General features: G+C 48.9%; 1 long non-coding RNA gene across 2 annotated transcripts; it reads left to right on the forward strand.

Annotated features, from left to right (window-relative positions):
- The first annotated feature begins 19,693 nt into the window (after positions 1-19,693).
- Positions 19,694-106,787, forward strand: LOC144094828 (uncharacterized). 2 transcript variants are annotated; one of them, XR_013306593.1, is made up of 3 exons: positions 19,694-20,029; positions 42,638-42,687; positions 106,714-106,787. It is a non-coding gene; the product is annotated as an uncharacterized LOC144094828 (long non-coding RNA). The 2 variants fall into 2 exon arrangements; XR_013306594.1 differs by lacking the exon at positions 106,714-106,787 and adding an exon at positions 78,769-78,837.
- Positions 106,788-144,179: the final 37,392 nt, after the last annotated feature.

The following is a 144,179-nucleotide window of genomic DNA, read 5'->3' on the forward strand; positions in this document are numbered from 1 at the left end:
CCTTTTTTGGGGGGGAGAGACGCAGCAAAATCTTGGCTGGAACCTAGTAGATTCGTGCTGTGAAAATTTTGATAATTTCGTGCTTAAAAAAGTCTGGTAACATTAGCACATTAACACAGTCATCTATATCTCTCTAAAAAAAGAGAGAGACAGGGACCTGAGGTCGCCCTGCCTCAACAAAGTTCGAGTCAATGGTCACCCTACTAGCTGCCAGCTCTAGGCTGAGTTTTTCTTCCCAAAATGACTGGCAAACCAGAAAAAGGTCTTTGCCTCGGCTGTTGGCCATCGCCCAGACTGCTAACTGTTGGCGGCTGCCCAAGCCAAATTCTAATTATCCGAGCTAACAGCACCAGCTGCAGCTATATAATCACTTTTCGACCGACGAGGTAACCAGCATATTAATCAAAAAAGGCCGCAAAGCTACGAAGGCTGCGGTTTGTCAGTGAGGAGCGAAAAGAAGGATGGTGAAAGAGAGAGAGGTGGGAGGGGGACTGAACGGTTGCCTGCCTTCGAAAGCGAAGAAGCAAATGGTCGGTTCGGGCACAAAGCGCGCGCGAACTGGTAAGAGCGCCGTCGTGGTCCGGAAGGAGCTAAACGCGGCAATCAAGGCCGCCTCCGTCGTTGTCCAAGCGACAGCGAGACAGAGACACCGCGGCGCCGTCGGCAACCACGTGACCGCGTCGCACTCGGAACCCAGCGGCCGCGGTTGGTTGGCTCCAGACGCGGCAGGCGCGAGGGGAAGGAAAGGGCTCTTCTCCCCCATAACACGACGCCCAAAAGCAGCAGCAGCAACGCGAGCGACTGCCGTGCGCAATGATGAATGCGTCTGGCGGTACCATTTGTGCAGCCGCCGCCGCGTCGGCTGTTCCGGCAACCGGCGCTGGCCGATCGTTGGCACGTCGGTTGTACACTCTGGCGGCGGCAGGAGCAGCCCGTCTAATGCGCGGACGTGCCTCGCGACGTGCCCCGAAAGGACAAACAGTGTGTCGCTGCAGCGTGGGGAGAAGAGATGTTCGCCAACCTGAGAAATGGCGACGCGACAAGGGGGAGAACAAGATAGGGGCCGCTGGGCGCGGCATCGTCCCCCGTTCGCATCAGAAAACCATGAGTCCTCTCAGTTCGCCCGTGCGCACTGCGGGGGCTGCGGAGGTGGGACGAGCTGGTGCCAGATATCGGGTATGCTGCGCCGCGCACCAGGGTGGCGCGGTGTTACGCCAGAAGGCCCTGTGACGGGACTCGCACCGACGGCGATCGGCCATCCTGCATGCAGCCAGCTGCTGGCTGGGTTTGCCAACCCATTGGTTTCTTGTTGTGTCGGCACCATGTGTGTGTACAGGCTCGCCGAGTCGGCTTGCGATGATCAAATCTCTACCCGATGCCCAGCTGGGTCAGGGACGTGTGCGGCAGAAAACTCTCAAGTACCGCGTACACTTTCTGGGTGTTTCATTCTTCGCTAATTCTGGTCCGATATATACACATGAAAAAAAGTCTTCAGTTGCCCTGGACGCATCATTCATACTTGGAACTTGCTGTTTGTATCGGTTTCCTTCTGCCAAACATATATCTGCATGGGCCTACCTGCAATGAGTTTAAGGCGCCTCGAGGCTGAATGTGCTCGTTGAGCCGGTGCGTCAGTGAAAATATGTGGTAAGCAGGGACGTCAGCTTCACAGCGGTAACAAAAGTCACGTTGCTGTTACCTCTAGTTTTCGCATTGGTTTAGTCATGAGGAATCGGTAATCGTCTGGCGGCTATAGTCGGATGCAACTCAAGAACGAAGTGGCTTTTCCTCGTCAAAGGACCACCTTCCAGCCAATGGCGTCGGCCGATTGTCATGATCCTGCTAGGGTGGCAAGCCGCTCCCTGCATTCTCACGCTAGCAGGTTGATGAGAATCGGCCGACGCCATTGACTGGAAGGGGGTCCTTTGATGGGAATAAGGCACTTCGTTCTTGAGTTGCATCCGACTGTAGAGTCTAATCACAACCCACGCGATGTGCGCGCGCGCGCGCGCGTGTGTGTGTGTGTGTGTGTGTGTGTGTGTGTGTGTGTGTGTGTGTGTGTGTGTGTGTGTGTGTGTGTGTAATTAGGTGGCGCTAGGAGCTTCGTTTGTAATTAAAGCTGCCAAGCACGACATGACGGTTGTAATTCGTATAGGATATCACGAGTAATAAAACTCGACCTGGAGGCCAGAGCTGCTCTGCTTTTAGGTGCTGTTCACCTGTAATGCTTCCTGTCTTTATTGTCTTTTTTTCTTGTAATTTCAACCTTTTTTACCCCTTTGAGAGCTTCTGCCAATTATAACACTTCGGGACAAGTCGCTTATTCTTTTTTTTTTTGCAAAGCGAACTTTTTCAACACTTCGGGCTTGTAGTTCCTCTTTGCTCTGTGTTTTTGTTTTGCTTTATTCTTTTTGTGTGTGTGACGGAAGGAACGCTCCAGCCAGGCAGAAGTCACCTTCTGCGAGTTGCGCCTTGGAGGAAAAAAAACTACAAAGGACGCAGCGTCCGTTTTCCGTTGCAAATAGCCTAAAAAGCGTAAATCATTGTGCGAAACTTCTTCTTCTCTCTCTCTCTCTCTTTCCCTTCATACATGTGACTTCTTCCGGTGCTTTATGTGAACGTCTTGTTTACGAACGCTGAACTTCGCTAGTTAAAAATCAAGAGAAAAAAAATGCCTAAAAAAACCGAAGAAGAAACAGACGTCTTCCCTCCTCTTGGGCGAGGCCTCTTCTACCCATCCCGTCCACACGCTCTTTATGTCTTTATTGTCAGGCGCCCTTCAAGCTGTTGCTCGCGTGGTCTTCGCCGCCTGGGGTTGCTTGCTGGGCCGTTCTTAGTCGGTTCCATCTGCGTGAGAAACAAAAAAAGAGGGAAGAGTGGGCCTAAAAAGCAAACGTCAACGCTCCCCCCTCCGCTTGGTTTCCCCGGCATTTGGCTCGCTTACAGGACACTTCCTAAAAAAGCCATCTTCGGCCACGAAACTCAGCGCGGGCGTTCAAAAAACTTCTTTTTTCCCTTGACGACCACGCCCCGTAGCCTTACCTTTTAGTCACTTTTTTTTCCCTTTGTTACTGCTGTTACACAGAAGCGGCAGCAAAACAGCAGGGGATGGAAGGGTTGTGGGGAAAAAAAAAAAGCCGCGTAGGAGAAAGTGAAAGGGTCCGAAGGAGTGCTTTTTTTTTTCCTGCTCAGTCGCGGTTATTGTCATTCTCCGTGCCGGACATGGGAACAAGAACGTGAAAAATTGTCCAGGCATCCCAGACACAAAGTCTAAGTGGGCACAGTCGAGGAAGAAAACGAACTTGAGGATGCGCGGACGGAAAAAAAAAAAAAACACTTGCATCCTCCCACAGTGCGACTACTTTGATCCCTTCCACCACCGCAGGTCACAGCAAGTCAGTCTCTTGGTGGTGCGCCGGCCTGAGGTCTTTTTGCCACCCTCTGTTTCGTTTTCCTTTATCTATTTTATCCCAATAGCTGTGGCAAAAGATGTTCCCAAACCACAGTTTAGAGAAAATAAATAGCAAGGAAACAGATCCTGGCTTCCCGGGGTTAAATGTCATTTACTTGCTTAGGTCTTCTTGGAAGAGATGCGCCTCTGAAAGCCCGTTCCATATATATATTTTTTTTTTTCCCGGAAACTCTTGTTTCTTTGCTTGCTCTCAGTCGGGCGACTTGAAATTCTCCGAACAGCTTCTTCCCGTGTCCCCCCCTTTCTTTTTTCACTTCAGACGGCAAGTTCCTGTCACACTTCCGGCACTCCTCATTCGGCGCCGGTGTGTGCGTGTTGTGGCCTCGTTGCTCACGGATCCTTCTCAAGTCGCGTGGTTTTCGAGGATTGAGAAGTCAGCAACGATGTTTTGGGCACTGCAGACCAACAGCTCTTGTTCGGCTGGTGGAATGGAGTGAAATGTGCTCGTGGACTGTTCACTTCAGAACCACCACTGCCTTCCCTCGCGGATGAGGTCCAATCATCGGGGTGTGAATTCTCGCCGGAGGTGCAGAAAGCGGACAGGTTAGTGCTTTGCGAGAGGGCTATAGATGATGCTTCTGGCATTCCTCACTGATGTCATTTGGCACATGCACCCTAAACAAAAAGGAGTAAACAAGGAGGTAAACTCTCCTTTTAGCACTCACTTTAATTAAAAAGGAGCGCGCTAAAGGACAGTTAACTCCTTTTGTACTCCCATATAGGCGTATTCAGGTTTTGAACGCACTTTTGTCAAGCTCAGAGTATTTTACTTCTCTTGACTCATACGGGAGCATTTGCCCGCTTTTAATGGAATCTCAACAGCGAACAATTCAGCTAGCAGAAAATGCCGGCAGACATTCTTGTAAAAGGGACTACGCGTGCGATAAGCCCCTCTGAAGTCCCCTGTTACTCCAAACATAGGGTGACGAAGCTTCGATCTTGGACTCAGTGGTAAAGCTGGGTGTTCTGCATCCCCCTGTAACAAAGCGTATTAAGCGTGCTACTGCAAAAAAAAAAAAATCTCTTTAGCGGACGCTGCAGATGCTTCCTGCAGTGGATACAACTTTGGACATAACACCCCACCCCATGCAAGGTAGGCGACATACGTGCTGTACACTTTGGACTATTAAACACGATAGGGTTGGAATCCGCCCCTTACGCTTTTGCAGCGGCCTCTTCGGTACAGCTTTTACCTGGATCCATATTCAAGGTTAATAACAACCGCTGAGTCGCTTCACTCTTTGGACGTCCCTATAAGCATCTACACTACCAATTTTAATATATATATATATATATATATATATATATATATATATATATATATATATATATATATATATATATATATATATATATATATATATATATATATGGTGGTTTATTGAATGTAATTTGAATGTCTATCTATGGTTGGCATTTTCTTTTCAGCTCTTATAGTAAGCCATATATATATATATATATATATATATATATATATATATATATATATATATATATGTGCATTTTCTTTTCAGCTCTTATAGTAAGCCATATATATATATATATATATATATATATATATATATATATATATATATATATATATATATATATATATATATATATATATATATATATATATATATATATATATATATATATATATATATATGGCTTACTATAAGAGCTGAAAAGAAAATGCCAACCATAGATAGACATTCAAATTACATTCAATAAACCACCATTTCTTTGCAACGATTAAACGCTGACTCAACAAAACAACAGGCGCCAAACAAAGATGCATTTAGACGAGCGCGGACAAAAACTATCCTATTTTTCAGTTGGAAAGAGCCCCAGTACTTGAGTGGAAAGAAAATCTCGGACACAAATTTCCTGCTTATAGTCCGCTCTTTCTCTCTCTCTCTCTCTCTATCATTACAGCGCTCAAATGAAGTGAAAATTACCGCTCGCGTTGCTCTCGTTAGCGACGTGCGTATGAAGCGCTCACCCTCTCCTCCAACAAACACTCGATATTTTCCGCATTCTGTAGATAATACACACGGTGTGCATGCCTCTTTCCTTGCGTATAAACGCACGCACTCACTCTTCAACTACAACACACGATATGCAGCGTGGCGCAGCGGTTTCCACCCTCGGACCCAATTGTTCCTCGTCCCATTCGCGATGGTCTGCGCGCTATCGAGTCCGTTCGGGGCAGGCCATTAACACAATTGGGGTGTCCCGCGCACAAGCGGTCCGGCGCGGCCGCGCTCTTCCATTCCGCGACGCAAATCGAATTACGCTTATCGGGAATAATTATCGCCCCCGCGACCCTCGAATCTCGTCCTCCTCCCTGCCCGTATATATAGCTGCTTATATGCAAGGCGGCGTTCGAACCCGAGCTGGCTTTTATAGCCGCCGTGGATGCAGCAGTAGACATGCGCGGCAACCGCTGGCGGCCAATTAGCGTCGCTTGACTCCGGATGACGCGTTTGTCCCTGCCCCACATAGCGGTTGATCGATTGCCGTGATGTATGCGCGTAAATGGCGACTACTTACAAAAATTTCTTTAGACAGTCTGTAGACTGCCCTTAGACTTCTGCCTGTAAAGTCTCTAAACTCTCTATAGACAAACCCTAGAGAACAGTCTATAGGGAATAGAAATCCTATAACAGTCTATAAACAATCTATAGATTTATGGACTTACACTTTTAGCAGACTTTTGTCTAAAGACAGTCTATATGCTGTGAATAGACAAAAAATATCTATAGGAAGGCAATAGAGTCTATGAGAAGTCTATAGACCGTGTTTGTAAGGGTAACGCGAGTGCGCTAAATTAAGCCGTAAGGGAGGCTGGTTGCCCGTGTTGGTATGTGCCAGTTTCCCGACAGTTTCTGCTGGGGATTCCCGGCTCCTGAGATAATCTCCGACGGTCAGGTATCTGTCACGCTGCTTATAAGTTGCTGCCCAAATTGTGTTGGCTTTAGCAGGTATACAGCATGCCTGGCTCTCTTTTGGTGTCTCCCTTGTAGCGTTGTGCGTCTTGACCCTCCTTGTGCAACGCTGTGCGTGGCGTATACAACGTAGACAGCGCGTCCTTGTAGCAGCGGCAACAGATCATTTTGTTTTCTTTTAGTGAAATACACCTCTCTTCCTTAAATCGGGTGTTCATTCCTGGAGAACTAGGAAAAAAAATAATCCAGAAATCTGTGAACACAATTTTTTCACTAAGTGGCAATGCCATACTTCATCTCATTTTATACGAATCTGCCTTTGCGTTGTTACCGACTTCTTAAAATTAACCTGCTAAAGTTTGTTTCGAAACGTATTGGCGCGGGCTGCCCATATTGATTTTTCAATAAGGAAGTTTTTTGTTTAATCGCGACGCGTAACATGACACGTGGAAAAAACTTATTTTTCATATGGGCATTGTGACATACAACCTCGGAGTTTGACTTGGTTTTTGGTTCACCTATGGCCAGATGCGGGCAATCTCACAGCATATTTAAGAGCCTTTTTCTCCCATCAAGAAAGTTAGTCCCTTGTAGCGACTGATGATGTCGTTATCGGAGTTACTCTCCAAACTACCTGTATAAGCGTGGCCGGAAAAAAAATTTTCTTTCTTATATTTTACGTTGGAAACAGGTTTTCGTTGCATAGCGCACGTTCTATCGATCCCAACGCGATTGGATTTCCCGAAACCTGAGCTGTTCTCAGTTCAGAGAGAACCTTGTCGAAAAAAGAAGAAAAAAAGTGTTCCGAGGCCCATGTCCTTGCGGTTGTTCCCGCGATAGTCGCCGTCAATTCAATGGCCGACTCTGCGAGCTGTGTAGCTCAGTGCGCGACTACAGCGACGCCAACGACGAGGGAGGAGACACGTGAGTAGCCACACTTAGCCCAAATGCCTTCCTCAAAACAAACAGCGCACACGACACTCACGAGTCGAACGAAGCTGGGAAGAAGAGCCCTCGGAAGGGTCGAATCCCACGCAGGAACCAGCGCGGGCAGGCAGCGAGTGTGTCGAAGGGACATTTGGCCCGCTTTTAGCCCGTTCGCCTCCCGCACAGGCACGTAGATTGGGAGGAGGAGAAAAGAACAAGAAGGGGGGAAAAAAGTACTTCTAGCTCCTGAAGCGGCGGCAATAGACTTAGCAGCTGATTCTCAGCTGATGCAGGGTGATCAATAAGGGGTGCCCATTCCACGGCCGGAAGTCCATTACGCTGTGATGATCACGATCAGCCGAGGCCTAGCGCACGCGCGGGAAGCGCTATATAAGGCTACGTTTTTTTTTTCTTCTTGCGTTCTTTGCGCTGCTGCGAGACAATTATTACTCGCTGCAGCTTCCAGGGCGTGTGCCATCCCTCATGATGGCCGCTCCCGCCGACCCGAGACTCTGTCGGCCGATCGATGCTCCAGAGTCGCGCGCGCGGCCGCCGCCGTGTCAAGGGCTGGGCTCAATCTGCGCCTTCTACACAAACGGTCGAGCGCCGCTCTTCCCCCCCTTTTCCATCGCCTCCTTTCTTGGCGCCTCCTAATCTCCTCCTCTCCATCGCGGCCGCTCCTCCATCGACGCTTCCGTCTCCCGGCGCTTGTATGCACCTATCCGCCGTTCATCCGGCCATTCACGTGTTTGCTATCGAGGGCGACGGCGGAAGTAGCTTGTTCTTGGTTGAACCTGACGAGCCGCATGTTTGCGTGCGCTGCGTGCGATGCCGGATTATTTAAATACAAAGACAACTACTGCTTGCAATAGTTTTGCCTTTTAATGTATACTGTGTATTGGTGATCACCGTCACCGTGAACGCGGGTGCGCGTTTTTTTTTTTTTTTACGCTCGCATAACGTCATTGGACGCTCGTGCTTCTCGTGTTGTAGACCGCGTCATCTGCTACGCATGCTTTCCTTATAGGGATATGTTGTCAAGGTAGTGTCGAACGGTGACCGCCATAACGCGAACACGGCCTACATGCATCACTGCATGTGTTTCTCATGAAAATGTTAGTCGGCTTGGCTCAGCACAAACTAATTATTCTGTGCGCCTGCTGTCCGAAATATAAATGTGGTTAGCCGTGGCTCTTAAGATGAACCTCAGGATCTCGCGCTCACCGCTGCAACAAATCAGTTGCTTAGCCATCTATTGCGGCCAAATTGGGAGTAATGAAAGTCTGCAAGAGTGATACCCCTGTCACACGACCAATTTCAATGATCATCGAGTCCAGTCGAAATTCTCAATCGCCATTGAACTCGAAGGAGTTGTGTCGCTGCTACACGGCAAATCTAAATGGCCATTGAAATGGTTCTCGTGTCTTACGCCAACCTTGTGTGGCGCCACAATCGCTACTTTGGATTTTGCACAAATAACAAAAAATATTTGATAAATGTATACTAAATGCTGAAATACACGCATACGCGCATGTCGTTTAAAACACTTTTAGTCGCACGTACGCGGCGGACAGATGCAGACAGATGCTGACACTGCTGTTGCCACTTTAATACAAGACGAGCCAAAACCAAGCCAGTCCAACTGCGTCGGAATGCTGTTTTGTCAGGCTTAAGACTTGAGAAATCGCCTTGATATCTGAAAAAAAACAAAAAGCTGTTTGTCTCTTGACACTTTATTCGAGGGTAAGAATTAGCAAATCGAAGGCGAATGCAACAGTTTAGAACACGATATTGCTTTGAGGGATTAGCGACGAACCTGCTATCGCTGTGAAGCGGGCGGGCAGGGCGCCGCCATGTTGTCAACGCTAAGTACGCAAGCAACGCGAAGACCACAGCGCAAAATTAATCCGCTTAATGCGCTTAAACGAGTCTGATATAATTTAAAATTATTGTGCAGACTACTTGCATTAAAGTTTAGGCGAATAGTGTTTGTTCATGCTTTTGTTCAGTGCGCTTGGTGCCGCTCGAAGCAACGCTAGCAACCTTGGGCAGCGCTCGAAGGCCCTCGAAATCTCGATGGAGTTCTGCGCTACTCCGTTGACTCGATAGGCTATTGACTCGATCGCCATTGAAACTGCCCGTGTGGCAGCGCTCGATCGCCTTTGAGTCGATAGACTATCGGTTCGAGGGCCCTCGAAATGCCCGTGTGACAGGGGCATGATTCTGGAGGGTGTGGATGCGGCATAAAATAATGAGCGGAAAAGTAATTAGATAAGGTTGTTCGTGAACACCGAACCCGTTACTTTCACGCGGAGGCCAAGACTGCTGCTCCACGAAAGGCTCTCGTTTGCCGGGTCAGGCATCTCGAAAGTAGGCGCGACACGCGAAAGCTGGGGACCAGCAAGCCAGAGGAGCCGTATACTTTTAGAACCGGGCAAAGGGCAGGTTTCATAGGTTCCGGCGCTTCTTACGACGCGAGAGCACATTAACTCGCAGTTTTACGATTTTTCGGTTGTAGCTAAGGCTGAAATCACCATGTACTAAATCGGGCTGCGCTAAACTGCGCCAGCAGAGTGGGCCTGTTCAGCATTGCGAAGAACATTTTCAAAGGAGGGCAAAAATTTCGATGCCCGCTTTGAAGCTCAGCTCCTCGTGAGATGCGGTAAATTGAGATCTAAAATGCCTTAGGAGCTGCGTCCAGTGTACTTCTATCTTATTCGTGATAATTAAAAAGCAATTTAAACGCAATTTCGATCCCTTCCCGAAATTGATTGTAAGGCAATGTCATTACTTTTTGTTTGCAGCCAATAGTATTGTAAGTTAGTTACATTTTCGCGATTTTGAGGACTGCAAGGAGTACCTTAATTTCATGATTTTACAAAAGTGATTTTGCCATGTATGAAAGTAACCTTACTGGAACGGAAGAGAACTGTAGAATAAAGTTCATGAACGCAACAGAAGTGAAAGGTGAGATGGAGCTTTGTCGCCTTTTGCTTCTGCTTGAGATCCCTTTCTTTATGTACATAGTCTTTCTGTCAGTTTCATAAAAAGTTAGGACACCTGGACGTAAATGAAAATATAGCTCTTTAACTTTTAGCATTAGAGTGATGAAAAATTTTCCACTAGGACGCCGCAATTAATTCAACGACGCCTATATGTATAGGGTGTGTACAGTAGTAGCAAACTGTGCATACTAATTTCATCACCTTAAATGAAATATTGCATTCATGGTTTGAGATCATCAAAGATGTTTGCAAGCAACCACATCTGAGGGAAACTCAGGTATCCATACATCCTTACGTATCCATACGTTTACCGTACTTTCTCGAACTGGTAGCCTGAATACAGAAAATGCGTAATGAGAGCATCTCCTTAATTGCATTTGCAGGGTTTACGCTTACTACGCTAAGTAAATAACTTAATGCCTTATATGAAAGCATATAACCGCTCGTTTATATTTGACTCTCCGCAAGCCTGAGCGCATTCATTTGTTTTTCACGTTTTCGAATCTTTTTGGGCATTTTGTTCAGATCAATTATATGCGACAGCCCTCGGGTAACTTTCGCATTACTTATAGCAACTCCTGCCCTCCGCCCAAAGAGCACCAATTATGGCTGGCACCGTCGTAATTTCATGGCCAGTTGCATAATAGACGCGACCGTTCCAGCTCCTGCTCGCTAAAGAAAAGCCAAGATAAGCGGAACCATTCCTGCGAACCGCATGTGTATGCAAGGAGCTCGCCACACGGCTCTTCATGCGGCGGACTTTTTTCTTCTTTTATATGTCGTGTTAACGTTAATCCGTCACGCCTATTTACGGACCGTGCAGTCCAGAAATCGCTCGCAATTTGAGCCGCCCCCCAGTGACACCGATGGACTTCTCACCTGCTTCGACGCTGGCATGAGCACTACTGTATAGAAAGTATGAACTGTATGGTGTGGTTTGTGTGGTCTGGACTGTATGGTCCTTCGAAAGTGATTTAGAGGCCACACATTCGTGTACAAAATAATCTTTACGTGGTGGCTTTAGTTAGACAGTTAAATCGGGGTGCCGTGACATTCGTTTTAGTCACACAGAACAGGAAGTTATCAAGAATTTTTGTTCAGACGACACATAATGGGCACATTTATTTTACCAGTGAGTATTGATAATCTAAATGAACAATTTTTTTTATGCAGTCTTCCTTGGTTGTGGGCGCATCTAGCGTGATCTCTTTAAGGTCGGCTAATTTCGTAAGGGTTATTAAAGTAAGAAGAAAAGCAGCCGGAAGAGGAAGAGCTATTAACCCGTTAATGTAGTCAGGAGCCCGTTTTTGCTTGGTTGCTATTTTTATAGGTGTGTGATGCAAGAGCGCATACAGCGGTAAAGGCCTCTATATAGGAGGGTGATCGTTAGCACCACATACACCGATTCACCACCATCCTCACTATGTGTTCACAACAACGGCACGAATTTATGCAGAAAAAAAAACGAATTTTGCTACCTTCATTACATGTTCAATTTATCTATGTGAGTTTATCTATGTGAGATCTATTGGCGCCGGCTCAGCAGGCATTTTAAGCATGTTTGTACATTTGTTTCTACATCTTCCGGGATCGCTTTCACACACACACAAGAAAACGAAAACACTGCCAATATTTGCGGCGATATTTCTTGCAGCGTAGCAGGACCCTGGTTTTGCCTTGCAAGCAAGGGCGGATTTCTGGGTCACTCTTGGAGGCGGCGCGTTTAGTGGGGAGTGGCGGTCGCTTTGTGCCTTTATTTCTCGGACATTGTTCTCGAAAAAATGGGATTCAGCACGGTTTTTCTATGTAGAATTTCTTGTTTGGGGAAAGGGGGACGCCCTACCTCCCCACCCCTGATTGCTATAGGCAGCGCTAGGAGGAAAGGGTCTCACGCAGACCGGCACAAGTTTTACATTTGCCCTTTAGCACACGATTATTTCCCGAAAATTACTTAGCAGACAACTATGACTGTTGACTGTTACTATTCTATGGCTAATGGCAAATTTCGCACTAATATGGACATTTCGTTTTTTTTTTTTTTTTTGCTGCCTAACAGTGCAAATATGCATATACCTTCTGCAATGATGACTAGCTAACGTGTTTCCATTGACGTATGTTTTTCTCGAATGTATTACTCGCTCCTACAATAATGCCCAACTATGAGCGCTGTATAGGTACTGTAGTAAACAAGTAAATAAATACACTATATTGAGACTATGAACGTGAAGCCGTGCAGGATTTCGACTTCCGCTGTCTGCGTCATGACACATCCCTGCTATATATACATCTTTCCAATGCGCTAGCTGTCCCTGGTTGTGCCTCCGTATTGTTCTGTGGACTGTTTTGTGCAAGCAGCGCAAACAGGGATGAAGTAACGGCGCGAGCTATTTGCATCCATGTTTGCAGGAGTCCACGTGTTACGACATCGGCGTGTGTCCGATGGAAAGTTATAATTATGGCGTACTATATATACTCATTAGCTGTGTGCTTCAGTCTCCCGGTATTTCTTTTTCTTTTTTCAAGAACGCCGCAGAAAATATGCTCTAGGCTTACCGTTAAATATCCCATTCTCGTGGACAGACATTAGGCTTAACACAATGCAACGCCTTTCCTTATGTTTTGCTGTATAGTACTGAATTATAACCTGGAGCCTTTTGTGATGTGTTGGCTGTAAAAACGCCAATTAAGTTTTTCGCATTTTTGGCAAAATACAATAAAGTAGCGGACATGCATGTTTTTAACCGTTGTCTGCATTAGCCTCCGTTATATGGATTAATCCGTCCTGGATTTGCAACGGAATGAAATCTGTAGTAGTACGAATGATAACAATTTTTTTTTTTATTCTGGACCACATCAATGCTGGACCTGAATGATGGCGAGCAAAGAGCAGGTGTCTGCGTGACCATTATGTTGTCTTTGTTCCATGTGAAAAAGCTTTCACTGTGCTTAGCGTACGCACAGGAGCACCTCTGCATCTCAGCAAAGGATATAAGCACCGTTGAAAAGTAAGGATAAATTGAACCTTGCGCAGGTGCACTTGTGTCGACCAACGGAGAGACAAAAATTAGCACATATTGCAATGGAAGACCAGACACCGGCAGACCTCAATCGTGAGATCAGGCACGGGAAGTCAACATTGTAATCATATACTGCATTTCATGCAATTAAACACACTATAATTAAAGCTCCTTAGTCCGTTCTGTGTTCATCGATTTCTGTGTTATCGCACGAGTGTAGCATTGCAATGAATGGTTCGGGTAGGGGAATTGGCTATCACCGCCGGACCCCTCAAAAAATCAAAAGCAAGAGCTTCCTTTGTCGTGTGTTTTTTTTTCTAAGTTGTTGTAGGCGAACGGCGGCTTGCAAAAGCCGTTACGTGGGTGCTTTCGGAGCAATCCGTTGTAATTTCTTTGATCCTGAAGTTCGTGACCTCTGGCAATGTAAACGTCAAAACGCTGCGCATATGGAGTGTAGCTCCGCCTTTTCCAAGTCATGCCGTCACTTCTGGCTCTGACGACCAAAAGTAGGGGCAGCTGGCATTTTCGTCCCCTACCACCATTTCTGTATCTTCCCAAATATTAAAAAGAAGGCACTTTTCACTCTAATGGTGGCTGCGAGTGTATAGCCTGACTACTCCACTATATATCTTGAATACTTTCTCGAGAATCAATGCTTCTGCCACTTCCGTTCCATCGCCTGTAATCGGCGGGTGGTGAAAAAACATCGGTCCGAGGGTGACGCAATCAAGGCCGCTGTTTTTGTCAGAAATGACAGAATAAAAATAAACTCAGAACTAAAGCACGGAGGTAAAAGTCGAGGGCCTTTGAGGCAAGGTATAGGCTGGTTGGCCCAGCGGGCACAGGGAACACCGGGAGCGGCCGGCGTCAGCCGAGGGGGACGTCCAATGAGCGCGTGTCACAGACGAGTGCGCCCCTGAAGTGGCCGCCGTCTCCCACGGCGAAGTCACCTGAGCGTGAAGTTGGTGCGCTCCGCCGGGCTCGGCTGGGCGGAGGCGGCGGCAGGGAGAGCGCGCAGAGCTTGGCTGGCTCTGCTGTCCCGTGAGATGCACTTGCCACTTCCGAACGTCAAAAAGAATAAAAAAGGTGGAAGAATAACTCAAAGAGAAAATGTTAAGGAAGGAAAAGCGCAGTGAATCAGAGTGGCGCAAGGAATTAGCATCAATAACGACACCCATGGTGTCGTCTGTCCCCGCTGCGAGGATATTTTATAGCGGATCCACGCCCCGGACAGAGACGATTCGGCGGATGCGCTGTCTCGTGTCTCGCCCAAGCCACCAGTGGCGCGGAAGCTCCGGCCGGTCTAATTTATGTCGGCCAAGGTGCCCCTGCTTCTTTCTCTCCCAGCCTTCCAAGTGGGAGGTCGAACTGTTGCGCTTGCTTCGTTCGGAAAATAAATAAATAAATTATGCTTTTTAAACGCAAGGAGGCGTGGCTTTGCTCGCGTGCGTTCTGGGGCAGCTTGTGCGTTAGAAAGCGTTTCGATTAATTTTGGTGGTAATGCCGCTGAGATAAACTGTAAGGACAATGTGAGAACGCACCTGCGGGGTAGAGCTCAGACGTGGTAAAGCATTGTGTTCATGCAGTTTGCGCCGTGGCGTCATTCTTTAGCGCGTAATACGCTACGCAGCCTACGGCATCGACAATTGATACCGGCCTGCTAGCAGCCGCTTAAATGTGGCACCTGTATCCTCGAGTAAACTGTAAGATACGCGTATGATACGTCGCCTCAAGGATTTCTGCGCATCACAAGCTGGCGTCCTACCTATCGTACGCAACACCTGTCACGAGTGGCACGCTCTTACGCGCTAGCTAGACGTTAACATTTCTGGCGTACTAACAACTTTGACGATCATCAGCTACAGGTTCTTATTCAGTGCTGCCACAATAGTGAAACAGAGTATAGGTGATATGATAAAATAAACATTTCCTCATTAACATCTGTCTATGAATGAATAAATTTTATTGCGCTTTTTTTCCAGTGCGAGCGTGCAGTCCTGTTTTCAGTTTCTTCATGAATGCTGCAATCGTGCTTTCACGGATTTAGCCAAGTAGATGTAGTGGTTTGAAGACACCTCAAACGTCAAAAGGCTGTTTCCTTTGTTTATGTTTCGTTCGCGAAGCAATTGTTACCTTGTTGCCATCATATATTTTTTTATGACTTGTGCGCAGCAGAAGGAAACGTAAGCTTATTCTCGGTTAACTCTCCATGTATCCTTGGGTCTGCTAGTATGCTCAGCCAGTACTTTTTTCTGATGTCCTTGTTATCGCGAGTGCAAAAGTTCACTCAAGAGGGGCTGAGTGCGTTTGCAAAATAAGTGCACTCCCGCTGAAGACTACGCCCAAAACTAAAGGAATGCGACTACGACATAATCTAATTCGACTAAACTCATTCCAATCCTAATGACACGCTTTCACAGAAATGACCTTCATACCAATCACTGCGCACCTCCTGCGCGGTGAACTTCAATGCTGGCAGTGAACTTACTCGACGAAAGCGGAAGACGAACTCCACTCGTCGGTAAAAACACGGCTGCCGACTATTCGCCAGCATCCTCTCGCAGCGACGTAGTACATACAATTACCACTCGTTTCCCTTCCGCCGAGCGCCAAGTTCGTCATTACGACACGATGAGAAAGCGAGGAAGAAGAATTGCGCTCCTCGCTCGCGCCCCTCCAAAACTTTCTGCGGACGCCGTCGGGTGCAAACTGGGGCGCGTAAACATGCCACCCCGTTCCTGGCCCCCCCATCCTCCGACGCTGCTCCTTTCCGCGCGCTCGGAGCGGGCGCCCAATTCCCCTTCCTGCTTTGTATTTCTCTTTTTCGCCCGCGGAGAACAAGACGAAGCCCTCATCCTTGTCTCGGCGCATGCATCTTGCACAAGCAGAAGCAGCAGCGGCAGAAAGAGCGGCGGCGGCCAGACGAGGCGGGAAAGGGGGGTGTGGACTTGGCCCGGGGCCAAACTCAACCGTTCCTGCGCTGCCGTCGGTGGTGCCCCCCGGCAGCCTGGTCTGCTGTTCAGTTCGCATCGCCGCCGCTGCAGCAACTTGCCTCTTCCGCGGCAGCCTCGGTAATTTCCCTTGCGCCGAATTATAATCCCTAGGGGTTGAGAGAGAGAGCGAACGGGCAAGGGGACGCAGCCTCCAGCACGACCGAGCGTTGCTTTGGATAGAGGGCCCTGAAAGAAGAGGGACGGACACGCTCCTTTTTTTTTATATATCTTCAAAATAAAGAAGAAAGCCTTACCTCAGCGTGAACTCAGCGGAGAGAAGAAGAAGAAAAGGAGAGCGGGCTGGATGAAGGGGGGGGGGGGGGGGGGGCTGCAACGCAAAGGCGACGGCGGCGGCGGCCGACGAGTGAGGAACGAGGGCTGAGAGGGTAGCGCGTCGTTCATCTCTGTCAAGAATTCCGGCCGGGCCCTCCTCGGCTGCCGCTCTCAGCCGCCGCCAGCGAAGGAGACTGAGGAAGAAAGCAGGGGTTACAGCTTGAGAGGAGAGAAGGGAGGTTCCGAAAGACGCGGAGAAGAGAGGGTCCGCGGTGCAGGGGAGGGGAGTCAAATCTCCACGTTCAAGATTATCAAGCGCCGACGAACGCGGCCGATGACGAATGGCGCCCGGCGCAGCTCCATGCATCAAATGCGGAAAGAAGGGCCGGTCGCGCGCGCTCTTTGCGTGGCTTTGGGCACGGCGCAACACAGCCCCCTCCTACCCTGCTGGGCTCCAGCTTCCATCTTGCGGTGGCGGGAGGCGTCGGCGTCATCCGAGGCCTTCTCCGGCGGCGAATGCGTCGATCTCTGGGGCATCTCGCATGCTTGGTTTCTCCTGCCCCGGTGCATGAGCGTCCTCCCCTGCCGAAGCGGCGCCTGCCGGCGCCTGCGCGCGTATCCACGCGTGGCAACGAAGCGGGTCATTATCCTCACCGCTAAACGCTGTTCCGTGTCCGCTCCGGCTTGCCTCCGCGCACACGCGCGATGTGGCGTGCGAAGTTCAAGGCTACGCAAATCTGCCGCCCATTGGAAGTTGGCTTTAGGTACGGGAAGTATCTTCGCTCGAAATTGTTTTCGTCGATGAGGAATTAAACGGGCGTCAACAATCAACGCGCCCACTTTCTTTGCCAGACATCACTTTGCTGGGTCGGCGACAAAAATCTCCGAAAATACTTATCTGTCCCGAAGTTTTTCCAGTCCACTAGTTGAGAACATGATTTGCTCTCGTTCGTAAGCTGTGAGCGAACATGGATACGTTGATGCTTCTCATTCATGGTCGTCTCAGAATTTCGACAGTTGGTATACTAGTGCTGAAGGTCACCTGCATCCTTTAGGTAGGCTGTGGATCTGGCACCAAAAGCCACGGCGAACAGACTTGTGCAGATAAATTCATACACACCCCACATGCATATTCACCCAACAGATGTCTGCATTTATTTATTTGGGGACACTAAAATATTGCCTGTTAGCCGTCATCATTAGAATTAGCTCACTGCTCATACCAGGATTGCACGCTTTCCACACATTTCTCTTTTTCTTCCACTTTCGGACGTCCGCAACTTGGAACGCCGGAGGCGCCGCTCCTGGTAAAGCATAGATTTATTCCTCGCAAAGCGGGTGTCTCCACGGTTTACGATATCAGGCTCGCGGGCGATGCGAGCGAGTGCGCAAGAAAAAGACACATCCCCGAAGCGCCGTCGCCGCCACTCCATTACTTGGCGCGGTGTCTTCAGGGGGGCGCCGCTGCCGGCGGGTGTCAGCGTGATTACGACGGAGCGCGCAATTTGAGCAGGGTTCGCGCGGGCGAGCCGTCCGTGCACGCCAAGACGAATGGCGAAACGCGAGATCGGCCAGAGCGGACAGGTAACCTGAAGCCGCCACGGCAAATGCGGGGGGAGGTGGGAGGAGGGGTGAGCGCTTCAGGGTCGACGCACCAGGGCGCGCTCCTGCCGCACGAATGGGCGAGCTCACCTCTCTGCCTCGCGCGATCACCGTCAAGGCCCTTCCCTTCCCGCTCCGTCTCCTTGCTTACGGCCCTAACACGCCCTAACGTAGTATATAACCAGTTCGGTTAGGAATGGTTAGAGGCGGTTTTCGCTCGATAAACCATATACCAGCCCGCGCCGCCGCGAGCTACGCCCGTCTAACTAGCACGCAATTTCCTCCTCACCGGGTGCCCGAAGAGCCAGTTGAGCGGCTGTGCGTTGTACGTGTTGGCCTTTCGCATTCAGTGCTTCCCGATGATGTCTTATTTCGCCAGCGTGCTATCATTTCGTTATCGTCTGTATTTCGTGCGCATGTAAAAACAGCGGGAAACGGAAATGACAAACCTCTCTTCAGTTCAGACCAAACATACCTTTTTCCTCCTGCTGTCTGGCGTGTAGCGATAAGCGTAAGTGTGTATTGGATGGCTGCCACTGCCCGCGCAGGAAACCGACTCACGTTCACGCAAGCTGGTTTTCGCCATTACGCTGTCAACAGCCTTTGCGAGCTGCCAGCATGAGACATCGGAGTTTTAGCGTTTAATCTAATCATAATCACTGCACACCCTGCACGTCCACATCGAGTGGCTCTTTCGTCGGGGCTTGAACTTGCCGAGGCAACTCATTCATATTCCCGGAGCGTAGTATGTACGCGCTTGTAGCTCTTTCGTGCTTCGTGACGGCTGACTGGGACGGAACGAGTTACAATACCGCATCCGCTTCAGCCAAGCGCCGTGTCACGAACACGACGGTGTCGTATATCTAAGCCGCGATATTCCGGAGACCCTGTCAACCAAGATGAATTGTGCAACCGCAGCAACCCCGCCGTGGAATCGTATATCAGCGTGTGAAAGGCACAAAGTTCTGACGGTTTCATGTTTGCGTTAGCGTCGCAAGCGGGCAACCTCGGAGCCCGCGAGGAAACCTCTATATCGTATTATGCCTCTCCTCCCTGCCGTTCTGACGAGGCGTCAGAGAACCGTCCCGACTCCAGAACAACGGGACATGTGCACGGTTCGGTTTTTCGACCTTTTCTCCACCGTATCCACTTCTGCGAGCGCGAGGAATTGCGAAAGAAAAAAAAAAAGAAGCAAATCCGGGCGAACGATGAACGTCGGTTCTTCGCTCGGAGCGGGCCACAGCCGCTTCCAGAGCCCGGCGGCAGAGGAGACCCCCCCTTCCAGAGCCGCGCGCCTTGAGTGGGCCCAAAAGGCAAAGGGGGGCCGGAGTTTGCACAAACGCGCGCTCACAGAGCTAAACTATCAATACCCCAAACGACCAACCCTCCCGCCTTCCGCGCCGGCCCTTCTCCGCTCGCTATTCCCCGACGCGGGGGCCTCTTCCTTCCCTTCCTTCTGCGAGCGCTGCTCCGCCGCCCCGCTGCCGCCGCCTCTGACCCCATTCCGCTCAAGTTTCACCCGGCGCAGGAAGCACCTGCGCTCTGGACAGCCGCTGCTTTTGGACAGCTCGCCTCAACCCGCGCAGAGTTTTCGCCCTGAACTTGGCCGACGCGTGAGAAAAAACCGGCGCGCACCGACACCAGCGTCTTCCAGGGCTGCAGCAGCCAGCACAGCGGCGGCGGCGCGCGCGCCATTTTCCTCCTCTCCTGCGTCCTCCGCCGGGACTCCCCGCGCACCGCCATCTTGGAATCGGCGCCTGCGTTCTCCGCGCGAAGCCGAGCGACTTTTGCGACGGCCGCAGCCCAGGTAAATGTGGACACCTTTCACTGATCTCCCCGAGTTCGAGCCGAGCGTCATGGGTGTTTCAAATGGACGCGAGCGGCTCTCGATCGCCCCGGGTTGGCCGCAGCTCCGCCGGCGCCGGAAGCCGCGTCCGCTGCCGGCCGGCTCCGAGTCGAGATCATGGCGTCGCGCTGTGCCCATGCTGTTTTTGTTGTTCGGCGTCGATAGAGGCGCGCTTTTTGAGTTCTGTTGCGCGCACTTCTGCCTGCACTGCGATGAACACTGCTTGCTTGAATAAAGGATTGCACGAATCTGATGCGACTTCTGTGAATAATGCCTGTTTACGATTTTGCCGCGGAGCTAAAATCAGTTTATTGCCGGATTGAGTGCAACTTGAGACCTTGGTGTTTGGTATTGTGGCGTTGAGCTTTGGGATGAAAAAAGGATGTGAACTTCACAAGTTGCGGTTTTAATTCGAGTAACGCAGTTTGTGTTTACGTTGTGTTTTCTGCTTCTGCAAAGGTTGCATCGCAAACTGCAAGTATTTATTTTTCAGTTTAATTTACTTCTGCATTTCTGTAAGTTGTTCACTTCTTTTGGTTCCAGCGTTTTTAGAAATTGGCTTTGTAATTAATGATTTGGAATATGATGTTGATTTCTTTTTTTTTAACCAGCTTGAAGTTGTCATTGCATGAAACACTTGTGAAAAGAGAGGAAGTCATGATATAAATCCTCATTCTGCAGTATATCTTGTGTTTACTTACCATTCGCCTTCTTTCACAATAATATAAAAGATCTATACAGATAATTTGTTTTAATGCGAGCAAGAGTTGCACGAACAGGAATTTTCGGCGAATCTAACGTTATTTTATTACTGTTTAGTATTGATGGCGGCTAATGACGCAGGTGTGGATTTTCTTTCGCCACACATGATGCACGAGGCCTTCCATGAAGACCTGCCTACTTGGGCAAATAGAGAAGCAGCAGCTTTCACGGACGTTAGGAAAGCCTTAAATTTAAACAAAAATAATAATTCCCGGCTGGCACCGCCTGCTTAAGATATTTTTGCAGAAGATGTGTTATCGGCATTGTCTTATGGACTCATTTTTCTCCTTTATGATGCGATACTAATTCATATGCGCAATTATTTTTTTTTTCTATAATGCGTTGGTTCGCCTGCAATGCTACGAACTTTTTCATCGCACCTTTGTGCGCCCGGCGGCTGTTTGTGGACGCTATTTCTCTCCGCGAGAGTTCTACTTTCCTTGAGTTTTCAACGCTGATTCATTCCTTTGAACTGACATGTCCCAACTCTCTCAAGAAAAGGCAGTGGGCTTGACAGGCACTCAAGGAACGAAACCTGCTGTCTTTGAAAGTGAGGCTGTGTGAGCCGTTGTGGCTGTGGTGGCTCATCATTTTTTTTTATTATTCGAAGGAAAGCAGCTAACTAGCGGAATGTCCAATCTCAAGCATGGGCGACTACTGAACGTCCGCAGCGTCAATAGTGCGCTGAATTCTGGATCTCGTGCGCCACGAACTTGGAAGTGTAAATCTCCCTCGCCAAAATTCTGGTGGGAAATGTAATTGCGCATGTTCAGCAGATCATTAAGGCGTCAGCTGCCGGTAGACAGTGCCGCCGGAGGCAATAATCTTAATTCTATAGTGTTTCGTATGATCGGATATATTAAGGCTCAATACTGTGGGCATTTAAGGAAAAGTGTTAGAGCCACCTGCACAATATATTATTGATGTGTTAGTGAATTAATAACCCATCCGTGCATAACCGGTTGTTACCGACGATGGCGTTCAGAGAAGTTACGAATAAGGGTAAACAGAATGAGCTGAACAATGCTGAGAACAATGTTTTTAAATGGTGGGGCCAATGGGGCATTGTTCTCATTGATAACAAAAGTCTGTACATTCTGGAAACCGGAAAAATAAAATACGTCATTCCTACGCTTATAAATCAGGTTACTCCATTCTTGAGCAAGTATCTAACGACAAATACTGAGATGTAACTTTAACGAGCAATCTAGCGTGGAACTTGCATATGAACAATATTTGCTCTCCCGCATTTATATAATTGTGTTAAGTATAAATGACCTTCCTAAGATTAAGCTTCTGTTTTGTTCTTGTATTAAAAAAACTCAGACATGCATGCATAATATGGGACTTGTATACTAAATTCTAACATATAAAGTCTGGAAAGAATGCACAGAAGAGCTTTTAGGCTTATCTTTAAAATATATGCAAAGGCTTACTCCCCCACAACTTTATTATTATTTTTCTGCCCTATAAATTACTGTTCACTAGTTTTGTGCCACAACTGCACAAGCAGACATTCAAACTCTGCTCCTTCTTCAAAAGAAAGCACTTTGCTGTACGTATTGTAAATGTGTACTACTTACATTCATTTGCACCACTATTAACGCGATATAACACAATTAGAGTTGAAAGAGCGTATGAGTTTGTAATAAAAATTTGGCGAGCCTCCTAAAAATAATATATCGCAGTTAAAAAGACAATAAATTTATTCGCCCATGGGTGGATGTGACAGATGGCTGATACCACGTCAGCGCACTAATTACATGTTGCAGTCACTCACGCACGACTTGCCATTTTTATTGAATAAATACCTGTATGAAAATACTGAATTGAACTATTCGAACAGAAAGCAGATGCGCGAATGCTTTGTAAGCGATACCAGTTTTTGCCCAAATAATGTTATTATCTGAATTTTCATTGTTGTTCATTGTGTCTTGTATGCTTTCTTAATAATATGTGTTTGCAATGTTATTCTAAAATGAACCAAATAGAATTACTCAACTGTGTAATAGACCGCTTGTGCAATGCATGTAACTGCACTTCAGTTAAAGCACATTGCTATGTACAAAAATGTCTCCATGTGTAGTCAATGTTGTGCACAGTGCTTATGTGCTGCTGCCCTCAACGGACACCTGGTACCTGTGACAGCTTTTCCGCTTGATGGCGTTTCAACTCTTCGTTGTAAATGAAGCACTGATTAATAGAAATGAGTGAAATTTAACGGCTTGAACTTCGAAGAAAAAGTTTAGGTTATAATTTTTGTGTCTTATTTGATAATAAATTGATCCCCCTCCCTTTCTTCCTCATTACACTTAACGCATTTTATGTGCTATAAACTCGGCATCACAACCCTACTCTCTAACCCGGCCGTATATTCGCTAAAACAGACCAAAGTTTTCGTGTTCTTTTTCTTTGCGCAGCATAACACATTGTAATCAGGTAACTAAGTCATTGTCCCGTGATGTCTAAACAATTACAGTTGAACTTCGTTATAACGATGTTGAAGGGGCGCGGCGACTACTTCGTTATAGCCATAGCTTCGATATAGCCCGTACTGACCGAGCTTCCAAGGGGAATCGTCATTCCTTCGCTTTATCCATTATTTCGTTATTAACTGTTTCGTTACAACGAGGTTCGACTATAATGCTATTTGCGCTTTTTGTTCTTTGCAGTGTCTCTTCTTGTCATTCCGCCAACTTGTATGCCCACTTAGGCTTACAGTCCGCAGTAAATTAAGTAAATGAAAAACGATATTGTGCAGATCAAAACAGTTTTTCCACTGCCGACTTTAAGAAGTGTTTTTATGGCCTGTGCTTTCCTTGGTTTTAAGCGACTGATGCCGCGCTGTTGGTCTCCTCTGGTGTATACGTATACATAAGCCGCTGTTAAAAATAGACAGCAAAGACAGTATATTTCTGAGGGCTATAGCAATGAGCCCTTCTTGAGGGAAACTAGCTAGAGTGACAGCGATACGTTCGCAAAACCCGTGCATGCATTTTGAATCTTTTGGTTATAAGCAGAGATCAACGATGTTGGCATGAAGAAAAAAAGCTAGTAAAAACCATTATCGCCCGTGTCTTAAATGGGGACAAGAACTCGCCGTATTCGCCATACCGTATTTTATCTCAAAGAGTACGCGCTATTTCAGACGAAATAGCAATAAAAAAAGTGCGCTTCCCGTAAGGCTGTCACAACGCCTGTGGCGGCATGGCGTTTATGTGCGCTGCTGATGCGTTCAGCTTGTGAAATCGTTACTCCTGTGAGCCATTTGACATGTTTGCTAGCTCTAGACGTTGTCATTGAAGGGGAAATCGTTGCTGTTGTGTACCATACGAGATGACTGCTGTCTTCACAGTTGCCGTATAATTACGGCTGCTCCGCTCTCCCCAGTAATGTGATCGAAACGGATTATCTTTGTTTAGTGTGGAAACCAAGGTCTATATACCCCGTTTTTAAGGTTTAAAATAAGTCGATATTGTTGTTCTTGCCCATATATTATTTTCACGAGTTACAAATACCTGCTTGTTATCCATAATTACCCCGCCTTTTGTGGCACTTGGTGGCGGAGGAGGGGTCTGCAGGGACCACGCGTATTCTTCAGTGGCTTCACCACATACGGATGTAGTGAAGCACAGTCGAATAAGGGAAATCTATTACTGGTTGTTGAGTATGCGCTCCACGCTACTGGCGCTGCTTGTCGTATATATACGTTATCCCTTTCGCAACACGAATAGAATTAAACTTGCACAGCAGACAGGCCCCACATCTGGCACGTGTTTTCGCTCGTGTAAAGTCGCAGATGGATCCATAATTTACACTCCGTGGGTGGGCTGCAGATGCGCAGAAGCCTTGCGTGTAGCCGGGAGAAAAGAAAATACGCTCATCGTTCACTACGAAAACGGAATAGCGATGGCAGAAGCCACCTCACGACACGTGCCTCGTTACCATATAGCCTCGGGAATCCAGTAAAAATGAAACAGCAGAAACACCCGCTGCACGAGCCCGTGGCGAAAAATTGTGTCTAAGGCAGGCTTACGAAGCCCTTCCCCTCCAAGCGTATCCGTGTGTGTGCGCGCGCTGACATTAGTCACTGTTCAGGGCGGCGGTGTTAATATTTATTTAAAGGCGCCGTATTGATCGCGCTGCGCGCGCTGTCAACTGAAAGGTCCTCTGCGCCGCGCTACGCGTTCGCCGGCTGCTGGGAGGCTGTGCGAAGTTCAATTTGCGCAAGGTAAGAGTGATGGGCCCGTCGTTTCCACGTCCAACCGTGTCTGCCGGGGAAGAGCAGTGCCCGCGTGCTACCTGCCGCGGTGGCCTTCTTTGCAGCCAGTCAGCCTCCGGCGACTGGCGGCTCGCGTACCTTGGGGCGCGCCATTATCTCACCCGAAGAAAGGAAACGCAGCAATTGCACCTTTAAAATGTCAGTGATTTCCTCTTTATTTTGATTGTATGCTTTTGCTTGTATGCACGGGTCAGTACACCTGGAACCTTTGTGGACCTCATTATTCCAGGAATTTCCCCAGGGATCAACGAGCAAACGAAAATTGGAGATCCGTGCGGAAATTCGTGGTATGCAATATGTGTGTGTGTGTGTGGGGGGGGGGGGGGGGGGTGAGAGAGAGACGCCCTGTAAGCCATCACTGTCATATTTCTCCTCCGCTGGAAATCGCTGAAATAAAAATATGTCAAAATGTGTCCGTAATATTTTCTTGCAGAAACTAAAATATTGATTCGGAACAACTATTTTCGTCTTATTTAATGCTCTTATGTGAAGAAGAAAAGCGCTATTTAATTTACTCCCTTAATTAACACCATCACCATCGGCCTAACTATGCCCACCGCAGGCTAAATGCATGTCCCATACCGCACCAATTAACCCGATCCTGTGCCAGCTGCAGCCACCTTATTCCCGCTAACTGCCTAATCTCACCCGTTCACCTGACTTTCTGCCGCCCCCTGCTACACTTGCCTTCTCTTGCAATCCACTCCGTTGCTCTCAACGACCCTCTGTTCTGCCTTGGCAATATGTACATGCAGTGACCATTTCTCCTCGATTTCGACTAGGACGTCATTAACTCGAGTTTCTTTTCTTGTCTGGTCTGCGTCTCATAACGTTACACCTATCATTTTCCTTTCCATACCTGGGTATACGTTGTCTTATTTAGGTTCAACCCTTTCGTTAACAGCCTCCACGTTTCTGCCCCGTGGGTGAGTACCTCTAAGTCACAGCTGTTATGTGCTGTTCTCTTGAGGGATATTCTCGTAAACTTCCATTCACGATCTCGGAGAGCACCTGCTAAATGCACTCAGCACTATGATTATTCTTATAATTCTCTCCGATCATGAAGTGTAAAAACGCATTCTAATCTGAAGGCACATTTCTTGGCGTTTTATCGCTACCAAACTGCATTTATTGTGTTGCGGCTTTCGAGAGCGCAGGCATGCAGTGTAGGCAAGTTTATAGAATTCCATTATTGACGCCCGCGTGGCGGTCTGCCTCACGTGTATACACTTGTGAATGAGTGGGTGAACACTTGTTTTCGATATATATTCTGTCTTAGGTTTTGAGATGTACATCTCGGCGTGCGTCTTGAGTTATATTCTGCAACCGGTTAGCGAGGGTTGTCCGTGTGTCTTGTGCATGGTTCACCTTTCAAAGTCTTTTCGCTTCAGCCAAATAACAGAGTCATTACGGCACTATTAAAGACCGAATGACCTTGAAATGCTAGCAGAAGGTTTCTTCTTGCAGCAAAGAAGCTTGCTCCTTGACTTGTTTTCTCTTAATGGTCCGTTACACGGATCATTCTGGGCACATTCATTTAGCTGCAGCTGAACGCTGTGGACTTCGGACTTTTGGCCAGAATTGTGCCTGCGTAGATTTCGAAGTAGCTTAGTGAGTGCGGCCCACCGAAATCCATTATGGGCTGAGAATATACGTTCTTTACTGCAATTAATATATATATATATATATATATATATATATATATATATATATATATATATATATATATATATATATATATATAGGCCCGAAAGACGAAAGACTCGGGTTCGATCCCGGCCGCGGCGGTTGAATTTCGATGGAGGCGAAATTCTAGAGGCCCGTGTATTGTGCGATGTCAGTGCACCGGACGCGAAATTCGGAGGTCGTGGGTTCGGATCCCACCTGCGGCATGGTTGTTTTTTCTGCTGCTTTATAATTAATTTTCCTTAAGCAACAGATTAATCGTATTATTAAATAAAAATTAAAGAGAACAATAGAAACATTCCCCTGTGCACCATGGTTTCGGTGACCGGTGGCTTCCTTCATATCTTTGTCAAACGAGCCCCTCATTTCGTTTACCTTGTCTGCTAATAGCTTAACGAGGGTCTCGGTTCTGGCAGTGTTGATGCCATAGGTAGCATAAGAGGGCTCTCGCACAGTTTCCACCCTCGCCGTTAGATGACGTTCTACGTCACATTCGCGGTAATACAGGACGTGCTACGTTCGCCGCTATGGACGAGGGGTGGCGCTGGTGAACACTCTCAAGCTTCGCTTACACGCAGTAAACATAAATACCCACGAGAGCAGCAGACTGGACAGCCGTTGCCGTAGCTCAGTTGGTAGAGCACCGGACGCGAAATTCGGAGGTCGTGCGTTCGGATCCCACCGGCGGCACGGTTGTTTTTTCGGCTGCTTTATAATTAATTTTCCTTAAGCAACAGATTAATCGTATTATTAAATAAAAGACTAAAGAGAACAATAGAAACATTCCCTTGTGCACCATGGTTTCAGTGACTGGTGGCTTCCTTCATATATATATATATATATATATATATATATATATATATATATATATATATATATATATATATATATATAATATATATATATATAATACACACACACACTTATAAAGGGAGGCAACAGTCACCGAAGCCAAGGTGCATAGGGAAATATGTCTAATTTTTTTATGTGTTGTGTTTGTCAGTGGGCTAATAATACTTAGAATAATCTGTCGCTTAAAGAAAATGACTTATAAAGCAGCAGAAAAAAGCAACCATGCCGCCACGTGAGATCCGAACCCACAACCTCCGAATATCGCAATCCGGTGCTCTACCAACTGAGCTACGGCGACGGCTGTCCAATCTACTGCTCTCGTGGCATTTTTATGTTTATTGGGTGTTAGCGAACCTTGCGTTCATAAATTACAACGAAGTCTTTACAGTTACTGCTGTACAGGGCAACGCGATTCCGATATTTTGGTTGGTTTGGTTAGGGGGGGGGGGGGGGGGGGCGACTCAGCCTATGAGGGACGCTGTAGTGAAGGGCTCCGGAAATTTCGACCACCTGGGGTTCTTTTAACGTGCACTGACATCGCACAGTACACGGGCCTCTAGAATTCCGCCTCCATCTAAATTCGACCGCCGCGGCCGGATCGAGCCCGCGTCTTTCGGGCCAGCAGTCGAGCGCCATAACTACTCTGTCACCGCGGCGGCCTACTTCGGATATTTGCAACTCGTCAATCCGCCGTTGCTTTTGCTTATATACTTTGTTCCCACTGAGCTAGTTTGCTTCTGCCAAGCGAAGCCGAGGATTCAAACGCTATTTCTTGTCCCTTTTGTCGTAAAACACAAGTGTGCGTACGCGCACTAGCCCTGCGTGAGTAGTTGTAGACTGGTGGCGCATGCGCAGATTGACTGACTATAGCTCATCGGTCGGCCCCGCAAAGGTGGGGCCCTGTTCCTGAAAGACTGCCTGATGTATTTGTTCATTAGTGTGTTCCTTAGACCAGCTAGATACTGCGCTTGGCCTGCGTGCACACAAATAAAGAAATAAACACAGCCGCAGTGGCACTGCACGCAAGAAAACCTTGCGCATTTTGCGAGCAACCTTCGGGACAACAGCGGCCGATTTCTCTAAGGGAAGCTTTTGTATTAGGTGGAAATCAACAGAAACATGCCGATAAAGCTATTTTCCACGCATTAACATGCATTTGTTTAGGCGAAAAGCGCGAAGCACTGCATCGCGCGAAGCCTCAGCTATGCATCTATGGCTGCATAAATTATGCCCTCGCAAAGAGGCCTTGTTCTCACTGGTTCCGAGACGGCTCCTCGCCGCAAGCCTGCCGCCCCAACGTACTTCCAAAGAAAGTGTGTTGTTAGGCCAGCGATCTTCCAGGCTTTTGATTGCCCTGATTGTACTTTGTCATTCAAATCACGGAAGATAAACGCGCTACTGCTTTGTTTAGCGCTCGCAAGACAACGCCCCCGAAAGACCGCGCCAGTGATTGGAGAAAGTGAGGCCGCATAAGACAACTTGGCCTATTGTGTTCGAAGCGTCTCTAGAGGCTGCAGAAATCGAAAAAACTCTGAGCAGTATGTGAAATTCACGCATGGGTAGGTTGCAGAATATGAAAAAAAGAAAAACTAACTGTACCTGATGAGCTTCCTTGGAGGAAATCAAGCGCTTCAATCTTCACGAGAGCTGTTGATGGGACGGACAAAGGGCGGGGCGTGGAGTTTTCCCACGCTAAAGCCAGGCCAGCGGCAGCTTTTCGTCCGGGTTCTTTTTGTTTGTTTATTTTACACCTTAATTATCAGGCGCAACACGTGCATAGGTTTTGGTGGCGTGGCAAGCCCAAGTGCCGTGCAGTCACTGCAGCTTCATGCTCTCCTAAACGCTCAATTACTCCACCAATCGCTTTTCCTCTTTATGCGCTCTGGCGAGACGACCGTCTGCGATTGGTCTAGCCTGTCGCGGTGTCAGTCGCTCAGAATTTGAACGCGCGCCTGAGACCAACGTCTCGAGTTCTACACCCTGTATACGCCTTACCGAGGGCTGGCCGTGGCGGAGTCACATGCTGTGCCCAGCCCAGCAGCGTGCCGAGCCACGCTTACGTAATAGATCCAGGCGGTATTGTAGTAATGTGCATGTTATTCGCCAGCATAATACGCGTTATGCACGTCTCACCTTACGCCTGTTCCGCTGGTTATTCATTTTTTCGCTGTCTGCTAGCTCGTAATTACAACTCCCCCCACTCACTTTCCTTGGGGTATCGCGTTCGCCACCTTCCCTGCCTTCACTAGCGCCGTCGTCGGCGGCAAATAAAAGCACAAAAACCGGACAGACAGTACACGTGGTAGCATTGGCCTCCCGCCGGGGCACTGTCGGCTGCTGCGTCCGGCATGATTATATGCGGGCGCCAAAGAGAAAGAACCAATCAGAAAACGAACTGGTGATGTGGCCCAAAGGCAGACAATGAAAAAAAAAAAGGAGAGAACGCCTAAGTGAAGGACGAAAAAAAAATCAGGCTATATGCGGCCCCTTGGATTCTCTTGTGGAAAGGTCGAGGCAGACGCCATAAGAGAAGTAAGGACAGAACTAGATTAAAAAAAATGAATAGCGAGTCCACTCATGAGCGAAAACGAAGCTTGCTCGCAAGCACAAAAGTAATGCGGCGTCCTGCTCACTGGGTTGCGCTATACGCGGAGGCTGCAGCCGCAAGAGCAAGGCTGCAGCGGCGTCAGCAGCAGGGCTTTCTGGCGTCGTGAATTAATCTTAATTAGGCTAAGGAGCCGAGCGCCAACGTTTGTGTTTATTTATTGTTTATTTATTCGCCAATTCCTCTTCTCTAGCACCGTCGCGCGCCATCGGATCGCTGCTTTTTCGTTCCCTCGAATATCTTAACCGCGACGCGTTCGAGCAACCTCGCGGGCAGACCCCGTTTCTCCTAACTCACTCCCTAACCTCTCCTCTCTAATTTTCACCCTCGTTTATTCACATTGTTTTCTTTTGTCTTTGTTTCTTGGTCCAGCATACGAGGTTTTCCATCACTCTTTGCTAATGTGTTTTCCTTTTATCACGTGTTCATTTTTTTGTGTTCTCTTTAGTTGCCCCCGTGCCTACGTCAAGCCCACCCGCAGTTAACCATCACCTGCGTCTGCAGAACGCGCCGTAATATATGCGTGATAAACGCGCGCGCCAACCGCGACTGTGTCGGCAGCGCCGTAAATATGGAAATATGGCGTGACGCGTGTACTCTGCGAAAAACGAAGCAGGCGAAGAATCAGAGAGAGAAAGTAAACAAAGGCAATTAAAGAAAAGGCTTGCGTCTGCGCAACGTCCGCAGCATTGCTCGATTCGACGATGACAGCGGATGGTATAGTAATTAAGCTTGTCTAGGCGCTCTCGATCGACGCTGTGGAAACACTACAAGAAAAAAAAAATACGGTGAGTTCATTGGCAGTGGCGATACTGCCTAGTGAGCACTTGTATGCAGTGATGTAAACTGCAAACAATGTTAGGACATTTCAGAACTTAGGCGATTAGGCTTAAGTATGCAAGTAAATTAAAACTGGGACCGAGCCTTATGGCGGCAAACTACGCTCGCGAACTACGCTGTCTTGTTCCAAGAGGAACATTCTTGCACCTCGGGTATTCGACCTTGGAAGAGAAGGTGTACCTCTTATGTGGATGGGCGGACACTGACTCTTTTTCGTGTTCCTGTCTGGAGAACATAATAAATAATGGTATTCAAGCGATGCGAAAGATACTGTCACAGAGCTTGAAAATAAATGATACGGCGCGATGGCCACACCACTGATGTCGTGTCTTATATCCAGGCCGACGCTAACATTTAGTCCATATGTGGTCGCTTGCTTAAATTTCTTCTTAATAAAACCGCTTGGTTTAATTAACAAAAAAGTAGCCTCTATAAACTCTCTTGGATATGGCTCTGACTGAGTGCCAAGGCACGAAACTGTAGCTTGGAGGCTCACTGCCTTATTGGTTTAAAAAATTGTTTGCTAGCAGCCATATCAGTTTGTTGGACCGATCAACTGAACAAAACACATTACTTTTCTAAGTCTGCCGCAGATGAAGGAGACGGTTATGTGGGCATCTACATATGAGGTCGACGAGTATCAGTCAAGGCGACAGTGTTCGCTGTCGCCTTGACAGTACAAAACAAAATATTTTTTTTTAATTTTATATTAGCCTAGGTTATGCGGGGTGTTTATTTATATTCTGTACAAGAGTTTAATAAATCTCGAGCTATATACAAGCCTCGGATACCATGCCTTCAGTTGATGGTATGGGTTAGTGTGCCTATAAGCGTGCGCTGTCTGGCATAGTTTACCGAGCCCTTTTAGAGGACCTTCATGATAGAAACGCTCTTAGCTTGAAATCAAACACATGTGGAAAGCTCAGTAAAGGCTATGGATTTTGATCACTGCAATAATTAGACAGATGTCCCATTACTAACCTGTCTTTTTGTTTATCACTCAAAGCTGGTTATTCCAGCAAAAACACAAGAACAATACTCCAAAACTGCGTGCACGTGCCCCTAAAAGACAATGCTGCAGGGGGGGGGGGGGGGGGGGCGCAAAAAGGAAGTGTTACGGAGAGAGCTCCAAGCCGGAGGCTTAAGTCCTAAAAGGTGAACGGTCCCCGCTTGTGTGAGAAGCTCCGGCTATAAGTTAAGGAGTTCCCAGAAGACGCTCATGCGGCGAGATAACACAATGCTCTGTCACTCGTTGGCCCTTGGGGGATCGTTTTTCACACAGAAGCGAAGATTGGGCGCCTTGTCATTGTCAACGAGCCCGAGCCGCGTTACTCATCGCTTGAACCTCAACAAGAGCGATGCCGCTGCAGTCTTGCCCGGGCCACCGACCCCTCCTCGGCTGCTATAAAAAGATTGCTCGCAAGCGGCGAAGAAGAAAGCCAGCCGAATGCGTGCGCATACCGCGGTGTGCCGTGGTATGCGCTCTTGGCAACGTGCGCGCTTTGAACCTAAACAGTCTTTTGCTCGAGGCCATTTAACCCTGCTCGCAAACGGCCGATGCGGAAGGAGGTCGTACGGCTTGTGCATTGTCACGTGGCGCCATCTATGTCATAGCGCGTGAAGGTGTCACGTTAACGCTGGAAACCGCACATTCGATAAAAGGAAATCAGGGTTGCATCTTCAAGTGAGAGAGGATGAAAAGAGCCACTAATGCGGTGCAAAAATAACCTGATCAGTTCGACTGGTATGTACGAGTATAGTAATGCAGTTTGTGAAAAGAGAAACCGGCCATGGCGGGGTATTTACGGTTCAAAGCCAGCGCCAGCGTCGAGGTTTCCCATCACCTGAGAGCGAAACGCGGTTATTCTTTCATGTTTCGTTGTTTATCTTTCACCGTGCGGTCATAAACACAGACAGAAAGGAAGCTCCTGGACATTTTGCCGTTCCTCTGCCAAAGGGCCGACATTGCACCAAGTCACACTGGTTGGCTCAGTCGCATTTATTTGTTATCCGAGTGCAATTATGGTGTACTTCTCACTGGGTTTTTTTGTTAAAATGGCGCAATCAAAAGTATAGGATGAGCTGTTAATCTCACTGTAAGTGTCATGCTGTCACCTTCCCGTCTCCTTCACTATGCAAGGTATAACTACACTCCCAATGTACATCCGCACGTGCTGTGCATACCTCATCACCCTGAGGCGTGGCTTACTCAAGCCTTGCTCCGCCGTCTACTCACTTATAAATACACTTACTCACATCTAGGTCCCAGTAGTGCGTGAGCAGATTTCACTCGCACTTACGGTAACTCAGCTTTACTCACTCATAGGTATTCAACTGCATACACAATTGCAGCTACCCACGCCTACGGAACACACTGTAAACCAGAATCAACCCAAATGGGAGTTTGAACTGTTGGCGCCACCCTTCATACTCCATATGCAGAAACATTTACACCATCAATTTGGAGTAAAAATGTTCTAAATGACCTATTTTACTCCCTGCGCTAAATAATTGGGTATAAAGGAGGGTTCTCTACCTTGTAACTCCCATTTTTAATTAAAGTTTCCGGGTATCAATGAGCCCCAAGTCCCCAAAGGAGTAAAAAAACACCATTTTGCGCCATCCGCCCCGCCACCTAGCGTCTCGTCTGCTTCTGGTCAGTCGTCTGATAATGGCGGTGAGTGACGACTCCCTGGTTACCGTCGTCGCTGGATCTCTGCTCACTTCTGCTCCTTCACGGGTGCCGGCCGCGGTACACGATACCGGCTTGTCGCCGTTTTCCGCTACAGTAAGCTACACAATTGAACTGCTCTTGTGAAGCTTACAGTGCTATAATCATACCTGACCTTCCTTTGTTAGCGTCGCCACCCCGTTAGAGCCCCTTCTTAAGCCTAATTCTCTCAGCTTTTTTCAGTGTTGTTCTCGCGGTGTGTTGCAACAGATTACAGTGCGTTGCATAACATGGAACTCTCGTAGAATATTGTTTCAACGCTGAGCTCTTGATTGAGTTGATGAGGCTACATTCTTCCTCAGTCATATTGAAATGCCAAGCCTTAAAGAAGTGAATATGAAGCCAAACACTGCCATACCAAACTACCTTCAAGGGTGTTTTCATTTTCAACTTATTCTGCTCTGGTTTTTAGTCTATAGCGGGATGCATGGCCGTGAAAACAACTCCGCGATTCCTTTTCAGTTTTGATCTATTTATTATAATGCTATATTCCTTTATCTACGAACGTAGCCAAACAAACTTGTACAGCAAAAGCAGACGACAAGCAGAAGACTCCTGCCGCCTTCGCCTACGGCGCCACTGGGCTTGCAGACGCCGAAAAGAACGCGTGACGCAAGGTGACATTAATGCAGCGCAGTTTCCCAAGTTGGATTGCCGGCTGCCCCCGCAGCTACTGCCTGTTTCGGCCGCTGGCACTGCTGTAAGAATGAGCCTGGATGACGATGAATAAACACGACGCCATTTTTGGGCTCCGTTTCTGTGGGTAGTAAAAAACTCCCTTGCACTCCTAAATACCTCCCTTGTTTAAGGGAGTAAATCAGATACTCCCTTTATATGGAGTAAATAAAACCTCCTTTTGGTTGTGCGCTAGAGGACAAGGCATTTACTCCCATTTAAGTGTATTTTTGTTAACAGTGCACATTTCCACTCGCACCCACGAGGGCTCAATCGCAGTTTCATATGCATGTACTCACAGCCATAGGAGCTTACTCACACTCGCTTCGATTCACACTCGGGGGAGCTCACAACCACTCACACTCACTGCGACTCGGTCCCAGTCTCACTCACATATAACCAGACCCGCAGAGTCTCAACGACACACTTCCACTCAGACTTACGGAGGCGTGGTTCCACTCGCAAGAGTTCAACTCCATTTGCATTCGCATCCACTCACGCTCACTTTCACAAGAGCTCAGTCCCTAGTAAGCTCACATTCGCTGACATACACGCACAGGGGATCACTTATCGTGAGGGGAAGTGAGTGTTTGTGCTACAAGTGCAGTTAGGAAAGTTTCGCATACCTTGACGTTCAGGCAAGCGCATTCCCACGCTATAGAAGTACGAACCACCACGTATTGCCACCTTCCTCAGCTCCATCCCGCAAAAATAAAAAGAAAAAATACTTTCTCTGCGTGGGTACCGTGCATAGGAAATCAAGTAGCAGGTCGCTCCTAACTATAGGCGCGTGTCTTGCCCGACTGACGCATTCTGGAATCATTCCTGCTGGCGAGGCTCTAAACATTTTGTCCTTTCATTCTTCTTCGTCTCTCCGCGGTAACTCTGCCAGCACACGCCTCACCCTTCTTGCGTGGGCAACCTTCATGCATTTCTCAGCACACTTCCAATCTAAATCCAATTCTGGGCTCCGAGATTAGATGCTGCACCGCCGGACTCGGGGCTGAGTTACCGCGGACGCTTTCGTCCTGCACGTTCCCGCCGTGTTTGCTGCCTGAGGGCGTAGCGATCTCCTCGGGATTGTTCCGTCCCGTTCTCCATTTGTGGCACGCATGTGGCGCCGCCTCTGCTATAAATCTTTGAGTGCGGACCCGGCCTGTTTCTATGCCGGCCGCACTGACGCCGGCGTGTCACGTTCTGCGTAAATTTGAGCTTGTTTTCAGTGAGAACGTCCGTATACATACCACGACGATAGAATATTCCACGTGCGCGAGCCAGTGGAGATAGAACACGTAAACACAAAACAAGCTCAGCGGGCGTTCTCTCTCTCTCTCAGCCTCAATTTGTTTGTTTGTTTTTTACAACGCAACTGTTCTCCTCTTCTTTTCGGAAAAAACTTCTTGTTCGTAGTTCTCCAATAGGTTATTCACGAAATGTCTCCACCAAATTTTTTTAAAGCTAGCAAATATTCATGTCAAAACCGCCGTTGCATCCTTCCTCTTCAGACTATGTCTTAAAGAAATTTGTAAGCCTTAGTTGCTTTTTTTTTTTTCACGTGCTGTATTATATTCTGCCTTCATCGGAGTATATTATCTTCCAGTACCAAATAATCACATTCAAAGCTTGCTATCGCAGTGAGGTGACTCATCCAGCACGTGCAAATTCTTTGTCTCACGGGCGCGCCAGCGTGCAAAGAACACATGATACGCAACAATCGATTCGTATACTTATTCGCGGACCATTCCCAATTCCATCCGCGCACTTATCGATGTATTTATTGCGCGTGTCTGACGGTCCACTTAGGTTTTACGCCACGGCAGTTACGTTTGCAGACCGCATATACATGAAGGGAAACAGATGAAAGACAGGACACAAGGCCCTGCCCCTTTGTCTCTGCTTTCATGCACGGGAGGAGGGGGGGGGGGGGGGGGGGGGGCGTTATCTGTGTTATGAACGGTTGCGTTACGTCCCTGTCCCTCAGCTCGCCGCCAGTGCATTTTTCTCCTCCGCTGGCTGAATAGCAATGCGCTTATAATACAAGCCGCGCATGCTGCGACGGCCGCGAGAGAAAACGCCACCGCCTGGTGACAGCGAGGACATCTGCAACCTTAATGTGCCGGCGCAAATAATAAGCCCGGTAAATGGGGATGAATGGCTGTATATATATAAGAAGGAGCCCCCAAAACAAGAGCACTCTTTTTTATTTATTGTTTTTTTTTTCTGCGCCCGGCACTGGCGCTACTGCGTGGCGTTCTCTCGGGGAGCTATAGCTGGACCAGTCCCGAGCGTTTGCCAGTGACTGCAGGCGCGCCGGCAAGTCTCCCCCCCCCCCCCCCTCCCCGTCCTTCCCTGCACCCTCCTTCCCAACCCAGACGCATCTTATTTCCTCGCCAATGACGGATGGCGTCGGCTAATGAGAAATGTCTCGTTGCCGTTGCACTGGGCTGAAATTAATAAAGGTATTACTGGGGCCTGGGAGGGCGTTCGCCAGACGGGAAGAACTGAGGGGAGATGTGAGAACATGGGTGGGGAGGGTAAGGAGAGCGAAGGGAGGGAAGGCCGCTTCTACAGTGCAGTGGCACACACGCAGGCAGAGGCCTGCGCTGCCTATGTGTGTATATAGCACGTGTCGCCACGAGCGAGCTCGCGCTGATAACAAGGAAAGGCAAAAGGGAGCCCCCGAGATATATACGCCCCGAAGGAAGATATATGAGAACATCGACACGGGCGCGCACAAGCTCGCCGGGGCTCCCGCATGGTGGTTCTTTCTTGCGGACAGCGCTGCTGCTGCTGTCGCCGCGGCCTGCAGAAGCAAGACGCTGTGCACCGTCTACGTATGGGAGAGAAGTGTACTGAGGGGAAAGAGGGAACCGGAACAAGCTACGTACACGAACCAAAGAGCCGGCGGCTGGGATACACAGCGAGCTCTCCACTCATGGTTCGATATTAGTATTCGTCAGAGACGTATGGCGCTGAAATGGAACCTGCAGTGCGCGGTCTGTGTGCTGTTATTCCTCTTCGGTTTATTCCCATAGCTCCCGCCGTTGCAGGTTAAGGTTGCGGGGGTAGGCTGGGGGAATAGGGGAGGCGGGTAGGGACTGGTAGGGAAGCAAGGAGAAAGAGCAACCGGTGTAGAAGCAATAATAAATCGAGGGTTTGGCGCTGTTTTTGTTCGAGTCCGGAGTAAACAACGAGCGGGAACCGCGCCACTGCCGCGAGAGGTCGGATCGTATTGAAAACACTGTCGCTGGCGCCAGAAAGAAGAAAATGGATGGCAGAAAACTGGCGCGAAGCCCGGCGCTCATATCGCGACGCCCGCAGACTCGTCGCCGCCGCGCGCCCAAGTGCGAAATGAAACACCGAGAAAAACGAGCGCCGGAACCTTCTCTCCAGAGTTTCCGCTGGATATTAAAAGTCTCGGGAATACAGACACGCGCGTCACGATTTCTTAACAACGCGCCTCGCTAGCCTGCTCCACACGCGGTTGCAATTCTGGCTTCGCCGAACGTAGGCCGCACCTGCAGTGAGAGTGTTCCGAGGAGTCATTGCTTATGCGTCGGGGCCGTTTATCATCGGGATATACGCCGCCGCCACCGGTCCTGTTTGTCTCCGTACAGACGTGCCCGTATATATACCACGGCCCACTCTGAGCTTGTGTACCACAGCAGCGGACGTAGGAACGGGGCTTCGACACGTCCAGATGATAAGTGACCAGCGGTCTCCTGGCGCTGGGAAACACTGCAGATGTGGTCTTAGCGGAGAAGCGGGCGAAGGCCCGTGTAGTATATATGTATATATGTCTGTGTGTACGGTATATATGCGCCCAGCGCAGAGCGGGCGAAAAGCGAGGTATTTGGTACATACTGCGCGGGGGCGAAGCGCCTGTGACGCTTCGGCCCGATGCCTCTCCGAAAGTGTTTGCGCGCAACAGAGGCCAGTTGCAGCAGGGGCAGGAAGAAGCAGGGTTTGCTGAAGCCCCTCTTCGCGGCAGAGGGGATTATGTCCCCGTGCTCGCGGCAGAAGCAGCAGGCGTCTGGGTTCCCCTTGTTGCGCGACTCGCAACAACCGCGCGCTGCGCGGTCTGTCAGGAGTAGCCGCTACGTGCGCCGGCGAGAAGCGAAGAAGAACGGAGAGCGGCGGGGGGATAGGGGGGGTACGCAGGGCCATAAATCACGCTCTGCGCCGGCTTTCCATCATTGGGTTGGCCGTGGGGCATGACGTCAGGCGCGCGGCATTAGCGGCGAGCTTCGCGGGGCGCGCTCGCTTCAACGGCGGCGCGAAGCGTGAGGACGGCGGGGCAGCCGGGCGCTTCGCTCGCATCGAGGATTCTTTCTCTCTCTCTCGGCGTTGCTCTGTGCGGCGCAGGCAGCGTTCCGAGTTGCTGGGCAGGTTGAGCCGTCTCATCCGCCAGGTTATTTGAATATTTATTCGACCACCCCGCACCACCTCCCTTGCCGCGCCTAGACGCCCGAAAAACCCGAAGCCTCACTCTGCCTGTCTCCAGCCGACCCGTCGTCCCTGCCTCCTGCAGCGTGGGGACACCAGGGAATTCCGCACCGTGTTGCGTGCGCCTGCTCCACGAGTCTTCGTTTGTAGGCGCGTGATTCGTCACGTGTTGCTTCATTGTCCCCGCTGTTGGGCCCGTCTCTTTTGATGGTTCTTGATTGCTTCCTGCCTGATTTATTGCCGGTTTATTGGAGGACTCAGGGTTGGCGTCGTTTTTTTTTTTCACTTTAATTTGAATTTTGATTCAGAAGACAGAGCAGTATAATAGAGGTCATTGTTTCAGAGCCGTTTGTATCGCTCTAAGTTTGCCCAAGCAGCCGTCTTGCTTCCATCACCCGTCAACCTCACGTTCTTATTCATGGATGTCTTGTAGCACATCGGATCAAGATTTCGCGTCATTCACCGGAAAAGCCCTATTTCGAAACGCGTTTTGAACTTCCTCCACATCACTGTAAACAGTATTGCCTAACCGAACCACAGTTGCACCGCCTGTGGCAATACAATGTTCCATCACAATGTTCCATCACACACTTCTGCCGAACGCCAGCTGCGCGTGTTACCATGCGCATGGGCAGTCTGCTCCCGCTACTTGAAATTGCTTCACATCACCGTAAACAGTATTGCTTAACCGAACCACAGCTGCACTGCCTGCGGCAATACAAGGTTGATCACACTGTTCTGCCGATAGCCAGCTGCGCGTGTTACCACGCACATGCGCAGTCTGCTCCTGCTACTGCGCTGCGCAGGGGGTGTCGCGAAAACTGTGCTGAAAATCGCTCACGACTCTGTTGATTAGTGCCGCATATATAATTTAAAACTCAAAATGCGGAGATCTATAGGGACAGCACTAGCGTTGTAAGGGTATGCAATATACCGTCGAAACAGCCACCAGTGTGCTCCGTTTCCACCCAGCGCTATAAATGACACAACGGAAGCACCCCACAGAGCATCCTATAGAGTGCATGCAGGCTGAGCTCGATTGAAGTAACGCACAACTACAAGGTGCAGGAAAGCGGAAGCGAACGCAGGAGGATCCGTGCTTGGCAATGAGTCAAACGACGCGTCCCTCCTTCCCCGGCCACCTTCCCCCTGCTCGAGACGGATGGGATTTTGTTTCCAGAAACGCGTAAACCAATCGCAGCGAAGTCCATATATAGACAGGCGCGCCTGGGAGATCGAAAGCGCTTTAAACGCGGTGCGGCTGGCAGAGAGGGGTCGAGTGCAACCAGAATCCCTCGGTCCGCAGGCACGACTCGGGTTCCGCAGGGCTACTCGCCTAAACGCTCCCGTGGAATTCCGTTCCTGCCTCCCCTGTGTCCTTGTTTTTTTTTTTTTTGTCCTCTTGAATCGTACGTTGGCTATACGAGTGGGTGCTTTCCCGTTTTCCATTCCGTCTCCGCGTTTCAGTGCAACCGGCCGTGTGTACAAGGCAGACGGCATAGACAGCGGGACGAAGTGGGCTTCGCTTTGCTGTCACAGTTGGCACAACCGAGACAGTCCAGAAAGTTTCACGGCTCCGTTCTCCTCCTATAGCGTCTTCTTCCTTATTAATAGTTTTTAGCGTCTCGCACGGCCCCCTTTTCTTCTTCCTGTTTTTTTTTTTTTTTCTGGTGCACTTCGTTGCGACGCTGCCTCAGGGAGCCGGGGAGAAAGTATTGGATCTAGATTGCCCGAATACGTTTTCAATCACTGTCTCTGCACCCCCCCCCCCCCCCCCCCCCATCTGGCCACCGGGCGACCACCCGTCCTCCCGACTTCACGCGGGAATTTAATCTTTCCTTTTTGTCTTCTTTCTTCTTGCGCGAAATATCCGAAAATCCTTGAGGCAGCGAAGAAGAATCAAAGAAGAAAATAAAGAAGGCTGTCTGCTGCAGCTATCAATCTAGGTTAAGGAAAAATACATGCATATAAGAAACCGTGTTACGCGGAAAATAAAGCAGTGCTGCACACAAACGCATACACTAGCATACACGTCTGTTTCGCCTTTTCGTTTTCCGTTGGAATTCATCAAGAAAGGGAAATTTTGTATAGGCAGCCTCTCCGCCTGCACACCCCAGCTTTTTTTAAAATTTTATTTATAGTTTGAACCGCAGCCTGTCAATGAATCGGAGGACATTTTAACGAAATGAAACAGGCCGTGTGAGCGAGCGGCCGCGCAGATTTCAATCAAGTCGGCGGGTGGTCGGTCCGCGGGTGTTGTCGCTCCCGTATACATAGTGTCGCCGTTCAGTTTTTATTCTACCTTCCCGGTAACTCACATACGCACGCACCGGTTCTCCGAGGGCTGCCGCTTCATTTTACGAACGCCGCAGAGACAGACTGCTCCGCTCTTGGAGAGACCCCCGCAGTCGCGTTATTAAAAGACCTTCTTCTTCCTTGGCGGTCTTATATTCGGGGTCGGCGTGCCTGCAAAGAAGCGGGCCGTATTGTCTGGGGCGGGCTGCTGTATAGCCTCCTCCACATCCTATAGGTCGCTATAGCGCTGCTGCGTCGTTGGATCATCGTGAAATTCGGGGAGGGGACTAGAATGCTGACTGATTGGACCCGATGGAACAATTTTAACGAGCTCCGACGCGGGGTCCAGATCCCCACCGAGCGACCCTGCCGCACTGTGAACGCCTCCGCGCTTCCCCCCCTGACACAGCGGAGCTCTTTTTAATTCCGGAGGTCGCTGAATTAGAAGGTGTCTCATCGAGCAACTCGGGCTCAGCCAATCGAGCCCATGCACCACGCGGACGGTGCTGCCAGTTTTAACAAATGACGAGACTGTCCCTGCGTATCGATCGCGTCTGCGGTCTCTTCAGGAATGTGACTTAGCGCACGGTGTAATTTGACGCCTGCTTTGACTTCTTGTTTTTAATCTCGTCGATTTGTATGCCTCGACAGAAATATTGGTTTTTTTCTTTGTCATTTTCGCTAGCAAGTCTATGGTTCCAGAATAGCAGAGCTCGATAATCCGACCGCAGATATTGTGTTGTGTTTTTTTTTTTTGAAAAAAAAGGAAGTTAGAAAGCGTTTCGGCCTTTCCCATTCCGCTCTACGGATAGGAAAATGGAAGATGGGTTACAGAATGGACTGAATGGGGGAGTATACTCGAAGGAATGAGAGGAGATGGCGGAACAAGGGACAGAATATGCAGAGTACACTGGAAAAGTAAGATGTGCATATCTATGATAAAAGCGAGATATATGCAACAGGTTTCGAAACATATAGCGGTTTGCAAGGCTTCAGCATCTAGCTCTGCCAATGCCGCACCTTTATTGGCCAGCTGCGAAGTCGACCTACGTTCTTCCCAGTCATAAAATTATCTACCCCAGCCACACATGCCCCCTTACCGTACAGACCGCATGTTGTCCGATACATATAACTTTACCTTCATTCAGTGTGGATGGTTTTTTACATTCGAAGCAAAATCGCCAGAATAATAAGCCGCCTCTTCCGCAGGCACGTGCTTTTGTTTAATACAGTGCATGTATGTGTTATGAATTAATTATGTTCATTATGCGCGCACTCCTCCCCTCGTGGCGTCGATTCGTTCGCACGCTGCACTGGCTGTCACGTGTATGCATATACACTCATTCATCAGTTTTTATCGATGAAATGCCTTCTAATATGCGTTTCTTTCCGCAGGTGGCACCTTGTGACGCGAAAGTGCCTCGGCTACTTCATTTCCAGTCAAGGTAAGGCAATTGCTTTCTTCCTGTCTTAGCGTGCAGCTCTGAATTTGATAGTGTGTTTTATTGTGGTGGTTGCAGAGGACATTTTATGCTGCTTAATTGAGCGTCATCGCAGTTGTAGTAAGTCGTTACGGAAGAGTCATGCAAGGAGAGGGCTGAGTCAGGCTGGTTGGTTAATGTTGAAAGGTACGACGAAACAGCTGGCCCTGACGGACGGGACGGAAGAAGAGGCAGACACCAGCGCATGTGTCTGCTCTTATAAAATTGTCTATAGACAGCCTATAGACCTCTTATAGATTCTATTGCCTTCCTGTAGATATTTCCTTTTGTCTATTCATAATCTTTAGACTGTCTATAGACAAAAGTCAACTAAAAGTGTATTGCCATAAATCTATAGATTGTCTACAGACTGTCTATATGGTTTGTATTGACTATAGACTTTTCTCTAGGGTTCATCTATAGAGAATCCATAGACTTGATAGTCAGAAGTCTATGGACAGTCTATAGACTGTCTAAAGAAGTTTTTGTTAGGGTGTCTCGTCTTCCGACCCGTCTGTCAGCGCTGTTTCGTCGTACCGTTCAAGAGTCATGCGTTCACGTGGTTACTAACCATAGTTTTACACGTGTGTCGTGGAGAGAGTGCTTTGAGAAAGTGCTCTGCATGTCCATACGATCCATGGGGCATGCAGAGTACATGCGAGCCGGTCATGGGAGGAAGGGGTATTGAGGAATGGCGTTGTTCAGCAGTCGCCGGTATAAAAAGCACACATTACTGACCTGTGCTGGACATGAACCCAAAACGGGGCGTTAATGTAGTCGCGCGACAGATATAACCGCATTTGCTGACGGGTATTTACGTTTTCAATACCTATTCTCAAGGCCAGCTGGCACGGAATCGCTGACACAGAACGCCTAAAGGCGCCGGCTGCGTTCAAGGTCGCTGTTGTGTGAAGATGTTGCTTCGCCGTTCAAGGAGACAAATTAGGCCTTTCATTCAGTCTAGCTGCGAAAAATCATTAACAGTAAATAAATGAAGTGCTGTTCTCATCGACGAAGGGTAAGTTTATGTGGTGTGGTTAACTGCGATCACGCTGTAATTCGACGCCGTATACAAGTGTCGACTGTGCAACGAAGCGCCTGGCACTGGCGCGCTCTCGCAAATCACATTCTTCCGCATGCATAGCGGGGCCTGTGTTCATTCCGCTCCCTTTTCCGTTCCCTTCTCTTTACCCTCTCCAACACGTAAGGGCACTGGGAGCGTAGTCCTCCTTCGGGCAGAGGCCGCGTATGCCCGAAGCCCAAATCCCCGCGGCGGCTTCGTGCTTCGACAGGCAGCTACGCACGCCGCTCGGTCGACGCGCTGGGAGGGAGTGTGGCGCGCTTAATCCCGCGTTTTCTCGCTGGAGAGATCCGACGTTTGTTTCCAAACTCGCTTTCGATAGGGGCAAGATCGAGGGCGAATATAAGGGCAGAAATAAGCAAAAGCGGTTGCGCGCGGGGGGGTGGGGGGGTGGGGGGGAGGCTCCAAGGAGCCCACTACCCAGCTTGCCGGACGGCCAAGGCGCGAAAGAAGGGGGATCGAACCTATATATCTACCATCTCACGCGGCTCGCCCGCGCGCCAGTAGCAGCGGCCTCGTAAAAGAGCAAATAAGTTTCGCGCCCGCTGCTGAAGAAGAACGAGTGCAGTAGAGCTGCGCCGAAAAAAAGTAAAAGGAAAGGAGACAGATCAGAATAGAAAGTGGAGCCTGCAGCTGCAGCAGCACCGCAGTAAGAATTGGATTCCTTCCCGGCCGCTTCTTGTTTTTATCTTTTGGCTGCCGGTCCTCTTCTCCGCGCTGTTGGGCGCGCGCACTTTCGCGCCCGTCTCCTCTTCTCTCCCGCGAGGCGCCTATCCCGACGGATTTGGGCGCGCAATTGATTACAAGGCGGCCCTATGAAGAATACAGGGTTCCGAGGGGACGGCCCCGGGCGCGCCTCTCTAATCCAGGCCTAGGCACTTGTAAATCCGGGCCAGACAGGCCGCAATGGATGGCGGCGGCTCCGGAGCCGAGAGCGTTCCGATAGCCGCCCGCGGGCCCCGGAATTGTTAATGGGTTAATGGATGGCCGTCGACGGAGCGCAGCGGCCACCGCGGCAGGTCGGCCGGGGCTTCGGCGGGGGGCCGCTGCGCGCGAGGTTCACTTGCTGCACTTGCCGCCCCCGTGTGTAGTGCGTTCGCGCATGTGAGACTGGGCTTCGCGTGGCGTTGTTGAATATGCGCATTTGGGTCGCCCACTCAAATCATGCACCACGCGTGGATGCTTCGGCGTGGGGCTGCTCAGTCTGGTCCTATATCATCTTCGCCGCCCACCCAGACGGATGATTTCGGATGGGCGCGAGTGCAGCGACCGTGGGGTAATGGTTCGTGTTGCTCAGTGTAAAGGGAGCTCGTCATTACACATAAACCGCTCTTAGTATAGTATGGGCCACCAATTATAATGACCTGCTGCTGTGGTTCGGTAGGCCGAGGTGGAGAATAGGCTGGTATGACTGACAACATTGAACACTGTAATAGAAGCGAACTCGGAAGACGTCATAGTACCTCTGGTAAGTATAGTATACGAATCACAAGGCGTACGCGGTTTGTTCGAGGTTGCAGTGAAAATGGGTTACGGAACGAAGGCGATTGAAGCCTATGAGCATAAGTGAAGTCCCTTAGCGGAATAAGCGTATGATCTTCTAGCTCCCAATGTTGTTTACCGAGGAAGTATTTATGAGCTACGGGCTCCTCATCAGAAGTGAACCAGATCGCGCTGTGATTATCGTATACCAGCGCTATAGTTAACAGTGGCGGTTGGTAGTCTCAGCTAAGCATAGCACACATGGGCCGGTGCACACATGGGAGGAATTAATTCTACATATGTTAACCCTAATTAATGAAGTTTTTCCGAGTCCTTGACCCAGGATAGTAGCTTAGTTGCATGCTTATGTGCTATAAAACACTACAAACAAAAAAATAATTCACTTATTGTCTGCAGTGCGGCTTGAAGTCATTGTACCGAGACCATGCCAGCGCACTTATAAAACTCTTGTGAAAGTGTTATTTCATTTATGCAGTCAGCAGACATACCGAAGCTAATTATTTGCACCCGGCTTCCAATTATTCGCTCGGCTAGTAGTTATTTCGAATGTATTTTTTGTTATCTTATTTGTGCTCACAACTAAATGCATGACGAAAAGTTGGCCACTGATGTAGAAATGCCGTCGCCCATGTACAAAGCCGTATGCGTTCACCGCGTCGGTTAACCGCGACTAAGTGAGCTGCGATAGATTGCGCGTGTTTGGTTCTGAAAACCGCTACTTCAGCTCCTGAATCACACGGAGACAGTTCTATCTCGGCAACGCGACGTGACCTGCCGTGGATCATGTTCCCAGCGCGTCCACTACAGGATCGAAATTGTATCGGTGGATTCAAGGGTAGCGAGGTCCTGTATCAAATATCGAGAAGGAAGAAGGACACTTTAATGCATGTTTATTGGTTGCACTTTCTCACTGTCACCACGTTGAAAGGAAAAGCTTTTAGGCAAGTGACCTCAGCTATTCAAGGACTGGTCTCATTCAAAGGCAGGAGATTAACGAATCCGCCAACGAACGCTGCTGCGTTTCTTTCAATCTTTCTTCTTTCGTCGCCGAATCTTCGCCGGAAGGCAGCGTCGGGATTCAGGAGGCCGCGCGGAAGGGGTCATAAATTCCGCGGGCTGTAAATCTCTCCTTTGACATCGCTCTTTATGTAGCGAGGCTGTAAATTCCGGTCCCCGTTCTGTTAGCGAGTCCGCTCGTGTGGACGGCGGCAGTGCAGCCTCTTCTGCGAGACGAAAGACGCTTCCTCTGTAATGGCCAGTTTCAATCTGTGGGGCTTGAGGAGGAAAAGCGAAGGGGGGGGGGGGGGAAAGGGGGGGTAACAGGCGCGTGCGAGCACTAAATCTCTCAAAACATAGCGACGATCGGCCATGGCTGGTTCTACACAACACGACTACAGCGGTTCGTTCTAGTACCGTAACACCCCAAAGGGGTTCGCGCTAGGGACACATTAAACGACACGAGTTTCAACGCACGAAACAAAAGAACAAATCAACGAGGGATCCGCGGAAGAGCTACCGCTAGCTGCAGAAGAGATGAAAAAGAGAGAGCGAAAGAGGGAGAGAAGATCTAAAAGAAGAAGGTTCGGATGCGGGGGGCATAAAGTCTCGCCATACACGGAGGGAAGTGCGCCGCAGAAGTACAAAAGTCGCTGACGAATGGCGAATTCCGGCGGCCCAGTCTTTTCAACAGCGTGCGCGCGCTCGCGCCCGCTCTGTGAGCAACACGCTTGTGTGCTGGGTGAGGAGGCGTGAGGGAGGGGCCGGCAAGCTCGTAATTTACAACACCGACGACTTGCGCGCTTGGCCTCATTTTCTTTTCACTCTTTATTTCTCTCTCGTGCTCGAGCTGCGGCATCGCTGCTTGCTTGCTTCCGAGTTTCGCGGGCCCGTAGCTGCTGCTACGGCGGGCCGGGCGCGAGCCGCTGCTGCGCTGCTGCCCTCGCGAGCCTTCATGAGACTGCGCGGGTAAAAGAGAGCGCCGAAAAATAAAAGGACTAAGGAATGAAGGAGCGGAATTCAGAAACAGCCTCCTGCGTGTGTACGTTCGTACGTGTCTGTGTGCTTGAGCGAGCGAGCGAGCGAGAGAAAAATCCGGAAAGTAAGATAAACTACAGAGTGGGCCCCCGTGTGCGCACTCGCTACACTTGTGTGCGTGTGGTGTGCAGTGCGCTGGCTGTCGCGTGCGTGAGCGCCACCGTCGCAGCACGAGCGGCACCCGCCCGCCCGGTCTGCTGGATTTGTCAGATTTATAAACGACTTCTTTGGACCCGCTTCCAGTGGACTGCGCGCGTTGTCGCGCCCGGCTGCTTTCCCCAGCGTCACGCTCTTCCTTCTTCTGCTTGCCCCTCTCGCCAACTCCTCCACATTTTATGCTTCTCGTCTCACTATTTCTTCATTTCACTCTTTCTTTTTTATTCGTTCTGTCCGCCCTCTTCTTAAGGGCCCTCGCATTCCGAGGGAGAAGAACCAGTGTTGTGTCTGCCCGGTCCCTACTCTCTCACTGTTCTCCACGTGGCAGTTCAATTTGCATTTGTCCCGAGCCGCGAAAGAGCCCTGCCTGAGTGAAGACGAGCCAAGCCGAGGCCAAGCCGAGTTCGCCGAGCTCGCGCGCGCGCGAAGGCGTTCGCAGTTGCGCTTCGGCGAGCGTTCGCTGAAGCGAACGTTTCCCCCCCCCCCCCCCCCCCCCACACCCCCCTTCTTTCCTGCTGGCGTCGCCCCGCGCGATTCCCGACGCATTCTTTTTGCTTTTGCGCCATAACCAGCGCACTTTCTTCTCTCTGTCCTCCCCCCTTCCCCCATTCCCTCCGCAGCGTGGAGCAAGACTCTCATCTCGTAGCAATTAACGGGCACTTTTGCGAAACGAATGTAATATCTCGGTGCGGTTCCGGTCGAAAGAGGGCGAGCAAACGCCGTCTCCTCCCCGTAAGCCATCCTCGCGGCGTTTCTTCCTTCCAGTTCCCCCCCCCCCCCCTTACCACTTCGCCAACTGCTCCACTGCTTACCTTTCTCCTCGACTCGCGCCGTCGGCGCTGCCCGCCGAGTCTACCAGCCCCGCCGCGTCGGAATTGCTCTAAATTATGTTTCGCTCCGTACTCGTCTGGTGGAAGCTTTCTCTCGGACGTCGCCGCAACGACCGCGGTGGATGCGACATGCATCAGTGATGCTCACGGTCCACCCATCTACCGCTTGGAGCCGTCATTTTGTGATCTAGAGGCCTGGGTGTTTGCAAGAAGGATTGGGTGCGAGACTACAAAGAACGAAACGAAAGGGAAGAAAGAAGTTGTTTTGTTCGTATATTGACCGTGAAACAGGTGGTCGCTCGCCCGTAGAGTCTACAATTAAGCGACGGCCTTTCTTTCAAAAAAAAAAAAGAGAGAAATTCGTTGTCTGCCTCAGCATCTATTGTTTGCCACTCGAAACAGAGACTCATATTGCAGGAGAGGAGCACAATTCGGCGAAATGCAACGATCTTTATAATTTGTGTGTGCGCTTGGGTGCGTCCAGGCACACTTGCTTCTGCGCATGTGGGCACGTACCAACAAATATACTTGGCTTGCTCGGAAACGCTGTCCTATCCTCCGCGTATGTGTATGTCGTATCAAAGAGGAAGGCAATCTCGCTAATTATGTCATAAACGAACTATTCACTCCTTCTCAAAGATTCCGGCATAAGTTCGCCCAACCACACATTTACTGGCCAAAAATGAACCAATGAGAAGGCTAGTATTGCATGCGTCTTGCGTTGGAAAAGCAAAGCCCGAAGGAGTTGGTTGGAAGCTGTGCATAAGATTACAATAAACATGCGACCCGCCTGATCATATTTCTACGGATTTGCTTATGTGCCTGTCAAAACGCCCACGGAATGTTTGTTCGTATGGCTTCGTTCTTTAAATTCACCCACCTTTTACAAAAATTTAAACGAAACGCAGCTTAGTCCGCGGCAACTAGAATAAGTTATGCGACAAGGTCTGATTCGTTGCTCATGTCGATTCTGATTGGCTGATAGAAAAACCGCTCTCTCCAAGGGTAAGCAAGACGTCTGTCGTTCGTGCGCTTGACGAATAAACAAACCAATTAAGGCCATACATACGTCGTATTGCAGTGATCACAGCTAAAAAAAAAGAGGGGCGAGATTTGTGTGTATGCTGAGGGATATAGAACTTTTGGTGTCGCCACATATAAACTCTGTTAACTGTGTGTAATTTGTGCGTACCGCACTGTTCATTCACTCCGTGGTGGCCTGTCTTTTTCATTGTTTTCCGTTTACTAGGCGCACCGCCGCGGCGCATTTATTTATTGGAAACAAAGAGTAGTGAACCTGCTAAATATTTCCGTTTCGCATATGTGTGTGCGAAGTGGAGGACGAAACTTGTGGAGAACTTCAACGCGAACGCGAAGTTCCGCAAACTTCGAGGCGTGGTCGCTACCGAAATGGCTCAGGCCAGGCGACACACGAGACTGACAGCCGCTCCGGGCCGAGCGCGAAAGAAGGAATAACGGTCTATAGACAGTCTATAGACTCCTTATAGATTCTATTGCCGTCCTATAGGTATTTCTTTTTGTCTATTCATAATCTATAGAATGTATATAGAAAACAGTCTACTAAAAGTATATGGCCATAAACCTATAGACAGTCTATAGACTGTCTATACGATTTGTATTGCCTATAGACTGTTCTCTAGAGTTTTGTCTATAGATACTCTATAGGACTTTACTGACAGAACTCTATGGACAGTCTATAGATTGTCTAACGAAATTTTTTTGTGGTGGATGTGGTGAACCTGTATCGAACGGAGTACTTTTAAATGTGCATGAAAGGAGATGTTGGTGCCAAACAGCGGCTCTGTCTAGTGCTTCTCACGGGGGGAATAAACCGCACTGTAGTGCATACAACTCAAGAATGCAGCCGCAGACGCCCCCTGATAGGAATCCCAGCTAATGCCGCCGACTGAATGTCATGACATCACGGTTCACTTATCTTGCATGCGCCAGCCAAGTGCGATGTCACGCTGGCGCAGGAGTAAATGGATTAACCATGACAATTGATTTACGTCATTGGCTGGAGCTCCTGCTGTGAGAATCGTTTGCTGCTTCGTTGATGGTTTTATCCCACTATATAGTTTTTTTTGGCATACTACCGATGTTGTAAGCGTTACCGAAAAAAAGTAACTAAATACGTTACTCGTTACACTGAGAAAAAAGAAACGCGTTACCACCCTACGTTACCTACAAAAAAAGGTAACGCGTTACCGCTACCGTTACCAAAAAAAAAGTACCGCACGTTACTTTGCCGTTACTTCATGGCCATAAATTTTATTTTGTGCGTCTCCGCCTTAAGAACTCACGACAACAATTTTATAAAGCCCATATTTCACATGAAACTTCTAGCCCGAAAAACAATTTTATGCAAAATCTTGATTTAACGAGAATACTTTGAACAAATGTGCAGGAGCTTAGCAATGTTATAGTGCTCTAAAGTTTCCTGTAGTGCTAGCTACATGTGATGGCCTCACCTGTGGCTCAACCCTGGGCACATGGTGAAGCCATTTCTGAATGTGACATTAAACACAAATTGACACTTCATCATCAATTCTAACTTCACAAAGAAAACATCGCTGAACTCTCAACAAATTTACAGGAATTTTGAAAGTTGTGATGCTCCAAAATGCTGTGCATGCTTCCACTCTTTAGAGAGTTGTGTGTGTGAGTGGTTTTGAAGGGGAGGTAGGCGAAGGCAAGTGTGTGAATGCGTGTTCGTGCACGTGTTTCGTGCTTTATGGCTATTCTCACTCTCTTTTTTTAGTTGGTGCATTGTGAAGGGCAGGCGTTTTCTGGCTAGCATGCGAGCCGCAACAAGGGTTGTAGAGAGCACCTGTAGATTTTTTTATTTGCAACATCACTTTAGGTGATCTGCGCTTGTTTTTCTAAATAAGGGGCGGAGTGGGGCACAATTGGAACAAAAAGCAACTAGTAACGTGACACCTCACGTTACCGAAAAAATGCTAACGTAAGTACGTTACCCGTTACACTTCGGAAATGGTAACGAGTACGTTACTGAGTTACCGAAAAAAAGTAACGCGTTACGGTAACGCCGTTACCTGTAACGCGTTATCGCCAACACTGCGTACTACACACCGAAATATAGGCACAACACACAGCACACCACGTAGGGAAAACAGTGCACAGAGCACAAATGCTAACAGAAAATGTAGAATAAACGCTGGAAACGAGCTATCATAATCACAGAAAATGGTAAATAATCAGTACAGACAGTACAAATAATAGGAAAAGGTAAGAACGTTACATTAATGCCATAATCGCAGGTACATGTAAGTAATACACGTAGTTGAAGGTAATACTTAGTTAACATTACACAAAGCCCTAACAAGAAGGTGTACTACCAATTTGTTTTATCTGTCCAGGAGTCCAACCTTGCCACTATTCCTAATCAGGGCGAAGTTTGAGCGATCATGAGAAGAGTACGACATTTGTCGTGCTCTATAGCGCCTTTCGGCAGCACCGAAAGGCGTTGGAAGTATCATGTTGGGGAAACTTGTGGTATCATCGTCCCAATGGGATGATGGTGCCAACAGCTTTCACCGTTCCAGAGAATCTGCCTGCCTCGCATCATTGCGTCCAACTAAGTTTGATGATGACAGTTTGTTAATGATAACGTCTGATGATGGTGATGGTGTAGTCGAGGCACCCCAGATTTTTTTCCTATTTTTTTTCTATTTTGCTCTTACAATCTGATATGGTATCAAACCTAATCCACGAAAATTCGTCGCTCCATGCTTGAGAAGGCCTTTTTGGCTCAAAGAGGAGCACGCATCGGTACAGAAAAGTCTCATCTTAAGCATGCTCCAACTATAATCCAACAGCAAGTCCTGTTACAGTGCCAGATGCCATTAGATATTTCTATAGGCTTTCATTTTTCACACATGACCTGTATATTCATAAATTAATATAATCAGCTGGCTTTTAAGTTGTACCTATGACCCGGTCTTTGAAGTATAGCGGACGGCCTTTGGAGTAATTTTATAAAATTATATTTCCTGGAAGTTCAGTGAGTTCGCAGCATGCACACGGGCGCTTTTTGGATTTCTTTATGTAAATGCGGTCGTGCTTCACCGCGAGTTACGAGTTCAATTTGTCAACTCAAATGCATGCACTGCTTTGGACGCCTTGCCTGAGCGGAACATCTAATTGAGCCGCTTCCGAGGAAACAGTTTATTATAGTCTTTTCTAGCAGAACAGGTTCCTCACTCCTTGAGCACGAATTTTACTTAGGAAAAATGTAGCCAGTTAAAGAGGCATGCATCTTCTCCAAGAGATTGCCAATTTGCACTGCGTACACACAAAAACACAAACCGTGCTTGGTCGAAGTTAGATCTAATTAATTTCTCGTTCTTGGCTTGTACTTTCACATAAGAACAAAAAAGAACGCAAGTCGAAGCGGCTAATTTTTTTCTCCGGTCTTTCTTGCGAATATATCTTTTTAGGAAAGTTCCATCAATAAGCCGGGCGTAGAATTTCTTTTTTTCTCGGAGCAGCGAGAACTCGTTTGAGATGTAAGGCCTAGCTCCTACACTGCTTAGTATATGCATAGTGTATATACCTGCCCGAAGATTTGTGCCGCTAAGGCCCGTGGACTATATATATATATATATATATATATACGTGTCTCCTTCCCTTACACAGTCACACACATACAGAAACACGCACACGGGGCGCATAATTCCGCGGCCGTCAGACCTGCCAATTTTTCTCTTCCACGCTATTATACAAGTTCCTAGCGCGCTACAACTCATTTTCAGGAAAACGGCGCCCAATTTTGAAAAGCGCGCACGAGAGAAAGAGTGTGCGCGCGCAAAGTTTCTGCATGCTGCCGCCCTTCCCTCACCTTGGAGATATATGTGTCTTTTCTCTCGCTGGCTTATTACCGCTTTCTTTCTTTTTTCTTGTCCCGTGTACGTTTGCATCGCTTCGGTGGGTCGCCGCAGCTACAGAGGCTAAGCAAGCTCCGATCTGATTTGTTAGCGCGCTTTCTTCTCGCGTTTTTATTTTTAATACCGCTCCGTCGCGCTGAGCGCTTTAACTTTGCGCACAGGCCGCCGCATATTTATCACCGAAATCGCGCCCGGACTTGGGGACACACCAAAAAAAAAAAAAACTAGAAAGAAAGACAGAACGGAAAGACTCGCGACGAAAGATACCGCGGGACAGAAAAACGCTTCGCTTGTAACGTCGCCCGCGCTGAACAAAGCGAATTAACGTATATGCCCCGTGCGGACGGACGCTATATGAAAGAAAGAAGACCCAGCGTCGCGACGAAAGACAATTTCGGGCCGCTCTATTTGGCTTTTGTTCGGGGCGACGACAGAGCGAGCTGGCAACCACGAAAAACAGCACAGATTGAAGGTGTTACGTCTCGCCTACCTACGACGCGCGGTATAGCCGGCGCGGATGCAACGGACGCCGCGGCTTCGTTCATCGCCGCCGCGACGCCTCCCGCCAAGCGCGTCCAGGCATGTTTCAGTGCCACGTGTCGTCGTGCGTGCGTGTGTGTGTGTGTGCTTGTTTTGCCCACGCTTGTCAAAGCGCGGCAGCCGGGGAGAGGAGCTCCTCAACTGGGAGGCGAGGAGGTCTGACCGGCGCCGGCCTGGCGGACGCGCCCGTCACGCCTGAACAATGTTCAAGCGTCGCCGTATCGGATGACTCTTCCCAAGCCGTTCCCTCTTGCCCTCGACTCCGAGGGTATAAAAAAAGACAGCTGCGCCGGACGCGAGGGAGCCTTCGATTCCTTCCTTCGAGTAACGTGGTCGCCCTGACCGGCTGCTCTTTTGCGATGCCAGAATAAACTAGTTGTTCTGTTGCCAGTCGACTCTTCCTTGCCGGGACCTTCGGGATGTTTCCAGCTTTGCCCAGGCCGCCAGGCCAACGCTACCCTTGGGGCTTGCAACCCAAATGCAACAACTGGTTGCCAGCGGTGAGATCCCGACAACGGAGGCCAGCAGCGAAGATATGCGGTCAACTGTATGCTGAGCAGCACAACGACCATCCGGGAGCAGTGCAACGAGCCCTGTGTGATGACTGGTTGCCTGCAGCGGAACGACTGCGCTGAATTCGTGGCTGCGAGGTTTGGTGAGTGCGGGACTTTCTTCTTCTGAGTTTTGCCAGGCTTTTGTTAGTGTCAGAAACAGAGCTGGTAATTGTGGTTGTCGTTGCTGCCGGGTTAGTTTGCGGCAAGACAATAGTAGGCAGTAGAGAAAGCAGCATTCGGAGCAGCCATGGATTTGAAGTCGTTGCGCAAACCGAAATTGCTGGAGCTTGCAAGAGAGTTGGGTCTGGATGTCTCAGGACAAACTCAGAAAACCGGAACTGCTAAGGGCTATTCTTGAGTTGGAGGCTGAGGATGACGAGCTGTCGGAATGCCCTTGAGACCATTGAGGAGAGGGAGCAAAAAGAGAAAAACGAGCGCGAACGTAAAGAGCAAAAAGAGGAAAGACGAGCGCGAACGTAAAGAACAAAAAGAGAAAGAGGAGCGCGAACGTAAAGAACAAAAAGAGAAAGAGGAGCGCGAACGTAAAGAGCAAAAAGAGAAAGAAGAGCGCGACCACGCTTTAGAAATGAAGCGTCTCGAGTAGAGATGGAACGCGCTCGTAATGGAAGTCAGGCACACGGTGCAGGAGAACGGGTATCGTTCAAAATGACTGACCTGATGCGGCCGTTTAAGCTTGGAGAGGACATTGGTTTGTTCCTGGTTAACTTTGAGCGAACGTGCGAGAAGCAGGGGTTCTCTCGGGAAACGTGGCCACAGCGCTTGCTCACTTTGTTACCCGGCGAGGCGGCCGACGTAGTCGCTCGCTTGAAGAGAGAGGAGGCAGAAGGATTTCGACCAAGTGAAATCGAGTCTGCTAAAAAAGTACAGGCTGTCAGCGGAGGCGTTCCGTCGGAAGTTTCGGGAAAATGAAAAAGGCAGAAATGAGTCATATACAGAGTTTGCCTACAGGCTTATGTCAAACATGCAGGAGTGGCTCAAAGAAGAGAAAGCGTTTGGTGACCACGAGAAAATTCTGCAGTGTTTCGGGCTGGAACAGTTTTATAGTCGGTTACCTGAGAACGTGCGGTACTGGGTCTTGGATAGGCCAGACGTTAGTACAGTGGCTAAAGCCGCCGAGCTAGCCGAGGAGTTTGTGACGCGTCGGGCTCGCGGAGCTAAGGACGGTCAAAAGGGGTGAATTTGGCTCCAAGTCTGAGAGGCCGAAGTTCACACCCATGAGAGCAAGGGGGGACACGCGTAGTGCGGATGCGAGTGAAAGCAGTCCGACCGAACGTAAGGAGACTGCGGCAGCCGAAGCCGAACGCAGAAAGCGGTTCGAGAGGAGGCAAGGCGCGCGTGTGTTATACGTGCCAGAAGCCGGGTCACTTTTCGGCGCAGTGTCCAGAAACAAAAAGAGAAGTCGTGTGTTTGTCATTATGTAGCACTGACGAGAACATGAAGCTTCTCGAGCCTTACATGCGAGACTTCCTCGTGAACGGGAAAGAGTGCCGAGTGCTTCGTGATTCCGCAGCTACAATGGATGTAGTTCACCCCTCTTACGTAGAACCCGATATGTTCACGGGCGAGTGCGCATGGATCAAGCAAGCCGTGGAAGCTCATAGCGTGTGTCTGCCGTAGCAAAAGTGCTTATTGAAGGACCTTTCGGAGCACTTGAGACGGAGGCCGTAGTGTCATCTAGGCTGCCCCCCCCAGTACCCGTACCTATTTTCGAACAGGTCCGATCACCTCCTGCGCGAGAAGGGGCTTTTGTTTGGTGAGGCTAGCGTTCAGCCTTAACCAGATCGAGAGTCAGGAGCTCGCTGCAAAGGCGGTAGTTGCGGGGCCGACGTTGTCGAACAATGAGAAAGGGTCGGAGGCGCAGCAAGCTGATATTCCGAGCACGTCAGAACTGGATAAAATTGAGCCTGTAGCGTTGAAGGCACCAGGTACTGGAGAGGAAATGCCCGACAAGGGGAAAGTTAGAAGAGCTTCCCGGTCGAGCTTCCGGGACTAAGCTCAGTGACGAACAGGGAAGACACTGATCAGGTCATTAGTGACTTAATCATTAAAGCACCGCTGTCGCCTGAGCAGAAAACCGAACTACACCAACTCTTACAAGAGTTTCAAGGTCAGTTCTCTGAGAGGCCGGGTAGGACTTCTGTCCTTACGCATGATATAGAACTTACCTCCCCAGAGCCAGTACGATCCAAGGCGTACCGGGTGTCACCCCCGCCAGCGCGATATTATGGAGGCTGAGGTAAAGAAAATGCTACAGCTCGGTGTTATTGAGGCGGGTGAGAGTGATTATACCTCCCCTTTGATTTTAGTTGAGGTACCGGGCAAGGAACCTCGTCCTTGCGTCGACTACCGCAGGCTTAATTCTATCACTAAGGATCAAATTTATCCGATCCCTAACATCGAGGAGCGCCTTGAGAAAGTTAGTAGCGCTCAGTTTATTTTCCACCCTAGATCTTGTCAGGGGTTATTGGCAGGTTCCACTTACAGAGGAGGCTAGTAGGTATGCGGCGTTCATTTCACCAATGGAACATTCCGTCCTAAAGTTTGAGTTTTGGTTTGAAGAACGCGCCATACTGCTTTTCAAGCCTCATGGACAAAGTGTTGCGGGGACAGGAAGAATTTGCTTTACCGTATTTAGACGACGTAGCGATATTCTCCGCATCCTGGTCTGAGCATATGGCACACTTGCGGGCAGTGCTAACCCGCCTGCGCGAAGCGGGCTTGACAGTCAAGGCTCCCAAGTGCCAATTAGCACAGGCCGAGGTTGTCTACCTCGGTCACGTGATTGGACAGGGTCGTCGCCGCCCCTCTGAAATAAAGGTGGCCGCTGTGCGAGGACTTCCCGCAACCGCGCACGAAGACCGATATTTCGGTCGTTCTTGGGTGTCGCCGGCTACTATCAGAGGTACATCCCCAGGTACTCCGATATCGCGGCTCCCCTGACGGATGCTCTAAGAAAAACAGAGCCCCAAACAGTCGTCTGGAGCGAGACAAAGGAGAGAGCTTTTAGCGCCCTAAAGAGCGCCCTAACAAGCCAGCCTGTGCTACGATCGCCAGACTATACCAAAGGGTTCGTTGTTCAGTGCGATGCTAGTGAGCGAGGCATGGGCGTTGTACTGTGCCAAAGGGACAATGGAGAAGTGGAACACCCCCGTCCTGTATGCTAGTCGTAAGCTGACCTGTCGTGAGCAGGCGTACAGCGCCACCGAGAAAGAGTGTGCGTGTCTCGTGTGGGCCGTTCAGAAATTGTCATGCTACCTAGCCGGCTCGAGGTTTATCATTGAGACGGATCACTGCCCTCTCCAATGGCTGCAGAACATCTCTCCCAAAAATGGCCGCCTCCTGCGCTGGAGCCTCGCTTTGCAACAATATTCCTTTGAGGTGCGTTACAAAAGGGGAGTCTCAACGGTAACGCCGATGGCTTAAGTCGAAAGCCCCTAACGTAGGAATCCGCCTCAAAGTTGTTGGTTACTGATGTTTTCTTCCTGAGGCAGGATTTTTAACATATTGCTTTTGTTTAGTGTTTCAAAGTGATTATGTGCTTTCTAGTGCAATTTCCAATTTGTGGACGCGTTCTGAGTGCTGCTTGACTACTGTAAGGAACTAGGCAGTAGTATAAAAGGGGAAAGAGCCTGGCAGAGCTTATGAGGGTTGTCTCGTGCTTGCTGACTGAGCGGTTGCGTTTCGGCGTAGTTCTAACGCTTGCTGGGAACGAGCACAAAAATGGCAACTCTCCCGAAGTGACTTTACAGTGTCCTATGTGATCCTGAACCCGAGAACGAGGCCTTCTCTGTGCGCTGCGCTCAAGCAACGTCGAGGGACGATCGTTTCGATTACGAGCATCATCGAGCGACATCCCTCTGGACAGCGGATGCAGTCCCCTGACCATCGGGATCTCCTTCTCCCGGCGGGGGCGGTCTGTTACGTCTCGCCTACCTACGACGCGCGGTATAGCCGGCGCGGATGCAACGGACGCCGCGGCTTCGTTCATCGCCGCCGCGACGCCTCCCGCCAAGCGCGTCCAGGCATGTTTCAGTGCCACGTGTCGTCGTGCGTGCGTGTGTGGTGTGTGTGCTTGTTTTGCCCACGCTTGTCAAAGCGCGGCAGCCGGGGGAGAGGAGCTCCTCAACTGGGAGGCGAGGAGGTCTGACCGGCGCCGGCCTGGCGGACGCGCCCGTCACGCCTGAACATGTTCAAGCGTCGCCGTATCGGATGACTCTTCCCAAGCCGTTCCCTCTTGCCCTCGACTCCGAGGGTATAAAAAAAGACAGCTGCGCCGGACGCGAGGGAGCCTTCGATTCCTTCCTTCGAGTAACGTGGTCGCCCTGACCGGCTGCTCTTTTGCGATGCCCAGAATAAACTAGTTGTTCTGTTGCCAGTCGACTCTTCCTTTGCCGGGACCTTCGGATGTTTCCAGCTTTGCCCAGGCCGCCAGGCCAACGCTACCCCTTGGGGCTTGCAACCCAAATGCAACAAAGGAGACAAGAAATCGCGAATGAAGACAAAGACGACAGACGATGAAGACAAAACCAATCGGCCTCGTTTACAGCAGGGGGGACGCTAAGTAAAAAAGATAAAACGTGGCCAGGAGATTGTCAGTGAAAGATGTGCCTTGGAAGCAGAAACAGTGGCAGTCATTGTATGCAAGAGGAACGGGGGTGTGGGGAGAGGGCGAATCTCGCGACAAACTTTATGGTGAGCGAGGCTTAAACAGCTAGCGGGGAGAAAATATACGCACTCGTATAACGAAGGTCTTTCAAGAACAGTAAAGAAGCGGCGACGCTTATTATATAGCGCGAGCGAGCGCTGAAAGCCCGTGGCTTGATACACGTGGCGACGGTGCGCGAATAAATAGAGGCGCAGATGTCGAAGTCGACAGAAGGAAAAAGCGACGCGGTGTACTGAGCGAAGAGGTATGGTGTACACTATATAGCGGTGCAAGTAAATAAACCGAACACCGCAACCTTTGTCAAGCAACTCACGCGAGTAGAGGCGGTGCGCCCGGCGAGACTTTGGAAATGGATGGCGAATGCGCGCGCGCCCGAATATAGCTCTGCGAGGAGAGTGGGGCAGAGAAAAAAAAAGGATGGAAATAAGCGGCTGAAATTTTCTGGCAGGGGAGGGGCCCCCGAGGAGTATAATAGATTGAAATTGGAAGCGGCATTAGTTTTGACTTATGGAGTTTCATAGAAGCGAGACAACGTCCTGTCTGTGCTATGTCGGTATACTTAGCTGCTGTCGCACTTTTCTATTTTTCGTTCGAAAGCTTGTCAGTGGAGTTCTGTTCTTCCTTGCGCCGCCCAATTTTCCGGCAGTGCACGATGTACTCGGTGCTATTGGGAAATTTCTCGTTGCTCTGTTTCTGAACCTATTTCCATTGTAGAAAGTTATCAGTGCGTCTGGCTTGACATGCAACCTCTTTTTTTCCGTTACTGTGCTACGTATACACCCGGAAGTCCAGCATGTTAATCAAAGAAGAATGGCTTTGTTGCTGTTGTTTTTTTTCAGACGTTGTTGTTTACACTGGAGGCTATTGGTTTGAAGATATCTTCGTACTCTTGCTACCTTGTAAGCACCTATTTGAATATACTTTGTGTTCGTCCTTTACAGAGGTCCAGAGTGCGGTATAGTATACAAATATTGTTAATTCAGCAGTAATGCTTCTTTCTATGTAATTGTTTTCTATTTTATATCTGAATTATCATTGTCTCTCTTCCGATTGACAGTGCGCGATTGTCGGGCGGTTGCCCCTCAAGAATTTTAGAGAAAATACATCTTTATATTTCTCATTCTCTGAGGCATTGTGGTATTCAACTCCCGTGAAAAATGCAGAGACGAGTAATGACAAAGAATAAGCGTCTGTGGTCCATGTTCACTCATCTAGCGAGCCTCTCAAGCGCCATTTATGAAAATAAACAGAATGCTCGAAAATGTCTGTTGTGCGGGTAAGTCTATAAATCATTTCTAAGCATCGTTCTGAGATACCGCTGGGAGGCGTATACGCTTTGATTATTTTTTTTCTTTCCCGCCGTATATAGTATTTTTGTTCCGCAAACGTCGCCGGCAGGCGGCATTGTTCAGCTCGTATCGAGGCATCATAGTTGTTTATGCATGTCTCTGCCAACTGTAAACGATTCCTAGAAAAACCGCGAATGCATTAACGCCGTTGGCTCGGCTCGGAGGCGCGGCGGAGGCTTTGACAGTTTTATGGTCCCGGTCACAAAGTGATGGATGAGCTGCAAGGATGACTCATTGCTACCAGAATAAAAGTTATAATGGTGCCTTCGCAAAACCTCTGTGCTTTCTCGTGTTCATAAATATGATGATTTCGTATAGCGCAATTTGAATTTTCTCCTGTCTGTTTCTTACCAGTGCGTAACACCGCCACGCCCACACTCCAGAGGCAGAGAAGCATGTAACGGAAAATACGTCTTTAGTTGCAGGAGCGTGCGGATAATAACCTACCGTGAGCTAAACCGTTTTCCAAATAGGATACACGCTTCATATCGCGCAATGCTTTCTAAATAATAATTTTAAAAAGTATTTTTTTTTCGGACAGCATATCATTGCATTTAGAGATGCAGAAGAGCGGCTGTGACGAGCCTAGTCCTAAAGCAAGCGCTTCTTCTTGATACAGAGTAGCGGTAAAACATCCCCAAACAAAAAGAACATGGCACCCCATAGCGGACTGTGAGCAAAACAAAAAGCCGACGTATATACGACCTTGTTTTACAAACGATGTTTACCGAACTCATTCGTTCTTTCCGGTTTCCTCTCTCACTGTGTACGCTTGTCCACATCTTTCTTCACCCCTCCGCACAAACGCACGCACATACGGTCATCCCTTCTTCCGTTCCTTTTTACTTGGCAGCGCATGCTTTCAGGGCTCTCCCGCAGTGTTTGAGCAGCATCCTTTTCCGGGCATTATTTGCCTTTTGTCCTTGAGGGGAGGCAAGGAAGGGCGGGAGGTCCCTCCCACCAAACCGCGAACGTCATTCTTTTCCTCGGCCCTCCACCGCTCGTCGGCGAGGAGCTCTCGCTCTCGTCATCACTTCTCCGGGCTTTGCCGTGCGCCCAGATACAAATCGCGCGTGCGTCCGTCCACAGCGGCCGGCTTAACAGCGAAGCTGCGAGCGCCCTCGCGCAGAAAAGCGTCCCTACAACGACAAGCTCATACACGCACGCACGCACGCACGCACGCACGCCTGTTTCTCTCGTCGCAGCGAGCTTTTATGGACTCGTGTAAGTGACTCACTTTCGAGGCGTTAAACTCTCCCGATCTCAGATTTACGGCGCGGTGTCCCCTTTCATCGGCTGCTCGTAAACTTGCCGCCGCCGGCAGCGAGCGAGGGCTCCTCCCGCCCGCGAGCTATGAAAGTGCCGTAAAACAGTCGTCGCCACCGCGGCAGTTTCTTCTTCGGGCGCGGGGAGCGATCGCCATTCAGCACCGCCGCAACGGCGGTCCCCTCTCGAGAGAGCGCGAAGCGACGGGGGTTGCGGGGCGGAGCAGGCGGCGCTTCCCGCTCCGCGGCCGCCATTTTGGCGTCCTTCTTCGTCCCCGCCGCCGCCGCGCAGCACCCTGCTCTTTGCCTCCTCTCCCTCTTCGGTGGCTGAATCAGCGCTCTCGATTGGCTGTCGCTCCCCGCAGTGCTCTCGCCTTCCTCCCGTCGCCCTCCCCGCTCTCCTGCCTTCTGCTTTTTTTTTTTTCGTTTTCTCCTCGTGGCGCTGGTGGTGCCAGCTTTGTCGCGTGGTGCGAATTTCTTTTTCTGCCATGGAATTCCTGCCGACGCAAGAAGAAAGCAGACCTAAAAATCCGTCCGTTTTTGTTCAAATCGCTCTCTATTCTTTGCCTTACTGAAGCCTTCCGATGGTGCGTTAGTGCTGCTGTTCTTCACCATTTTGTTTCTGCGCCCTCTCTCACCGTCCATTCTCTGTTTCCTTCCTTCGCGGCGTCTTTTTAAAATGGCCAGCGGACAAGGCGACAGTGGCGGTGGTTTGCAGTGTAAACTGAAAGTGCAGGCACGGCATTACTCTTCACGCCTTTCGCGATGTGTGCTTCGTTCGTCCTTTTCGAGGCGAGCGACTGAGATCGATATATAGAGAGCGGCGATACGGCGATCGCTGTCGTTGACAAGTGGCCGTTTGGAATGGATCTCCTAGGCAATCATTGGATTCTAGAGCGCTCCTTTTGTTTCAAAGGTGTCGTCACATCAGTACAAAACACCAATACAATTATGGTGACCAATCCCGAAGTATGGCTCGGACAGAGAACGACAGAGAATGCATTATAGGCGTTAGTCCTTATAAGTAAACAGTCAATCTGTCGATAACACCGAGCTTATGAAGTGTATAGAGTGTACGCAGTAAGGATTAATTTTTGTTATATTTTTGAAGCAAACCGAACATACTGCGCATTGACGAATACTGGGAAACATTTTTGGACTCTTTTTTTTTTTACCTTCAGACCCTGAAACTGACTTCCGGCATTTTATTGTGTAACTAATATGAAGTCTTACATAGGAATTCATTTCTGCAACGTTTATTACGTAAGTCATGTCGAGGGATGAATGGGAGCTTTCGAAATTATTTCTGCTCGCGTGGTTCAGAGAGAGTAGAAGTTAGTGTGTTGTTGTTTTGCTAGCAGACAGTGGAGCACCTTTTGCGCCTACAGACTTAGAACGTCTCACCGTTCGGTAACTTGCTTCAAGCCTACGACAGTAAATTCACCAAGAATGAATAAGAGAAGAAAATTTAAAAAATGCTACCCTAGGATAATCGCGCCGACGCACATTTGCACCCGAAGAGCGCGAGCCCGGAACGAAAATTAAAAAAAATATATTCTTGGCGATAAAAACTGGGACAGATCTGCTGAAGCGCTGCGCGCCTTCACGCGTGACCTGCACGCTTCCATGCACGGTCCGACAAACAGGCAATTTTGTTTCTGTTCCGAGCCACAAGCTCGCGAATCCTTGCCCTTGGGGAGAGCTTGTGAAAAGCAGATAACCCGCTGCGTTCTTTTATTTAATGTTTCTTGCATTTTTCTTTTACTTCATATCTCGCTTTGCTCGTTTGTTGTTGAGCCGAGTCCCTCTTCTCATCCCTCAGCAGCGAGCCGTGGCGAACACCAGCTAACCCGCCAAAATATACGCCGCAGAAATGAAAAGTGTGAATTGTGTTCTTTTTCCTGTTTTTTTTTTTACGTTCACGCGTTCTTAATCTCATTCCATGAAATATTGTTTGGCGGCGAAGCGCTCAAGTCGAGAAACGGAAGCTGCACTTGAAAAGTTGCAGGTGCGGTGGAACTGGTGAATCACGTCTGCACTGTGCAGTTCATGCACGCTGCAAGCTGCGTAGGCTCTTAAGCTGTTGCGTGTTGCGTTCGAAGGCTGTACGATAAGGGGACGCCGAGAAGATAACGGCGGCTATGATCAATGGGTCGCGAGAATAAATGTCCCCGCTTTATAAAACGGTGATTTTTGCTCTATTTTTGTTTTTTCTCTTTGTGCTGTCGCTCTCGGGCAGCTAACAGCACAAATAAAATTTCGTTAACACTTTTTCTTAGCTTGCGTGATCTGGTTCCTATTTCAGCCATGTTAATGACGATCCCTCGTGATGCATATTTGCCGCGGCGCTTCACTTGTTCATTGCGTCACGGTTTCGATCCCTGTCCAAAGTGAGCCCGCAATGCGATTGGCGAGAAATGCAGAAACGTCTAAGCACTGACATTTCGGTACTCCTCAAAAAGAAGCCAGTATGTATAATGAAACTGATCCTGAGCCGTCCTCTACGACGGCTTCAAAGCCTCAAGTGAGCTTTTGCACGAGAAAGGTAGCTAAATTTTTTCTTTGGTGCACAGTAGAACCAGGTGGTGTATTGCCAGCGCTGGTGTTTGTCGTTTCTTTCCCTCTGCTCTATGCGCTAATCTGGGTGATTCAACCACTACGACTTCACGTCGCTTCTAAGCGTATGACGCTCTGGGCCTTAGCAGCCAATCGCAGCCTCCCCGCGAACGCAGGTCAGCCAATCAGGCCCAATCATATGCCGGAGGGAGCTGCCGTCTTGCATGAGGGTTTGGATAATTTATCCTCTCTATGAAGAGGACAGGTTACAAATTACTCATTCGTGCATAATTTGTCACGGCATCACGGGCAGGTTTAGATTTCTTTCTATATGAGTAACGAGAACGCAAAATTAACCTTCTTGCTACTTAGAACGAGTATTTCGCGCTTTATGTTTCGCAGTAAGAGCCTTGGAGTTCCTGCGGTAAGTCCTCAAAGCATCCTTTGTTTTTGTGTTGCGGCCTGGAGCAAAGGTTGAAGAATTCACTCATTGTGAAGCTTTATTATTTTTCTTCGAACTTGTGTATCTGTTGTTAGGTACAACTCAAGGATTCAAGACTGAAAACGGCGCGAAAAACAGGACACGATAGAGAGATAGAGATGTCAGAGTAGGCAGAGGGATCACACTCGCTAAGCATGTGACAGCATGCAAATGCACTCCCCAGTTCAACAAAAGCAAAGTGCTCCGCACGTACGCAAGCCAACAAAAACGAGAACTGAAGCTTTCGTCAACCATGCACGTGAGAGGTGACAAGCGCGTGAGCATGCCGTCTCTTCGCTTACCGAGAAAAGATATAACCTTTTTATATATTGACCTGCAATAGAATCACTCTTATATCATGGTGTTCTTTTAGTTTATTTTATGTGTGCTTAATGTATTTATCGCGCTCTCGCATGAAATGCACTCAGTTGTAAGTCCGGTGCTGTGTGTGTTGCTTCTCCCTATCTTGTCCCGTTTTTCGCGCCATTTTCAGTCTTGAATCATGAACCAACTGGCCCAACAATCCTCCCTTTTGCAGTTAACTCAAGGATGCAGCGGCTTTTTCCCGTCAAAGGGCCAACTTCCAGCCCATGGCGTCGGTCCATTCTCATGCAATGCAGGGAGCGGCCTGACAACGCAAGGGGGGTGGGGGGTGACTATTTCCACTATGGAGAGAGCGGAACTATCCATTTTCATCTGACACTCCCTGTATTGTCATGAGAATCATGAGCAGGGTAATGAGAATCGGCGGACGCCTTTGGCTGGAAGAGGGTTCTTTTACAGGAAAGAACCACTTCATTCTGGAGTTGTATCCGACTTTAGATACCAGTCTTTTCTGTCAGGGGAAAATAAATTGCTGATAATGCGCTCGTCTAATACTTTTTGCACTGTCTGAATTCTCCCCAGCTTCTGCATGCGTGCTGACTTTCGAATCAAAGGGAACAATCGTGACCGCGTGCTTTTCTTTCGATACGGACGGGACGCCGTTGCAAAAAGCGGGTGATTTTCCTGTGTATCTCTCTTTTCTCGCTTAACACCGCACTCGGGGCGTGTAAGTCCCATGACATAATGGGGACTCACTGCCAGACCTTTTCCTCAATTTATCTCCGTGCGTCCGGCACACGCTTGCGCCGTTCTTCATTAGAGAGGATGCTGTCATTGGCTGGCTCTCGTACACGACTGTTGGCCCGGCGAAGGACGTGCAGCATGGTTCACTAAGTGAGCCATTACCTGTGTTACTGGCGACAGCCTTGTGCGCCATGACAAATTTGCTGGGCGGGAGGAAAACTGCAAGAGGCGGGCTCGTCCCGCCCGCCGCCAAGCCTGCGTGTTGTCGCATTACTCGCGGAGCATCAATAACTGAAGGTCGGCAGGACGCCCATATACGGAATCGCGCGTATTCAGCGACTCAGAAATACAAAATAAACTAATTGAAACAGGTACGTTGTAAAGGTGAGTGCACTTTACAAAAAGAAAAAAGAACGGTAACAAGAATAACATCGATTATTACAGGCCAATTTGTTTTCCTTTTTGCATTTTGTAAGGGGATGGAAAAATTAATCCTGAAACGAATGGAAAGGTTTCTGAAATCTGATAACATAATTGTTATCTGACAGCACGGATTCAGGCAAATCAGAGTTCGCCGTCCTCCACCAAAAGGATACATATATAAGTGTATTTTGAAAGTGAGATGTTAGTATTAGGTATATTTTTGGACTTTACGAAAGCGTTTGACAGAATTAATCAAAATGCTCTTTTAAAAAACTAAGCTTGTATGCGGGACTCAAGGGAAACCTTTGTTGCTCGCGAAATCCTACTTATCATCTCGAAAACAGTACGTTCAGATTGGTAACTTTAAAATCTTCGCGACATTCACTGAACCTCGGTGTCCCTCCGAGCAGTATTCTCGGTCTTCTGATTTTTAATCTATATATTAACGATAATGTTACTACTGGCACTGCCGTATGCCTTGTTTATTTATGCAGACAATACTACTATAAAGCATTTCGGATATTAGACAATCTGAACCGGTTAAATTAAATTCGCTCTCGCTAAATGTAACTAAATCCATAGCTCTTCTTTTCCGTCCGAATAATAATACTGTTTTGGCTTTAGTGACCCTGACTCAGGACATCCTCGATGCTTAGTATTATGTTGCAATAAAGTATTTCTCTCTCTCTCTCTCTGAGACCTATCGCGCAGAAATAGTTCTGTTTTACAAATCGCAAGTGTTACAAACAGTGCGACCAATTAAATGACTCCATGCGTACTTTCAAGAGAAACATGCATTAGCGTGACCATGTTAGTTACGACATGCTGAAGGCGTCGGAGCTCGTAGGTTCTCGCATCACAGGAATATTCTGCCGGAAAAACTCAACCTTGCCTTACATAATTCTTTATTCTGCTGCCCCCTAAATCACTGTACATTAATGCAAGCAACAACAATGCATTCTAACTTGACATATCTGTTCTTTACAACAAAAAAAGTTATTTGTGTAATCTATGACATACCCAGCAGATATACAACCCAGGACCTGATAATTAACCTCTGCGTTAAGATATTTATTATTTATGCTTATAGGCGTTCGAGCTTGTTTAAAATTGAGCATAAAAGACGTATTAATACCATTTCCGTCTTGGCTGCTTTGTAGCAGTCTGATCTCCTTGGCCAAACCGCTACAAACTACCGGGGATTTTACCCAAGAACCATGGTATACAACCATCATAGCTTTGATTAAAAACAAACGGTTGTACTGAATATTTTTATTGAATCTGGCGTTAGCTTCCCTGAAATCGGTACATATGTCCTCCCTCCGAAGTTTGATTCTTCGTTTGGGCTACGTACAACTAATGCATCTTTTGCATTTCTATTATAAGCTTTCCACCCTTGTTTTGTTCTTTGGTGCTTAGCGGCATATTATGTTTTCGTTGCATACAAAATAGCTCCACTTATTTGGCTTTACTGTAGGTGTCGTTGTGCTTATTCTGTTTAACGTATTCTTGAATAATGAATGTACCTTTGGTTACAGTGAACAATCCACTCAGTTGAACTGTATTCACATTTCTCGTCTCTGTCATGACCATTTATACAGGAGGTGAGAACTTCTCCAAGTGTATTGCCGCTTTCTCCTAATGCTAATTGCAACTAATTAAAAAATAAATATTATTAATTATTGTGACAACGTTAATATATGCTGGGTGCTTCATTGTTCGATGCATACAGTGCTAATTCTGTTCCTGCTAACGCGAGAGTTAAGATGATCGTGGTGCCAATTTTTGATGTTGAACAACTGCTTCATAAAATGTTACCGGTGACCGTTACGATAGTCGTACACCGTGCGAGTTTTCGTTCGGGTTATTCTTCATATTGAACAATTCTGGACAAAAACATTTTTGACCGTTAAAGAGCTTATGTACGCATTTTTTGTATCTACAATGCAAGATTTCATTATAACAATCAGTATGTCCGCAGATCTCCCGTCCACAGGCTTGCATTTTTATTTATTTATTTATTTATTTATTTTTTTTGCTAATAACGTTTTTGCGATCGTCAATAGCGTTCCCCATTGGTTTTCTATGGCGGTCTGCTCTGTGCTAGCGATGGAAAAACTTTAAAAGAAAGATTTTGCTACACATCAGAAGAATGGCCATATTAGCTTCAATATTTTCATAACAATACCTTACAATTTCCCAATATTAAAAATTTCAAAAAATTTGAAGAATCAATTGCTTCTGCTTAATTCTGTACTTTGAAACTTGCGGTTTATCAGCACCTTCAGCATGCTATAGACGGTTACAACACAGGAACTAATCCGTCTAATCGCCAGATGTGCCTCAGAGGAGGCCCTCCAGGCAATGGCGTCGACTGATTTTCATGGTGCCGCGCTTAATCCGATTGAGCCGGAGGTTTTCTCTTTTTATCTGCCACCCCTTGCAATTGGTCCACACTATTTGCTGGAGGGCCTTCTTTGAGTGCATTTACCGCTTAGTTCTTGAGTTGTATCCGGCTATAGTACATCTTAGTTTAAAAAGAAATATATATCTCATATGTTCATGGCTTAAAGGCTGCGATAGTCGGATACATCTCAAGAAGGAAGCGGTTTCTTCTCGTCAAAGGACTCCCTTCCAGCAAATGGCGTCGGTTGATTGTCATGACCCTGCTAGGGTGACAATGCAGGGGGCGGTGTGACAATGCAGAGAGGAGGCTATCCCCGACCGTGGAGGAAGCGACTATACCCTTTAATCTGCCACTCCCTCCATTGCCAAGCTAGCAAGGTCATGAGAAGCGGCCGATGCCATTCTGTCGATATAGGCTCGATATATATAAGGCATAATTTATATCGAACCTTTGTATACATGGGTTTGTGCACCGTGGTCGTAACAGGCTCAAGACTCCTTCCAGTGACATCGTGCATCGGTTCACATTTACGCATCTTCGTTGCCCCCTAGCTCTCCATGCACGTGATTTTCGCTTTTATGCCTTTCACCATGCATGCTGCAAGGCGATATAACTACAGAGGAGATAGGTAAGCTGTCGTATGCTCAGAACCTAATCACTGCCATGGAAAGGTGCGACTTCAGAAGTTCAGCGTTGCGGAAAATCTTCTGAAAACTTTCGGCGTCAGGTTCATTAGGTTGTTGGCGTCTTGGTATACGTATTGTAAAATCGCTTGGTGATTAATTAGCCTCGGCACGTCGACTGACTCTAAAATTAACGTGAAACCAACATCTAAGCTGCATCGCAATTAGAAATCGAGCTTATGTATTTGGGGATGTGTCAATGGTAAATTCCATGAAATAAATCTCGTGAACATGACCTTTGAATCTATCTGATTTAGTAGTAATCTAATTATCAATGACTCAACACGCGACATGGAACAGCGGAGAAATGAATCTGACTGATAGGAGGTGAGCCTGCTTTCGATACACGTATATATGCTTCACTTCTAGTGTTGTTGTACGCACGTGCTATTGCACCTGCACATTCTCGCGCGCTTCGGGGACCACACTGTAACTTCTTGCGCTGAGACTTTCCCTCGGCGTCATCTTTTCCGAAACTGCGTTCCTCTTGTATTATTTCTTTTCTTTATTAATTTTTCGAATTCAAATTCGATTCAAGAGAACCGCCTCATCCGTCTGGATTCAACCGGAATGTACAGCTCACACCCCTGCGAGACAAAGGAAGAGACTCTAAAAAAAAAGGGGGGGGGGGGGGACGCCATCATATCTCGAGGAAAAAGGGAGGCGGGAGGTTCACGGTTCGCGTGCTAATGTGAGACGGAAGTGGTGCATCTATCTCTGCAAATCAGCTCGCCGTCTCTCCGCTTCCTCATTCATCTTCCTCCTACTCTCTCTCTCTTTTATTTATGCTTATTTCTCCATTTTCCGCCGTGCCTTTTTCAGACTCTCCTATGCGTCATTTGGCGGCGGCGGCGTACATGCAAGCGGATAACTCCGGCTGTCGTGAAACGAACATTCCGCACGCACGCACGCACGACGAGAGATGAAACACTCATCACGGGTCCAAATCCAGGATTAGGCAGGCCGAGCGGGCGCGAGCGCGCGGCTCGACGAATGTGCGACACCGCCAGAATGAAGGAACGCCGGAAGAAAAGAAAGAATGAACGGGACGAGAAATGAAAAAAAAAAAAGAAAGAAAGAGTCGCGGAAATAGAGGAAAAGTTATAACGACGGGATCGGTGTAGCCGCAAAATAAGTAAAGAGTGACCTGGCGGCGTGGGTGGAGACCGCAAAAAAAAAAAGTGCATGCAGGAACCCTTTCGGTTGGCAGTGCCACGGCTTTTCAGTTCAGGCCGGGGCAATACATCATCGCTCGAACGAGTTTCATCCAGGGAGCCGAGCATCGCGCAGTCCTTCCTCCGGAGGAAGCGAAACGGAAAAAAAAAGTTCGCGGTTTCATTGATGAGGATGTAATGGCGACGCCACCGTCGCTACTGCTGCTGATGCTGCTGGGCGCGAGAAGCATTTGCGGCTGCCCCGCCACCGCCGGTGTGCGGGGTGCGTGTGTGCTCCGTCGGGGATGCTTCGCCGCCGAGCGCACGTGCACTGCGGTGCATGCCGCATATGTGCGTGTGGCGCTGCTTCACCCCTTTCGCGGCCCTTTGCGCGAGCTCCCATAGTCGAATTAGGGGCTTGAGTATTCCAGGAATCTGAAATTCGTTTCCCATATTCAAGAAGTCGGGAGCTTTCCTCAGAAAGAAAAAGTTTTACTCGGGGGACTTGGGAGTCTGAGCTAAATTATTAAATTCAGTTCTATAAAACGGGGGAAATAACGAGGGGAAAAGAGAAATCGCACTCTCTTGCTCGCTGTGAGCGTTCTTTTTTAAAGTTTTATATTTGTTTGGCGTCACTTCAGACGCAGTGTTCTCTGTCAAACCTTAACTGCTCCATAATGACGTAATGCCAGCGTTTTGGCGCGGCTGCTCCAAAGTGACAGATAAAAGGGGGCGCTTTCTCTCTCGAAAAAAAAAAATCTGCGTCGCTAAAAGCTTGCAGCTTGCCTGATTTATACCAGGGCTAGAAATCGCATTCAGCTCTTTTACAACCGATGGAGGAGCTTGCCGCACTTAGTACTTAGCCCCGTCGCTTCTTCCGCTGAAGGGAAGCAATATAGAGAAGTTCAGCTGGCGAGTGCTGCCTTGGAAGTTGTCACTGATTATCCCCATGGAACATGCACTGCCTGTTGACTTTACTGATACCGGCAATTGTGCACGAAACGTATTAGTTCGTGATTTGGAACCGAGCAGTTTCATTTCAATTTAGTAGTGAAGGTTCAATGAAAGACACCACGAAATAGCGGTACTACAGAATTATGCGCTTAAATGCAGTACGTACTGCAACAAGTATGGTGTTCTGGCCTTTCTACAATGGTGTCAATCGCTACGGTGTCAATGTCCTCATTTGATTCCAAGAATATCGCTGCCCTCGTTTATTTCCGAATTCATTCATGTAACCTGCACAGTGTCCTGCTCTTGGTAAGCTCAGCGGGCCCTATCATTTTTACTTGGGCTCATTTTTTTTTCAGTCCTCGCCCTTTCCCTCAGAGGGGTCGGGCTTTAGAGGGTGTACACCCAGCTCTATTTTCTGCGCCTGAAATAACGCTGAAAATAACGCCTGAAATAAAGCCAAACTTCAATGCATGCATCATATATCTAAGTCTGTCAGTACACTCGCCTCCGTGATCTCACAGAAAAAAATGCTGCCTTAATATATACTCGAGACAAATTTCTGACACGTGAAAGCTTCCAGTTGAAGGCCACGTTCTGCTGTTGTTCAAGTTCGCCGGCTGGCTTCTGCATCGACGGGCCACGCTGCTGACTGGTTGGTACATTAGCGAGAACAGTGTTGTTTTTTCTGATATCATCTCCACTGCACTCTGCCGTGGCCTGGCCTCGTGCCACATAAAAATAGTCTATAGACGGTCTACAGACTTCTTGTAGACTCTATTGCCTTCCTATAGATATTACTTTTAGTCTATTCATAGTTTGTAGACTGTCTACTAATAGTGTATGGCCATAAATCTATAGATTGTCTATAGACTGTCTATAGGATTTGTATTGCCTCAAGACTGTTCTCTAGGGTTTGTCTACATATATAGACCTTACAGACAGGAGTATCTGTACAGTCTGTAGACTGTCTAAAGATATTTTTGTAAGGGGCAGCAAGAGCCTTGCGGCCATCTTTGCGCCGTACCATACAAGACCACAAAACCCGCTAATTACGAAAGAAATCACTTAACCGAAACGGATTAAAGGTCGCGTTCCTTCCAGGAAGCGCTCCATATTTTTTGGGGGCGAAGTCCCCCTTCGGTGCGAGACATATTTCAGTGCGGACTAATTGCGATTTCGTGCAAGCTGTTCGCTTGCAGAACAAGACGAGAATAATACAACAATGGAGAACTCGGCGTCACTATAGAACCACGTCCGTAGAACGACTTCTATAGGGGCGGCGCGTCGCGTAGCTCGAACACTAAATCAAAGGAAAGAAGTTCCAGTCCCTGACGCATTGCGTTCGTCCTTTCCTGTACATCGGCCGTGCAATTTTTCTTCCTCTGGCGAAATTTATCCCTCTTCTCTGCTTCTTTCCTTTCTTTTTCCTTCTTTTGTCTCTCTTTATTTCTTTCCCGCCACACAGAGAGCGATATTAAAGTTTTCGCTGTCCAGCGCGCCACGGGGCGGCGCTGGCATACACAGGCCTTCTTCTTCCCTCGACCGGCTACCATCGTCGCCCAAAGGAAGGAAGGGGGGGGGGGGGGGGGGGGGGGGGCAACTCTTCTTTCCTTCGCTTCCACCTCCTCCTCCTCAACGGGGCGATCCTTCACAAAGCCTCCCGGGAATGCAAGATTAATCTCGCCGATCGAATCTAAATGAAACCTTGTTTTTTCTTTTATGTTATTGTGTTGTCCCTTCTTTTTCTCTGTTGTGAAGCGGAGTTTCAGCTCCAAGCCGGCGAATATTCCAAGCTGGTGTGTCCTGTTCTTTTTTCTTTCCTTCATTTATTTCTTGTGCACGTTTCTTTCTCCCACTCTTTTGTCGGCCTACGTCTTCGGGTTTGTTTTTACCCGTTTTTATGCTGCCCTGCATAAATTATACTGCTAAGCAAATTTTGCTCGTTTCGCGAGCTTTTGGTGAGTTGCCAAAACGTCCACCCTGAGGTTTTTTTTTTTTTTTTTTGCTCAATGTGTTTCTGGCATGCATAGCTCTGGGCAGTAGAAGTCTCTGCGCGTATTAGGATCAGCAGATGGAAAATCTAGTTTTTGTCGCATCCCGCATACTTAAGTTTCATTGTTTTTATTTGCCGTTCTTCAACCAAAAATACTTATCTCCAACCGTCACGGATGCAGTCTGTGGTAACACAGAGTTACTGAGTTTGGAACTCACGGTGCTGACCACGTAGACAGACTTCCCAAAGAAAATCCCTCTGCTTCCTGTCTTAGTTTGCAGTACATTGTAATTAATAATGCGCTGTGAGTGGGGAAAAAAAATCTGCTGCGCAAATTTTGCTTCTCGTTTCTTGCGAGAGTCTGTAAATAGGACGGTTACACACAGTTCCGTCAGTACACTCTAAACACGAATACGCCTATATGGGTGTAAAATGGGAATAAGCTCACCTCTAGCGCACACCTTTCTATAAAAGGGTGTTTACTCCCTTTATACTCATTTCTGTTTAGAGAGTAGGTGTCTTCCCTGTATCCATGCATAGCCAGGAGCGCGCCCAGGCGCACCCCTCCGCTCACGCTCCGCCTTCTCGCCGATATCTCTCTCTCTGTGTTCACACATACGCGTATTTACGCAAGTATCAGAAAAATGTAGTCTCTCTCGCGCGCCCAAGTGACGACCCGGCGGAAAGAAATTCGAGGCGGCCTTTCGCAACTCTCGTCCATTCATTCTCCTGACGAACGTAGCGGCTGCCGGAGATAGGTTATCTTGACTGAGTGCTAACAGGCTGCCAGACGTGATGGATGCGCTTCGAGAGGCCCTTGCGCGCCTGTATCCCGTCTCGGCTCGCCGACATCCCACCTCGCCCTGGGCCCGCGATAGAAACAATCAGATCCGCCGCTCCCGGCGGGAAAACGGATCACTCTCTGGTTCGGCCGTCTATATAGCCTCTTCGTTCACTCTCCCCCCCCCCCCCCCCCTCATCTTCCCAAAACAGCCTCTATACTATCAGACGCCTCTTACGTCCTCCGTCGTCGACCTCTCCCCCCTTTCTGACTCTCCTCTCCTGAGCTTGAATCTGTACGCTTTCTCGTCGGTGTTTTCGTCCTTTTTTTTTTTTTTCCGCGTCCCGTTTCAGCGCTGCCGACGCCGTATATACAGGGTGCGTATGTAGCGTGTAGGTGTCAGTGGCCCGATGCTCCCGCTGGCAGTCCCTCCTTCCCTGCGTCTCTCTCTCTTTCACTTCGTCTTCATTTCTAATGCTGCACATGTCTCCCGGAGCTGGGAGCCGAGTTTAAGGAGTCGCGGCGCCGGCGCCTTTGGCGAAGTGTTTACGATCTGAGAATTCCGAGATCGATTGCGGCTGAACTGATGGAGCCTCATTTGAACGAGAAAGTTAAGAAGACAGGTGTCGTAGGTGCAATCTCTGCCGCCCCCTCCCCCTTCCAGCTTACCAAAACCGGCTGCTGAGCTGCGCCGTGTCTGTGGATCTTGTTGCGCTAAATAGGCTCTCCTTCATTCCAGTACACGTGCGATGCGGAATTTTATGCGTAGTGTCTCACCTGCCTTCTTTCACTGCTGATAGATAGGTATAACACTATAGCAAAACGGGCGAGTCGGTGACATGTTTTAAGGGCAACAAAGTGAATGATGGACGAAAGGAGGGGAGTCTGGAAGGCACTGGAAGGCCCGGGAACTCTTTCTAAACAGCAGGCTGCCCTCCTGATTGTGTTTTTAAATTCGCACTTCGCCGAAAACATAACTTATAATTTACTGAGTGGCCTCTTTTGCTTAGTACTCTTCTTGTGTGACGTAGTCGTGGGGACTAAGTGCGACGTCAAGTGCCCAAGCATTCAAACTTCTCACGAGGAAATGTAAATCGAACTTTATTCTGTGAGTACGCAGCAAAATCATAATTACTGAGACAAAGTATGTATTGGTTGTACGGAAGAAACGAAATTTTGCATCCGCGCATATTTTATTCGAGAAGCGTGTCTTAAGTGTAAGTGCATAAACACTTCCTTCCATATTATGATTATCGAAGAATAACTGCAGCACCTACGAGCCCCTCTCTCTCTCCGCCTCTCACTGTATCCTCCCTCATTGTTTTCTCACGTCGCAGAATTCTCCACTGTTGAGGCCCCAGAAAGAAGTGCTGGACCTTAAGCTACAACACAATGTTGTCTCCTGAATATATTTAAATAATCAAACATAATATTTTTTTCCAAGGAAACATAGGGCGTCTTAGTAGTCGACCAACAACAAGCCGCGCATACCAAATTTCTACAGTCAAACACGATTCGCACGCTCACATTGCCAATCAGTTCGTTCGCTCTGGCGGCGGACAAGGTTGTTGGCTTGCGGCGAAACCAGTCATATTCGGGCGCCCGCCTCTCCCCGCACCTCCCTCCCTTCAGAAATATGATTGGTGAGCACAGCTAGCCCGCCTCGGAATGTTTACTCGCCTCCGCCGCGTCCTTCCTCATAGGCCAGTTTTTCTTGCGCCTCTTCGCCGGCCATCCGTCATAACTCTCCAAGTTTCTGACAACCCGCCGAACTGGTTAGCGCCTCTTTCTCTTGTAAGCATCCTCCTCTCCTGTTTCTTGACCCCCCCCCCCCCCCCCCCGCCTTGCCTGGGCATCGCTTCTCATTGGCGGGCTTCCCAGTCGATCCATCAAAATCGGAGGCCTCTTGACAAGCGCCCGGGCACGCAGGTTTCCTCCCACACGCACCATTGCAGTGTTTCCTCCCCACACAAGCGCCTGTTCGTTCTCGACCGTACCGTGACCGGTGTTGGCGCGAAAGGGGTAAGGAAAGCCTTCCGTCGAAGAGCTGCTTTGTCGCTGACTGCTGCTGCTGCTGCTGCTGCTTTGGCAGGCAGTGGAAGAGGCTGATCGAGTGGGCATCGACGCCTCGACCTCCCTCCCGCCTCTCTTCTGCCCCCTCGCCTCAGTCTTCGTTTCGCTGTCGGCGGCGAACGAGTGATCGAGCGCGCGCTTACTTCGGCGTTTGTTTTCTCTAGCCGACCAGTAGAGCGGAAGACAAAATAGTTTAGCCGAACTTTCCTCTTCTCGCTGTCTGCTGATCGCGAAGAAGCAGGAGCCTTTGGTTGCTCGACACGAGGGGAAGGAGGAAGCAGAGGAGGGGGATCAGCCGGGAAGAAAGGGTGGCGGTGGCTGGGAGGACGCTGCGGGGACGCCAGAGAAAGGAAGCTGCGTTCGAAGGCCGCCGCAGCAGCAGCAGCAGCCGGCCGCGGTGGTTGCCAGGCGAGCGGGCGTGTGCGGAGGAGTATCTGTGTGGACCTGCCAGCGGCAGGCCCGTCGGCGCGAGTCCCTGAAAGGATTCCCGGAGGGTTCTGCGCTGCTCCTTTCTCGCGCGCGGCGGAGGCCCGATTTCTCGGCGTCGCACCTTCGGCAGCGCTCTTGGCCGCCAGGCCCACCCCTTCGCGCCCCTCGGCTCCTTCCCGCGTTCTTCTTCCGATGCTGCTTTGCTCGGACGTTCTTTATTCCCGGTCGCGGCGCCGCCACGTATCCACTGGGCCGGCCGGCCCTTCTTCTTCCCGCTTTCTTTATCTGGGCCGGCGAGACGGATGGGCCCTGCTGTCTTGCTGTCTTGCCCACGCATGCACCGCTGGGTGCCTGCTTCTCGGGCGCCGCCGGCCCTGCCTCCCCCTCCCTCGCTTCTTCCGCTGCCGGTCGCCTTCTTTGTGAGCGCCTGAAGCGTCCCCCTTTTCTGGCTCCAAAGGAATAAAAAAGAAATGGCTCCTCGTTAGGCCTAATGAGAGTTTATTGATCAGTTTGGAAACGCAGCCGGCCTGCTCCTTTTCCCCCCTCCGGTGCTGCTGCGTCTTTCCCCTTTGGTTCCTGTATAGAGCATCGCAACGAGCGTGTGTATACGGGGCTGCCACGCAGCAGCAGCGGCTGCGTGCGGTGGTGGCGAGTGAAGTGGACTGGAGCCTGCGTGTGCAGCTCTCCGGGGTCGGTCGGTGCTGTACTGTGATGCTTTGTAGGATACATTGAATCTGTTTGCAGAGATTGGGCGCCAGCCAGAATTTCCTTGCTCTCCACAGTATTCTTTCCTGCTGCGGTGTGGTGCCATACTTAGTGACCAACGACGGACAAAATTCATTTTGCGCTGAAAGACGGGTCACACACCCTGCTGCTTCTATTTCTGCGAAATTTGATCTTTTTTTTTTTACCTTGGCACGCCAACATGTGTTGCCAGACGGTAAATACTATATTTCGGGTGGAGATGAGTTATAAGTACAGGTGGGTTGCAGTTACGTGGTCTTTAAAGTGTGCTCTTGCTTACTTGTTGAGGTCTTGAGCGCTGCGAATATACAAGAGCGGTCTGGGCGAGTTTAGACAAAGCCTTTGAATAGCAAACATATATAGGAAAAAAAGGTCATATACAATGTGTTCTGGTACCTGCCCTTGAGCAGCCAAGAGGTCCAAACATTCCCAGCACACGAGACCTGCACCACGTTCTGCTGGATGGACCCGGCTGTATTTTTTTTTTCGTTCATCACGGTCATCGCAGCAAACCGTGCATTCTTCTCTTGAAATAGCTAAGCAGTACTTAAGCGACAATGAGACGAGGCGTATACCAATAGTAACCCGTCAGGCATCGGTGTGCTCTGTGAAAAGAGTATATTACAGGAAAGTTCCAGAATCACTGTATCCTGCATTGCGGGACTGCTGGATGAGGCACTGACTCTGGGACTGCCTCGAGTGTACTGTGTAAGAATGGTTTATCTTCTCGAATGTTCAGTGGAGTAAGTACCCTCATAGGCTCCACTGCAGTATAGTGAGCTGAAATGTTGTTCACAGACAGCACGAAATAGCAGTAGTTCATCCATGTGATCCAAGTTTCAATCATGCTGTAACCAGCGATGATGTGCAAGCGGCCATAAAATGGTAAGTGAGGAGGTGGTCTCGAAAAAAAAATTATGTTCTTGAAGCCGTAATTACCAGTAGCCTGACAGATGCGAGAGCATGTTGAAATTTGGTTTAGTTATGCGCGCACAGTATAACCGAAAATGCCAGCACTGGCTGAAGTTTCGCGGAGGGGGGATATGCGCCTTCTTTCCAACTAATTTGCTTCAGGGCAGCCTTGTCTTGGCGAACATGCTTGTGGTGAAGTGTACACGAAGCCTGGTAGCACATGCAGCATTCTGACAAAGTACCCTCCGCCGCAAATTATGTTTATGGCTGGATGGCTGCAGTTAGAGCGATGTCAGTGCTGATGTTTACGGCACAGAGAAATAGAGTAGACGCAGGCATGTTTAACGAATCAGCTTAGTTTGCGAGGGCAAACCTATATTGCGCGCGACGCGAAAGCCAGTTGAATTTTGTTCCCCCTCTAACTGCGGGCCGCGCACTTTTTCTCCTCCGGCTTTTCCAGGCAGTTCAAGTGGGTTCCGACAGATGGCGCCACGAGGAGCGCGGCTTTTTGTTTTTTTCGATCGGAAGGTGAGCATGCGTGCAGTTACGCCTTTCCGGCTTTACTTTCAGTCGTAGTACCTGTGTGGTTATTGGACTGTGGGTAAGCGCGGCGCAGAACAGCGCTTTTGCAAAAAACGTGCACGAAGGTAAATAATGTGGTCGGGCACGGGTAGTGGCCCCAAGCGATTCTCATTGAACGCAGAGAAATGAGCTGATCGCATACAGCGTCGCTGTTTTGGGAGCTTTTTTTGTGTGTATGTGCGTGTGGAATGGATAACTGAAAAATAGCATTATTATGCAGCTAACCCTGTTTCTGCATCTTGGGCAATCAAAAGAGGGGGAGTGGTGACTTCTACAGTCGCCTGATGGCGATGTAGTATTGATAAATTTTATGAGTGCCCGGTGTTCGTGCAGCAGCTAATCGCGGAGCCAATCACGCGTGGAATGGTAGTTAGACTACGCTTCTGAAATTTATGTAAGCCGCTCGATTCCCAGCTGGACAAGCGTTGAATGAATTGATTGATCTGATCACCTCATGATGGTGAGGGACCGTTTTTCACACGCTGCTTTTGTAGAGCTTGACTTGAAAGTTTGACTGGCACCGCCTGCAAGAACGTCGTGCCTAAAACTGGCTGCTTTCTTTGATTTCCAAACTTGGCCTCAGCCTACTATTCACTGCTCGCTTTTGATGCTTACTGACTTACTGAGCGCGAGTGGGCTGGGCGCGATTGACTATTGTACGAGTGCAGTCGGCGCCTGTAGTATGTGAGAAATCGAAAGGCACCAACTGCATGGCGGGGTTGCGTAACACACATATCGGTAAAGGGAGAAGCAACCAGGCGACGCGCCCGGAACTTCGCTAGTGCAGTTTCGTTCTCTCGAAACTCACGCTGGACGTTGCACTACTAGACTGCATGCAGCGTGGAGGGACGGGGGGGGGGGGGGGGGGGGGGTTGTACACACGAGCCCTTCAGACAGCTGGGGCCTGTAATCGGCCTCCGCTGCCACCTCCCCTCTGTAATTGCATCTGCGCCGCGCCGCGCCGGCGTATGCGGATGCGTTTGACATTTATTTGCATGCAAGGTCGTCCGTTGGTCCGCATTCACGCGCGCAGCAGTGGTGGCGCCGCAGTCGTGGGAGACCGCCCACGATTACGTGTCTGTGTGTGCATGTGCGAGCGACGCCGCACAATGCAGTGTGGTGGCGGAGCGCGCGTTGGGGAATTACCTGCCCGCGTTCTGGCAACCATCGCTCAACAGCGCGGGCCAGCCATTATTCGTAAACCACGGCGTGGGATAGGCGCTTGGCCCTGCGAGCGCGCGGGGATTTTGCAACGTGCAGTGACTGATTTTACCTCTATCAAGTTCCGTTGTTGTTGAGAACCGTGTCGCGTATTGTTAGGTGTGTTTTTACTATTCGTGTAATGCCTGTATAAGCGGAGCCAACCAGAATATTTTGGGCGAACTATTCTGGAGGTAACCTTGGAGTTCTCGCAGCCTTGACCAATTCGGTCCGTCAAAGGCTTCTCATCACGTTACAAGAACAAACGTGGCTATGACTGCTGGGCTCGAAATTTCTCCCTTTTCATTCTATAAACATCGCCACTTGGTTGGTTGGGCCATGAATGGTGTGCAGTGCAGTAGGTGCCGTCATGCTCTCACACTTTTAAAAATGGTGCTGGTAGAGCAGATGGTGCGTATCGAAAGATAGAGATGATGATATATATGTTTCCGAGTAAAAGGAAAAAAAAGCGAAATCACAGTATTGAAAATTGTGGCTGCGTTTTTATGGAGGCAAAAACGCTAAGGCGCCCGTGTGCTGTGCGATGTCAGTGCCACGATAAAGATCCCCAGGTGGTCGAAATTATTCCGGAGCCCTCCACTTGGCACCTCTCTCTTCCTTTTCTTCTTTCACTCCTTCCTTTATTCCTTCCCTTACGGCGCAGTTCAGAGTGTCCAGCGGATATATGAGACATATACTGCGCCATTCCCTTTCCCCAAAAAACCAATTATTATTACTTAGAACGTTTGTTTATTGTGCATATCAGAATGAGCATGAGCGGTTTGCCTCAGCTTGGAAAAAGGGAAATCACAGCTATAGTAGTATTATGCGTATATATGCAGCTACGAAACAGGGGGGGGGGGGGGGGGGGGTGGGATAATTATGTGATGGTTGGTACGTGGGGTTTAACGTTTCCGAAGCGAATGAGGACTCCAGACCAATTTAGACCATCGGAGGTTTTTTAATATGCATTGGCATTACACAGCACAGGGGCGTTTCTGCACTTTGTCTGCACCGAAGCGCGGTCACCGGGTGGTAATTAAGGCTAATTTGAAGTTTAATTACAAAAGGGTAACAGAATAAAACGCGTTCTTCCACCAGGAGCCTGAATTTCTCAAATTTGTTCCATTTTACTGCTCGGCTCACGGCCATTCGAGCACTGTTTGTTTTTTCGGGGCATGTTCGTAGCGCCTTGTCTCGAAACCATTTCAGTCTCACCTGTAATGTTATTTCTGCGCAGCTCATCATCGCCCAAATAACGGATCATCCAACGAATAGAGAGAGAGATGTGTAATGAAAAACAGAGATTTAAGCTGGCGTGGATATTCGCTGACATGCTACTCTGCGTAGGGGAGGTAATTGGGGAGTAAAGACGGAAAAGGGGGGGGGGGGGGGCAGAAAATAGTGCGGTCATTGAAGAGGATTGTAACGCAATAGTTCACCGCATGATGGCTCCTTTGTTGAGACCGAAGTCAAGTTCTGTGCATGTACAGCGAGGTGGTCAAGTGTTCGGGCAATTCAGAGTTTGTCTAAAACACCAGTAGCGTCTAAATAGGCAAATAAGAATATCATTGACCGTCGCTGCTGTCTGTAGCAGCCTAAATGACCTAATATAGAATCCACTGTGAGTGGCACTTGGGTGACGGACTGCTTGCATTCTTCATAGCGCGCACGTTCGTTGGCGTGCGCTGGACATTCGAAGAGAATATGAAGCACAGTCACAATGGAGCCACAGTTGTCACAATACGAACTCTCTGCTTGCTTGAAATCTTATCGTAGACTGTTCGTAAATGAAACATTAAGACGGAGACGATCATAAGTTGTTTCTAGGTGGCGCGGAAGCCCGAGTGGTAGTCTTGATTTGAGCAGCTGTGGATCGATGGAATGGAGAAAGGGGTAATGATGACCTGGCAAGTTCCAAAGACGGTTCTTTTAATCCTGGGTATATCGTTCGGCGTGTTGGGACGCATCTGATTTTGTGAAGAAGGTTCACTTATAGTTACGACGCTGTCCACATTTGCGGGCCGCTTCGTCTGTTCTCTCGTTGGCCAGGATGCCGCGTTGAGCTGGAATTCACTGAAAAATTATACAGTGGCCTTCAGCGACAGCCAAGTGGTGCAGGTATCCAGTCTCATGACAAATTATCTGGGTCGTCAAACGCAGTCTGGTGCAGGGCTCGCAGCAGGTCTTAGAGATATGCAATATATGCAGGTGTCCCGAAGCTTACCCAGAGTCAGATCAGCGTCGTGAGTTCATCTCAGAGACGAAACAAGGAACCCCTTCGCCAGCGCGAGTGCATACGTTTGACGTTGCTTGTGGACGGCGGCACAGCGCCGAAAAACTGTCGTTGCGAGGTCCTCCCCGTTTTACTCACGGCAGCGCCGGAAAGGCTGTCGCAGTCGAGTCAGACGTTTTTCGCCGTGTATATAACAATGCTTCCGCCCCTGAAGAAAGCAAAGCAGCGCGAGGGGGCTTTTCTCGTTCATCAACTCAAATTACGCGTCTCGCGCAAGTCGCGACGCTTCCTCCGCCAGCGGCTCGGCGTCTCGAGTTGTAGGCAACCGGGGCGCCTGCCTCCCTTGAAGCGACTCCCACTGATGGCGCCGATCAAATATGCATGAGTTGACGCGCGACTGTTCGTCTCCGGACGCTCTCTAACATCCTTGGCTTGGCTTGGCTGCTGCTGCTGTCTACCATGCGAGTGTGTCTATGCAACATGCATGCATTCTTGCGATCCTGCCGCGCGAGACAAGAAACGCCCGAGTTTAATCTAATATTGGGACGCGTTTAACTCGAGACGTGAGGTATAGCACTATCAGCTAGGACTACGCAGTTAGTCTAGCCTTATGGGGTAGCTCCGTGCAGCTTTTTTTTTTTTTTTTGAAATGGGTAACTCGGTTCTAGACTGCGGATGCTTTTCCCGTGTGAGCTATAGCGCACATATGCGAAGCGCCTGCAGTCCCATGCAAAAAGTGTTTGGCTTGTTTTGGATTAGCAGCTAACCATACAGCAGCGCGCGCGCGCGCGCGCATATATGTTTTCCTACCCTGCAGGGCTGGGAAGAAGTGTACGTAACCCAACTTAATGTTTTTTACCACCGAAGAAAAAAGACTTGGCTCAGAGAAAAGCTTGCGGGTTACTTTTGAGGGGAAACATGCCTGGACGTGTTGTTGCTAGGCGGCTAACGGGGGCGAGCTCTCTGATAGGGGCGGAGCCGTAGGCTCCTCCTGCATGCCTTCGCTTGTTTCTGGCATTTTGTTCTTGCTCCGTTATCCGCTGGCGAGTTGCACCCAGCAATGAATCTCACTAAACGGACCCAGGGCCCTCCTTTTACATGCGTAGTATGGTATAGAGGAAAAAGATAAGCGAAGCCTAATTAAAAAATATCTATAGGCGAACCAAGAAGGCTGGGTTGGGAAGTGCATTAAAAGCACTTGCCAAGCTAAAATATTTCCTTTTGTTGGTGAGGAATGATAGTTTCTGCATTTGTTGATTTATTTCCATGCGGTTCGGACCCTCGCTGTTGAGACCCTCGCTGTTGAGTCTGGTTAAACAGGCTGTCCCAGTCGCGCCATTTTCAAAAACGGAAAACAAAATTAAAGCTTCGCAGGAGGCAGCCACAGCTGCTGTTGTAGCGGCTTATTAAAATAAAATAGTCACAGTGGAAAATGAGATGAAAATTGGTTTTTGGGGAAGGAAATGGCGCAGTATCTGGCTCACATCTCGGCGGACACCTGAACCCCGCCGTAAGGGAAAGGATAAAGGAGGGAGTGAAAAAACAAAGGAAGAAAGAGATTCCGTAGTGGAGGCCTCTGGAATAATTTTGACCACCTCGGGATCTTTAACGTGCACTGACATCGCGCAGTACACGGGCGCCTTGGCGTCTCATCTCCATCGAAGAGCGGCCGGGTTCGAACCCGGGTACTCCGGATCAGTAGCCGAGCGTTCTAACCACTGACTTACCGCGCCGGGTTCATCACAGTGGGACTAAAATTAAATCTCGGAAAGCATCGACCTGCGCATCATTTGCATATTACATTCGTCTGGCGGCTTGGAATGATGCTATAAGCCGCAAGATACACCGCACCCGTGCAGACATCAAAGTTAATTCCTTTGTATATATCGTTTGGGAAGGCACCCTCAGGCATTCCTTGATTACCGAAACTGGTCCATTTCGTATATACGGCGAGAAAGTAGCTGCGAACAAAGCGATTCGCGGCACGTGCTCTCTCGTGTTTCTATACAAATCTCCTTTTTTCCCCGCAAAACTCCTCAGTCAGTGGTCAAGCGGTGCAAAACGACGCAGCGGTTCGCGCGACGACCACACACGGCGGTCCTATAACAAATGGAGTGGCGCCGCAGTATTTGAAGGCGCTCTATCTCCATCGCCAGCTCACCGTATATGCGAGAAGGGGAGGGGGGGGGGGGGGGGTCCAAACAAGGTGCACCCAAAAATGACCGCCCTCTGTGGCCGTCCTCTCTGTATCTCGAGCGGCGACAGTCAGTGTTCGTGAGCCGGCATTTATTACCCACTCGTCGTATCCCCGCGTGTCCCGAAGTTCTTGCGGCTTATCTCACGCGCGGCTTCTTGCTCCCTAAGCAGCCCTCCTACCCCGTGTATGCGCCGGACAGCTGCTATGAGCGATACGCCTTCTTAAAAACTTATCGGTATACTATTTAGGACGTTGGCGAGGAGGGGGAAGAGTGCTTTTTGTTCGACTAGCCAGCCGCAGTCGTTCACCGCCCCGAATATGATATACCGCTGGTGGTCGCGGTATATCATATATATTAATAAGGCGGCGGATGTACGCGCCGCGGGTCCCGATTCGGAAGCCTGCTCGTAATGACGCTGCAGCCGTGCTCTGTGGTGCGGCATCTCAAAAGCCAAGCCGGCCGCGTGGTGGTCCTCCGGTCCAGGCGTTGCTGACGAGCCCCCACTGGTGGCATACGTCGTATTGGACGTGAATTAAATGCAAATCCCGTCCAGCTTATAATGGCTATAGGGTCAGCTGCCGTTGAATCGAATGCTGTCCGGTCGACTGGACACTCGTTCACCTTCCGTGTTTCTTCTTACTTTTCCCTATCTTCTCCCGCTAAATATATAATATTTCTTTTATGTATTCTGTTTTGATTTTCTGTAGCATATTATGCGACTTTGAGCTCTATACCTGGGGTGTTAATAACGCGGCGGAGATTGAACGTGGTCATCATATAAGTGTCGCTTCGCCCATCCCAACGCAGTTTATTATGACGATTAGCCGGGGTTCCTTAGCCAGCGGCTATTAAATATAGCCAACGGAACTAAGAAAGGGGAAGGAAAGGGAGTGTGCGGGGTTTAGAGGCTCTGTCCGAGGCAACAATTAAAATAACTGAATGTGACACTTGACGTTGATAGATGTGCGCGGTCGTTCTTTGGAAAACGCGTACGGGGGTATGTTGAGATGCGTCATGCTTTCAGGTCGGAGGCAGGTTGCTCCTGTTACTACAGGGGAACACCTTTGCTGATCCATGATAGTTGAGCAAAACCTCTTGCCTGCTCTACGCCACCCGAGCACTCAAATCGCATATCACCCGATATGTTTTTAGCTGACGAGATTTCTGTACAGTTGTAGCTTAACAAAAAAGAAGCGGAAAATAAAAGAAACTTTACGGAAAGATGAGAAATTGAGAGAACGCTGGTTTTACATTAGGAGGTAACGCCTTCACGCCCCATGTGGTCACAGCTGGGCTGCTTAGTGACTTTTCACAACACGTGAACGACCTCAAGTAAGTGTTCCCACCACTTAATCACAGCGCTTGAAACTCAGTCGTTCATACATCACAATTCACACACTAAACAAATTCTCACCCTTAAGGGTGCAAATCAGCTTTCCCCAGACGAGCACCCTTTTGGGGGCTAAAAATGGTGCAGAGATCAGCACCTTTCAGAAGGGGTGCACAGCATGAAAGTTTAGAGGGCGCGCATCAGGCGAAGACTTTTGGTTCATGGGTGGATCAATGTGGAGCACCCTTCCAACAGGCATTCGTAGAGGTGTTATGGACAAGTAGTACCCTTTAATGAGGGTGCAACCATTACTTCCCCTAAAGTATCATTAAGTGCACCCTTCCTTAAGGGTGCTTATCTCTGCACCCCTTTTTTAGCACCGAACAATTGGAAAAGGGCGTTCGTCTGGGGACAGCTGATTTACACCCTAAAGGGTGAGGAATTTTTTAGTGTGCAAGCTACAGCCCGCGTTATCCCGCTTATTTCGTGATTTATTCCGTGGCTGTTTAAAATGAACTGCCTTGAAGAGGATTGGACAGCGAGGTTATACAACCAACCACAAGCTGTTTGATACTCTGGAAGGCAAAGCCTTGAGCTTCTTTCCTGAATCTCTGTACTTTATGTGAGGTTTACGCGCAGACAGAGAGATCACTGCAAGCGGACCTATTTCTGCTGCGCTCTAGTTTATTATTCGCTAAAACTAGTAGATTTGGTTATGTTCACTGGAAGAACGGACGTGCAAGACTATAGTCGGGTACAACTCAAGAATGTAGCGACCAATGCCCCTCAGAGAAGACACTCCAGCCAATGGCGTCGAACGGTTCTCACGACGTCGCGACTAATCCCCTATAGCGTGACATCGCAAGTTGAATCGCAGTACGTGCTTTCATGAAATCGGATTAACCACGACGTCATGACAATCCCTAGACGTTATTGGCTGAAGGGCGCCCTTTGAGGCGTATTTGCCCTTGATTTCCTGAGTTGTATCAGACGCTAGGCTCTGCACGTTTTTCAATCCAGATCGCACTTCAGCTTCTTGATCGCTTATCATTAAAGAGTTTTAGAGCAGGGGGACCATGTCGGTTAGGAGCATAGGGGAGTAGCAGGGCCCCAGCGTTCATGCGCAGAACAATAAACGCCCCTCCGGTTCGTGTCCTGCGCAGGCGCGCCGGCGCACCGCTACTCCCTTATCCCCCTAACCGACAGGGTCCCGCTATTCTAAAACTACCTGTTGCTCGCATTTGCGGTGAAAAATGTGCATACCCCCTATGGTTATAACTTGTGTTTCTCGGTACACAGACGCCATGGGACGAACGTATACTGCGCACGCGAGACAACTCGCCGGTCATTGTTCGATCCGCGGTACAGGTTACTTTCTTCCAACTCCGCCCGGTCCCACGTGCGCTCCATTTCCCCCTCGCACTGCTTTGTATAAAGAACAACGCACAGAGAAGGGTCGTGACCGTCACCGCAGTTTCCCGAAGAAAAATAAGAACGCTTCCGCCAACACAACCCGTCCGAACGGAAAAGAAAGAAAAGAAGATAAAAAAGGAGGTGGGAGGAGGGAAAAGAAGAAAACCTGCAAAACGGAGCATTGCGAGTGGAGAAGATCCGAGAACAAAGACAGCGCTCTAGCGCGTCCTTTACGGCCTCCATCCGTGGCCCCGCGCATAATAAGTCAGTGTCAACTCGCCGCCAGATCGCGCGCCAAGCACGCCGCGTTGCGGTTGCAAACTTGCGCCGAAAACCCAGCTCCAGCTACTCTCCGTCCAATAATCCCCTTTGAGAATCGCGTGTCTATGCAGTGAGCTGCGCACAAAGCGAGAGAGAGAGAGAGAGAGCGAACGAGATAGTCTGCCCGGTCTTATGCAGCGACGACCTGCCAAAACCTGGGATTCACGAGCGAGCGAATGTTCGGCGGCGCGGTTCAGAGCGGGTGGCGGCGCAGGAAGCGCTCGGGGAAAAGTCAAGGTTCGGCCCAACATTAAAAGTCGATTAGGGCCAGCGCAGGTCGGCGACACAGTCGGAGCGGGCGCGCGCGCGTTGCCAATGAAGCCTGATGCGTGTCGCTGGCGCAGCAGGGAGAAGCTGCGCCGCCGCCGCGGCGGCGTCGACGCTGCGAACGACGCCGCGCCGCACCACCGCGGCGACGGCGTAGCGTAAAGTTCACCCAAAGACAGAAGGGAGCCGGGCTCGCGAAGCGGTTTCTTGCCTGCGCGCATTCTTGCTATGCGGAGAGTATGTTACAGACGCGTGCGTCCTAATGTCGTCGCCCCTTCTTGCGCCCCCCCTCCCTTCACTCTTCCTCCTCCAACTCTACGCACTGCTTGGCCGCGGTGTGAGATGCCGGTCTTTGTTTTCTGCGTCGGGGTGGGCGACTTCGAGATCATTTGCGCGGTGCAGGCTTTTCATGCGCCGATGCGCCGATCGTAATTACAGACTCACCTCCGCCGCGTGCCGGGGAAAAAAAAAAAGAGAGGGCGCTGCTGCTCAGGAAAGCAACGCGAACATTGTGCTTGCGTGGGAGCGCTGGCGCAGCCGTTGTGGCGGTTTTGGGACCAGAGGTGTGGTGTAAGATTACATCCATCCACGTGTGCTGTGTGCGCAGTGTTACACCCCTTGGGCTTCGCAGCCGGAGTGGACCCAGGGGTAAGCGAACCACGCGTTTAGGAATGCGTTGAGATTTGAAAGAAGCGGATGTATGTCAATCGAGACTGCACCGCGTCTGTATTTAGATCGTGTCAATAGTCTACAGTTACGTGCCTGCCCTTGTAAGATTAAAAAAAAAAAAACTGACGTTAGCGTTGTCATCATATAAGCAAGCTACTTGTTAGTAATATCTTCCGGCCTCGCATATACACGACTACAAACATAGCAAAAGTTCATAGAGCCAAATTAATGGTTTATGGTTTTGGGGGTTTAACGTCCCAAAGCGACTTAGGCTATGAGGAACGCCATAGTGGAGGGCTCCGGAAATTTCGACCACCTGGGGTTTTTTAACGTGCACTGACATCGCACAGCACACGGGTTTCTATAATTTCGCCTCCATCGAAATTCGGCCGCTGCGGCCGGGGTCGAGGAGCCAAATTAATGTTAAAGCAATGGAACTAGGCACTTTGACTTGGTACATATACGGCATCTTGCGGATACCGAAACGCACTGTCTTTAACGTTCCGTACGTAGTTTGGTAATTCGGAAACGCGTTGCGATAACTAAAAATAGCGGCAGTCGAGGCAATCGAATATGTGAGCTGGCGGTGAGACTATACACACCCTCCAAAGAGTAAGTCAAGGTGTGGCCAAGCTCTCCACGTTACGGATCGTTATTTCCGCCAGTCGGCCGCAGAAAGACAAATACGGAAGAACGGGCTGCATGCAGCGATGATGGAAAACCGACTATTGGGATGTGTTTGTGCTTGCGTTTGCGAACGGCCAGCCAACATTGTTCCCGAAAATATTGTCCTAAGCACGCGAGGTGCATCTGGCTTCATATATATCCTAGGTGTGGAGATATATGTGAGCGCGCGTTTGCTTTGCTTACGTACGTGCTCGGAGCTGCGCACGCAAGCGCGCGTGCCTCGGCGACCGAGGACAACAGCGTGGACGCACGCGCCAACACTAAACAGCAGCGTACAGGCACAGAAAGCGAGCACCTAATAAGCCTGACATGCCGCCAGAGCGTCTGCCCGCCGCAGCCGCTAGGAGGCGCGCGCTGCCACGGCGGCGTCCATGCATGGCAAAGGCACGCTCGAGTCGATGCTAGGGACGGGCCGATTACACGTCAGCCCCGCACCGCGGCAGTCATAGCTACAGGCTATGCGGTCTGTTCTTCCCTGTATGGCTTGGAGGGAGCTGGGACTAAGAACGCGGGCCTCCCAGACGCTGTCGAGGAAAGAAGGAGAAAGCATACGCTCCAAGATAAGGGGGCCCGCCGGAGGTGGGGGCTAGGGGGGATGCTGGGCAAAAATGTAATTATCAAGAGAGAAGACGCGATGCCGACGGAGTAGTGAGAGGGAAAGAGAGAGAGCAAAGGAAGAGAAGTGTTCGAGCCGAAAGAACTCGGCTGCTGTTCCCGGTGTTGCCGTGGTGCCGAGCTGGGAGAGATAGCAAGCAAACGAAAAAAATATTAAGAAAGTAAACAGCAAAACTAGAGCTCGTTCTAAAGCGAAACGAAACAAAGGAAAAAAGAAAGGCCTAAGGGGAGCCAGAAAAAAAAAAAAATAGAGAGACTGCGCCGCGCCAACCGGCTCCGGCTGCCGCCAATGATGAAACTGGACGAACACAATTATGGTAACTCCATGAATCATTTATCATCGGTGGAGGATCTTGAGGCTCGGCTGCTGGCGTATGCGCGTTCGTTCGTTCTTTCACTTGTCCTTCCTCCCTTTGGGCGGCGGTGGCTCGTTTCCTTCGTTCTGCCGGGGCCAACTTGCTGCAGCCGCCTCTCCGCCACTGCATCGGTGCACTTGCTGGGCCCGTCGCCTGTCCCCTCCCTCTTCCTGCGCTGCTCCTTTTGCTTTTTCTCTCTTTACCTCCTTTCGTTTCTTTTATTCAGTAGCGCTAGTAGTGTTTTCTAGCTGTTTGTCAGGGAGGCCAGGTCATGTGCTCTCCTATCTATAGCTGCTCTGACCGCGCTGTACGCAGGCCCAAGTGCTAACTAGACACCTAGAAGCACCTACGGCAGCACCACCTGGTGGTGCCAACGAACGTCTATGTTGCCACTGCTAATGCCGCGTTCCGCAGGAGGATCCATTAACGAAATTCTCACGTCGTCAATTTCGACAACAGCATGCGAGCCCGACAATCCACCGTTCCTGTCGCATACGTATAATGTTTGAAAAATTTCTGTTCCTTGTTTAGTTGCCTGGATGATGTCTTTTTTTTTTTTTCCTAGACCACCCTGTTGCAACGGAGAAGCACAGGACAAAGATGCAAGCCTTTGTTCGCTACAGCTGGCAGGGCTCGTCCATCGAACAGGACGAACAACGGAATTTCGATTCATGGTGTCCAATCTTGAAACCAGCTGGTTTGCTTGGGCTTTTCGATCTTCAATATGGTCAAGTTTTTTCGGAACTGCTTGCTCAAGCGCCGCGCTTTCGATAGGGAGCCGGCTTCCGGAACGCAGAAGCAGTGAAAGTAGACGAACACGGAACGAGCGACCAATATGCAAAGGAGCCTCTAATAATGATAAAAAGCTCGAACGTGCCCCAATGAAAAGGACTGCACGGTTGCAGCGACTTTCGCTGCAGCTGAGGATATGCGGCCATGTAATCTCTCTAGTCGACGAGCGCTTCTTCTTCAGCCGCCCGTTCTGCGCGCAGCTCGAAGCAACAGCAAAGTAGGCGCTGTCGAGCGAGTGAACGAAAACACAGCGAATACCATGCGAACCGAACAAACTTCACATTGCGCGGAGAACCGTCGGCGAATAAAGAATATAGGGTAGCGGGGACCGCCATTTTTCACTAGACGGAGTCGTTTCGGAGGGAGCGTCTGATTTGAATATGGCGTGCCTTTGTTGCCCCGGCGGTCGCTGTGTGCATGCTCCTGCTGCTGCTGTTTTTGCGGCCGCACACCAGCGAAGAGGACTCGCACGCCAACAGTGCTTGGAGTTCGCCCGGCGACTGCACTTCCCAAGAAGAGCGTGTACACGAACAACGGACCCACAGCGCTCGAGTGAAGAGGAAGTTCCACGCGAGGAAAATGCGGAAAAAAAAAGAGACACTGTGACGAGAAAAACAAGGATCTGGAGAAAAAAAAAATGGGGGCCGAAATATTGCGCCGGTGCTGAAAGCAATCGATCGCGCAAGGGCGCTCGCTTGGAACGAACCTCTCTGCGGCGTCTCCTCTGTTCCCGTAGGCTTTCACTTTACTTGCACGCACGCTGGCTCGCTCGCTTACTTGTTTGCGTTTTGGTGTTCCCTGCCGCTATGGGAGCTGTACGCATGAAAACAACAAAATTATTAAATGGGCAGAAAAGGAGACGCGCTGCTACAAGCGGGTGTGGATGTGGAAAGGGGGCGAGTGGGGGAAAATGAAACGCGTAAACACAAGAGTGCTTCTGTGTGTACGCCCGAGAACTGCACTGCGGAGCTCCGCGCTCGCGGGGGCGTGATGCTGCTGCTTTTTCTTCGGGGCTTTTTTTTTTTTTTCGGCACCTATTGGCTCTTTTTTTCCGCCCTCTTTTTTTTTCTGCTTTGCTTTTCTGGGCGCGCGCCTGCACCTTGAAACAGCCGTAGCCGCTAACTCGCTCGACCCGAGCGCACGATGTGCTTGCCCCATTTGTCTCACTGGCCGTTATGTTTAGCACATCGGAAGTGCTTTGCGAGTTTTCATCATCCCTTTGACCTTTAATAAACGAGGTACAGGAAGACGCGGTACGTCTACTAAAGACACCTAACTATATTGGACGCGGAATAAAGCTGTTGACACAGGGCACACATCCGCGATTTCCGGCCTAAATATTGCATGAACTAGATGACGAGAATGGCTTCTTAGCTAGCTTCTCCATGGCGTATTTTGGTTTCGGATCAGGGTTTGCGTAACATCCTGTGCGGGAAAGAGTAGTTTGCGTGTGATGCCGTGTCGAATGCATTCAGAGTGCTGTTCAGAAACTTCATACAAGGCGCTTACGTAAGCACATCGAGCACGCCGTGTGATACGGTCCAGGGAAAACTACAAAAAAACAATGAGAAAGGAAACAGTAACCGCAAAGACTTACCTGTGGTCTGCGCAAACGCGCGCAGGAAACGAATCCTTCGTCGACCATTCTGCAGTGTCCAGTTCGTAGATGGTGCACAGTCGAAGTCGTCCTTCGATGTGAACCGTTCCAAGGAATGCGCCTCTTCTAAACGCGTTGTGACCCCCCAAGAAGAACCAGTCACGAGCCCGTGCGCAGTGCATCTGTCAGCCTCTTAACCTCGGACACGGAACAGCCCAAAAGGAAGCATCCATAACAAGAACAAGAAGCAAAAGAAAAGAGGAGGAACAAACGCAGTGCATTCGAAGACGGGTGGGCTACTCGGTTAGAAGTAAAGCGATTTTATTTCTTTTACTTCTTGCACCTCCCCGCCTATCGGCGCTAACAGTCGCCCACTCTCGTGGTAGCCACGGTGTCAGCGGATGCTGAAAGAACTGTCGTTTTTTGTGTGGCATGTTTAGCCAGTCCCGAGCATGCCAGCGTGAGACAAGCGATCTCGGCTGCGCGAGCCCTTCGTGCTGGGCACAAATGCTACCGCGGGATGCCACAGGACGCATCCCATTGTCAAACTGTTGAGAAAAGAGAGAGAAAAAAAGTTTTTTTTTTCTGAGCTATCTCCTCTTCTGACCCAGGTTTTTTGCCATCTCTCAGAAGATAGCGCGGTGGGCTGAAAAAAAAAAAAAGCCCTTTTTTTTTCGACCTAACATTTGTCAAAGGGTTTCGGAGGGGTGCCAGCCTGAGTGGGACAGAGGTGCTGGTGGAAAAGAAAAAGTGTCAAAAAGAGGCGCGCTTTCTGTTGTAAACATGGTGGAAAAAAAAAAAGGAGCGGTGAAGGTGTGTGCTTGGTAAGAGGAAGGGTAGGGGATATTGCGGCTGACTGAAGTAGCACCAATAACAACACTAAATATGATAAATGGATGCATTTGTGCGAATTTCGGATCCCGGACACACTTTAGGGCGAACCCGCTCTTAAGGAGACAGTGATGTGTGTGCGCTGACGGCGCAGATGGCTTCAGGGGGAACGTATACACGTACCATCTCTTATCCTTCACCTTTTAGCGCGACGTTAAATTCTCATGGTTCCGCAATTTCATGTTTACCGCAGGTTTGTTGTTTTGTTTACGGGGTTTGATTCCGGGAGACCACGTTCACCCCATGTCAGAGGTTTCGAACCGCATATGGTTGCCATTCATCAGCTGTCTGGGGAAAGACAGATGAAAAACAACGGGCAGGGAGATAGAAAAAATAAAAATAAAAGATGGCGTCGATGACAAGCAACGGGCTGAAATAGGTTTCGCCGCGTTCCTTTCCGATTTATACCTTAGCGCGGCTGCTGCCCCCTCAGCAGACAACCCTGCCGCCTTCATTTCCTCTTTGACTGCTGCCTCCGAAAACAGTCCGGACAGGTGTCATAACTCATAAGCTACGCGTATACCTGCGCTTCGCCCCGGTCGTGTAGGGCCCATCCCTGTAGATGCCGAGTCGAATGCAAACAGCCGGCGCAAGGCGGCGCGCATTCGCGAGCAATAGAAGGCGAAAGGATGAAGAATCACACTAAGGTGTCCCGGGCCTCGGCGCCGATTCGTCACGCTCCAGCTGGGCCGCACCGGCACACTCTCGCACCCATGCGGCGGCGGCGGCACCCAAAGCTGCAGCTCCGTCGCGTATGCCCTGCCGAGGGTGGTCGCGCTGGGCGACCCTGAACGCGAAGCCAAGGCGCAACAACAAGCAACAACTGTCTCCACGATCCGCCCTTGCTCTTTCTGCGATGCGGCTACGTTTTTGCTGACCCCGAAGTCCACCAGTCCAGTCCTACAAGCGCCCCCTCCAAAAATGCCGGACTCCCAAGAGTAAAGGGGAAGGCTGAGGGGGGGGGGGGGGTTGAGTTGAGAGGGGGAAAGATCGCATGCAGCGCGCTGCGTTGTGCGACTGGTGGAAGGTTCGTTCCGCACGACGCGCGCTGTTCGCCCCGCCGCATGATGGATGACCCTGGAGCCGCTTCCCAATGGGAGCAGAAAGAGCGCGCCAGCGACCGCCACCTTTCTGATTGGGTTTTCCTGGTGCGCGGTCGAGCCCAGCCGGCGGCCGCGGTAGAAGCGCGCTTTTTGCCCGGTAGAAGCGAGCCGTGGTCGAAGCTGGCCGCGACGCGTACGCTGAAGCCGCATCTGCATTCAGAGCCGTGGGCAGCACCAGCAGTCCAGCTCTCCGGAGACTCGATTTCGTGCGCTTCTGGCCGTTCACTTTTTGTTCTCTGCGCGGGCGTACCCGCCCCTGAACGAGCCCGATGATCGCTGTGTGCGTTCCGAGGTCGTGGAATCATCAAGAAACGAGAAAATGGTCGGAAAGTGCGAGTAATATTATATGTGCGGAGCTTCGCCCCACATACTGTTGCTAACGCCTGCGTATAGATAACTTTTTTTTGTCGGTGTGATATTTTTTGTGCGAATTAACTGCAGTGCCTCTGACTGGCGATTCCCTGCTGACGTGGTCCGCTTCCACTTTCGCAACACCGCGGCAAGTTCGTTTCGCCGCGTCATGACGGAACGAAAAAAAAAAAGCTATGTTGATGAAAAGAAGACTCAGAGCTTAATGTCCTATGCGCACGTGCGTAGCGTTCCGCGTCGCGTGCTAATAATAGTAACGGTATATTGCTTGCGGTGGTGACTGTGCATGCTATTAATAAATATTTATTTTTGTTTTTACGTGTCACAACTGAGAAAGCGACTATGGCATGGCGTAAGGAGGGGGGAGGGGGATAGTTATTAATAATGATTCCCTTAGAGTTTTCCCTTCCTGTAGCGAATTCTCGCTGTAATAACTTTTTTTTGCATTTTAGGCATTGGAAATACGGCCTCTGTAGCCAAGTGCGAACCCGCAACCTGGTGATCAGTAGTTATAACGTCCTAGCGCCGCTGCCGCAGCCTTTGTGGAAAAACTTATCTTGTGCTGGTACCGTGAGCTGAAGCTTAAATTTGACTCATTTTTCGTGAAGCTGTTCGCGTTGCTGCAAACGGGACTTAAAACGTGACCAGTAGGCATAATGCTCGCCTACCAGTTGCGTACAGTAACTTTGGGCTAGCCATTAGTTTACATCCCTTTCACCAGGTGCCGTAAGTGGCTGGAACCCGGTAATACAGTTAAGTCCGGACCCCAGTGGACGATGGCGATACATAGTTCCGATACACGTTGGGACTCAATAAAAACTGGAGTGTAGCCTGTTTTGAAGAGTTATGAAGCTGTCACCTAGCAGTAAGTGAAACCTCTCAAACATGATTTTCCAAAACTATTCTGGTATTTTTCTAGTCACCCTGGCTGTAATTCTCTCGCCCTCCTTCACCAATTTTCTCATCTCTCTTTACATATTCATAACTCTACGAAATCGGATACGTTGTTGTGATTATTAAATCGCAAACCGTCTCGGGATTATGTTATTGAAATCGCACACTCGGGGCCGGGTCTTAATGGGTACTAGTGTTCCTGTATATACAGGGACACTAATACATACATATACACATATATACAGAAACACTAATGGGTACCAGCCACTTGTGATACCTGGTGAAAGGAACCTGCACAAATGGCTAGCCTAAATTCTTTCTCCACGCAAAGTTACGATTAAAAGGCACACAGGCTTTGAACCTTCAGCAAATAGCTGTTCTAACCGGCGTATGCCTTTTTCAGAGCAAACTAGACCCATCGAGATGAACCAGCAACTCGTCAACCCTCGATTTCTTGTTCAAAGCATCAGCGGAGGTGGGGCCGGATTGCGTTATGCACAATTCACCAATGACTTGCACCAGATGGCGGTAGAGAGCCGGTGTCCGAGATGTATGGGGTGTTTCGAGAGCTGTATATAGTCTATGTATACTCCTCTCAGTACTTTGGCATAAACACAAGACCCTCGTTTAGCGTTATTTCTTTCATGGAATGCTGGTACATGCAATATCAGAAGTGGTGTTTGAGAGGAAAGTTCAAGTGCTGAACACTTGGGCTGGGGATCGAATCGCACTTAATGCGGCCGCATTTCGGTGAAGGCGCAATGCGCAAACTCTCGTGTGATTTGAGGTGGCACTGCACGTTACCCCATGCACGATACCAAGTGAAAGAGAGAGAGAAAAAAAAATAAAGGCGAGTTTAATGAGGAAAAAAAAGGTAAGCGTCAGTGCGTTGACGTTGGGAGCTTTGGTAAACAGCTGTCGCGTCTTTGTGGAAAAAGAGTCAAGCAGGTGTAATTTCCTTTTTAATGCGAAAGCATTAGTCCCTTTACGTGAAAAGCAGGCAGCGTGTGTGTGTACTGGCAGACTGTACAGAAAATACGAGCGATGGTATGCAAAAAAAGGGTGACTTCATCAAGCGGCTATATGGCGCACACAGTAAGGTGAGCACCGCCACTTCAGACAGTCCTGCACATGTCGTTCGTCTATATAATCCCTCCCACGGGGCTACCTCTATGTGGCGCCACTCATGCGAGGACATTCGTTCCAAAACTTTGACGCAACCGTTCGTCGTACAGCGTTCCGGGTGATGTCATACGATTTATCGCTGCATATAGCTTACATGTGCTAGTCAAGGCGGAGGGTAGCTTGCCACAAGGGTTCGAATCGACGACATATGCAGCTTCAGGTGTGTGCCTTCCCAGTCTTTCGTATCAAAACTGTGATGCAACCGCTCGTCGTACGGCGATGCCGGTGGTGTCATAGGCGCACGTGTGCGTATGCGTGGGGGTGGTGTCATACATCGAGCCATTGAAAACGGCGCACGCAGCGGAGAACAGTGCCAACACTGCCTCATGCTTTCGCATTCCCAAACGTAAGCAGTCTCAAGGGTCTCTGCCAATTTTTTTTTTTCTATCTCTCATTTTCATTTCAACTAGGACGGTGAAAGAAAAGCTACGAACACATGGGGGCGCAATTTGAACCCCGACGTGCGGCCAAAAGAAAAACCAGCTGCGCTTCGGGCAAACGAACAAAACGGCCCCGTCGGCACTCCCGCACGTCGCTTTTCTGGAAACAGAAAAGAACCGGTTATAAATCAACTACGGCGGCTCATTATTGTCAGCAGGCACCCGTTTCTTCGTAAAAGCCGCCCAAGACCTTCCTTGCCTCATTTGTATTTTTTTCATACTTCCTTTTCTTCCTCGGGGCAACCACGACTGTCATCTCTGCTCCGCGGCGTCGTTGTCTTCGAGCCCCTTGTTATGCCACTAGCGGTTTCCTTGCGCGTTGTTACAGGAAAACAAAACCGAAGAAAGAAGATAGCGCCTGGCACCGAATACCCGCAGAGACAAAAGAAGGAAGCGGCACGCTCATTAGGGGCATTTACGATACCCAACGGCGCATATACGTCGAACTGCCCACCCCGCCACCTGCGTACGCCCAGAAGCCACGCCGCTGCAGCGCCGGCGGGACGACTGATTTATGTGACTCCTGCGGCCGCCGCCCGCACCGCGCCATTATGCACGGCGCCGAGGGCCCTTGGATGGTGTGTGCGCGCGTGCGTACGGAGGCTCTATCCGTATGCGCGTGAGGCCGCGGAGGCTCGCCGAAAGGCTTCGGACAAGTCGACCGCGTACCACTATGGTATTCATTAGCATCGTTATTTGCGTCTTTCTTTTTTATCTTATGTTATTCATGATATATATCTTATGATATGATATTTTATCTTATGATGGTGTATTCGGTCTTCGATGAAGGATATGGAATGACGGATGCGTTTCGTCGTGTCTGTTGCCTGGCAAAGATGGGAAGGGAGCGGATTTGAACATAAAACAAGTGGATGTTTGGTGACCTGAGCAGCGCAACTGAATGCGAGCTGGTGATCGTCAGCGGGCTTCGAAATTTAGAAATTTTTGCTTTGAAGACGAAAAGTCAGTTTCCTCTCGCGCTTTGCCCGTTTTGCCCTTTACACAGGTAATACCTGTGAGTCGAAAGAGGGCAGTAGTTGTACATTACTGTTATTATCGGTGCTTTATTTCAGCAGCGTGCTGCGGAATAATAAAGCCTAAAAGCACGAACTTCTCAGTGGTGTTAATCAGCAACAATACTGCATCGTGACCTCGCAGCACTCTTGACTCTTTCGAATACATAACTATATTTTTGTGCCCTGTGAGTAGAAACACTCCTGACGCTTGTGAATATATTCTTGATGCACCAGTGCGTGCAGGGTATAGATATTCCTTGTGTATCACAGCACGTCTGGGCGAGTCCATAATGTATAATAAGGTCACATTGTACTGTCCGAAAATAGCTGCTAACTCTGCCCGCCATTAGCAAGCCCTGCAGTGACGACAGCGAAGATGGGCACCTTGGCTCTCAAGAACAAAATCTCGAAATGCGCGCTCCACTCGCTGTATACTCCATCAAAAAAAAAAAGAAAAACAGTGTGGCCAAACAACTCGTAGAAAAAAACATGGCATCGGGCATCGGTCGCCGACAACCTTATCTTTCGCGCCCCAGTCAGGGCAGCGCTCAAGCTAGCGCTCCGTCTTCGGTCGGTTGGCCGCATTAGTCTTCTCCATGTTTCTTTCGATGCGATGCGCGCTTGCGAACACGGATTAGAAGGCCGACGAATGGAGTGATAGGGGAGAAGGGGCGCGAGGTGCGTAGAAGAAATAATTGCGCCTCGATAACCGATTGAATAAGATCGCAGCAGCAACAACAATCCAGTCGTGCATGCATGGGATGCATTCACGACTGGCCCGCCCGCTCTGTCTGATTTCGGTCGGACCCCCCCTCCCTCTTCCTCCATCCGAACAGCCTTCGACGAAGAAGTCGGTGGTGGGCGGGCACGCACCTGAGTCAATTCGAGAGCAGTCCATGCACGCGGCGTTCATCCGTGAACGGAGCACGCCTCGCTCTGCGAGATTAGTCGTGTCCCGCATCGGACGTGGACAGCGAGCGTGCGGCTGTGCGCGCATATTCATGAACCCTTCCGCCGACGAAAGAAGGGGAAGTGCGATGGCAATCGAGAGACTCCGCGACCCGCGTGTAACCACGTTCGGCCACGTCCGTCCGACCAGGGGGACCCCTGTGGGACCCCCGAACCGCCGTCCAGAGAACGGCACCGGCGCACGCATATGCGCGCGCACACACACATACAAACATACAAGCACGACCGCGTGCGAACGCATGTCCCGACTGCGTGTAACCTCAGCCGAGAAATTAGAGAGAAGGGGACCAGCGGGCAGCCAGAGGTAGACACACAGCGCGCCGCGATCCCTCCCGACGTCGCTAATGGGCCGTAATTGCCCACGAAACGCAGTCGCGCTGTATAGTAGTAGTCCGGCCCGTTGTTCGGCTGAAACGCGAGTGCGCGCGCGCGCGAAACAAGAGGGCCGCAGCGCGCGACTGCGCGCTCCTCTGCGCCCGAAGGACGCTCCCGGGAAGGGCGGCTCACGCGGCGGGGACACCCGCTCCGCCGACGGGGCCCCCCAGACTAATGATAGCCTCCCGAAACAGAAACAGGCGCCACAATTATGCCAGCGCCGCGGCGTGATGGAAAAGCGCGCGCGAAAGCAGCAGCAGGAGCGACCGCGGCGAGACGGACACCTGCCCGCGGACGAAGAACAAAGACGCGGGTCCCTGTCAAGCAAGCGGCTCGGTTGCACGCAACGTGTCGCGTCGCGGCCGCAGTTGCTGCTGCTGCTGCGCGGGCCTTGTGCTCTGGCAGCCCGGGAAAGAAGACATTCGCGAGACTAGGAGGATGGCACGGCTCACTCGGCTTTGCTGCCTCTCTGCTGAGCTGCCGCAAGAGCCAGCGAAATGAAAGACACAAGAAGTCCCCCCAAGGGGAGGTGGCGGGGAGGGAGGGTGAAGGGAGGGGGGGGGGGTGCGGTTGGAGGCTCGGCGGCGGAATCATGCTTCGATTGGCCTGCTGCTGCGGTTCCCCCAATGTTCTTTCCTTTGCCTCCTGGCATGGCCGACGCGAGCTTCTTTTCTGCAGCAGCAGAACATGGCGTGCGTGCACACCAGAGTGCCGTGGGCGCAGGAAAAATATAAATAGAAGAAAGCCCCGTGACGATCGGGTGCATGGCCGCCTGATGGTTCCCGCTGGCGCCAGGCTGCTTCTCGCGGGAACGCTGTGTAGATGGCTCTGTACTGCGTAGTAGCTGGAAGCTCTTCAGCCGCTCCGGTTGCGAAGTCTCCGAACGCACGTCTTCGGTGATGAACCTGCGAGCGTGAAGGTGGGAGTAATGTTAGAACCGTGTACGCGCTTTTTCCTGGCCACTAAACGTGTGTCCATTCAGCAGTTCCTGAATCGCATTACGCCGTATAGTAACCGGGCAGACGCTGGCGGACACACTTGACGAGTGGATTGGGTATACTAATAAAATCACCTGTTCGTTCATTTATATTACTAGTTCTAGCAGTGGGTCAAGAATTAAGAGTAGAGATGAGGTAGACGAAGCCACCATGTTCTTCGTCATGCAGATGCATTAGCACTCTAGTATTCCCTCATTGTAGCAAGGCAAACGAGTCATGACTTTTTTGCCAGTAGTTTGCATACATTTAAATATCACCCTTTACATAAATTACCTTTAAATGTGAAGCGGACTGATATTATTTTGCATGCCTGCTCCTTTTCCGCATGCCGAGATTCCCCGCTGGGCTTCACCTCTCATCTCTCTCTAGACCTCTAGCTGTGGCAACCGCGAGACAGTTCAGGTCGTGCTACAGTGTGATTCTTATAGCAAGTTTTCTAAATGACATTGTTGTTAAAGCTCGCATTCTGCACGCATTTTGACCTGTTTCTTTTTTCTGACGTTCATTTGTAATGCAGTCATAAAAAAAAATTATCAGTACATCGTTCGTGGTCCAAATCGCATCTTTGATAGCAAATGCTCAAATACTGCCTCGCCAGACACCACTGGCGCTCTGAAAATCGCGGTGAAATCGGCCTATTGTTAACATTTCACGTTAATGTAAGCGGTATTTCAGTTTTTCTTGCCCCCACGACGGAACTGTGCCCTACCCCCGATTTCTGCGAAGTTCTGGACAACGCGCACACAGGCACATAAGGCCTGCATGCATATGGTTGCTCATGTATATTAAAAGGGAGTTTGGGAAGTTGCCTGGACACCTGTGCGGGACGACGTACAACAGAAGCGTAGTATAACAACGAACGCGTTCTCGGAGACCGGATGAATCCCAAAGGTTGACGGTGCGCGCGGGCCATACTACTTTCATATGCAAGCCATGTGCGTGGACACCTAGCGCTAATCCCAACTTCCGTCACGCGAATCAGCCTTTTTCTCTGAGGCAGCGCACAACGCAACCGGCCCCTCCGTGGCTGCGACCGGTCGGTCCGACGCGTATATGGTCATTCATTCTGGCGGCGTTTCTGCCGTATATATAGCGCATACGGGCGCAGGCCTCCGTGTGGTCCGGCATGGATGACCGCCGGTGGAAGAGAAGAAGCCCACAGGGTGCGCTGCGATCGATTCCTCATTCACGCCTGTCTCACCCATTTGGAGCCTTAGGGCGGGAGAGCTTTGTGTGTATTTTTATGCGCACGCATGCTTGCGAGAATAAGCGTTCGATCGTAGCTTTCTGTGAGTGTGTGTGCGTGTGTTTGGGGGGGGGGGGGGGGGTGTTGGAAGACGCTGCTCCGTGTCTCCTCGTCCGCGGGTTGCAACTCATGTATATGGCATCGCAGACACACGCGACGTGCTCTTATATAGCGCGATTGTAGCTCGCCGCAAAGGCCCGCCTTCGGCTGGTTTTTCTCACAGGTGCCCCTCGCCGGGTCCCCCCCTTTTTATTCATTCGACAGCGGCGCCTGCAGTCGGCCGAGCGCTTAACCTCGGACGCGTCTTCGCTTCGCCCTTAAACGCTCGTACGTGCCCGGGAACGTTAAGTCTCCAGCCAGACTTGGGAATGTGGCTGCACGCGTAGGCCGAAAGCGGCTTTTTTGCGCGAAAAAGTTCGGGTTCGCGATGGTCGCGGAGAATGTGCGCGAGACGCGAGTTACGTTGTCCAAAGCGTTTTTGTCCGAAACATTTTCGCATCCGAGTAATTATGTATCTCACAAGCACAATTATATGCTCTTCATTTATCTGGGCTTGCTGCAGTGTTGAGCCAGGCAAATTACACTTAGGGGTAGTGGACCATGCGGTCTTCTCGGAAACGCTTGAATGCGGTGGAGAGTTAACTCCGACAGTCAGTGGGCCCTCGTTGCGGGCCATGTTGCGCATGCTTGCTCACGGTAGGCACCAAAGCAAAATAATTCTGAGAAATAAATGGCGTAAATAAAAACGTTCACCCCATTTCTACGCTACTTTCGAAACTTAATTGACGTAATTTTTAGAAAATGGCGCTGCTAACCTACTAATGAATAATCACCCAATTATTATTGCTCCACACACGCATTTAGCCTATTATTCTAATTTCTTCAGGATACAACGTGCTACCTTTCCGCGTTTTATGAGCCGGCGACTGCGTGTCGAGGAAGATGACAGTCCACAATGTTGGGCTCTTGTTCAACAGCAATGCAAACTGCTCGATGTCCACTGCTGGAGGACATGTGTAGAAGGGAACTCACGTTGAGGCCTGGGTAAGAAAGGAAGTTGAACGATGATAAAAAGAAAGAAGAAAAGCGACGAAGAAAGTGTTCACCATGACGAGATGCTCTTCAGCTCGGAGCGGTTCCATTCGTGGGTTATCGTTTGTTTGTTGTTGAAATTGCTTTCGCGAAGCATCTGACTTTTGAAAGCATGCTCTGCTTGAGCATGTATTGCGCAGGACGCATCTGAGTACAGTGAGTCGTTCTGCCGCGATGACATGCGCGCAGCAACATCAAAGCAGTTTTCGAAGTGAACACGCGATACATTTTTTAAGCCGCCGCGCACGAGTGTCCGCCTTATGAATATATACAGCGGTCGGCGTCGTGCAGCGAGCCAGCACGCAAAAACAGTTTGGGATTTTCTTTTATTGCCTATTTGTCCCTCTTTTCTCTTTTTTGCTAAGCCTCTCCGGAGCGATGCATATTCGTAAGCCGAGAATACGGCGCAACATCTATTCTCGCCCGCAAACGCATTCGTTTCTCACTTCGTGTAGAGCGACCTCCCTCGGCGCCTCCGAGACAACAAGATATGCGTTGTAACCGCCATACATCGCGCATATATATGGCGGGCAAAACCTTTTCTTCACGTGGCAGGGTAATTTTAATTTTAAATCACAACCCGCCTTCCGGCCGAGACACTCGCGTCTCCAGGTCCCCGCAACAAGCTTGGCAACGCGCGCTGGGTGATATTTCTTGCGGAGAGACAGGATGCTAGTATATAGTGTACCCGATTGTCGTATTCAGTGGATCTGCTTGCTTGTATTCATATAATGCTACACTTGCAAACCCAATAACACGTTTGCGACCTCGGTGCTGCGTACCGGAGCCACACATGCAGGCCCTTCTTTTCCCGTCGCCTTCCGCGTGCATAACAAAAACCTCCCCGTTCTGTGCAGACTTATGCGAGACTCGAGCGAGGCGCCGCCTTCTTTATTAATACGCTGCCATCGACTGATCCGCTACTGTAACACCGCTAGGTTATTTTTGTATTTACAGGCCGTGATAAGAATTTTTTTAGCGTTCCTATTGATTTCCTTGTTGTATTACAGGCTGCCTTCTTTTTATTTGTTTTTACTAATACGTTCTGTGAATTTATTAAGCTTATGTATTTTGACCTATTTATTACCACTTGGTGCCTGCATCTTAGCATAGAGCTTATGCAATAATATCGGAGGTCCCCCTGACAGTTTGCATGCAACTTAGAGACCTCCTGCTGAAATGTATACATTGTATATATGAAAAAAAGTATCAAGAACTTAACGCGGCTTGTGTGTCAATGCGCGCCGCAAGTACCCGTGTGGGTGCGATCCCCTCGACAAGACTGTTGAATCTGTATACAAAGCTTCGTGCGCCGGGGCCGATTTATGGGCCTGCTTAGGGCGGGCGGTGCCGCGCCACCGTGAATCAGAGGCGGGCTGGGTTTGCAAAGCGAAAAGAGCTATGTGGGAAGGAGGAAAACGAAAGGGGAGGAAACGAACGGTCCGTAAACCGGCAGTCACATACTGCGCGATGTCTCCGCTGCCCACAAAAGAGGTTCTCAGTCGTTCATTTGTGTTAGACGCCGTTATCCACTTTGATTCCAAATTTCGCTGTCACCTAGCCATCGAATATGTTACAGTAATAATAATAATAATAATTGGTTTTTTGGGGAAAGGAAATGGCGCAGTATCTGTCTCATATATCGTTGGACACCTGAACCGCGCCGTGAGGGAAGGGATAAAGGAGGGAGTGAAAGTAGAAAGGAAGAATAGGTGCCGTAGTGGAGGGCTCCGGAATAATTTCGACCACCTGGGGATCTTTAACGTGCACTGCCATCGCACAGCACACGGGCGCCTTAGCGTTTTTCCTCCATAAAAACGCAGCCGCCGCGGTCGGGTTCGAACCCGGGAACTCCGGATCAGTAGTGTTACAGTACCGCTCTCTCTTTCATTTCGCCCGCGAGGAGAAAGAAAGTGTTTCTAATTTTTCTTATTTATTTTTAATTAGTATTTCAGGCGCGTGGGTAAATTTCGTCTCGGCCGTATTCAGTAAGAAGTTTGCGTAAGTGGACATCGGAATTAAGCATTCGGGGGCCCATTTTGTGTTCCACTTTCTTGGTTTCCTGTGCGTGATAAACAGTAGGGTGCATTAAGTGTACATTTTCAAAATGTCGTGGAATATTCTGGCAAAAGGAGATAGTGCGTTAAGGTTGCCAAAATCTGTGACCTGTCTTGAAAGCTAACAAACAAGGAAATGAGGCGAAAATGTAGTAGACTAGTGTAAAGCATTAATGTTAAAAAAAAAACCTGAGTTTTACAAACTTGACTATAATGCGAAAGGCGGTCCGGTATCCTAACAAACTAGTGTGAAAAAGTTGATCTTCTGTCTAGAAGCAATGCGTGTTGAAACGTTATTCCTATTCAAACGCTTACTTTCTTGGCACTTCAGGATTTTTGAATACTCTAGCGCTTCTGTCGTCTTCAGAAGCAGCCTTCCTTGACTGCTTCTCTCACACGCAAAAGCTTGTTCTGTGCACATACTGTTCAGATGCTTTGGGGACTCTGCATGAGCTAGCAGTTGAATATTTTGCAGATCGTCGTGCGATTTGAGGTGCCAGATGGGGAATTCCAGTCTTTCAATCAATAATAATAATAGCAAAAGAAGTTACCTCCACCGGTATGCGGGCTGTTATAGTAAACGTGCCTTTCCTTCTTTTTTTTTTTTTTGTACTGCAAAGTGAGGAGCACTGAAGTTTCCTTACTACTCCGTAGTATATCTTTTTAATAAGAAAAATGCCCTTTTTAAATCTAAATTCAAATCGGAAAATATTTTCATAGTGATAAGCGTCAGATTTAACCCTTGCGCAGTTCTCGCTAATAGCGCATCCTAAGGAAGTTTTCGATACTAAAAATGATACATCGCCAGTTGACTGTGGCTGCGTTCTTTTACAGTGGCTAGAGACAACTTAAGAGGGGCATTTTTTAACACTATACAGGATTCATTACCGGCGTATTGTTATTTGTTTTTTAATAATCAGCAGCATCGAAAATGGCCGCAGCAGCAGTCCTCGCCGCCTTTTTCGCATGTACAGACCGCAGCACCGTTAACAACGACGCCCGCTCGATACCTCGTGCACCATGCAGATAGAAAGCGCTGGCTTGTATAGTCAGCGAATGAGGCACATGCAGTGTGAGAGCCAGCTCTGGGTTATCATTCACCTTACGGTTTCTTAGAACTTTTGCTGACTGTCAGTAATAAGGTGAGGACTGCGTGGTCGAGGGTTAAGGTTTCTAAGGCCTGTACCGAAGGCCTATGTCATCATCATCATCATCAGTAACAATATCATAATCAGAAGCATCATCCGATTTTTAGTAATTACAGCGAATTACAGAGCGCCAGTAATTTACGAGATGTTCGCTTCCGTGTGAAAATGATTGTGAATCTGTGGAAGGCTGTGCATAGAAATAATGTCACAGTGCTATCTTCTGCTGCTCGTTTGTATCGGAAACGCAGGCGATGGTGCATTACGGCGCGTATACATAATAAGTTATAGCGCCCATTAAAAACCATCGTAGATGTGGTGTGCAAAACTAGCTGAACATGGATTGCTCCTTTCTCCTTTAGCTCCAACGTTCCCCCGGTCCTGATGAGGGCGCTGCGATGGCCGCGTCGAAGAAGGGGGTTCCAAGGTATCGAGGTAAGAATTTTGACGTTATCGCTAGGACTGCGTGATCACACGCAATTTCGCCTTCTGACTTCTAGAATAATCTTTTTAAACATGCAGCCGGAAGGAATGACTAATTCGTCGTACCTGTACGCAGCTACTGCGCTCTGGATGTGTTCGGTTACGTATAGCTGAGTACGTGCTTGGCAAAGCCCATGCATATTACTTCCACGCATTGCGGTTTTGCAGTTTTTGCGTATTATCTGAAGAGCTTACATCCAGCGGCCTTTTTTTTCTGTGCCCGCTCACAAACCTTAAATGTGACTCAGCTTCAATGTTATATATTAACGAGCTTGTTCTCGCTTATCTCAGCTGGTATAGCACGGATATCAACGCCTGCACAGTGTTACGGTGAAGCGATTGACTGACATCGAATTATAAAATGTGTACGCCCAGCTAAGGACGAAGTTGAGCACTTGTTGTATTCTCCTTCAGGTACATTCTTCACATACATATTCTCCTTCACATACATTCACGTATACGCGGCTGCTACACGGCTCATTTCAGTGGCCATTGAGAACTGCTCATGCGATCCGACAGATGGCGCTGGACGCAACAGAAGAAATTTAACGAAAGTAAGAACTGCTCATGCGATCCGACAGATGGCGCTGGACGCAGCAGAAGAACTTTAACGAAGATATAGACACACAGCACATGTGTCTTCATATTCGTTAAATTTCTTCTGCTGCGTCCAGCGCCATCTGTCGGATCGCATGAGCAGTTCTCAATGACCACTGAAATGGGAGAACAGAACACCTCATGCTAAAATGTGATGGTATCCATCCCGATGTCGATGTAGGCAGTCACTCTTTCTGAGGCCCCAGGGTTTAGAGATAACAACAGTCATGTAAATAAATCTGCGATGGAGATTAGCAAAAAGCGTTTGGAAGATTGGCGGCTCAAAAGCAGAGAGGTGACATAAGGTTTAAACTGTACGAAGACGTATCTAAAGAACATGGCGAATTTTAATAACTTACAGCTCAGTTAAACAAAAATAAAGAGAAAAAAGCTGAGCATGGTGGCACCTGCCATCACCCCGTTTCAGAGGGGATGCTCATACGTTCCACCCATCCATCCATAGTAAAAATTAGCAGTGTAGATAAGATTAAACGTGTATATGTCACTGTATATGTCAATAGCATATATGTATATGTCAATCAGTGTATATGTCAATAGCAAGGCTCACACTTGCAGTCCCGGCAATGAGATGACGAGGTTTCTTTAGTTCCTCTTGTGAAATTCATTTGCCCTTGGCCATCGAGGCTCGCCAAACAACGGTTACAGTTCACCCAAGGTACCCGACATCGTTTCCCATGAACAAAAGTTCCGTCCCAAATGGCCACAACACCACATCCAAAACAAGCTCGCTCATCCCTTTCCCGTTCCCCTAACTCCGTTATTCTCTGTTCACTCGACACGCGTGGGAAGCATGGAGCGGTTGAAACAAACCCCGCTTTACAAAGACCCCCCTCCGTTCTTCCCCTTCCTACACTGGTTGAAACAAAGGAAATTGATTTTCCGCTTCAGTCCTCTGCATTCACTCGCGCCGCGGGAACGAAGCGAACGAGCTAGAGTCCGGCACCGCAGCGACTCTGCTGCTGCGTACGTCCCGCGAAAAGGGAAACGTCAGTCTAAATGGTGCAGGAAATTAGTTTTGTCGAGCTCGGTGAGTTTGGTGCCCTTCTGGTCTCCTCCCTGCGCGCGCATGTCCGGGCTCCGGGTTTCAAAAGAATGTGGACGACATTCTCTCGCGTTTGCCTATACGCATTGCTTTATCGCTGCTGGGTGAACATTTGCTGTTGGAAGTCTCGGTATAGCTCCAGGTTTCTGCGTCTACGCTGGCTTTTCTTTCTGTATGCTATAACTTCTGCGCAGCTTGAGCGATATTCCTGGCACGCGCAATTCAGTTTCGTACCACTCGCGAACTGCACGCAACTGTAAGCGAGTAGCACTATTGCACCTGTAGAAAGGGATGTAGGGGCATTATTTAATCTTGTATTCATTTTCCTGTATATGTGATGCCTTAATTGCTGCAGTATGGCTGCACTCTTAAGTACCTGCAGCCACTCTTTCAACTTAGGCTATGAAACTCTACTCCGAATGCACTGTCTACGGTAAATGTATTTTCACATATTTCTGTACAGTATGAATATTTATAAAGTGTAACTGCCGCACCGTTGAAGTTCACGACAGCTTAGAAGATACATATGGGTCGGCTTCTATCCTCTACAACGACCGAAGACCATGAATTCCTAACATTACTCTCACTGCAGACGCCCGAAAATTGCCGATCATTTTGCATGTTTCCTCTTACAAGACCGGTTGAGCGAGTGACAGAAAATGCACCGCTTTTACATATCTTGGAGGGGGCCGCTGTTTTTACACAAGCCCCGCGAAACCGCAGCCTGCGCTCGCAACCATATTTTGGTCTGGCAGACGCATACGGAGTGAACAGCATAAGTGGGGCGTATACACCTTCGATACAGCTTGATATCGTCGCCTTCGCGCGCTTATGCCAAGGCGAATGCACCAGCATACAAATCTGCGCGAGCGTATACCCAACGTGCAGCTGCAGCCATAGCTCTGGCGCGTACAACTTAGACTACAGCGCTCTGCGAATCGCGCGGGCCAGAGCAGCCAGGGCCCGCTCGCGCTACACACAACCTCCCGCAGAGACAGGAGCGGTCCCGAATCATCGGTCTCCGTCTGCGTTTCTCGCGAGGGGCCCGCAGCACGACCGCGTACGTTCTGAATTCTTTATGCAAAGTAGGGCTCCGCGCGCATAGCGGCTGGCCGGGCAAGAAAGCGCGTATACAATTATACGCGTCCGAGCGAGCACGTGCGACTCCTCGTAGAAAGAAAGAAAACAAAAAGGAATTCCCTTTGCTACGCACGCACGCATGCGCGAACCGGTGTAGTATATAGTGTTGTGTGCGGTGGTCTCTCGCAGCGAACGCATGCACCGAGCAAGCGCACCCGCGGCGCACTAGCTTGCATTTGGTCCGTGCGCGCGTACCCCTGCTCCATCCTTCCTCGCAAGGCCCCGACTGTCAGCGAGTTTACAAATGGCTTTCCGGGCTAGGGTGGCAACATTCGAACTCGGCAGGTGGAAATCGATTTCCAGGGTGCAGGAAAAAAAAAAAAACCTCCTTTATTTGTTCGCTTGTTTGTGTTTTTTTTTTTTTTTGCCCGCTTCGCGAGGTTGCCGGCGCCGCGGCCGAGTCCGCGAGCGACGGAGATGCATGGCCGCACAAACGGAGCGGGCATGCGCGCCCGCGACCTCTTCCTTCTTCTTGCCGGAGATTACCATGATCAATTGCCTTTAATCTTGCCGCTCTGCCGTCAGATGGAAGGAAAAATAATAGGCCCCGCGATGCTGGAGCCAGATGCTCTGCCCTCTGCTTTTTGGATCAAGGGCCGGATTGCTTCAGCATGCGCGCGCGAACGTTTCTGCTTGCCCTTCTTTATGTTCTCCTTTTTGTAGTTTTTATTCATTTTCATTATTTGCGGGACGGAAGGATAAGAGACGAAATCAAAGCAAGAAAGACTACTCTCAGTGAGTCTGCAGTCGATGTTTTCGAATCATTGGGCCGCGTTGTTTTGCTAAACATCGCAGCTAGTGCCACCGCTGATATAGGGTGGCAGTCATTGTGGAGAGATGCTATAGCCAAGCGCTAAGTCTTGCAGTGCGGTTCCGGTGCGGTTTTGGGAGGGATGTAACGAGCATCGCACTATGAACGTATCTTCTATACAACAATCGAGGCACATATGCCGCGAGACGCAGTTTGCAATTTCAAAGCTATCCTGACCTCATTTTGCATCCGTTTACCGTTCTCGTCGCATAATCATGCTTGGGCAGCACTTTTATGCAACACCCAAAGCCTAATTCGCCGCGTTCAACCGTGTCCCGAAAAAAAAAGCATAACAAAAAATAATGGCGTAAGCGTGGCGTAGATATTAATTTTCGCGAGAACGTTTCCTACAAATTTAAAGGCCCTCTCGACGGTCCGGTTACTTGGCCGCGAGCCCTCGAATTCGCGAGCTGTACTTCGCGTCAATCAAGCGTTGTATGCCGAGGGGGCGCGATGTTAAGTCGCCTTCAAGCCGAATCTCATTGGGCACAGCACCAACGAATATCATTCATTCGTTAAGAGATGCCAAGATTCGCTGGCAGTGCTATAGCCACCTTACAGCAGTGCTCGGAAGCGTATGTCCTCGCACTGGCCCTGATTTGGCATATAAGTCCGCTGGTCACACGGCTTCGAAAGCCTTGCCACTGAGCCAGCTCGTTCGCTATGTGACAGCAGCCGGCGTGTCCTGGCGCGGCTCAAGCTGCCAGCGTTTGTTCACGAAGCGAATGGGCGGGCGACGCCGTGGGTGGGGAAAGGCGGAGATGTGGATGAGAACGAGGAGGTTCCCCGTTCACCTGCCGTCGACACAGGCGGTTCCCCCCCTGTGCTTCCCAATTGAAATTCGAAAGCGCGCGCTAATTTATATCCGCACCCCGCGGACGACGCGCTGTAGCTGCGCGCGGTGGCGCGAAATCTGCCACGTGGAAACGGGAAGTTCGCACGGTGTGCTGGTGGCGTGCTGGGCGCCGCGTCGGGAGAACTTTGCGCGGTGTAGTTCGGCGCGACGCCCGAAGAATCTGACGCCCGGTGCGCATGCAGTTAACCAGCACTCGAAGGTGCGTGTGCTCGTTAGTGCTAGCTTGCGCGTGCGCGTATTGAGTGTGCGGAGAGCACGTGATGTAATTGCTGGCGTGATTAATTGCGCAATATGCACCTGGGCGGAGACGACGTGTTTCATTCGTTTAACGCGAGTTATTCGAATCTGAGAATCAATATTCGGGCTGCCGTTTCCAGATTGTTACTTTACCAGTGATTCTGCTTCACTGTTTTTTAACCAGGCATAAAAATAATTACCCCCTTATTGTTTTCAGGGTTATGAATTGATCACGACTGGTGAAAGAGGTGTTGGGGCGTTTAGCGCGATGTTCCTGATTGCAGCTGACGTATGGAGCGTCTGCTTCGTGCCGATAATAATAAATCACACCTTTAAAAGTGGTAATACATAAGCGTCTCGCTTATGTGAAGAAAATATACTTGACTAGTTTAAGCAAATTAATGCGTACAGTATATCTCGCATATTACTGGTCGTAGAGAGAAGTTTCATCTTCAACAAACAGTCATATTCTAATGGTTTCAATATTACCTTCGCACTTGTCATAAATTATGCGCCGGAAATATGTCCTGGCGGACATGCGCCATGCATAAACTATCGTAACTTAAACGTTCTTCGTCTTTAAACCTGGAAGAATTTGGTTATTAGGGCGAGTGAAGAATCTGTAATTTAAAGTAATTATGTGCAGATGCGCATGTTAGTGCAGTGTATTGCGCGCTTAGAATAGAAATTCAGTTTCGAGTTGAAAACCGTCGACAAAGTGAACACAGGCATCTACACAAACGCTGGTGTAATGCCGAGTATAGTTAACGCAATTTCGATTGCGCTGAGAGCTTAGCACACAAGTTTAGGTATCTCCTCAGTGGCAACTGCGTACTTCGCGCTAAGAAACCGTTCTTTGACGTGCTTTGTCAGCCAGTTTTTTTCTTTCTTTTGAAACCTGCCACATTTCAGGCTCAAGGAACCTGCAGAGCCATTGAAACTACCGTCACTGCACATTGCTGGGATTTTTTCAAACTTTGAAGGCATCTGAACGCGCCAGGAGTGTAACGTGTGCTTCCAAGTCATTGCGCGCATTAATGGCGTCGAGCTGGCACACTTGCTTTCGCAACTTCCTCAAGACTGAGGTTATTGCTAGTCGTAACGACGAAACAATTAACGCCACGGCTGGGATTCCGAAATCTCCATGCTTACCGAGTTCCTCTGGCGATGCGACGAATTCCACTGCTTTCAGTATAAACTCGAGCATCTCACGCACACCCGACTAATCGTTGGATTCCTCTTCCAAGCGTTGTCTTGCGTCTTTCAAAATTTTCGAGCGTTTCGTGGTTAAGTTTCACGCGTGCAAAAAAAAAAAAAAGATATATTCCAGGCTGGGGAAGAGACCGGAAGAATTATACGCTTTCGTTTCGGCTTTCCGTTCTTTTTTTTTTCTTTTTCTTAAAGGTAAGGCCTTCGCCAGCAAAACTAAGTGCGATTCGCCGGAGTGCACTTAGCACCTCCTCCGCTGCGGCTTTTTGGGTTATTTCCCCAGCTCAGTTTTCCCAAAGCTTGCATAACAGGCGTGCGTGTACGTTGCACAGCGAAACAACTCGACGAAAACCTTGTACGAAGCCCTCTCACCGGTTCCTCTTCGAGACTTCAGGGAGCTAGAAGAGGTGAACTGAGAAACAACGGGGGGACGGGAAGGGGGTTCTCGAAACGAGATGAATCGGTGCTAAGAAGAAAAAATTGTGACAGAAGCTAAGAAAGACACCGTGAACAACAAGCAGCAGTGAGAAAGAAGGGTTCCCAAATACGTAGGAAGAAGCAAGCGGCGGCCGCGGTAGCAGCAAACAAAGCCAGCAACGCATGCAGCGTTCGAGCTCCTCGAGCAAGTTCCCGCTCTCCACCACTGTGGCAGTCCTGCGCGAACGGAGAGAACAAAAGGAGGCGTCCCGCCTCCTAATGGTACCGCCACGGCCGAACCCGTGCAGCTAAAGTGCAGCGTGAGCCGCCGAACTGCTGCTGCTGCTGCTGCTGGCTCGAGGAAGAGAAGGAGCAGCAGCGGCAGCGGCATCGTCAGCTCCGCGAAGAAGACAACAACGCTTAGCGCAGGAAAGGGGCAGCACTGCTAGCAGAGCCAGGCGAACCAGGCGGCGGTGGTTCCTTCATTCCGCCCCTCTCTCCCCCTCTCCTCCGCAACCCACACCCTCAGTGAGGTTGGCGCCAGAAAATTCTTTCCAACGTTCCGCTTCGGCTTCCTCTTTCGACGTTGTTTCATCGTCTCTCGTCACTGTTCTTGCGATGATTCTTCTTGGCGTGTGCGCTTTTTTTTTTGCTTTATTGTGACGGAGACTTTCTTCGGCGCGGAGAGTCTTCTTCGTGCTGTGCAACTGTGTAGCCCCGCTGCTGCTGCTGTTGGCTCTACCCCCCCGCCCCCTTTCGTCTTTCGTGCGGAGACCGTCTTTAAATGCTGGGTTGGCGTGCGCGTCCGACCAGTGCTTCGGAAAAAGCGCACGCTGGAGCTTCTGCCGCCTCCACCACTGGCTCCGGAAGGAGGGAACGAGAGAAGAGAGCCCCCTCCTCTCCTTCTGTGCTCTCTCCTCCTCCCTCCTTCCGCAAACCTTCCGAAAATGGTCTTGTATGCCAGTCGACGACCACGGATTCCTCGCCAGGACGCCTTCTTCTTACCTCGCTGACGCTGCGTGGTGCAAAACACGCAGGGAGTGCGTCTGGGTTGCGTGCGTGTATCAACCCTGCGAGGCGAAAACGGGACGAAGACACGTGCCGACAGGAGTGTGCAGTAGAAGTATATTTGGGCTTTGTCCTCCGCGAGAGCCCGCGCTCTCTTGATTATACTCTGTCGCACGAAAGGAACAATCTGACTCGCGAGACGCGGACTGACTCCAGACAGTAATTCGTTTCCGTGCTTCTATTTATAATTGAGTTGCCATGGCTGGGTTCCGTGCTGCAGCGTGCCTCTGACTGGAAGGACCTAACAAGAGCATTACTTTTTGATAGTCGTCGCGTCTTTTCTAAACCTACTCGTTTCAACTTGAGTTTCAACATTCAGTTTCTGCTCATTTGTAGAGTTGAACCTCGGCTCTTAATTGCAGCGCAAGCTTGTTTCGCTGCAATAGGTGTATCCCTGACAAAAAAAATAAACAGCCTGTACACGGTCTATGTGCCATTGAGATTTATCGATGAAGTACTTTCGCCCTGCTAAACGACGGCGTCGTACTGCATCATAACCAAAAACTTCTGCATTTACATGCTGGCCTGGTTCGTCTATGACAGAGTGAACATGTAGGCTGTGGAGTGAGGGGATTTATGAGGTTTCCACATTTCGTCACATGGTCTAGGTGTGCCTGTAGCATTAGTGAACTCATAAGGCCGGGTGTTGGAGTCCGCCCTAGGAAAAAAATTTCTCAGCAGTCGATAGGCAGTCTGTACAGGGTTAGTGGATTGACCTGTGAAACTTTTGTTCACTATAATGGAGGAAGAAAATGAACAAGAGCTTTCTGTCGGCAGTGCGCGTTTTCACAACAGGAAAAAGTTATTCACATTATCTTGACAGCCTTGATTCCCTGTCATACACGTAGTGCGTGAAACTACGAATGAATATGTTCTAAACACACGCACTGCAGTATCTGCCTTCATTTCCAGCCTCTTTATTGCACATATGAACTGGCGCAGTTTCCTTAAAAAAATTGCTTTAGACATTCTATAGACTGTCCATAGACTTTTATCTGTAAAGTCCATAGACTTTCTATAGACAAATCCTATCGACTAGTCTATGGGTAATATAATCTCTATAGACAGTCTACCTACAGACAATCTATATATTTACGGCCATACACTTTTATTAGACCTTTGTTTATAGTCAGGCTGTAGGCTATGAATAGATAAATATAAATATCTATAGGAATGCAATCGAGTTCTAAGAAGTCTATAGACAGTCTATAGACAATTTTTATTAGATTGCCTCCGGATCGTGGCTTCAGAATTGCTGGAAACCAGCCCTCTGTTACGAGTTGCTCAGGCACCTCAATTTTTTTTGTCCTGCTGTTTCATGTTGTAGCCCCTGACAGGATACATGCGGACTCTATTCGTTTCTTGCTTTATATATTTTTTTTCATTGTTTACTTATCTTAAGAGCGGTTCGTCATCATTGGAGTTAACATAAATGTATACAATGCCTTCAGAAGTTAATTTTATCGCCCAAAAGGATATGCGCCTGGACCATGTTGTGCGACTCGTTATGCATCGACAGCGTTCGAAGTATCTTGAAAGGTGCGAGGAACCCTCCTCCTCCTCCTCCTCACCCCTCCTCAAGTTAGGAATTACACTGCTTAGGAGCAGACTGTTGCAGCTCTTCACGTCTGACAAAGGCTACGCCTTGCGTTTAGGAATGAGAAGTTGTATGAGTTATGGAAGAAGCATGTAAGGCCTCAGAACACGTTAGAAACAACAAAAAAAGAACAGCCAGACTATCTAGCCACGCCACACGCGGCTTCCGAATCCATTCGCTCTCCTCCGTCCTCTGAAACGGTTAATGCTCGAACTTCAAAAATCCGCCCTGTTTTGTGGCTATGACGCTCCGTTACATTTCCTGGCTTCAGCACCAGCCTGCTGCGCAAGAACAACAATGTCTCAATTTTAAGGCAGGCTCAACGCCGGCCAGGCACCTTCCGCTTCGCTTCAAGAAGCAACTGTGCGTCCCCCCCCCCCCCCCCCCCCCCCTCTCTATTCCAGTCCTGATACGTGTCTCCGGCATGCATTTGTGATTCCACGGGCTGGCGGCGCAATCAGCCTCTCGCGGGCACCGCGAGAGCTCGAGTTGTGCCTGTACAGCATTGCAGAAGCGTGGCACACCCGGTATATCTCTGAAAAGAAATCCTCCGGAGCGTCCGTGCGCTCCGAGATACCCGCGCCGCTGCGCCAGCGGTCAGCGGAGAGAAAGCCTCCGAGAAGGGGGAGCGGACGCTCTTGCGTGGTGCATGCGCAGCCGGGTTCGGCAGCGTGGTTCGACCTTATCACCGGGCCACCCAATTCCCCCCTCTCCGCAGGAGAGAGGGAAGCGACGCTCGGTGGCTCTCGCGCAATCAACCTTAATTAAATTCAAATTAATGGCTTCCGAAACCAGGTTCTGCACGTGAATAAGTTATGACTGCCTGATACACACACCCGGCGCGCGCGCAGTCTCGCTTCTTGGCGCGCCATGTACAACCCCCCCCCCGGATCATCTGATAGAGCTGACAGTGAACCATAGCGCCGCCGGCGCTTCCTATCTCTGGACGCGGCGCCCGAGCATCGGGCTGCGCTTTGATGTTTTTTTTTTCTCAAGAAAAAGAGCGAGAGCTTAGCGGGAGCGTCTCTGGCGTTCTTGCTTCGTTAGCGGCGAACGCAGCCGCATGTTCGCCGCACCCACCGTGAGCGCTTTTGCATGAAGCAAGGAGGCTGCGCGGAAGGAAGCCATGAAAAACAAAGCGGCAGAGGAGGTCGATGTTGAATGCTTCGCCTTTTTCTTAGTTTAACTCCTTTATGTCGGTGAGAAGTAGCAGGTCTGCTCGCGGTGTCTGAATACTGCGTATTTTTGTCTTCGTCCGGCCGCGAGTGTGCTGCGCAGTGTTTGATTTCCGCCCGTTACTGGATCTCACAGATAACACGCGTCTGAAAAGCGCGCGCACACCACTGGCCTGTTAGTGAAATAACGAAAACCAGTCTCCATTGGATGTGTGGTTAGCTGTTTCAGGTGCTGTTAACTTTTCACTTGCCGTGCACGAGATTATAGAGATTGATAGCATATAAATACTGTCGAGATTCAGGAGCTCCCGATTTTGGGCGTCTGGTATGCCTAAACCGTTTCCCTCTCGAAGAAGGAAATTCTAATATAATACTCGTCGCTCTCACTACGCCCTTTGCAGAGCCTGTAAAGATAAAGGCTGAATGTCCAGGCAAAGCATTAAATCAGGAATTGCTCTTGGAGAACGAGCACGCGTGTGGGCAAACTAGATGTAAAGAGCAATTAATTAACTTGAGCCCGTACCAGACAGAGCTCAGATGCGGCCGCGTTCCCAAAACATGTTCCACATAAGGAGGGTACTTTATATTTGTCCGTTTAGGGCTTGCCGGTCAAAATGTCCGAATGAACGTTAAGGCTATCGTGAAAGGCATCGGCCAATCGCGAAACGCGCTTACATGAGAGACGTTTTATGAATCGCCCGTGGACATTAATGAAGCAAGGTATACGCCCACATTTTCCTTTCGGCATAAATGCATATGCCTTTACAAACCCCACTGCTTCGAATCCAATGACATGCGAGAGCAGACCGTATTATACGAACGCCGCGTTCTATATGTAGCCGAAAATTTTGGAAAGTAGATACAAATTATAGCCGTTTAACTACAGGGACGCCTGTATATTACAGTAAAAGCATCATAAGATGGCCTGTCCGATGGTTGTGGCATCCCCGTCATTATGGTAGCGGCAAGCAATCCGCATCCGCATGCTGCTACGATATGACGTGGAGAGGTGATGACACCATGGAGTCAGTATACCTGTGGTCACCAGGTGGCCAATCGGAATGGAGCTGGCCTCGGCAGCAGAGTTCATATCCTGTCCTATTAGAATGCGTCATCCGTGGTCACGTGACCCACGGCTGCCCCGAGGCCTCGTGACTTCCCTGTGCGTCGTCATGAGGTCTGACGATTTCGCTAAAATGACATTGATGGGTGTTTTCATAAAGTGAAACGTGTGCGCTCCATTTTTAAGTAAGCTACTTCCTTCGGTAGTCAGCTATGAAACGTACACGGAGCATTTGAATTGCATTTTTAAAATTTTATTACCATCCTGATGTTTCTTGTCGCTTTCAAAGAAATTATTTTTTCCTGAAAAGTGGAAGGCGCTTCATATTATTCACTGGTATATTATGCATAACAGGATTAATCTAATATGTGGGCTGTTACATACTCGCTTACGCACATAATCTGCCACGGAAGCGCGTTATTTTCTACCTTTATTTGTTTACTATCAGCCTAAGCCAGCGCCAGCGAGCCTCTAGGGTCCGCGAGAAAGCGTAGTTTGTGCAGAGTACTAAATAAAAGGAGATAACGTGGTAACTAAATTGCAAATTAAAATCTCTAACGTCACGAAGGGACACGTGGACCGTGAGAGACGCCTTAGTGAAGGCCTCCAGATTCATTTAGACTACTTGGGATTCTTTAACACGGCTAAAATCGCATAGTACACGGGTGTTTTTGCATTTCGCCTCCATCAAAATATGGCCGCCACGGCCAGCATAAAACTCGCGTCCTTGGGGCGGCAGCTGATTACCAAAGCCACCCAGACTGCGGTGGTATGATATGGAAACTCCTGGCTCAACAGGTAAAGCATTTTGAAGTCAATACGATGGAAAGTTTGGCTAGTTGGAGGCTGTTCATGATGGAAATACGTGGGCGCAAACTAAACGAGGCCCAAAGAAGCGAGTTTATTTCAGGAAACAGAACTTATGTTTCGTCACCCGCTTCAACTCACTACAGAGGTGATGGCAGCATTCTACATCGCATCGCATGGTAACTGTGTAAGCACGCCATCGATATCGCTAACAAAAAAAAGAAATAGGATATTTCCGGAGATATTAATTTTGTTCTTGCTTTTGCGCAGTAGAACTGATTACCATTACGTTTGTTTTGGACTTTGGTTGTGTCACTAGTGGTATTTAAGCAAACGCCCTCGTTTCCAATAAGCCATTTGTGAGACGGCGCGTGTCTTGTGTATTTTTTTTTTCTTTGTGCGTCGTTTAGTTTGCGCCCACGCATCTCCATCATGATTTTGAAAACACCCATTATCGCACAAACATGTTCAGTATAAAAGTTCCTTTCTATATATATATATATATATATATATATATATATATATATATATATATATATATATATATATATGTGTGTGTGTGTGTGTGTGTGTGTGTGTGTGTGTGTGTGTGTGTGTGTGTGTGTGTGTGTGTGTGTGTGTGTGTGTTTTGTCATTGTACTTTCACGTAACTTCGAGCGCGCTTCTGTAACAGGGCTCTCAAGGGCTGACAGCAGAGACACATCGACAAGCCCTCAATCTTTGTGACGGACACCTCACGACCATACTGCAGCCTTATTGACTTCAATGTGTGCAAGTTTGTGTGCTGTTGATTTCGCTATAAGCATTTAACTCGCACGCATACTATCCAGTGTTTTAAACAAGGCAACATCATTCGAACAGTCGCGCTGACACCACGACCCACCGCCATGCTTCCACAACGACAACAAACAAATGACCCCTCGCTTCGCTGTCACCTACGGGTTCCGGACGCAGTTGCGCATTTCCCATGCCTGTCTGACCGTTGCGAATGGTGGTCGGCAACGGCATGCGCGACCGGCGGTTGGTCCTGCGTACGCGTCACGTTTGCAAGCGGAGAGGGGAGGGCGGTGCCTTGCAGTGGCTGCGGCCACTTCTTGACCGCCGTGTCCGTCACAGCAGGCGTTCGGCAAAAGGGCCGGTCAGTCGCGGGACCCCTCGAAGCACGTCTCGACCGCAGTGGGCTCCCTCGCCGCTGTGCGCCACGGAAGGCCATTCGTCATATTAGGGATTCCCAGAAAGCAAAGCCACGCCGCCTCCCGTCGACGTGCCTGTTCCTCCGACTTTTAAGGCTGCCCGCTCTTTCTGTTTTTTCTTTTTTTTGCTGCCGTTCTCGTTCTGTAATTACTTTTTTTACCTCGTTGGGTAATTTTCTTTCCTTGTCCAGTTTTTATTTTATTTTTCGTTAAAATTAGTGCGCGCCGACGACTACCGGAAGGGCTCGCAAGTGAACGCAATTTTCGCCGCACTAGAAGTAGTAACGGCGCTGCTGTGAAGTAGGCGGCGCTTCTGTTGGCATCCGCGCTGCAGAGAGCGCCCCCTGTAAAATCCTTCTTTCCTCTTTGTTGTCCTTCGAACCTGGACCACGTTTCTCTCACATTCAACTTCCTTTTACGTTGTTCAAGGTGTTTGGCATTTGAATTTGTGGTAGGAGCAGTAATGAACACTTTGCAGTACTCTGCGTAAATTGCTGCACCTTCATACGACTGACGGCAACGCCATCCAGTAATTGTTGGCAATAAAACTCGATTATATGCCTCTCTCTCGGTACATTAATGTTTTCTGTACAACAAGAGAGAAATTTATTACGGAGAAAATCGGATTTAGAAATGCTCCCTCCACTTGATTGAAACTCTTGACGTCGACCCTGAAAATGACTCCGAGATCAGGGCTTGGAATACAATGGTGGTGTGTCTTGTCCCCAGGGATCCGCGCATTAAAAAAATTGCCTTGGCGCACCGCTGATTATATGTGAAATTTAATGGCCGATGCGGGCGACACCTACATTTCAGATTTAAAACTTTCTAGGTTATAAAAAACTCTCCGTTTTCAGTGAAAGTAACGACTTTGACGTCAGAAGATGACAGTCTGTCAATACGGGCCAACTTCAGTTTTTCCCTAGGTGTACCTTTATCTTCATCTTGCGGCGATGGTTTAAGATTCATGTTAGCCTAGCGTCGTCGGGCTGTTCTATTCAAACGTTTACAACAGACTGTGCTCAAACTGGCTGCGTTTATGTGATGGAAGTCGAGCTCATTATGGACCCCTTTATCAAAACAGAGCGGACGTCGAGGCAGTTTGTGAAAACAGCGTAGCGGTGATACCTCCCCTTTCTTTTCTTGGTCATAAAAGCTCTGTTTTCAGTGAAAGCAGCTTCTTTTTATTTAGAACACGGCAATGAATTGATATAGGTTGTCTTCCATTTGTGCGGTATTATTTTAAACGAAATATCGGTGCAGCTGCAAGCCATGGTGGCACGGGACTATGTGCAAATGGTATCTCTCGGTAAGGCATGCATGCAAGGCATTAGTAAGGACATCATGAAGGGGCCGTATACACAATATAAAATTCTTGTGAGTGTTCTCTTGTGGTTAGTCTAATGTTTATGGATAAATCATATGCCAGGCGACTTTGTAACTTCTACCGCAACGCGAATGCAAATGAAGCGAATGCTATCAGTAAAAACTCACATCACGAAACTGATTAGCTATGTATATTTGTGTGATTGTTAGTTGTTCTTCTAATAAAAATAAGTTAGGGTATTAGTGACTTAAATCAATGGCTTCTCAAGCAGGGCCTTGAGCGGTCCGCTGATGGAATTGCGCGTTATGAATTTAATAATTCTCCCGCTTACGTAGCTAATTTATCATATTGTTCATGTGTTACGAACAATTTACAGTTAACTTCACTCGTTGATTTCGACCATTAACTGCAAGTACTCCAGCTGTGAGACGTCAGTAATACAGATCGTTATAAAATCGCTCTTTTACTGCTGCCGTATGTGCACAGGAGTGCCTTCTTGACGTGCAAGTGTCGTATATACTATCAGCACAAATACGCATGATGTGCCCACCTGCGCATGTCAGAAGGTGTGTCCTATAAACTGGAACGGCCGATAACGCGATACCCCATCATGCCCCCCCCCCCCTCCTTCTCCCCTCTCAAAAAAAAAAAAAAGAACCCGCTGTCGAGAAGTCTCATGAGGTTCATATACTGGATTTGCTATTTCAAGAAACAGGTCATTTGTGTGTGGAGCGCTGAAAAATAGCAGTATCACGCTGGGCTTGCCATATTATGAGGGCAATCGATGCGGAGTATATAGGTGCTTGCTGTGCTGAGACCCCCTCTCTTCGAGATCCCCTGCATCAAATGTATTCAACGCGCATAGCTTATGGTCATTCGGTTTCGACCTTACTTGCGAGCCTGAGTTTGCAGTGTTTTAAGCCATTGTAAAGCCTGGGTCATTTTTGTTTGTGAGCACTATAACAGTCGACCGAGTTACGTGCAAGTCTACCTAGCTGTCTACCTTTACTGAGTCCCGCGAGGTAACCTAAATGTTTTGTTCTTAGTCCTAACGGATGCGTGTCCGTATGAGCCTTACTGCGATCTCTGTCTAGCTCCACGCGATCAGGTTTTAGTCAGCGCATATGAGTGCTGCCGCTGTTCGCGTACATTTCGAGGCCAGCCCCACTGCTTCTATAGGGGTTGGGATGCTTGCAACGTTCGGCGTGCATGCTACACGGCGGATAACGCGGTAGCCCCGTATACCTGAGGGCACGCAGCGTGAGCGTGTGTGGGAAGACGCTGCAAGCAAAGCAAGGAGGGGGAAGGCGGGGGTCGCCGTAGATCGAAGCTCTCCTCTGCTTGCTGCGTGCGCGCGCTCACCTGCAGTTTCGCAGCAGCGCGGTCCGAAAATGGAAAGGGCGAATGAGGGGGGGTTGGACGGGAAGAGCGCGCCTTTGGGGGAGTGCAGAGCTGCGTTTTCACATCATCGATCAAGCGCCGCGGTTGGCAGGGGATACGCGCGCTGGCCGCTGCAGCGATGCGGCGGCGACTCGGGCCGGACATGGCCCGCAGGCGTCGTCCTTGTTCCGGCCGACGTGAGTCGAGGGCGAGGGGAGCACGCGGGCCTCGGCGCTGTGTACATAATGACGGTGCTGCACGTGAGGAGGGAAGAGGCTCGGGTCTCTCTGTATACCTCCGACGCCGGCACCGTCACACGTTCGTCTGCCCTTTATATATATAGTACATACAGCAACGCGCAGGACGCGCTTGGCCGCTATAGGTCCGAGCACAACAGCAATAACACTAATAACAACAATAATAGCAATAACAGAAAAGAGTACGCTCCGCAGTGCACACGTAACAAGTGCTCGCAGTGATAAACGTGGCCACGAGAAACCACCTGCATAGTCGCCTGTACGTATAGTGTATAGGGTATATCTATACCTTCCGTGGTTTCGTAAACGTTGTTGTTTCTGTCGTGCTGTCGTTCCTTCGCATGTTCGGCTTGTCTTTATATATATATATATATATATATATATATATATATATATATATATATATATATATATATATATATATATATATATATATATATATTATCTGTCAAAGCAAACTCGTTACAAAATGTCTTTCGCCGCGATAGAACCTCTGCGTTGTGGAACCCCCCACGCTGCGCGATACGCCAGCCCACTCCTCGCTGCGTTGCGTACAGCGAAAGGGACACACGCACGTGCGACGGAAAACGCGGGAAAAGTATAAAACACGAAACAAGAAAGAAAGATGGAAGGCTGTTTGCGTATTCACGTGCCGTGGCCTGGCAGTGAGTGGATTGCGATTGTCGCCCTTGTAGGACATATCGCAGCAGAGGATAAGCTCCGGGTCGAGTTCTTCGTCTGCGGACTCCTTCGCCCGCTTTTAACGATCGAGAGTGCATAGACGGGGTGTACTCAAGGCATTCCCCGCGGCATGCGGTGCACGTTCGGCATAGATAATGCGTCGCCAATGGGAAGCAGCGTTGGAATCGCGCGTGGCACCGAAGGGGAACACTCTATACTCGGGGAGAGGGAAGCCTTCGACGGGCTTTTTTTGTTGTTGTTGCTTATTCTGCGCAACCGGAGCTCGGTTGAATTATGCGCGCGAAAGGGTGTTTACTTCTCAGTGCATGGAAATTAATTTTTTCTGTACTGCTTCCTCTCCAACGTGTGCAGGTGTGCGCATATATCTGCCCGATTAGTTATAACGGAGAAAATTTGCGTCATATGCTGCTGACGTGCATACAAGCTATAGGAGTGCCTGCATGTATGGTTTTTTTCTGTCCGCCCGTCTTGGTGTTCGAGAGAAATATTTATGCGAATTAGATAACTCATCTTTTGTTTGCTTGTTTTTCAAGAAGTGTTTTTTTTCCCAGGCATGCTGTGTTTCCTTTTTACTTTTTGTAGAAACTGAAAGGCTACACAGCAGCAGCTTAGTTAACAGCGTATTCTATTTAAGAGAGCATAGCCCAACCCTTCTCTGCATGTCCACCTAAAGCTCAATATTGTCTCAGAATTAGTTTTTTTCTTCTTTCCATGCGCTGATGGTTCTTAGGAGCCTTGCTAAGAAATTGTTGATTGTGTGCCGAGAACATTCGTGGTGAAAACTGACGAAGCTGAGTAATTACCAGCCAAGCATTTCTCTGCGCCTCTCAATGCATGCTTACGTGATGAACTGACTCTCAGCGAGCAGGTGGGTTTTTTATTTTTGTGTTTGTAAATTCAGTCGTCGGGGTACGCCCCACACGTCAGTTTCAGCTTATCCCGAGTATCTCGCGCAAAATACGCGCTAGATTCGTGGTATATTATACGTAATACGAGCGAATCGAAGGGATGTTCAGCCTGCCCAGATAACCTGCGCTTCGGCCTGGATTCCCCCTTGAACGTGGAACTCCCTTGTCAACATCCCTGCTATGCTTCTCATGACTGTACACTTACGTTCAATGTATTCTTTAACGGGGTGGACCTTGAGTGCTTCATATATAGTCAACGGCAGGCACGCATGCACGCTATATTCATCTAGTGGTCCCTTTATAACCCATGCCATGAACGTTATTGTGCAGCTTTATCAAGTCCCTGGTTACGTTGTGGTCATCAGTCACGCTGTCGCTCCCAGAAATATCGTGCCAGGGCGGCATATTTCATCCCCAACGGGCAACTGGTTATATCTTAATCCGTCGCGGCTCACACTTACAGCCTCGTCGTATAGGTCCTTCGTTTTTATGCTGGCCGTCCGGTGACCGTGTCGGCAACAGCATACGTATTCAAAAAAGAAAAAAAAGAAGCGAAGTGTCCGGGGGGTGGGGGGGGGGGGGGAAGCAATCTTTTGCGGCGGCAGCAACAACCAAGCCCTCTGGTCTCTGCGCCTCGGCGCCACCCATCCGCAACTGTCTGGGCGCCGACGCCCCACGATTTATGCCGTCGTATGCCTCAGCGCCGCCGAGCTGGTCGCGCAATTCCAACTTTCCTTCTCTCGTTATTTTTTTTTTCTCTTCCTTCTTCGTTTCTTTCTTGTCTGCTGTCTTAGAGCACACCTCCTTCCGGCTCGCGGAACTGGTCATAATTAAGCCCGGTGACCTGCGCCTGTCCGAGGTAATTAATTTTTTTTCTCCCCTTTCCCTCTCGCCCCGCCGGCGCACGATGACGCGTGCAATTACACTCGCGATCGGTCGGCGCGCGCTTTGCGCCCAATCATTTCACCAAAACTCGCGCCGCTGGGAATAATATAAATCGCCGAGAGAGAGCAGAACTAGTTGCCCACGCGTAGTTCGCGGTCGCCGTAATTCGGCTCGTTATACGCGACTTTGGGCTGAGAAACACTTATATCTTCGCACTGCTTGCCGCTGGTGCGCGCGCGTATGTGGACTGTGCAAATATAATCGGCTAGAAAGTAAAAACAGAATTCAGGGGACGCAGAAAGTAACAAAGTTTGTAGAAAGCTCTTCCAAGGGCGTTTCTCGAGTGGCAGATGGTCGACGCTGAAGAGCGCCGTAAAAATTATAGCGGGGGGAGCGTGAACTGGCTGTGCGAGGAGCGTGAAGTCGTATTTATATGTGTCCTGAATTACAATGAGCGCGGGAAAGACGGCCCTCGGCGGAAAAGCGATGATTGTGGCGGTAGCGAAAGGTGGTCACAGTGCGGACGTTGGAAGAGCATTTGTGTCCATTACGTGAACGAGTCAAATGCACGAAACAAATTAGAGGCAGCAGTGAAAAGGTGAGATCGCCCGGTTTGTAGCCTTCAGCGAATAAATGCATGTAGCTCCGCAGTCACACTTGTCTAGAACGCACCTTTTACAATGTAAGTTTCGTCTAATCGTTCTCTTGCCGAAATGAGGAGTGCGGCAGATATTTTACGTTGCAAGGGCTTAATGCACAGGACTAGTGCTTAGGGATTGCTGGAACAGTGCGCACTGCGTACATGGCAGGAAACTGCGCGAAATGATGAGTTGCAGTTCATGTTAAATGCAGTGCTCATCGGACATGATATATCAGTGACATTGTACCGCCTGACGTTACGGCGTAGCACTGAATTCTGTCCTGTGCTTGAGGTCACTGCCGTGAAAGCGTAAATGTTGCATATAGATTTATTGAATTTATGTTGACTTTCTGTATACATTCAAAAGCTTTCTTTGAAGAATCTAGCCGTGTGCAAATTGCGAACATGTATACTGCTATTCCTATTCCATTTTAGCCTTTGCAGAGATTGAATATTGAAAATAATAAGTAATTTACAACATATAATTTTCTGACTTTGATAATATATATTATATCATTTAACGATAACACATCATTTTCTGACTTTGATGTTATATATTCTGTAGCCTTCTGTTGCATCAAAAAGGTAAGCGTGAAACGTATGTTTGTTTAGATTTCATTGACTTTGTATAACCTTCAGCGGACTTTCAGGAATCAGTTAATATTCATTACAAATATTTATAACGTAAATGTTCCCTTGAAGGTTCGCTTTGGGCTACAAGTATGTTTGTTCAAATACCGTTGACTTTCTATGTTTTTCAGTAGACTTCTTTCGGAGAACACAACGTTGGTTGTTAAATATATTACATATATTGATTTAGATTTCGCATATTTCCACAGCCTCAGCAGACTTGCTTTTACGACTCAAACCATAAGTGGTACAAACGTGTCTTTTGAAATACCGTTGACTTCTTGTAATCTTCGGTGGACTTCCTTTGAGGAAGGCATTACAGTTATGTTTGCTGAAATTGTACTGGCATCTGCAGCCATTAGAAGACTTCCTTTGAACAGACAGGTAAGCAGGTTTGCACATATGTTTGTTGAAGTCTCGCTCGTTTTGTACAAATTTAAGTCGCAGGTTTCATCTTAGGAATAAGTGCACTAGGGTTACAGGTGTTTCTCTTTTCAATTCAATTTACTTTTTTTTTCTTTTGTAACCTTAAGGTAACGTTCGAGAACCAAGCCTTGATAGTTGCAAATAATATTTTTTAGAGATTCCATCGTCCTTCATAACTGTCCGCTGACGTTTCGTCGAATTCTTAAGAATAGCACTGCGATCTTTGCAAGGAAGCTTTTGAGAGCGCCTTCCTGTAATACACGAGAGGTTTTCATTGAAAAATAAAATTGAGTGACTTTATTACCCATTTTGTAGCCTTCTTTCGAGCAGTCAAGTCATCAGTGCTGCTCATAGGTTTGATAGAGTCCCTCTAATTTTATATATCTTTCATTGTCAAACTTCTTTCGACGAAATAGGGGATTTTTCCCGCCCGAAACCGAAGGTGTGCGCATAATGTGCGCCGGAACGTGGGTGCAAATGCAACGTCCGCTGATAGCAGTGACTGCTGCGCCAAATTCCAACTGCCTGCTTCATTTTAGCATGGTATGCAGATATTGTTTCGTCGTCGCTGCCAAAAGTGAAGACCACGCTATTGGCGATGACTGTCTTTTTGTTTGCACCACTCGGCGAAGCAAAAGAATGTGCATGACATAGACATAGTAGAAAAGCCCGGACAGTTCGAAGTGGGCGACTTAGACACTAAACCGCATCATCAGCGGACGTTGAATTTGCACCGAGTATCCTGTTCACATCAGGCGCTCAATTTCGGTTTTGTGCGGAAAAATTCGCCGGATTTCCTAATGCTGCGAAACTATAGAGGATGCCTTTTTTTTTTCATTTCGAAAGCTGATATGGCATCGTCTTGTCCATGCACGGCTTCTAAATCCAGCACTAACCACCGGAATATTTTCATTTTAAAGTTAATTAGTGAAATTATGTAATTAGCTACTAGTAATTTGGATGATGTTTATTGTAACTCACGTCCGCCGCGGCTGACAGTCTATTCCTGAAGGATATTCTTTCTATTTGGAACGCCTCATCTTTAGGAATTTTTTAAGTGTTCGCTGTAACATCTGGTGCAGTGTGTGTTTGGTGTTAGATGTTCTCATAGTAAGGTTCTCAGGAGGCCTTTGTTCACTGATCACATACTGAGCACGTATATGCTGCCTGGTGGCAGCATATACGCGCGGAAGCAACTACTGCACCTGCTTCTGTGAGAAGCTCCTTCGTCACTTCTGTTCTGCCGCTCTGCAAAAGTAATTTCAGTAGTGACGCGATGAGATATATTGCATGAAAAGTAGTTCTTTGTAAAAAAAAAAGTTTCTGTAATGAAAAGATCGGTTTTTAATTAATTAGAAGTAATAAATTTAATGCAGAAAAATTTCAGACGTCAACCAACTACCCTCATTTAGAGATCTTTGACAATTCACTAGAGTGAATTGATTGTAAGCACAACCAAGAAGTGTGCCTAGATATCTGAAACACCCTCGGATCATGTATATTTCTTTCAATTATATGGATCAAAACAAACCCGTTTCCTGAATAGATTATAAGAAATTGGGCTTGCTAGACAGCTTTGCGTAATTGGGAAATTTTCGAGCTGTTTTTTTTCTCTAAGGAAGGGAACTTGGAATAAGTATTGATCTTTTAATGCGCTACGGGCGGGGCACCGTGCTATCGAGCCAAAGAGGATGAGTCACTTGCTTTTTATTCCTTCGCCCTTTATTTTTACAATTTAGCAAATGCATTTTGCAAAGCTAACATAAATACCCTGCCACAAGCACTCCTGCGCTTCCCATAGCAAGATCAGATGACGTCTCCATTGGCGCAAATGTTCATAACGGTGCGCTGACGGGCCCAGGCGGTCTCATCAAACTTGTTTCATTCTCAGGCTTCCAGTAGGTAATAGGATCGAGCGATCGAAGCACGGGATCAGTCAGGCGTGTCGGCGCCGGGTGCGTAAGCAAGCTGCCCGCTTCCAAGCAAGCCAGCGCAAACAGGAGGAGTGATCCGCAATGCATGCGCGAAGAGCATGCGGTATCTGCTACCGGGGTGTGAGCGTGGCACAGAAGAGGAGGAGAGAAGCGCGTTCCACGCGGAAGAGGAGCCGAAGCGAGCGAAGACACGTGAAGAAAGAGGGAGAGGAGAAACTGGAAAAGTGGGGGAAGTTCACGAGGCCGCGCATGCGCTGATGAGGACGATGGATTTTTAAGGCAGCCATCGACAGTGATGGACGATCCCTCGGAGCTCGCCACACTGCCGAGAGGAGAGGCGAAGGGTGCAGCAGGAAAGGAGGAGGAGGCAGACTGCGGGAGAAAAATGGCGAAAGGCCGCCATTACGGCATGCCGAGGCCGCGCGCGGGAACTGCTCTGCGATGGCGGCATGCGAGGAGCACACTGTGTATACGTGGTTGCGGCGCGCGCTTGCATCGATTCGCAGGTGATCGTGACGGTACCCCCTCTACGCCCCCCCCCCCCCCCCCCTCCCTCCGAAATGCCTTCTTTTGCTGCGGTCCTCGACACACGCGGTTGTTTTTATGTGTGTGTTTGTGTGTGTCGCGGCTAATGCATGACACCAGGGTTGCTTTTATGCCCCGACCTGGTGCGCGCGGAGTGATTTCGTGCCATCAGGCGAACGATAAATGGCGGTGTGTGTGCACGTGAAAGTGGCCACCGCGTGTCTTGTAGTAGGGCCATTCGTCCAGGTAGCAGTGCCTGCTGTACTCGGCGATAGATACGTGGCACACATGTAAGTCGGCGCGATCATGGGTCGCTAACGGTGGACCAAATATGCCTCACCTTGCTTGTTTTTACCTGATCGGCTGTCGTAAGAAAAGAGGGAACTGCTGGCTGACTTCCTTATCACGCGATGTTTAGTCTATAGCGGCTCTTGGAGTGGTTCCCAAGCTCGTGCCAGTTTTCCTGTAGCTTAAAGAAAGAGTTCTTATCGTATTTGCAGAAGTTATGAAACCACGACGCATTGCGCGAGCTGTCGGTGAACAGCTTATAGGAAACCCCTTTCTCCGCTACCGCTTTCTTTTTAATAAAAAGCACAACATTCGAGTGGACGTAAAGCGAGGAGCATACATAAAGGAGGGGGCGGGAAAGTTTCCAGGGGGAAGCGCTTGAAATGCTCAAAAAATGCAATGTGTTAATGGCACCATTGGAAAGCCAGTGCAGTTCGCTTTTCTTGCTGTGCACACTCAGTGTCAGTCGATGTATAACACTGTTTTCAAATTATTCATGGTAAATTTCGTGTGCGCCAACTAAGTTTCATAAGCAAGCGCACCCAGTAATATGCCACTCATATTTCAAAAGTGCTAAGAAAAAAACTCAACAGTGGCCATATACCAAGTCTTTAACTTTCGCTGTCTGGACCCCTATAGCTGCAGCAGTGTTGTAAGGACTGAATCACCAGTCCATCAGCGGCAGCAAGCTCACGAAAGGGCTAATGGGGCACGAACGCTTGTAACAGTGAATTTCGGACTTATGTAAACAACGTTAGGATTTCGACGACACTAACGAGCGTACAGTGGGTGAGCACAGCGAAACACATATGCAATGGATGCATGATGCTTCAGTTCTTCACCACGTGAGAGAAGGCGGGATGCAGCCGTCTCACATCCTTGGCGCTTCTATAATTCAGCTTCTGCATAAGGTTCCGGCTGTAAGTTCAATGTGGTCGCGCGCGCAACGTATCGAGAATATTATTGTTACTTCTTGGCGACGGCCCTATCTAATACTCTGTCGCTTTATCTAGTCAAATACTATATCCAAAATTAATACTCTATCGCTTTATCACTACCATTATACCGTTCTGGATCAGAAGAGGGAGGTATGCAAGAGGTACATATTGAAAATACCAACAGTTTCTGCGGACAGGCCATCCAACAGCGGGAAAGAAATAGATAAACGGAAAGGCAGGGAGGTCAAGTAGGCGACGCCCAGTATGCTACCCTGCACGTGGGAAGGGGAACAGACGGAGATATAGAAAGGGGACAGAGGAAAGTGAGGATCGATGCAAAAGGTACGGAAAGTAACAATTATGGTTGGATCCGTCGATGCCAATCTTTTGCAGGTGAGCGAAGGGGTCGATATATTTGTTATATTGGTTGAGGGATGGATCGAATACATTGAATACGATGAATTTACTTGAATTGAATTGATGGCAGAACTTGTGAAGCAGGGTTAAAAGAAACACTTTTACTGTATATGGCAAGGAGATTTATATTTTATGGCAGTTAAACTCGGTTGTGTGGCTGTAATTAGCGAGAGTAACGAGAATAGGATTATATTGGACTATATCCAATGAAATAAATATATTGTCATGAATAACGGTCCCATAGAGATGTCTCATACATCCACTTGGTTCGGCTCAGTGTCTCAGATAGCAGCTGCTTGTGCTATAATTTTTTATGATGCGATGCTAAAAGAGTGTTATTCATGTTATATTCAGATGGCACGTAAGCAGCTGCGTCGCATTGCATTTATTAACACCGAGCTTTATTAATCGCTTATTGCGCCGCTTTGCAACGTTGTTGACACTGGGGCTGTGTAATATCTCTGGTAGTTATGGTTATTTCTAAAAAATGTTACTCACTAATTTGCGAATACATGACTATGAGCTGTTACACTAGTGGGATGGCATGGTCAGAGTATGTTAGACATAACTGTTGCCCGAAGACTGAACTATATAGCAAGCCGACGTGTATCTCGGCAGAAAGCAGATCAGAAACAAACTGTAGGCAATTAAGAAGGAAGCACTCGATTCATTTTTACGCGTATTGTCAAGATATGATTTTCACTTTAAAAGCATGCATTGTTTATGGGATGTTTTGCTAAATGATCTCCAACGATAAAGAAATATGTAGTGCGCGATTGATTTTTCTCTTGTGGTGAGCTGCATGTGCAAATGATATAAGTTCGATTAGCTAAAACGACGCTGCGCTGACTTAAAAGAGGAGTCCGAATCTAAAGGGAGCTTACGAGGTTCGTGAACATTACGCGCTGTAATGTTTTTCAAGTATTTCTGGCAGATGAAATGTGACGACGGCTAACTCGTGTTTTTCCCAGGGGAGAAGCGGGCAGTTAGGGGAGAGGCTTTCCGGCTTCTACTAATGTATACCAGCATGACACTGAAATCAAGAGTCGTAATATACCTCCTTTAGCTGAATTAAATTGTCTCTCTTCCTACCGAAGGCATTAACACAATCGCTTTCTCTTTTGCTCACAACTCATCTTTTTTCTCTATACTGTAAATTTATGTCTCCAAAATCTCAGTTGCTTCATCATGAACTAATCACGCGCGCAAACTGTACATATCTCTTATCGTGTAAATAGTTTTTGTGTGCATTACCTCTCGCCCCTATCCTGTCCCCTCACCTCTTTCATTTCATTTCTCCATTCTGCCTGCTATCCTTTATTTCCGCTGCCCCAGCTCAGGTGATTCATTATCGATGGCAGTTGCCGGGGCTAGCAAAAATCTTTTCCTTCCTTTCTATTATTATTTTCATAAACTACTACTACTACTACTATTACTATTACTACTAAATCTCAGTGTCTTGATCCTAATCAACATAGTTCAAACGCTAAGAAAACGAAACATATTGTATTTCCTCCTATTCACAGGCATGTCGAGCTTGCGTGCCGGTTCAGATTTAAAACGCAAACTTTAAAGAGATTATCCGAGCACAAATATTTACCGGTAAAATTTCATGAATATATGATGGAAAAACAGAATTTTACAAATGCTAGCTGGTAACATTTTCTTCACATTTACTGCAGGTTACATTGCAGTGTGCTTGTTGATACATCAGAATCTAATTTGAAAACATTATACGTATTGCGAAAGAAAAGTTTACTGCTCATTTAAATTCGTACTTATCTGTCAAAAATTCAACCGCGGAGGCTCGAACAAAAGGTGAAACAAATTCACTTGATTGCGTTCCAGTGCCCTTTTGCAAGACAGAGGGCAACGACAATGTACGAGATCATTATCAGGGATCATACGCGCTTCCACCACTTGCACGAACATATAGAACAGTGCGAAATGCATGCGCAAAGCGAAATACGAAGCTAAGTTTCAGAAGGTTGTCTTGCGCATTTTATAATTCTCTGAACTCCAGGAAACAAAGTAAAAACCGAATAAATATAAAAAGTGTGAAAAAGAAAGACGAGGAACAGTCAATGCATTCACAGTAAAATTGGAAGCACGTGGTGAACACATACACATGGCATTATGGCAATCGCTTTTACAGGGCAATAGTAAATTATGATTTGGCGTAACAGTTGGTTCAACTGGCTGTTTGTTCCCTGTTCAAACACGAAAACTTAAAATTCGAGTGTCAATTGGGTTCTGTTGAAATTTGTTTAATGAAACTGGCAAATAACGACGAAACATTTGTTGACTGCAGTTCGCGAAATCTGGTCTTTCAATCTTTCCAATGTTCTCAGAAACGTGAGTCGCGTCGGTATGTTAACTTTCCTATATAGTTAGGCTATGGATAGTAAGTCTATCTGGCTGTTGCTAAGTTCGTGCTTGTATCTTTTTGTCAAAATATATAAATACAGATTATGTACATTTGTTAATTTAAACCTAACAAAGAATTCACTTGTGCGAGCTCTCGGATCGGCCCGTGCAGTGTGACGAATGGATTAATTTTGGCGTACATGTATTCTATTGACATCAGTAAGGGTGGTTTCCCTCCAAGCAAATAAGCATTGATGTGATAGAAAATCAAGGAAATATATTAAGCTGTTCGACAGCTTGAGGTAAGAACTACATAAGGTTTGCTAAAATTATAACTATATATTGTAACCAAATTATTACTTACCAAGCTACGACCATCTGGGTTCGTGCTTTGAAAAAGATGGTGTACTGAGAATTGATTAAATTCAAGGATTGTTTTACCAGCGGCTTTTTGAAATCTTCTGGCGAAAACAAACCGTAAATTTTCTTTTGCCTTTTCTAAGCATGAAGCTTATTATAAGTTTAGACAGCACTGATTCTAGCCTTTTACTAGAGCAAATTATGGCATACAGCTATTTAACTGACATTATTTGTCATTGACATTATTTTTCAGCCTTAATTGACATTATTCACTGTTCTCTCTATCTGTTTTCTTTCTATCTGTTTTCTGGGTGATATATAGCCATTACTATTGGGTTTTGTTAAGCACCCACGCCTCTCGCTTGTGTATGTTTAAGGCTGTGTCGGTCCATCAGTTGTCAGTTTATTTCTTCATATTCCGTTTTCTTGCAACTGTCTGAATATTGGTTCGATCTATCGTCAAAGAAGAGCTGCACAAAATGCGCCTCTCTGCCCAGTCTCAGCCGCAGTGTCCATCGTTAGCACAAATTATCCGAGAGGAAGTGCAGCAGGTGGTTCCTGAACCTGTTGCCCCTGCTGCCCTTACACCGACGCCCCCGCGCCAGACGTACGCGTCGGTACTCCGACAGAACTGGGACCTCGCCCCTTGGAGCACCAGCCCATCTGCATCTGCTTTCCAGCCGCGGCCCCCGCCTGTCCCTGTGTTGCCCGAAGCCAGGCTGCGGAAGACGGACGTGTGGCGGGCACCTGACCAGCGGCCCCTTTGCTACCACTGCGGTGAGGCTGGCCATATCTTGCGGTGGTGCCCTTATCGTCGAGCTGGAATTCGCGGATTTCATCCGCGAGTTCCCTGTCCGCCCAATGGCGAAAGGTCCCGCGAAATTGAGGAGCACCTGTCAACGCGCCGGGATCACACTCACGCTGATTTCCCTCGCCCTGACTACCGCCCACCAACCTCTACCCGCTATCGTTCGCCGAGTCCCCGCCCTTCGACAAGCCGTTTCAGCCGCTCACCGAGTCCTCGCCGGGGAAACTAGACCCAGCGGCCTGCGGAGGTAAGGCCGCTGACGAGCGAACAGCCGAACATCCTCCATCGCGTTCCCGACCAGACGACGGCTATCATACGAGGACACGTGACGATCACAAAGGATGTGCAGCTTCGAACTTACCGGTCGATATCGACGATTTAGCGGTTACGGCATTGGTTGATACGGGAGCGGACTATTCGGTTATGAGCAACGAGCTAGCAAAAGAACTGAGGAAAGCTTTAACCGCGTGGACTGGGCCTCAGATTCGCACAGCTGGTGGGCACCTAATTACCCCTGTTGGCCGGTGTACGGGGAGAGTTACAATCGACGGATTTATTTACGTTTGTGACTTTGTTGTCCTACCTCACTGTTCGCGCGATGTCATTCTCGGCCTGGACTTTTTACAAGCTAACGGCGCCGTTATCAATTTACAAGAGCCGCGCGTGACGTTTTCGCCGACGCAAGCAATTGAAATAGCCGACCCAGACGACTCCAGGATACCCGCCCTGCGTATTGCTGCTGATGACGTGACGGTGCCTCCGCGGTGCAGCATGATGGTCCCCGTGCAAAGTGACTCGCCCGGTGATCGAGACGTTATGGCAGAGAGAAACGTCAGCCTTCTACTCGAGAAAGGAATCTGCGCTGCAAGAGGGCTTGTTCGCTTACGGGATCGCTCTGCGACACTCTTGATCACCAACTTCGGAACAGAGTTCCAGCCTATTGCGAAAGGAACGGCCATCGCATACGTTACCGACTTCGTTGAGCCCGCAGAAATATGTGCTCTGGAGCTACCGTCGCCGGACGGACGCGATGCAGCAACCGTTCTGTCTACTGTGGACATTAATCCCGGCTTGTCGGTGGGTCAGAAGCAGCGCTTGTTAGAGCTCCTTCACGATTTCGCAGAGTGCTTCGCCACGACATCAAAGGTAGGGCGCACCCCGGTAGCCAAACACCGCATCATCGTCAACGAGGAGACTAGCCCCATATCCCAACACCCGTACAGAGTGTCGCCGGTGGAACGGGAGGCTATACGATCCCAAGTGCAAGAAATGCTTGCAGACGACGTAGTCCAGCCGTCCACGAGCCCCTGGGCTTCGCCTGTGGTATTGGTGAAGAAAAAAGATAACACCTTGCGATTCTGCGTCGATTATCGGAAGTTGAATCGTGTCACGAAACGTGACGTTTACCCCCTTCCACGTATCGACGACGCCTTGGATCGACTGCGTGACGCTAAATATTTTTCTTCACTCGACCTTAAGAATGGCTACTGGCAGATCGAAGTGGACGAAAGGGACAGAGAGAAGACAGCGTTCGTGACACCTGACGGCCTTTATGAATTCAAAGTGCTTCCCTTTGGACTCTGTTCTGCGCCAGCAACCTTCCAACGCATGATGGACACCGTTCTTTCTGGGCTGAAATGGCAGACATGCCTAGTGTACCTTGATGATGTTGTCATTTTTGCTCCTAGCTTCGAGGAACACCTCAACCGGCTGCGAATGGTGTTACAGGCGCTCCGTTCGGCACAGTTGACGATAAAGCCACAAAAGTGTCACTTTGGTTTCGAAGAGCTCAGTTTTCTTGGTCACGTGATAAGCGCTGACGGAGTCCGTCCTGACCCGGAGAAGACTGCCGCTGTGGCACAATTCCCGCGCCCAACCGACAAAAAGTCCGTTCGTAGGTTTCTGGGCCTCTGTGCCTATTACAGACGTTTCGTTGAAAACTTTTCCACAATTGCCGAGCCCCTTACAATGCTTACTAGAGACAATGTATCTTTTGTGTGGCATGATCATCAGGAATCTGCCTTCAACGAGCTACGCAGCCGCCTACAAACTGTCCCAATACTCGCCCATTTTGATGAACGAGCTGCCACTGAAATTCATACTGACGCCAGCAATGTTGGTCTCGGCGCTATTCTCGTTCAGTGGCAGGATGGCAACGAGAAAGTCATAGCGTACGCCAGCCGCTCCCTCTCGAAAGCAGAGGCAAACTACTCTACCACAGAGAAGGAATGCCTTGCGGTAGTGTGGGCGATTAGCAAGTTCCGACCATATCTCTATGGTCGCCCGTTTCGAGCTGTCAGTGACCATCATTCGTTATGCTGGCTAGCCAATCTCAAAGACCCTTCGGGACGGCTTGCGAGATGGAGCCTTCGCCTCCAGGAATACGACATCACGGTAGTGTACAAGTCCGGCCGTAAGCACAATGACGCCGATTGCTTGTCACGTGCACCTGCCGACGTTGCTCCGGCCGAAACGGAGGACGACTTCCCGTTTTTTGCTCTCGTCACGTCGTCCGATATGGCCCGGCGTCAACGGGCTGACTCAGAGTTGCGTCCGCTCATCGAGCATCTGGAGGGCCTTAACGTCGCTGTTCCGCGGCTTTTCGTTCGAGGTTTGGGTTCCTACAGTCTCCGAGATGGCGTCCTTTACAAGAGGAACTTCGCCCATAACACGGAAACCTTTCTTCTGGTTGTGCCATCCGAACTCCGTCCAGAAATCTTGCACGCCTGCCACGACGAGCCATCGGCTGGCCATTTGGGTGTTACGCGGACGTATGCCCGCATTCGTGCGAAGTATTACTGGCCAAAGTTGCTCTCATCAGTCCAGCAATATGTGAGGACCTGCCGTGACTGCCAGCGACGAAAGACACCACCAGTTAAACCCGCAGGGCTTCTCCAGCCCATCCCACCGCCTACAACACCTTTCCAACAAGTGGGCATGGACTTGCTGGGCCCATTCCTATTGTCTTCCTCTGGGAACAAATGGATTGTTGTGGTGACGGACTACTTAACGCGGTACGCCGAGACACAGGCGCTCCCCCACGCTAGTGCTGCAGAAGTGGCTCAGTTTTTTATGACATCAATCGTCTTGCGTCACGGTGCACCATCAGTCGTCATCACGGACCGTGGAACCGCCTTTACGGCGGCATTAATGCAATCTCTCTTCGAACTCACCCACACCAGTCACCGGAAGACAACAGCCTATCATCCCCAAACAGACGGCTTGACTGAACGCCTCAACCGGACGCTTGCAGATATGCTTGCTATGTATGTCGACGTTGAGCATCGTACGTGGGACGAAGTTCTTCCTTATGCAACCTTCGCCTACAATACGGCAGAACAGGAGACTACCCGTCTTACACCTTTCCAGCTGGTCTACGGACGGTGTGTCACTACCATGCTGGATGCTATGCTACCCGCTGCTCACAACGACGGAGACATCGGCCCCTACGCTGACGTTGACACATTCGTCCAGCGGGCTGAAGAAGCCCGCCAACTCGCCAGGTGCCGGATTCGACATCAACAACAACTCGACGCTGGTCGCTACAACCTCCGACACCGATGCGTTCGGTACGAGCCCGGCGACTCTGTATGGGTATGGACACCTGTGCGCCGCCGCGGACTCTCCGAAAAGCTCCTCCGACGCTACTTCGGTCCGTACGAGGTGGTTCGTCGTATAAGTGATGTCACATACGAAGTTTTTCCGCGGGACACGACCTCCTCACCACGTCGGCGCCATCCGACCGAGACTGTCCACGTGGTGCGCATGAAGCCCTACCATGACAGGCTGCAACCCGCCGCTTTACCAGCTTAACAGCTCTCTGTATTCTCTGCCGTCCGCCGTCTATACCGAACATTACCTTTGCTGTCCGTGTTCGTTTCCGGCGTCGGGCCGCCGCCTTGATGGAGGGGGGTAATGGCGCGTGCTCATGGGAGCGCGCCGACGATGAAGACGAAGTGTGCGTGTGCCGGTGGACAAAGACGAAGTGTGTGTGTGGTTCGGACAGCCATCTTGTGAGTTCCCTGCTGTGCGCTGGACTTCGCTGAGACTGTGATCTATGCCGGTCCTGTCTTCGTTACAATATTTACTTTGAGATATTTTGATAACTTTCTGCGCTATTTGTTAACCGTGAAGGGTATATCCTTAACAGTATAAATAGTACTATAGATCATTCATAGTTCCATAGACTACATCATTCTGTTTTCTCATTTAACCACGACAGTATAGCGACTTTTTTTTTTCTGTATAGTAGACGGTACTGCCTCGTCTTGTCAGGTGAGTTTATTCCTTTAGTCGCACTGTTTTTATTTTAAAGGACCAAGCTTAATGTTCAAATCATTAAAATTGATACTAATTAATGTATAACTGTTTGTTCTTGAAAAGCGCTCCTTTTTGTTTGTGTAAACTATGTGCGTTCTCCTTGTTATTTGTATAAAATGTAATGCCCTGCTTCTGTCGCAAGTGTTGCTAGCGCTTGAGCATAGTCAGGCTGTCTTTGTTATGGACTATTCTGCAGGAGCTCAAAGGAGTGTTCAGAGAGAACTGTGGAGACACAACAACAGTGCCCCGAATTGCGATATTAATCCATTGTATAAGGTGTGAGTAGTGAAAAATGCGAGATTATATCCCCACCAGTGGCTAACACCCAGCTCAACCTCGGGAGCTGGTTTGTTGCCAGGTTTGCAGATGAAAAGCAGTTTTCCATCGTGACTATTTTTAACTCTTCGGTAGAACATTTTTGTCTAGAGATTCGTGAAATATTTTGGCTAGTATTACGGAACTACTACATGAAGTGATTTTTCTGGAAACTTGTTAGTATACCTGCAGTCGTAACCAGGCGTGGAATGAAAACTGAGTGCACCAGTGAGCTGAACCTAGTAATACTGATTTCATTAACCACTATGAGGAGCATAGTTTCGTAGATACAGCGATCCATAAGCGACATATGCAGAGGAGCGACATGACTTCAAAGTCCTTACAGATGCTATAAAAAAAAATGGAAATATTTTTTTTTCGCACAAAGTAATGCCAGATACCAGAACTCTCAAGAATAATTCATAATAAAAGATTGGTTGACGCCATTTAAATGCACCTGAAAAATTACGATACTTTATCGGCACTGCAGGAAGATCGAGTTCCGTGTGCCTTTTACTTATGTAGGTTAAACATATCGATCCGTGCATTTCCTCTCCTTAAAAGTAACATTGCAATCACATGAGAGTAATCACATGGGAGTTGAGAAAGTTGAGGTCAAGTGAAGCATAGAAAAACTGCGACGCAATCACCGCTTCGTCGTTTTCTATTATTCTAACTCTTATACGTCAGCCTGCCTCAAGAGACAGCATAAGATCACAAATAAACAAGCAGCTATTACATCGCTTTTGTAAGGCTTATATGACGTCCTCTGTGGCGTCATACCCAGTGTTCAGCTCTTGAAACCGAAACAACATGAGAGAAGAAATTGAATTGTAAATTATTTACCGATCTTAGGCTAATTCCACTTGGAGGTCCATGTTACCTATAGTGTGTCTCGCATCATTCTAAAGAAGGAACACACAAACACACAAATAATGTTTGTTTCCCTTACTTTCTTAAGCCACAAACTAAGACTCTACCAGGAAACTCGCCGCCGAATTACCAGGCAACACGTTATTAGAAAATTCATCACATATTATAGCATCTAGTTGCCAGCAAAAACAAGAAAAGGCTTCTTATCTCGTTTAGGCACGAAAATTCTCTCTCAGCACTTTCAACCATCAATGGTGGTGTCGAAACCAGGCATTTGTGTTTTCGATAAAGTCGTAAACTAGATCATGAGGTCTTCCACATCCATGGCATGATCGTTCGACTCGTTCGATCGATAGCTGCAAAATCGGCATGTAGATTATAAACATTTTTCGCTTCCTGATTTTGTTCCGCCCGAGAGAAGATGGTTCACCTTCGTAGTGAAAAATCATGATGCTTGTTATAACCGGCTCAGGTTCATATTTCAAACCGCAGGTCACGATATAGATCTGATCTGTTATAAAGAGTTAGTATCCCAAAGCAAAACGTCACAACAGAGGAACCGCTTAGCAACGGATCTAAGAGGCAGCCAGCGTGCAGCGAGTCTTGCAGAGAATACGCACATGCGTGTAAAGTGCTTGCCGCTTTCATAATGTTTTGCCACTCCGCTTTGTCGCAGCGCGCTATACGGCCGTTCGTACGACACTGTTGCGATGCTGTGAAAGAATTGGTCGGGTGTACGCCTACCCTTTCTTGCGGAAACGGCAGAGTTGGTCAAACCAAACATGCAGAGATATATGCCGCAAGAATCACAAACCGGAGGTGAAGCGCCGTGACAGTCCCTTCAAGTATACCATAGCTTAGACCGTGCTTCTGTATGCGCTTTGTTTGAGGACGAACTAATCAGCGCGGAGAAAGGCGCGTCTTGCTAACGTCACCCACTTCTCACTCATTTCACATCGTGGTAATGTTCAGCATACTGGTTAATCCAACGCTTTCCTGCCAATACATACATTTTCCCTTTAACACCTGAACCGGAATTCCGTTCTTAGTTGTTACGTCGAGCGCTAACGCTCAAGTCATGTCTTACTGCTTTCAATGAAACCGATAATACGCGACACCATCTTCAGCTAGTTGGAAAGGCGCGGTCAGTACATACGTAAGGCACCTATCCAAGCAGGGGTGGCTAGAGGGGCCCTGGGTCTTCCCCCTCCCCCTTCACTCAGCTTTCTTCCCAGTCTTCTTGTAGGAAATGAATTCCCACCCCCTCCATCGCTCAATGCAAGTAAGCACCTCGGCCTTCTCCAGAAAAAAAAAAAAAATCCTGTGTAAAATCCTATGTATAGAGCAAGATATAGCTGTCTTACTGTATACATAGAAACGTGCACACGGGCTAGCGGTTTTCTTGCTGAGAACCTAGTGTCTAATATCACACTGATGCATTTGACGTATGGCATATGAATTTGGGCTTGTTCTCAGAATATTTTCTCCCTCTGAACTAATTCGAAGCGTGCGTTTCTGTGAAGACACGAACTCAGGAATAAGCTCTAAAACACCCCTGAACCTTCACTGAATACCTACGACACATTTTGGCGCGGAAAAACATTACTGCCTGGGCTGGTACGAAATTTTACCGGAGTTTTTCTCCCGCCGGTAACGGTATAACTATAGGTTCAACAACTACCGCCCCGGCGAGCCTCGTGGGAAGCACAGCACAAGTACAGTGGTCAGCTATCCGCCTGCAACACTGATGTACATCCGTGCAGTACACCTGCACTTCTCCGCAAATATATCAGGTCTTAGAGGCGAAAAGCGTTGTTTAGAGATAAACAAGGCGAATTGCGGGGAGCGTTCGCCCCAAATTGCTTGGCAGCGGTCAAAAACGTGATGTCCGTCGAGGATGTAAGGGATTCATGTATAGAGACCGCCATCAGATAGTATAGATAATTTTTCGCCCTGGCATTTACCTCGGAGCAAACTATAGGATTAGGGTTCGCGGAGATAGCTTCAGAGGGGCTCGATTTTCAGTCGCTGCTCGGGCGCGGCAAGTGTGTCTAACTGCCTACTATACGCATGTTAGCTTCCTCATTTCTTTTCCCCTAATTTCCTGTCGAGTCACATGCGCTCTTGATTCCCGCACTCAGTCTTTAACGACATCATGAACTATATACCGCGGCACTACCGAAACCAAAGGTTACAGCAGCACGAACTTTTGGAGGCAGAGTTTTGTTTTAGTTCGAGAGCACACACAGGGAAACTCAGTGCCCTTATCGCTCGTATCTTCACACGTGCTTCCGAATATCGAAGGCAGAAAGCCCTTCCAACAAACATGGACAGGGCGCAACTTTGGAATTGAAGAGGGGAAGCATGCCATAATTTCTCTAACACTTCCCTTCTCTATGAAATAAGCGTGCGCTTAATTGACGTAGGCAGAGAAAGGACATCAGCTTCATGTGTCGTCATTGAAGTTGGAAGTTGCGCACATCTCCCGTCGTCTCTGCCTGCGTCAATTAAGTGTACACTTATTCCAAAGGTCGTGAAGAAACTAGCCCGTGAAAAAGTACTTCTGTAGCCAGCCGCCGCGGTGGCTGAGTGGTTATGGCGCTCGGCTGCCGGCCCGAAAGACGCGGGTTCGATCCCGGCCACGGCGGTCGAATTTCGATGGAGGCGAAATTCTAGAGGCCCGTGTACTGTGCGATGTCAGTGCACGTAAAAGAACCCCAGGAGATCGAAATCTCCGGAGCCCTTCACTACTGCGTCCCTCATAGCCTGAGTCGCTTTGGGACGTTAAATCCCCCATAAACACTGAAAACTTCTATAGGCAGCCTCTAACCTTGCGCGAAAACAAGGGAAAAATCTTATGTGCTGCGCTACTTTAGATTGATTATTGTGCGCATTGAAGTAAATAATTTTACCGTTGCTGAGGCGTTATGGTGGTTTTTCAAGAAATATGTAGACATATTTATAAGAGACAAACAGCTGATAGGGAAAGATGCATCACTGTCAAAAAAAAAAAAAATACGCAAGACCTACCGGGCTATATAAATGCGAGTTTGTTAAAACATGCTTGGCGCTGCTAAAATGTGATTTTCGGGCCATCACACGTGCTTCTTCGCATTTTACTGAAAATACGTGTAAGAGTGATAATGCAACTTTATACATAACTTAACTATAGGATACAACGGCTTCAGAAAGCAAGCATCACGAATTTCTTACCTGTCCACAACAAGCCTGTTAAGGCGTGTAGCCATACAACACAAATATGTCGTCGCGCATGCCCTCACCTGACTGAAGCAAAATCCCTTTGTTCCCTTGGTGTGAACAGCTGCAATACCGAATAGAAAGAAGTGGGCATAGTACTCTTTCTTTTTATCTAAAAAGAGAAGCAACTAGCTTCGAGCTAGTTGAAGCTTGAAGCTGAAGCTAGAAGCAACTAGGAGAATGGTGAAACGCAGCCAGTCCTGAAAGCTTGTTCGGCAAAGGTGAAATGCATATAGGTTTTCGAGCGCGATATATTCTTCCATTTGCCAGTTATTTTTTAACTGCGTGATACTGATTAGTAGCCAAGTTGATGCCCAGATTAAGACAGTTTTAAGGGGAAGATCGCAGCTATGGGGTGAATGAATGACCACATGACGCCATAAATTCGGTATTAGGCTGCGCGCTTGCACTGCAGATCAAAATGATTATTAAAGATATAATTGAGCGCTTGATTGAGTTCTGCGTACCGGAGCTACCCTCAATATCCAGCTTCTCCTGGATATAATGAACGTTACTAATTGGTTTAGACTGCTTGAGGTTCTAATCGTGAAGCG

The sequence above is a fragment of the Amblyomma americanum genome, chromosome 6 (assembly GCF_052857255.1).
Source record: "Amblyomma americanum isolate KBUSLIRL-KWMA chromosome 6, ASM5285725v1, whole genome shotgun sequence".
NCBI classification, from domain to species: domain Eukaryota; kingdom Metazoa; phylum Arthropoda; class Arachnida; order Ixodida; family Ixodidae; genus Amblyomma; species Amblyomma americanum.